Source organism: Podarcis muralis, chromosome 4, assembly GCF_964188315.1.
Source record: "Podarcis muralis chromosome 4, rPodMur119.hap1.1, whole genome shotgun sequence".
Lineage (NCBI taxonomy): Eukaryota > Metazoa > Chordata > Lepidosauria > Squamata > Lacertidae > Podarcis > Podarcis muralis.
This window is the reverse complement of record NC_135658.1, coordinates 96,012,408-96,146,244: the sequence shown is the minus strand read 5'-3', so window position 1 is coordinate 96,146,244 and position 133,837 is coordinate 96,012,408. Positions and strand designations below refer to the sequence as shown.

The 133,837-nt window shown below is 43.9% G+C and overlaps 2 protein-coding genes across 7 annotated transcripts; both read left to right on the top strand.

Moving 5' to 3' along the window:
- The first annotated feature begins 26,378 nt into the window (after window positions 1–26,378).
- Window positions 26,379–82,309, top strand: SCEL (sciellin). 4 transcript variants are annotated; one of them, XM_028728340.2, is made up of 23 exons: window positions 26,379–26,787; window positions 38,771–38,843; window positions 41,120–41,237; window positions 45,096–45,158; window positions 45,910–45,978; window positions 49,185–49,253; window positions 49,784–49,843; window positions 51,146–51,211; window positions 53,704–53,757; window positions 56,141–56,179; window positions 56,779–56,850; window positions 63,141–63,209; window positions 63,943–64,002; window positions 65,191–65,247; window positions 65,981–66,040; window positions 71,820–71,876; window positions 72,816–72,878; window positions 73,621–73,707; window positions 74,792–74,860; window positions 75,964–76,038; window positions 77,481–77,589; window positions 78,586–78,688; window positions 79,703–82,309. In XM_028728340.2, the coding sequence occupies exons 2-23, from the start codon at window positions 38,801–38,803 to the stop codon at window positions 79,717–79,719; spliced, it is 1,479 nt and encodes a 492-aa protein (XP_028584173.2). In that variant the 5' UTR covers window positions 26,379–26,787; window positions 38,771–38,800; the 3' UTR covers window positions 79,720–82,309. The 4 variants fall into 4 exon arrangements, with proteins under 4 accessions (XP_028584173.2, XP_028584172.2, XP_028584177.2 ...); XM_028728339.2 differs by having other exon boundaries at window positions 26,380–26,787; window positions 65,188–65,247; XM_028728344.2 differs by lacking the exon at window positions 74,792–74,860 and having other exon boundaries at window positions 26,381–26,787; window positions 65,188–65,247; window positions 75,967–76,038.
- Window positions 82,310–88,914: 6,605 nt separating this feature from the next.
- SLAIN1 (SLAIN motif family member 1) lies at window positions 88,915–129,690 on the top strand. 3 transcript variants are annotated; one of them, XM_028728335.2, is made up of 8 exons: window positions 88,966–89,547; window positions 99,101–99,240; window positions 112,204–112,353; window positions 114,334–114,477; window positions 116,184–116,531; window positions 121,679–121,834; window positions 123,916–124,219; window positions 128,337–129,690. In XM_028728335.2, exons 1-8 carry the CDS (start codon window positions 89,099–89,101, stop codon window positions 128,410–128,412), a joined length of 1,767 nt encoding a protein of 588 aa, XP_028584168.2. In that variant the 5' UTR covers window positions 88,966–89,098; the 3' UTR covers window positions 128,413–129,690. The 3 variants fall into 3 exon arrangements, with proteins under 3 accessions (XP_028584171.2, XP_077783856.1, XP_028584168.2); XM_077927730.1 differs by lacking the exon at window positions 112,204–112,353 and having other exon boundaries at window positions 88,964–89,547; XM_028728338.2 differs by lacking the exons at window positions 112,204–112,353; window positions 114,334–114,477 and having other exon boundaries at window positions 88,915–89,547.
- Window positions 129,691–133,837: the final 4,147 nt, after the last annotated feature.

Here is a 133,837-nt window from a genome sequence, read left to right as displayed (position 1 = left end):
CCAGGAGGAGGAGTTCTCCGGTCTCTGAGTCCTCTTTGATTCCACTTTCCATTCCATCCTTCTCTGCTCCGCTTTTATTCACCATTTCATCAATCTCAGCTCTGCTCACTTTTATTTGCTCGTCAAACATTTGCTGAGGGATGCTGGCAGCCACTGGAACGTCCAACGATGTATTTGCCATACTGTGTGTTCTTGCTATTATTAACAAGTCATTACAACTCCCGTCTCCACCTTAAGATCTTGACAGCGTTATCTCTTATCAAAACACATTCCTTTTCCACAGAGAAGGCCTGGAGTGGCAAAATTACTTTTGATTCCAAGGCACAGTTTCGTCATCAAAACAGAGAATTATAAATAATAATTTTAAAAATTCTTAAGCACTCAGAACTCCCTTGATTGTTTAAAGCTTTTTTGGCTCAAACAATTAGAGCATGCTTTTTGGTCTGCCTTCAACCCTTTAATGACCGCCTCTTCTTAAAGCCAGAAAGTAGCTCACACACCAGATGTAAATTTCCACCAGCAGAGAAACCTCTCTCAATCATAAAATATAACAATCTCAGACACAATTAGAGAAAAGGAGGCTTTTGCAAACCCCATTAGGGCTTTTGGGGGGCAAGATATTGATTCCGCTACTCTTAAGTCTCTCACCCCATCCAGGTTCCCAGGAGTTTACAGCTTCTCAGTCTAATTTTGAAAACTTCACTTGTGGGGGGTGTCAGGGTACCACAAACAAATATCATCCCCCCACATAATCATATTTGTTTGCATAACAGAAGGGGGGGGGGACTGAAGTAGTTGAAGTCAATAGTCGTGCTTTGAAGGAACTTGTAAAGATATGTTTAGTGTGGAGTCCTACCAGAATCTTTTTATACACATATTTTAAAAGAATATGATGTTTAAAAAAGTTTTGCTTTTCAGTATTCCTTGATTATTGCATTACTTACTTTTCTTTCTTTTTTACTATTAGAAGAATATATTTTTCTTGATGATTGGATAAAGCAACATTGTTTTGCTTTCAACTTGCAATATAACGGGGAAAGGTTTTAGTGATCAAGGGACTAATTCGTCATCATACCAATAATTTCTGAATTATTAAAGGATATTTTCTCTATGCCATGGAGATGCTACATGCCACAGTGCTCTCTAGGGCGCAATCTATCAAATTTGTACCAGAAAGTCCATTTACTGATTCACTACGCTGTGTTGACGAAGATGACCACAGTTGCCATAAGGGTCATTTCTCCATTGTGTTGAAAGCTGCTCTCCAATTTCTCAGAAGTTTCTTCTTCTATGCTAGGGTCGCCACATTTCAAAAAGTAAAAACCAGGACACCCCAAAAGTTGTTGAGCTTTTTTTCAACAACAAAACGTCACATTTCGGATGTATGGCAGCCCTACCCTATGAAACAAGCTTCCATTTTTTCTGCCTCTTTCTCAAGGCATTCTGAAATTTCTTTAGAACTTTCAGCTTTATGCTTGAGAGTTGGTCGAGAATGGTGTGTGCTTGTTTTCCTTTTCAGTAAACATTTATCCAGTGCACTGAAGTTTTATCAGCTACCTTTGCTTCCTAATCTGAAAATGTCTCATGGCGTGGGAGGGGTTACCTCCTGGTGTCTTTCCTTGGGCTTTACCTAAAATGTGGGAACCCAGGAATAATAATATAATAATAATTTATTATTTATTCCCCCCCCCCAATCTGGCTGGGTTTCCCCAGCCACTCTAGGCGGCTTCCAACAAATATTAAAATACAGTGGTCTGTTAAACATTAAAAGCTTCCCTAAACAGGGCTGCCTTCAGATGTCTTCTAAAAGTCTGGTAGTGTGCAAACCACTGGTGTCATAGTTGACATAGTTTACAGAATGAAAAAAAAGGGCACTCATTACCACCCCACAGCTACCTCAAAAGTAAGCTAAGAGTGACAAAAACCTGTTCCCTACCCATAATAATTCCATCTAGACTTTCTCTTCCCCTTGGATAATTTTCACATTAAGAGAATGGATAAAATACAAATTGTGGGGGAAATGTTTTGCCCCTGTGTAGTCCAAAACACCTGGTTGGCAAATCCTACTCTCTGGACAGAATTTGGTTTGCTGGTTTGCACATGGTTAGTTTTGCATGATGAGTGCAATATGTAGCCGGGGGGAGGGGGCAGGAAAATGAACTTAAAACTCTTGTTTTAATTTTTAATTCAAGTCCTAAGCATACATTCTAGGAAACATGCTTCATTCAGATCAGTGAGATTGCTCTTGATGGGTGGGTGTCTGGTGGATCAGCATTTATAAATTTGAAGTTGCCTACTCAAGTCTTATTCACTTTATGCTGGTTAGTCTGGAATGAGAAAGGAGGATAAATACTATGTCCTAGCTTTCCTCCCTCTACACACAAGACAAGTTGGTTTTTACAGCTGTGTACTGTAGAAGGACTGAGATTCATAAATGTTTTCCTGACAGCCATCTTTCTAATTACAGTGGTACCTCGGGTTACAGACACTTCAGGTTACAGATCCTTCAGGTTACAGACTCCGCTAACCCAGAAATAGTACCTCAGGTTAAGAACTTTGCTTCAGGATGAGAACAGAAATCGTGCGGCGGCAGCAGCGGGAGGCCCCATTAGCTAAAGTGGTACTTCAGGTTAAGAACAGTTTCAAGTTAAGAACGGACCTCCAGAACGAATTAAGTTCTTAACCCGAGGTACCACTGTACAGCATTCCATCTTACTCATACTGTGCTAAGTTACTTCTGTTTCTTCTTGATGTTTGTGACCTCCAAATTATCCGTGCTGTAATAATGACAATAATTTTGGCATTCGGCTCCAGGCTTTTCATTGCATTAATAACTGTTCTGTGAATTCTCTTTACAACATGCCTACTTTCCTGGAAACATTCGAGCCGAATAAGCACCACAACAATTGCCTGAGATTTTAATGCACTGTATTGCTGCAATGTAGACTAGCTGCCAAAGAACATTCCCTCATGCAACATTTTTATCTCAAAAAGGCCATGGGTACACGATCCCAAAGACAAAATGATGCAATGTGTTTTGTGGTGGTTTCCAAGACACTTGTGGCTAATGCTGTAGCATAGCAGTAAACTAAAACTCCTGTTTCTTTTTTATTTGGGAGTAGCTTGCTATTTCATGATGGCCAGGTGAAATTAAACAATTCTCTCCAGCTTATTCCTCCTCTTTGGTGCTCTGGATAAAGAATTGCTTATTGAGAGAGTTTAGGGAGATCCTGAGATGATTATGTTGATGATGGTGATTAATTTCTGTACTGCCCTTCATCAGAGAAATTTTGGAGGGTATGGATGGAGCCTGACCTCACTGTGCCAGCCCATAAACATAGAACAAGAATAGATAAGGTAAACCATCCTGGTATAACTGCAACACAGATAGTTCTGCATTTCTTTAGCGAGGATCATGTGGTTGCTAATATTAAAAATTAAAATTAAAATAAAGGTGAGCTGTTGTAGCCTAGTACAGGTTAATCCAGGCTCTGAACTATTTATGCTGGTTTTGATGTCAGGGTTTTATTTTATTTTTGCTATCTTGTTGTTTGTTAGTCATAATTATTTTATATTTTAAAGATTGTTCTGTTTCTAAGTAATCCAGGGAATAGTTATTGATCTATAAATGTCCTCAATAACAATAATATTAAATGTTAACAGTTATACAATGCATCTTCACGGTGTAATGATGATAACAAAGAGACATCCCCACATAGCTTTTTGTCCCTTCGAAATATACACATATTAATTTTAAAATACGGTTTTACCCATCTTGGCTGTCATCCTAAACACTGTAATCAAAATCATCCATCTGATGGTATCTCAAAAAGGTGTATGGTACAAAATGAGTGCAGTGACAGCCAGTTATTATTTATTGTTGCTATAATCTTATCTTTGTGATTGAAGACTGCTATTATCAAGGTCAAAAGAGTAAGGGGTGTTGTTTTAAGTTCATATTTTTGACCAAAGTATTTTAGTTCCAATATACTTGTGCAGTTGCTCAAAGTAAAATGACATTTCAGTTGGGACACAGTAAAATCAATACATTTATACTGTACAGCCTTCATTTTAATTTTCTGGTTGCCCAGGCAACCTCAACAGAAAAGAATTCAGGTTGCCATGTTTATACTTTGAGCTCCCTCTAAAAGCCTAGCTCTTTTTGTGGGTTTCAGAAAATACAGGGTAATTCCCTGTTCTGTCTTTGGGTTCTCCTTTTCTCCAGTGTAGCAGAGTTGGCTAGTCGGCTTCCTGAAGGGCCCCCAATTCACTTATTCCTAGTTCAGCATGCACAAAGAAGCCAGCAAGATCTTTTTTCACATGCCTAGAAGTAATTGTAAGATCTCTTCCATGGCCTTAGGCAGGGTAGAATGGATCCATTCCCTTCTCTGCCATAATTTGGCTGAGCATAACTAAGTGATTTCCTAGTCCATGTCCTCTAGAACTTGATAGTGCACAGGACTGAAGGTGGATACAGTGGTACCTCGGGTTAAGAACTTAATTCGTTCTGGAGGTCCGTTCTTAACCTGAAACTGTTCTTAACTTGAGGTACCACTTTAGCTAATGGGGCCTCCGGCTATCGCCACACTGCCGCCGCTCGATTTCTGTTCTCATCCTGAAGCAAAGTTCTTAACCCAAGGTACTATTTCTGGGTTAGCGGAGTCTGTAACCTGAAGCGCCTGTGACCCGAGGTCACACATATGCAGCCAGCCATATGTGAACAGCTTATCAACGAGCAGGTCATTCAAGCTTGGGGGAACACAGAAATCTCCTAGTGGTGTGGGCACTTTCCCATACCACCCAACATTTTGGGAGAAAAAAATCAAGGTACCACCACCCCGCTGCCCCCGTTGCTCGCCCCGTCGCCAACCCCTTCCCTCCACCCCCTTGCTTGCTCACAGCCGCCATGTCTCCCCTTCCCTCCTCGTACCTTCATCTGCAGCCTCTGCCTCCTTCTTCTCCACAGCCTAAGCCTGCACCAGCCAGCGCAGCCTTGGGAGAAGCTGTGCCGGCCAGCACATTTTTGAGTCCCGTGCTCTGGTGTTAGCCAACTGACTCACTCCACAGGGCAGGATGGCAAAATGCCTGTCTTTGGGCCCCATGCTCTGGTGTGGCCAGAGCATGGGAGCCAAAATGGGATATCCGGGATTGGGAACAGAAGCCAAGATGACTGTCAAGCCAAGATGGTGTGCGTGTAGGAGCCAGGCCCTGTGACCAATAGGAATCTGCCTTTCTAAGTTTGTTCTGAAGAGGCAAGGCGCGGCCACACAGGTGAGGTTGATTGGTAACTCACAGCACCTGGTGGCAAGAGCCAGGAAGGGATGTAAGGTCAGCCTTTTCCCTTCGGCTCTTTGCCACAGCAACACGTTCCCTGCCCTGCTGCGTTTGGTTCCTTGATTCATTGCTTCTTGATCCTCGGACCCTTGGCTTCTTGACTCCCGGCTCTCTGACCCTCAGACTCTTGGCTTCCTGATTCCTGGCTTCTGGACTCCTGTTCCTGCTCCCACCCCACCATCTTGCCCCCAGTCCTGACGTTCCCAGCCAGGACTTTGATCGCCTGTGAATCGGACTGTAAGAATGACTTTGTCAATCGGGGATGTCCCACTTAAAACGGGGCAGTTGAGCAGTATGCTTTCTTTCCCACCAGGGAGACTGAGGGTGTCAAGTCTATGGCTGAAGACCAAGGCCAACACTCTTGCTCTACAAGTCATGTAGTTTTGAGGCACCTGCTTGTGGGCAAGTGGCTCCTCCAAGGTAATTGAGAGCGGGTTTTTTGTGTGGTCCAGGGAGCGCAAGGATACATAAAGGAGAAGAAAATATTCTGCACAAATAAATAAATAAATGTGCATTTCAATCTTCTTTGGGTTAAACGAGGCGAAGAAAGGGTGATAGCTGGCTTCTGTTTATTACTATGAAAAATCTTACATATTTGTTTAACCTACTAGACAAGATAGCAGGTGGAGTTGCTAGGAAACAGACAGGAAATCTATGCAGGAATGTGCTGCATGTAAAATCAAAGTAAAGTAAACCAACAGCACCTACGAACCAGTTGCTGACATTTGGGAAGCACTGACAATGGGTGTGGCTGCTGCTTTTAGGCAAAGTTTTAATTTTTTTGTTTTTCAAAGAGCACCTCACACAGTTATTTTTTGTTCCAATCAACAAGAGTTTAATGCCAGATGCAAGTTTTCTGAATATTCAACTTTTTGCACACTAAAGGTAAAGGTAAAGGTAAAGGTACCCCTGCCCGTACGGGCCAGTCTTGACAGACTCTAGGGTTGCGCGCCCATCTCACTCAAGAGGCCGGGGGCGAGCGCTGTCCGGAGACACTTCCGGGTCACGTGGCCAGCGTGACATCGCTGCTCTGGCAAGCCAGAGCCGCACACGGAAATGCCGCTTACCTTCCCGCTGGTAAGCGGTCCCCATTTATCTACTTGCACCCAGGGGTGCTTTCGAACTGCTAGGTTGGCAGGCGCTGGGACCGAGCAACGGGAGCGCACCCCGCCGTGGGGATTAGAACCACCGACCTAGTTTCTCTGAATAAAGATTTTGCTTCTTTTTTCTTAATTCTTACTTGCAGCCTTATACCTAGCATTGCTAGAGAGGTGTCCAGATGCAAAACAGACAACCTATATAGCCGATTCTGCATGATCAGTAAGACAACTGTAACTGATCTGCTGTGGATTTTTAAGGCATTGATTAAAAATATGATATACAGTAGGTTGATGAATTTTACCAGTTTAAAACACGAGGTCATTCTTTTTCACAGCGTTTCAAACGGCATTTGCACATTAAAGGAATGTGCAGTCATTCATTCTGGGTATTTCAAGTGGTCTTTGCAATGCGCAACTTAATTTTGCAACATAATTTGGCCAAACATCTGGAGAAATAACATTGTTAGCCTTTTGCATCAAAATCAACAGAGTCTTGTGGTACCTTCTACCACAGATTTATTATGCCATAAGCTTTTGCAAGCTAGAGCCCACTAAGCCTTACAAATCTGCAAAGCCATTATTATCGACATTTTTCATCAGTTTCATTGGCTACATTCATCTGGAAAGAAAAGAGAATAGTTGAGAACAACAGAGTACAAGGGGGACGATCTAGAGATAAGAAGCTCCCCAGACAGAAACCATCTCCATAGGATGTCAGCCAAAGCAGCCAATACATTGATGTCTATTCCTGTGTAGCCACCATGAGGGAGCTTTCAGCTAGACAGGGTGCTCTGAAATCCCCATCAATTGGGAGACCGCTGGCAGGGTCATCCTTCAAACGATTTATTTTGTGCTGTGGAATTGGATCTGATAGCAGCTCTTTCACTTGCAAACAGATCAGATATATTTCTGACACCAAGAGCTGAGGTTGTTAACCTTACCTGTCAAGAGCAGCTCCCAAGACATAGCTGCCTCCTTTCCAGATCCATGTTCATTATCTTCCTGATAACAACTCTGATTTTTTAAACTAGCTGTTACTGGAGAATTGTCGCCCACAGCAGCAAAAACAAACACAGGCCAAATTTTAAAGAATTGTCTAAGAACTTGATGTATGCTCATTTTTTATTTTAATCTCACATGTTAGGTGATCAGATCCCAGAATGGACAGACTGAAGGACGATAATCTGAGGAAGGACCTGGTGGCCTCTTTATTTATTTATAGATTTATATATTGTAATCCATCATATTGCATGTCAGGGCAGTGTTTAATTAATTTTATTAAGGATGTCAGCTAAAGGGGAAGTCTGAATGAGCTCTTAGACTGCTAAAACAAAGAAAGCTTGGAGGAACCAGGAGTGAACTTCGTGAAAGGACTGAAATGGTCCAGTTCAGTTCTAGAGCTGAAAACAATCTCCCAAGCTTCAAATGTGCTCAGGGACACTCAGTTATTTCATTCTAACCAGTATGTCTTTTGTATTTGGCTGTAGCTTCAGACCATTGACCACCATTGGCTTCCTTAATAAAGACTTTGTTGGATTCAACCTTCTCATGCTTGTTCATATTTTATTAGCAGAACTGCTTTCTCTTCTCACCTGAAACTTATTTGCATGGGGAGGGTGGCAAGGAGTGACATGAGCTCATGTCACACATGTATGGTTTTTAAAACTTTCAGATTCACACTTTTCAAACTGGACTTAATCCACCATAATTTAAATTTGAAGAGATTTGCTGCAAGAATTATCTATCTATCTTGTTGAGACCATTAACTGATTATATTTTGCCCTAATTCCACAAGAACATTGGTCCCTGGCATGTCCTTTGAGAATGACAGACTGGGATTAATTTGTTGTTTGAGTTGTACCTATGGCTGGCTTCCTTTGCAAGAGTCAAGTCATCTTTTCAGAGAAGGGATGGTGTTAAGTAACAGAGTCCTGCTTGCATAAGCTGTAACTTAGAGGTTAAAGATCTTGCATAACCTTTGAAACATAAAACCAGTTATCATTGCATTAGGAAGAATTGGGACAAATGCGAAGCCTTGGCTCATTTTCTAGACAGTCCTCCAATAGGAACTTGGCCAGATGATGTCAATGTGACTTTCCTAAATGAAAACTGAAGCTGTGGTTGGCTTGATTTTTATGCTCTCTCAATTCCAATGTCACTGGCAAAATTCGCACTGAAAACACCCTGCTGACAATCCAGCCAGAGTTAAGTGCTTCTAAGTCCCATCCATTTCACTAGAAGAGTTAAGTATGTGCCATGTTACATCTCTCCCATAGAAATAAAAGGCAGTGAAAATTTATTCTTTTTGGCTGGATTGTCAGAACTTTAGGTTTGTGTTTAAATAACTTCCAGCAGTGCCTAAGAATTCACAGGCTGATCTGACGTATACTGTGGTCTTAAACATCATAATGACCCGGTAGACAGCATAGCAATGGCTTTTACGGTCTAGCCTATTCTTATGCCTGGCTCTCTCGTTCGCCATAAAAAGTAGGATTCCCTGCTGTGCCAAACTGTGAAGATATGCAGGTTGCAATCTGGCAACCCAACCCAGTGACACGAAGCACCTCAACCTCCAGGGAAAGTGGTTGAGTGCCAACCAAAATATTCTTATTCTAACACACTCACATTTTGACCATAATGGGATGTTCTTTTACCAGCAGTTAGGGTTGCCATATTTCAAACTTCTTGGGCTTTTTTGTTTGTTTGTTTTGCCGAAAGTTGTTCAGCTTTTTTGGCAAAATCTGATTTATTTATTTTTTGCTGTTTTAGAGCTATTTTTACGTTTTACGTTCCTGCACATTTTTGCCGATTTCCGCCAAGACACTGCTGCCGACATATGGCAACCCTACAAATGGCTCCTGCCAACCTAGCAGTACTTTCTACTGAGAAATATAAGCATGGACAACGGTGTTCAGCCATGAAAACGTTACACATTCAAACTTCTTCAAGCACACAGATCTACAAAACGTGTGTGCATGTGTTTTAATGGTAAAGGTAAAGGGACCCCTGACCATTAGGTCCAGTTGTGACCGACTCTGGGGTTGCGGCGCTCATCTCGCTCTATGGGCCGAGGGAGCCGGCGTTTGTCCGCAGACAGCTTCCGGGTCATGTGGCCAGCATGACTAAGCCACTTCTGGCGAACCAGAGCAGAGAACGGAAACGCCTCTTACCTTCCTGCCAGAGTGGTACCTATTTATCTACTTGCACTTTGACGTGCTTTCGAACTGCTAGGTTGGCAGGAGCTGGGGCCAAGCAACAGGAGCTCATCCCATCACAGGGATTCGAACCGCCGACCTTCTGATCAGCAAGTCCCAGGCTCTGTGGTTGAACCCACAGCGCCACCTGCGTCCCCCTAATTTTTTAATGGTAACTGGGATCTAATAAGAATTCAGGGTCTGTAACATACTGTCAAGGGCTGTCCAACCTTTATCTCTACCACCAGTTGGCGAGTATACAATTGTATACTAATATATAGTGTAGCTGTATAACGCACGTGTGTGCATGCATTAAAGGGCATATTTTAAAAAAGCTAGCATTGAAAGTTTAATCCTTTTCTTTACATGCTCCTAGGCCTCCATACAATTTATACTGTTAAATATATAAGTCCTTTGTGGACTTGCTGGAAAGGTTGAAATAAATTACTTTCATTGATTCAGATTATTTCGTAGGAGAAGTTGCAAACCGTTCCCCCTGACACTCTTTTTAGTGTGATATATTAAAACACAGGATGAAAGAGAACTACTAAATACTTCCATTATAGTTGGAGTGTGTATTTTTTGCTAGCAGTTCAGACAGATAAAAAATGCTGAATATATGCTTTCTGGGGATGCTTGATCTTGAACTGAAACAAATGTGGAAGGATCAAGCCTCAAATTATTGAATTATTAGCTTAGATTTATTATTTCTGTTAAGTTGTGGGTGAACATATCAGACGACACAGCGATTCTTCAAACAGCTCTTGTTTATTCAGAGGCCAGAACAGAACTAACTGAGGAGCTCAGTCAGCCTGCTTATATAGAGCTCCAGAACTGTTGCAACTTTCTAAAACTATCCAATCAGAGAACGTCACTTTCCAATCCTTCAATTGCATACAAACTATCCAATCACAGAAGGTCACTTTCGATCCTTCATTTGCATAACTATCTACAGTATCCCCCTGCTGGCCCAGGGTGAGAACATCAGTACATAACAATTTCCGTATGGACTACTCATTTGGCTTTCTGCATGATAATGGCTGCATACACACGAACCCGTATGCAGCACAGAAAAAGTAGTTTTGCTCAATCTGGGATTGTTTATACTCACCCTCAACCTGCTGCTTTCAATTTAGATTGATTCTAGACACTGTTGTGGGTGTAGTTACTTGATACACATTTGAAAAATCCTCCCCTTGTTTGGTTTTGCTCTCTGCACATTCCCCAAGTGAGCCAATTCACATCTTTCCCCCCTTACCTCTTGGTGAAAGCATTTTCACATGGAGGCGTAATCTGGCACCCAGGAGAAAGATCGTTGAGCTGTCAAAAGCACGAAGCCAGAGGATTTGGCCCAAACCAGATGGTCCTTAGCTCCTATCAGCTTCTCCACCCCTCAAACATTTCAAAAGCAAAATGTTTTGAGCCAGCCATTCTGGCTTGGAAAGCAATCGGACCTCAACTTTCAAAGCTCTGCAGCTTCATTTCAGTAAGACGAAGAAGGGGTGTCCAAAATTCCCCCTCATTTGCTCTGACAGTCTTTGCACAGCAATGGCATGCTTCACCTTTCAGTGGTTTGTAAAAAATTTAACAAAGAAATTGAAGCGGGGAGGATTCATCTTTCCTGAACCCCCTTCTCAGATGTCCCATCAAGTCACTTAGACACAGTGTGGTCCTCCACCATTTTTTGCCTTTGCCACAAGGAAGGGTATAGCAGGCTGTTGCTGAAAAGCAGAAGAATGATGCCTCAGCAATGCTAAAGACTTCTAGTGTGGACACAGCATCCGTCTGTCTGCATGGAGGGTGCTTGAAAGGCAATAGGAAGATTGCTAGGAAACAGGGAAGCTACACAGGATTGTGGGTGTTATGTACTGAAGTTCTCACCCTGGGCCAGCAGGGGGATATCGTAGATAGTTTTCACTCAGGTCCACATATGCAAATAAGGGATTGAAAGTGACGTTCAGTGATTGGATAGTTGCAGAAAGTGTTACAGGTGCGTTCTAGTGGAGCTCTATATAAGCAGGCTGGCTGAACCCTTCAGTTCAGTTCTGGCCTATGAATAAACAAGAGCTGTTTGAAGAATCGCTGTGTCGTCTGATATGTTCACCCACAACTTAACAGTGGGCCACTTCATCATCTAGGCCTCAAAGTGTATTTTGCTATAAAAATTGACTTTTTCATTCTCTGTAACAAAGTTTTTGCCATTTAGTAGTAAGGGCTTCACAGTTATGGAATGCAGGAGCCCAGGGATGACTGGGGGATGGCATACAAGAACAAGAGAAAGAAATAAAGAACATTGAAGTGTGACTGGAATATTTTTATATCTCTTTTTTAAAGAAGAAGAAGAAGAAGAAGAAGAAGAAGAAGAAGAAGAAATGTGAAAGTGCTGTTTTAAAATATAAATTAGTAGGGCATTGGGGATGCAGGTAAGATAAAACGGCTTCAGGCTGAACGCAGCCTGTAGGCCACCAGCTGCCTTTTATTCCCTCTATTTTTGGTAGCTAGGCACCAATGCTTACATAGCCAAAATGGTGCAACCTGTGCACAAGAGGTATCTCTTTCAATCTTTTTCAATCTGCTCTGCATTTTTGCAAGGTGTCAGTCAGTATGGCTGGTGTAGTATTAAGTGCCTTTCAATCCAGCTGTGAAGGATGAGTCATAATTAATCAGCACCTGCCAGTGAAATTTCTCAGGGCGAGCTCCTTTCCCCTCATGACAGCAAGCTAGTCTGAATGCAAAGCAATCTCTTTCCTCTCTGGGCTCCAGGGCTTTTAGTCTTGATAAACTTGGCTTTTATTCAGCCGGAATCAATCTATAGATTGATTAACTGAAGTTTGCCGTTATTTTTAATACTGTAATTTAAAGAAATTACGTAGGTATACTTTTCTTTTTCTGAGGGGGGCGGGAATCCTCTCCAATGCATTTTTGTCAGAGGCATACATCTTATATTCTTCTTTTTTGAACAATAAGGGCATTAATACTTAGATGCATTTTAAGGGTTCAGATGGAGGCAGGAACAGACCAAGGCATTTTGCTGCCCCCTGTGCTCCTCCAGGTCAAGGTTCATAGACCTCAAGGCAGCCAAATTAGTTGGCACCTGAGGCATAAACTCTCACAAGCTCCTCTCGCCCTCCCTGGCAGTCAACCTATAACAGCGATAAATTAAATAGTGCATGATTTGTTGATCTTTTATGAAACCCAAGATGGACTGCAATGGTGGTTCTTTCCTGAGGCAAAAGGAGTCAACTGCCTCAGGTGGCAGACTCAGCCACTCGGGTCGTGCATGGCTCTCCAGAGCCGCCTCCTGGCCATCTCTTCCTTGCAGCCATCATGGCCCCCTCTTGCTCATCTCTCCTCCTTGCTGCTAATGTGACAGCAATGCTGACCATTCCCTCTGCCCCTACAACCCGCAACTCCATCTTGCTCTGAGAAAGGACCAGGGGCTCTTTGTAGCAAGGCACTCTGGGCAAGGTGGCGCAGAAGACTGCCTGCACTGCTGCAGGTAGATATTACCTTTGAAAATGTGTTGAATTTATGAAAGGAACTTTTAAGGTTCTAACTATTTTTTAAAAAAGAATTTCTAGCTGTGGTGGCAAAGCCTTGTCAGCACAAGCAGCCTTCATACCCACAGTGCTTTTCTCTGAGGGACACCTGGGCCTAACTCAGAGGAGAGAGGGAGTCAGAGGCTAAGGACTGGCCATCCAACTAAGTCATTGGGGGGGCAGAGTGCAGAGGAATAAGCAAGGTGGAATGAGGGGCAGTTGTGCCCATCTTGAGGGGGATAAGGTATTGTGATAATCTCCCTGATGTGGTATCATGGCAGGGCCAGCCTTATCTCCATAATTTACTAATGTGCATTATTTGCCACAGTGTGCACATAACTGCTGGTAAATTGAATGTCTGTCTTGCCACATGGTGATAATCATATGCAGATGGTGCTATGGTCTAAACCACTGAGCCTCTTGGGCTTGCTGATCAGAAGGTCAGCGGTTCAAATCCCCACAACGGGGTGAGCTCCTGTTGCTCTTTCCCAGCTCCTGCCAACCTAGCAGTTCAAAAGCACACCAGTGCAAGTAGATAAATAGATACCACTGTGGTGGAAAGGTATACGGCATCTCCATGCACTCTGGTTTCTCTCACGGTGTCCCATTGTGCCTGAAGCGGTTTAGTCCTGCTGGCCACATGACCCAGAAAGCTGTCTGTGGACAAACACCAGCTCCCTTGGCCTGAAAGTGAGATGAGCGCCACAACCCCATAGTCGCCTTTTACTGGACTTAACCATCCAGGGGTCCTTTACCTTTACCTTACCTAGTAATCATACCAACCCCTTTTCTTCTCAGGCTCTCTGATCAGATGGGAAGATTTGTTTCGCTGTTTGGCAGGACGGATGGTCTTACTGAGTGTTATTACATACCGAGTTACTGTTTGGCGAATGGCCATCTCTATTCCCTTCCTATTTAAAAAGAAACGTGCATTTTAGATCCAACGGCAACGATTGGATTAGGTGCTTTTCCATTCACTGCTTCGTGACTGAAGCTGGATTTCCCTCTGCCCCAAATGTCAATTAGTCTGAGTGCATGATAGCACTTGCCAGTGAATGGTAGACGTCTTCTCTCTGCTGCCTGCCGTTTGCCTTTGATCTTGAACTGCTGCCATTTTGCAGTAGGCATTTAAAGCATGGACTGGAGGGGGGGGGAGAGTGATGTCATCAAAACAGCGTGTTCTGAATCATTATGTTAGTGCTGCACTCTCTCAAGAGACAGGGTCACTCTGTGGAGAAAGCGTCTCATTAGCTGGTAACGAGGAAGGGCCTGCAGCAGTCAGCCAGGTTATGCAGACCGCTGACTCCTACCAGCTATTAAAAATCTCGGGTGCTGCGCTATTGCTATTTTAAGAGAGAGGGGTTTTTTAGGTCTTAGTCTTTAACCTCATTCAGCTGGAGAATCAGCCTAAAATGCTAGTTACCAAAACATTTGCTTTTCGTTTTGTTTTTTTAAAAAGAAGTGCATGTGGGCTCAACAGAAATGTGGAGGAAATTGGTATGTGGGTGCACACAGAAAGTAATAAATGTATAATATTGAATTAACTGCGTTTTCTAAAATGACACTCCAAGCCTATGCTTGGATGACATTTGCTAATCTAGGAGATCCTTTCTCCAAAGTTGTTGCTGCTCTAGGCATTAAAACAAAAGCAAAAAAAATGTTCCCTACTTGGGTCTCTTACTATAGTCTAAATATCCTAACAATGGAACATTAAATGCTAAAGAGTTTGCCATGGTACAGTTTTTGTGCTTCTATATTGAATGGTTGTCAATTTTTAAAATTTCTCCGTTTTACAATTATGTCTATGCCTGTATATTCAATGGGGATCAAAAGGCTCTCAGCTGCGTCAGTGGTATGGATGCAAGGATTTGCCAGTTCCGCTTCTCTCAGTTTCTCATATTCCCAATGTTCACATTTCCTCCACATTTCTGCAGCAATTTGCAAATTTTCTTTTTCATATCCCCCATGAAATTTCTCCTGATAAAACACATTTTTGTACGCCGTTTTGACACACGTACACATTTTTGCATGCAATTTCTCCGAACGCAAGGCATTTTGGCACATTATTTTTAACTCATATATTCATTGTTTATGTACACCTTTACCTAATATATGTGTTTTTATAAACATCGTTCAGTTGGGGAACTACTGCAAAATTTGATAAGGGCGAATTTTGAAGAACAGCTATGTTTTGGCTGTCATATTGTTTTAGAAAGTGCAAATATGATAGATTTGCCTTTAATGGGAAACGAACTGAATTTCTCCCATGGGGTTGCTAGTCTGCCTCTGTGCAACTTTTTCAAAGTGCAGGTTTGCCTCTCTCCAGCGCTTTTTTTCTAGAAAAAGAGGTGCTGGAACTTGTTGACTTTTTTTTTTTTTTTTTTAGGAGAAAAAGCCTGGCTCCCTGTCTCATCCATCTGAGGCGGCTCCCGTTGAAACTTCAACAGAAAGAAAGAACTTGATCTTGTGGATGTTTACATATTCACTGTACCTTTAAAGCACATTTTAAGCAACTTCTTTCCCTCAAAGAATTCTGGGCACTGTAGTTTAACCCTCACAGAGTTACAATTCCCAGTATCCCTTAACAAAACTGCAGTGCCCAGAATTCTTTGCAGGAGGAAATCTGCTTCCAAGGTTTGGTGTGTATCATGCAGATGATGAATTAATGCAACTGAAGGTCAACTTGAAAGCAGACAGTTGCAGTTTGTCTTCTGCATCATTGGTGTAAGAGCATTGTTAGGCGTGGTTCTCATGATGATGATAATGACTCACCTTGGCAGATTGAATTGCAGCATTCCTGTTCTACCTGATGCACTTTCATCCAGGGCACAAAGAATATTTGATTCCTGGACAGGGAGCATATATAATTGAACTCCTTACATAATGAAAAGGAGAACGTGTTATCCTGCTGCCAACTCCCAGCATTAGCTATTGTAAGATAACAACCCACTTTCTCTCCTTGTAGAGATTCTGCACAGACCCACACGATACATTCAGCACGTGACATGACTTCCCCCAAAGAACCTTGGGAATTGTAGTTTGTTCAGGAAACTGGGGACTGTAGCTCTGTGAGGAGGAAATGACAGTTTCCAGGATTCTTTGGGGAAAGTAATGTGTTTGAAACATGAATTGGAGGTGCTTTAAATGTATGGGGTAGCTCTGTCCACCACTTACTGACTTGGACACAGATCCAGCGCCGAGGGCCTTCTGGCGGTTCCCTCACTGCGAGAAGGCACGTTATAGGGAACCAGGCAGAGGGCCTTCTTGGTAGTGGCACACGCCCTGTGGAACGCCCTCCCACCAGATGTCAAGGAAATAAACAACCATCTGACTTTTAGAAGACATCTGAAGGCAGCCCTGTTTAGGGAAGTTTTAAATGACTGATGTTTTAATGTATTTTTAATCTTTGTTGGAAGCCGCCCAGAGTGGCTGGAGAAACCCAGCCAGATAGGCGGGGTATAAATAAATTATTATTATTATTATTACAGTCATACCTCGGGTTATGAACTCTACGGGTTGTGTATTCTCGGGTTGCGGACTGCACCGAACCCGGAAGTACCGTAACAGGTTACTTCCAGGTTTTGGCGCTTGCGCATGCGCAGAAGTACAAAATGACGTCATGCGCAGAAGCACCGAATCATGTCACACATGTGCGCAGACGCGATGCTTCAGGCTACAAACGCTGTAGGTTGCGAAAGTGCCTCCCGCATGGATCACGTTCGCAACCAGAGGTATGACTGTATTATTATTATTATTATTATTATTATTATTATTATTATTAATGGTAGAACTGTTGTGTAGAAGAGGCCATTGCAGCAGGTCGTCCATAGAGCTTTCCCAGTGCTGCCAGGGAAGCCCCCAGATGCAGCAAGACTGGCTGACCATCTTCCGTAGAAAGTGAAATAACAGATGTTTACTATGTAAAGAGGAAGGCAACTCCATTAGACCATTAAGTCCAGAATCTAAAATTACCCATCACTGCCTGCAGCTGTTGCTTCTAAGTGAAAAAACAAGCTCTGGGTAAACAATCGCATGGCAAACATATTGTCTGGTCCTGGTCTAAGTTTCTAGTCCTGTAGCAAAGGAAAACCTGAACTGTGGAAATTGAACGTGTGTCTTTAACAGGCATGAGATGCAGGAATTAGCAGGTGACGCTTTCGCTGGCATGGAGATAAGCCATTTGTTGCAGATCACATGGCTATCGAAGGCATGGCTGAAAAGCCAATTAAAAAGATGGCAACGGTCGCTAGATACAAGGAAATCATTACGAGTTGAATCATAGGATTGTGGAGTTGGAAGAGACCCTGAGGGTCATCTAGTCCCTCCTGCAACACAGGAATCTCAACAAGTGGTCCCCCATGCAATTTGAAACTCTTCTAAGCTTTGCAAATGTGCCAGCAGTTTTATTGCTTCTAAAGTAATCTGAAGTCTACTCAGAAGTAAGTCCCATTGGATTCAGTGGTATTTACTCCCAAGTGATTGGGTACAGGAGTGCAGTCTTGACTGATGATTAAGTTCTTGGACAGAGCTGTGTAATTATTCTTTTTGCTGAATTTATGGTAACCATTAACAGAATGAGATTATTTTTGCCGGTATACATGCATTTTTTTTATACCCGACTTGGGGAGTGTGGGGGAACAAGCCCCTCATTTTAAAGATCTACTTTATTATTAATACTTTCCCACCTGCAAAATAAGATGAGGAAATACTGGGAAAATTTGGGCTTTTGTTTCCAGAAGCAGCTGAAGGCCATTTCCAAGGGTGGCGCTCATAAAAGATCTCATTTTCCCTTCTCTGCTTCCATCTAGCGTCCCAACAGCAAATTACACTAAGCTGTAGCTTTTTACAGCTTTTTGTATGAATCTGGTAAAAAGTGGCATTGCTGCTGTGTTGTTTGAATTCTCAAGGCCAACTGCTGCTGTTCAAGCTTCACAAACTACATTCCATTTAATAGTGAAGCATTAGCAGATCATGCCGTCCAACTGGGGAAAGAAATATGCTAGCAGGATAATTTTGTTTAATGTATGATTGCAAGAAAGCTAAACTGCTCCTTTGCTATGGAGGGCTTAAAGGACACACACAGTCTATTTTGTGATATTTTGGTGGGGCTCAAAAGATATTGCGCTGTATTCAACTTTTGCTCAGAATATTGAAAATAATGAACTTAACTTAGTCACCTTCATTAATTTCAATGGGTGACAGCATTTTAAAAAAAGTAAAAGAAAGTAATTCCCCTCAAAATTGCAGGTGTACCCCCCTGAAACTTTCAGCAATGTTCATTTCCCCCAATTGCTGAAATGCCATCTCTTCAGATTTCTCATGTCTGAGTGGTGTGACTCTACACTTGATTACCTCTCCTGCATCATGGTGATTTACAGGTGTCAAGACCTTTTGGCACCTGAGACAAACCACAAAATGGCACTCCCCTCCCTGCCAGGGAATGGGTGAGTGAAGACCTACATCAGGAACAGGGTATGGGGCAAGGGGATAAAGATCTACATTGGAATCTTCTGCCCCTATGGATCCTATCATCTGAGGCAATCACCTCACCTTGCCTCATGGGTGGTGATTTTTGACTGATCCATTACAGATCAAAACAAAGGTTGGATGGCCATCTGTCACGGATGCTTTAGCTGAGATTCCTGAATCGCAGGGGGTTGGACTAGATGACCCTTGAATCCCTTTCATGTCTATAATTCTATGAAGATAACAGACTAGATTTGAGACAAAAGGTGGTGGTTGTTTTAAGTGGCAGAAGAGGACAGGGGGTAGGTGGTGGTGAGAGAGGTTAGATGAGCTAAACATAGTAATCAAATAATGAAAAATCCATTTATTAGTCCCACTATCAACATATAAGAGGGACGCGGGTGGTGCTGTGGTCTAAACCACTGAGCCTAGGACTTGCCGATCAGAAGGTCGGCAGTTTGAATCCCCGCCACAAGGTGAGCTCCCGTTGTTCAGTCCCAGCTCCTGCCCACCTAGCGGTTCGAAAGCACGTCAAAGTGCAAGTAGATAAACAGGTACCGCTCCGGCGGGAAGGTAAACGGCATTTCCGTGCGCTGCTCTGGTTTGCCAGAAGCGGCTTAGTCATGCTGACCACATGACCCAGAAGCTGTCTGCGGACAAACGCCGGCTCCCTCGGCCTATAGAGCGAGATGAGCACGCAACCCCAGAGTCGGTCACGACTGGACCTAATGGTCAAGGGTACCTATCAACCTATAAGTCAATGTGCAAATGGTCCTTATGAATGAATCTCTCAAGATATAACCACAGCACCTTGCAACATTGATACAGTGTCTATGTACACTTGTCTTACTGAATTTATAGGAAGTTGTCAGGGGAAGGACGCAGCTAGCTATCAGGCTCCTGATGCACACAGTTTGTGATGGGCATCAGTCAGCTAGTGGGCTCTCTTTCTATATGTTTGAGCTACGACCTGTAAAACTATGCAGCTGGAGTCCCACTGATCAGCTTTTTGATAGGACAGCAGAATGGTGGAAAACCAAGGGTATAATGCTGCCTTGGTTCTCAAACGTAATCCATTCCAGAAGTCCGTTCGACTTCCAAAATGTTTGACAACCAAGGCACGGCTTCCAATTGGCGCAGGCGCCCCAGGAACAATAGCCGACATCTGCATCAGATGTTCAGCTTCCAAAAAACATTTGAAAACCAGAACACTTACTTCCAGCTTTTTAGCATTTGGGAGCCAAAATGTTTGAGTACCAAGGCATTTGAGAACCAAGGTTCCATTGTACTTCCAGAAGGGTCCTTATTGTGGGTTCAGTTGCTCCTCATACTTATCAGTTTTGCAGTGCTCACACAATATCATTGCCATCAAAATACCAACCTGCATTTTAATCCGGGTTTACACTTTCTGGGGGAAATCTGATAAGTAAAAAACAAACAGAACTCTCCCCTAACCGTCCATTTTGTGTCATGAGCCATGTGGAGGGGCCATGGAACGGGAGGTTGGATATGGAGAAGGAAAGGAAAGGAAAGGAAAGGGAGGAGCTTAGAATTGAAGCTAGGTGATTCAGGAGAAGGTCTCAGTGGGAACAGGGGAAGATGAGCGTGGGACCCCGAGAAGTGTCTGAGTCTGGAGACGGGGGCAGTGGTTGAGGAAATCCAACTCCAATGACATAGAAACATCTGCCAGCACAAACAAAACTTGAAGGTTCAACCTGATTGCTTGCCCAATTCTGAGACTCTGGCTGCTTGCCACACGAATGCTGTGCCTGCCCTGTCCTTCCAAAGGAAGGTGAAAGGGGCGTGCCACTTGTTCGTACAACATCTTAGCTTGTGCTTAGCCATGCATTTGTACATCTTTTGCGCCTGTGGTTCTGTGCACACCAATCTGAGCCTACGTACCATTTTTATTTATGCGTCTTTGTCCAAAAACAAGTCCGTACGTAGTTCCAATGATTTGTCCAGCAGTGAGGCCCAGGGCATTTTGCCCCTTTCCTCAATCCATTAGGAATTATGTTCTTGTCAAGGAAATTCTCTGACCCAACTAGAAAAGTTTCAACACACCTGGTTTGGGATAGAAACACAAGAGTCTTCTTCGGTGTGTTATAGGCGTGAGTTGCAGAAAGGTAATTGCATCTTGAGCTGTGAGGAATTTCAAGTGTTTTGTACAGGGAACAGAATAGGTACACATACTGCAAAGAGAGCATGTATCTTCCAAGCAGATTTGTCCTCCCATAATTGCATGAGTTCATGTTTGGCTGAATTGTTCCTCTTCTCTACACCTTACTGAACATTATAATTAACGTATCCCTGCTGCTAGCTCTGGCTTTGGTAAGCAGCCTTTGGTAAAACTAATTCTGGCCAAAAAAACACATAATTTAAGCATTTGAAAAGTGCTCATTATTTCTCCAGTAAAGAATGATGACAAAAAAGTGGATTTTCCCCTATGCAACAGGTGATTGGTTTTCTTGAAGGGAATGTAGATTTATGACTGCTTTTTTTAATCTTAACAACAACAAAAATACACCCCATCTGTCCATTCTTCAGGGGAGAATCCAAGCAAAAACTAACATGGCTGATTTCTAAACCATTGCAGTATGGTGCACTAACCTCCACAGAACAGGAAACATTTCAAGAGGGGCAAGATTAACACATGAAGACAGTAGCTTTGAACACTTGTCTGCTGTTAGTAGTGCTGTATAAAGTGGTGTCTCACTCCAAGACAAAACACCAGTGTGGATAAGGCCCAGTCTATTTCATTGGCATCCATCGTTTATTTTGTATGCTGGGAGTAGAAGAGAATGAATTAAATGCTGCGCTTCAAGCTTGACGACGAAATGTTATTGAACCTGTTTTACCCTGCCCTGTATTTGCCGCTCCCTGAGAACCACACACACTGAAAGCAAGTTGCAGATCAAGTAAAACCCAACTTGGTGATTTGTCATGCAACATGTTGTCAGTAATTTAAATGCACACCCAAGTCAGTCATGTTATTTAAGTTTCATTACAGTTCACTGGCTGAGACATTTCTCATCTTCCAGTCTAAGCGCTTTCCAGTTAAGATTAAGAACTTTGGGGTTTTCTTACTTAAAAAATGAAGGTTAAATATCTTTTCACATGGCCAGAATCTCCTTCAGGCTGGACCAAAACAAGAGCTCTCTTTGCAAGTGAGGTTCTGCAGGGAGACTGAATGCACAGTGTCGGAGCTGGAACCCTTATTGTGCAATGCGCCTGTTTGCATGGAAGCCTCTTGTGTTCAGCTGAATGTGTGTGGGCTTTCTTTTCAGACATTTGGAACAACCTGTGGGACTTATTGGGCAGGGACAGTGGTGCATGGGCAGAACCATTAGGCCATGTGGCACAGTCTTGCTCTGACACCCACCCCATATCTCGCCTATGCATGGAGGCTAACCTGTGAAGAGGGCTTTGAACTAGACCCATCTTTGTAGCTTATGTAGAAACATATATATGGAAAGATGCCTATGGAGTGTGGAGAACTCTACAACAACCTGGGATGTTTGCCCAGACTTGTTCACTCTCCATGCACTCTATGAAGGTTGGCAGGTTATAGTCCATTGAGAACGTATATGTGGTTCTGCTCCATTTCAAGGCAATATGCCCAGGACATTTGCCCAGCATCCTTGCACTGGTGACCTGAAGAAAGTCAGGCAGGAATGCAATCTGTGTGCTGCCACCAAGTAGGCTTGACCAGGGACAGACTTTGGTAATCTTTTGCAATATGGCACCCTGTGCAAGGCCAAGATTTGGTGCCCTCATATGGATCTTCTCCATTTTGGATCTTCTCAATTTTACATCCCTCGGCTCCATGCCCTGTGCTCGGGAACCACCTGCACTACCCTAAATCCGGTTATTCTTTGACTAAAGAGAGACCTACAGAGGGGCCAACTATACTGCAGAGGCCAGCGCAGATGAGGTGGTATTCTCTTACCCATCTAAAAACTTCCGGGTTGCTAACTGACCTGGAACAATTAGACCTAACATATTCATTTTATGCACACTTTGCCCTAATATGTGTATTTTGAAGAACTGCATCACAAAATTCAGATAAGTGCCACATTTCAAAGTATAGCTGTTGTTGGTCTTTTTGGTTCTCATACTGTTTGGGAAAACAGTATGATAAGATTTGCCTTTAAAATCAAACTGAATCAAATTTCTTCCTTATCCCTGCTCTGGATAATCTATCAGTTGCAGATCAACGGCTGGCTCTGTAGTATCTGCAGTATCATCCCAGGGAGAGCTATAGCCATGATAAAAAAAGATTCAGCAGAAATACAATGCTTCAGATCCTGCGGGCTTCAGCCTGGAAGTAAGTTTTGTTGATCTCAGTAGCACTTACTGTGGTGCCATTAGACATGTATAGAACTTTGATTTACCTGTAACAGAAGAAAAAACAATAAATAAAGGGCTATTTTGAAGTACATATATAGACATACACAATGTGGATTTTGACTGATTGCAATATACCCCCCACCACCTTAAAAATCAACCTAACAGGCATATTTTCACAGTCATCATGTCACTTGGTAAAATGGTTCCTGGACTGTTCCACTTCAAAATTTTAGGTAAGAAATTGCATTATAGAAAGCTATACCATGTAAAAATCTGCATGGCCATAAACAGTTAGACATCATGCTATTTCCAGTCCAGCATGCTGTTCTTCAGTGAAAAGGAACTGAATTTTTGTGTGTGGTGTGAACAATTAATGCATGTGGCTTACCCCATCTGCAGTCTAAACTGGTGTAGAGCAGAAACAGTTGTAATACATGATCTACTGTTTATGTAGACTGGTTGCCTGCACATTTTTGTTTGTTTTGTTTTGCAATATATGCTTTTCTACTGGGATGTGCTTGTGTTTGCCTGTGTGATGATAAGCACCAATGCAAACTAAGGATATGGGCCAACTTAGCTTGGGAATCCTGATTCACTCCTGAAGTAAACTCCTCCTTTCAGAAGACATGCTGGTTGTCATTCTATGCATTTTGGCAAAAATTGTGCAGTGGTACTTGTTAATTAATCCCAGTTACTAATTGTCCATGACAACAACGTGCACTATAAAATACATAAACATATGTTTGGGAAGTATAGTCACGCTTACTCATTTAACCTTTGTGTTCTGAGTAAAGACACAAATGTCAGCAAATGCATAAATGTCTAGTTGGTTTGTCCTTTTTACTCTTTGGAAAGCAAAGGCGGTGGCATTCTGTAAGGTCAATGTTCCTAGGCACCACCATTGCTAATGTACCCACGAAGAGAGACCCTAATTCCTATATGGACCCAAAGACTCCTACCATCTCAGCCCCTACTAAGTCCAACAGTGTTTGAAACAAGAGCCCCTGTAAAATTGCAGTGAATAGGCTGATGTTTAGGGTGCCGTGAGTATTCATGGCATTTCCAGCCAATCTCATTAATTCTCCTCCTGCCTTCGGCATGTGAACTTTGCTGAGACTTGTGGGAATAAAATGTATCGCCAGGAGCCTTTTCGCTGTCACTGAAGGCTCTCTTGGCATCTGAAGTATGTGTTTGCCAACCTGTGGCCACTCTTGCAGTGTTCTCTCTTGTATGGATTAAGGTGTGGCTCAGTTCATGCTGTTGCTGCGTACCTGAAACTTAAAGACGAGCGTATTTCTCCTCAAGATAAGCACAAAGCCTTGGGAACAAGATATACACGTTCTAGGTTCATATAATTCACTTTTGCATTTGCAGTTCTATTAATAGCTTGCAGCCTCCCTTCCAGGAATAGGCTCAGAGAGTGTGTATCAATCACTTTTGTATCCTGCCATTCCCCCCCCCCTCCAATTAAACCTGCTTATAACCACCTTGTGAAGGAGGTTATGCTGCCAATGTGGCTTGCCCAACTTTGAGTTTCATGGGTAAAAACAAATATTTCTCATATTGAAGTCCACTTTGTCCAATGCCCCCTGGTTGGACTTGGATTTGGATCTACTGACTGGTAGATCTCAGACTGATTTGCAGTAGATCGCCTAGAATTTCTGATTCATTTTGCTATATTCAGCACCTCATGCCACTACTTAGTTACAACATATACTAAGGCTACCAAAACAGAGATAAGGTAAAGGTAAAGGGACCCCTGACCATTAGGTCCAGTCGTGACCGACTCTGGGGTTGCGGCGCTCATCTCGCTTTATTGGCCGAGGGAGCCAGCGTACAGCTTCCGGGTCATGTGGCCAGCATGACTAAGTTGCTTCTGGCGAACCAGAGCAGCGCACGGAAACGCCATTTACCTTCCTGCCGGAGTGGTACCTATTGATCTACTTGAACTTTGACGTGCTTTCAAACTGCTAGGTTGGCAGGAGCAGGGACTGAGCAACGGGAGCTCACCCCATCGCGGGGATTCGAACAGCCAACCTACTGATCGGCAAGCCCTAGGCTCTGTGGTTTAACCCACAGCGCCACCCGCGTTACCACCAAAACAGAGATAGCCACTATTATTTGTAGATGCCAGAACAGGTCTCCAATGCAGAAAGAGAGTTAGATGCTAAAGCTATTTAACAGCCAAATTCCTTCTTCTTTTTCTATTTTTCCTTTTTCCTTGCTTCTTCCCTGGGTGAGATATTTCTAACCTTGTGCATATATACTTTTTGAATTGTTTTGTGTATAAACTCTGTAAATTTTGGGAGTCAGTGAGACATAGCTGGTGGGCTTGGAAGTGAAATTTTCCAGTACCGAGCTCTCTGGAGGGAAAGAAATAAGAGTTGGTAGCTCCAACCTTGAAGTTGGTTGAACTGAAGTCATTGTTTTGAGAACAGTCATGGCAGAAAAAAGTAAACAGGGGTTTTTCCTGTTGTTATTCTGTCTCTCACAGCTACAATAAACCTACCATTAAAATTATGGACTGGTCATTTCTTTCTCAGAGGGCAAACAGGAAAATTTAGCAGGGGGTCAAATACTTTCCCCCCTCACTGTAACCCCTTACTTATGTTAGGTTAACGGAAAACAATTAAAAAATCAGGAATTACCGTAACTTTGAGGATTTATTTTAATCAAAAGAGATATATGCAACATTAAATACAGTGGACACTCGAGTCGCGAACGTGATCCGTGTGGGATGCAAGTTCGCAACCTGCAGCGTTCGCAACCCGCAGCGGCACATCTGCGCATGCACGGGTTGCAATTCGGCACTTATGCGCAAAATGCGATTTAGCACTTCTGTGCATTCATGACTGCCGAAACCTGGAAGTAACCCGTTCCGGTACTTCCGGGTTTTGGCAGTCCATAACCTGAAAAAACGCAACCTGAAGCGCCTGTAACCCGAGGTATGACTGTACCTCACAGCAGAATCATTATTTTGCTATATATTTGTTTGGCTCACCTCTTGGCATGGGTGTTTAATGCTGAATGATAGCGCATAATCTGACATCATATGTTGGTTGCCTCACATCCTCTATGGGGTGTCCACCTTCTTCATGAATTAGAATTACATCCTTGGAGAGCGAGAGCATAAATAAAAGTATCTGTTTCCATACAAACAGCAATTGTAGCCCTTTTATTTAGTTATACTTCAGATTGCTTAGTAGCTAAACCTGATTTTCCAGAGCAGAGCAAGTTTTCTCCTGGAGTTCCTACAACGCTAGCTTCTAAGAAGGCTTCAGCAAAACGACTGAAATTCTTCAGCCAATAGACATAGGACTCCAGTGTGTAAATTTCTCAGGTTACGGCCCTGAAGATTCCTCACATGCTTGGCAGGGTTTTTTTTAAAAAAGATATATACATTCAACTTCCAAGTAAAGTGATAGGTCTCTTGCACAGTGACAACTGGCTTGTTGTTTTTTATGGGATTAGGCACCTCGTAACAAAAATGTATTGTTATCGTTAGCAACCTGTATGTTTTTTGCTGTCTGTTGCAATCTGTCTCTGCATCACAGGAGAGAATTTAGCAGAGACTAGAGTACAAAAATATGCCAGTGGATTTTAACTGAACTGGTATTTGTGCAAGGTGAACTCCCTCTTCTGCACCTCCTTTCTCCTCCCTGAATGAGTCAGTCTCTGGTAGAGAAGCCTCCAAGCTGTTAAGACTCTCAGATGGAGGACGATCCTGCTCTTCTGTAAGCTGAACTGCGTAACAGAGACCACTGGGTGCCGGGTTCTGGACCTTTTCATTCATGGTTTGAAGAGGTAAGCATGGATTTTAATATATACTGGGAATTGTTACAGGCCAAACTCTTCTAGTGAGTTTGGACTTACAGCAGCCAACTTCAGTTTTGAGGACTAGCTTTATTCTTCTTCTACCACATTCCTGCTTCACATACCTCTGTATAATCTGATGGAACTTCTGAAGGCTACACAAAAGCTGGGGTGTCAAAATCGCTTTAGAGTTTCGAAAACTTGCTTGTTCAAACGATTCTCTAATTTGTAGTTGTTTGCTTAAATGATAACTCTAGTGTGCACTCACCCTGGAAGGAAAACGGCTTAATCTTTTTATCTATTTTTACACGTGGAAGATGGTGGAAGGCGTAGCATTTTACGCATGTTAATCTTATGTGCATTGTGGTGGAAATGTACCAGTACATTCTTTTCATAGGAAGGGCATTAGAAATCAGACATGTCTTTAAAAACAAAGTATGAAATAAATTGGGTGGATGGCAAGGATTAAAAGTTCTGCTTTATTTCAAGTATGTAGCAGATCTTTGAAGGAAGGTGTTTTGCTTTGTTTTCTTCAAAATAACAAAGAAATAAGTTTCAAGTTGTACAAAATGTTCCACCGTGCAGAAACAATTTACATTTGAAGCACAGGAGTGTTTGAAGGAAAACAAATTCACACAAATCAAAATTTTGTCATCTTTAACTAGCTGATTTCAGGCTATGTACAATTTTAAAGATTAATTTCTTTCAAGGCAGAATCTTCTCCACCCAAATCCTGTAAAACCAGTTCCAGAAGCTTGCTTTGCTATGAATAGACAAGTGATTTCAGCATTACACTTTTGTACTGGGTCGTTAAACCTTCTCTTTTGTATTTGTAATCTCCCATGACTGAGATAATGATGATCATATTTTACTAAATACGTCATTCCTTATGTGCAAAACAGAATACATGTCTGCCTGCAGAAATGCTATTTAGGGTGTGAAACTTGTGAGATGAGATTGAAGCCTGATGATCTGTTTGGTCTCTAAAACATGCATGTAGTTAGCTGCCATTTTGGCCTAATCTAATTAACTGTGTGCCCTGAAGACCTGTTCTCAGAGTCACTACAACCTGTCACTACACTTGCCTCTGATTACTGTAGGTGGCCCAGATTCATTTAACCATAGAGTTGGAGGCTTCTTTTGTAGACTATCTAGTACAACAGTCTGCTTGAGGAAGGAAGTCCAGAGATACAGCAGATGGTTATTTAGTTTCATGACTATTTGCCCACCACCATGATGAGCTGAATTCAGCTTTGAACACACCTATGCAAAGGAGACCCTAACTGTATTTATGGTTATGCTGAGAAGCTTTTTGCTGAGAAGGTTTTGTTTCTATTCCCTCTACTTAACAGTTCTGCATAAACAGTGTTTTGGCTCCCATGGCATTAACTACTATGCTCATTAAGCTACTACAGAACACGGTTGCTGGCAAACTGGAGCTCCTGAAGTGGTGTAAACCTTTCTGTGGTTGATTCTTCTCAGTGGCGTAGCGTGGGTTGTCAGCACCCGGGGCAAGGCAAGTAATTTGCGCCCCCTAACCCGTGGATTTTAGCACTGATTTTAGCACTGCGAGTGCGAGCGCCCCCCCCCCCAGATGTTGCGGCCGGTGCGGCCAGCCCCCCCTGCACCCCCCACGCTACGCCACTGATTCTTCTATCTGCTGCATTACAAGCTGTGCACATTTAATGGATAAACCCGATTTAAGTGCCCCCCATAGACTTGGATGTCACTGCCTAGTTATTTTTGACCAGATCTTTATTGCATACATCAGTGTATTACATATTGTTTGCTTCATGAGGCATTGACGTGGCTTAGATGATTGCCTCAGCAGTTGAAAGTGTGAAGATGTCCTTCTTAAAACACCAGTAGTTAGAATGGCTATTATTATGATTTCCTCTGTGTAAAAGGGTCAGATCGTGCGTGCTTAGGGGATCCTGCTGCCAGTGATCCCCTAAAATCTGTTTTACAAAAGCTTTGCCATTTTATATACTTTACAAAACTTAATTTTACTTCCAGCGTGCTATCCTAAAAACTGCATTAGCAACCCTCCAAGTATCCCTGCTTTCCAGGGACAGTCCCAAATTTACAGAAAATGTACCAGTTTCTGAGTTGATCCCAGAATGTCATGCTTTTCCTTAGGACATCCCTATTTTCATTGGAGAAATGTTGGAGTTATCTGACCCCTGAGCCATTTGAAGGCAGCCCTGTATAAGGAAGTTTAAAATGTTTTTGTTTTTTTAAAGTTTTGTTATATGTTGGGAGCCGCCCAGAGTGACTGGGGCAACCTAGTCTGATGGGCGTGATGTAAATAATAAAATTATTTATTATTATTATTATTATTATGAAATAGGAATTCCCTAGAGCCAGTGTGGTGTAGTGGTTAAGAGTGATAGACTCGTAATCTGGGGAACCGGGTTCGCGTCCCCGCTCCTCCACATGCAGCTGCTGGGCTAGTCACACTTCTGTGAAGTCTCTCAGCCCCACTCACCTCACAGAGTGTTTGTTGTGGGGGAGGAAGGGAAAGGAAAATGTTTGCCACTTTGAGACTCCTTCGGGTAGTGATAAAGCGGGATATCAAATCCAAACTCTTCTTCTATTTTCATCGGAGAAAAGTTGGAGAGTAGGCATTAGAGCAGGGGTGAGTAATCTTTTTGAAGTTAATGGATGCATTCCCTTGAGGGTTCAACCCCTTTCTCTCTCCCTTCTTCTTCTTCTTCTTCTTCTTCTTCTTCTTCTTCTTCTTCTTCTTCTTCATGCATTCATTCATTCATTCATTCATTCATTCACTTTCTTCCACACAAACATCTCCCATCCATCCATCCATCCATCCGCATACACTCGACACCAGCATTATTCCCATTCATCCACCCATTCTCTTGTCCTCTCTCATCCATTTACACAAATGGCACACACATGCAGGCATGCAGCCAAGCGCTCACACCATTCACCCACAAGCCATTCGTTCTCTTTCTCACAGAGGGCAGCACCTAGAGCATCACTGAGAAGGTTGTTCTAGCTCTGGTGGTCCGTAACTGGGCTCTTCTCTTTCTCCTGGCACGTGTGAAGCATGTCAGGGACTGGCTTGATTAAGAAGAGTGATGGAAGGCTGCCTCCCAAGAGCCCCCACCAGGGAGGGCTCTGAAGACTTCACCTTAGAGCCCAGAGCCTGGTGGTGGGACACTGAGGAGCAGTCAGCAGAAGGGATGAGCTGGGAGCTGATAGAAGCAGGAGACTTGTGCCTGAGCGAACCAAAGGAACCAAGGATTTTGACCAGGTGTCAGCAAACCTTTCCAGCACCTTGTGGGGGGCCGAACTATATTTTTTTGGGGGGAAATGAATGAATTCCTCTGCCCCACAAATAACCCAGAGATGCATTTTAAATAAAAGCACACATTCTACTCATGTACTTTTGCAAAAAAAATGAGAGGTACAAATACAAGATGGGTGACACCTGGCTTGAGAGCAGTACATGTGAAAAGGATCTAGGAGTCTTGGTTGACCACAAACTTGACATGAGCCAACAGTGTGACGCGGCAGCTAAAAAAGCCAATGCAATTCTGGGCTGCATCAATAGGAGTATAGCATCTAGATCAAGGGAAGTAATAGTGCCACTGTATTCTGCTCTGGTCAGACCTCACCTGGAGTACTGTGTCCAGTTCTGGGCACCACAGTTCAAGAAGGACACTGACAAACTGGAACGTGTCCAGAGGAGGGCAACCAAAATGGTCAAAGGCCTGGAAACGATGCCTTATGAGGAACGGCTAAGGGAGCTGGGCATGTTTAGCCTGGAGAAGAGGAGGTTAAGGGGTGATATGATAGCCATGTTCAAATATATAAAAGGATGTCATATAGAGGAGGGAGAAAGGTTGTTTTCTGCTGCTCCAGAGAAGCGGACACGGAGCAATGGATCCAAACTACAAGAAAGAAGATTCCACCTAAACATTAGGAAGAACTTCCTGACAGTAAGAGCTGTTCGACAGTGGAATTTGCTGCCAAGGAGTGTGGTGGAGTCTCCTTCTTTGGAGGTCTTTAAGCAGAGGCTTGACAACCATATGTCAGGAGTGCTCTGATGGTGTTTCCTGCTTGGCAGGGGGTTGGACTCGATGGCCCTTGTGGTCTATTCCAACTCTATGATTCTATGATTCTATGTAAAAACACGCTGATTCCCAGACTGTCCGCAGGCTGGATTTAGAAGGCGATTGGGCTGGATCCGGCCCCCAGGCCTTAGTTTGCATACCCATGATTTTGACAGTATTTTTTCCTCACAACAGATCTGGGCTGATCTGACTTATTGTGGGAGAGTAGTAGTGATTTATTTGAATAGTGAGAACTTAGAATCTCCACAAGTTTCAGCAGGGATAAAATGAAGGCAGCTCTAATGTTGCTAATTGTCTACTCTATAGTAAACCTCTTTTTTGTTTGTTTTTAAATGTTGCCCCCTTCAATTAACCCCTATTTTGTGTGTGTGGTGATTTTGTCATCCACCACACTTTTGAAACAAAAGTTCTTTTCTCAGTGCTACAGGAAACTATCCTTAATTTGTTAAGGCGTGGATTCTGGAGCCTGAGGCAAAGCGAGAAATTAAATCTTGTGGAGTCACAGGATAATAGGTAAAATAGAGATGGGAGAATTAGGCCAGGGTGAGATTGTTTGTAGACCTGCGATAAAGAACAAGGAGCACAAAGTTTACAACCCAGCATTAGCAACTGTTCACACGCCTGCCTCTCCCTCCCCAGCAGCCTGGCTATTTAGTTCACATAGACAGCTGAGGTACACTTTGGGAAATCAACTTGGTACAATGTGGTCCATCATGTATGGTAGCTGGACAGCAGCCGGAACTTGAGGATAGTGAAAGACTTGTTGGCTAAAAGGAGAAGTCCTGTCCGGAGCTGTGAAGGGCCAGAGAAGGGCCCTTGCTCAGTCTAATCACATAGGAACAAGGGCATAAGGACAGGGGTGTGTTGTAGGAGCAGCAAAAACGATCTGAGGCACACTTGAGCTTACCTAGGAACTACAGTACTTATACAGTATTAATATCTTCTCCACATTTGAGCATTATTTAGCTGTTGATCCATTTCCCCCCATTCAAATTAGACCGGAGTACTCCACCCCTCAATGCATTTGAATTTGTATATGAAGAGCAACTTTGATGTTGTCCATTAAAACGCATAGGAATTTCCTATTGTGTTTGTTCCCACCTTCTAATTTGTTGATTATATTATGCTGATTAAGACCAACAGGGCATGCATTCAGAAAAATAACCAAATATTCACCACCCAGGAAGTGTGAAACGAAATAATACACAGTCTCAGGCAATTGTGAACTCTCAGCACACACCTTTGAAGTTTTCTGGTTTTGTGCAAGGAGTCTCCTAGAGGCTCTCCCTTAAAGGATTACAGTTTCTTTGGGGGAAAGATATAACCAGCAAACTGGTATAAGACGGCTTAAAATGTACAATGTGGGCTAACACTGAGCTGTGGATGTGACAAGACTATATTTCTTTTAAAAATTACAGGAATTATATCTAAGTTTGCTAATGCGTACAAGCTAGCATGTCTGAGGTTTATGTGGTCAGTCACTGAGATCAGGATGCTGGACTACATGGGTCATTGGCCTGATCCAGGAGGTGGTTCTTAAGTTCTTATGCACAAATGTTATGCAAATCCTCATTTGCCCTCCTTTTTTAGGTGATGCATTTCCCTTTTTTTATTATTATGCTTAAGTAAAGGTAAAGGGACCCCGTGACCGACTGGGGTTGCGGCGTTCATCTCGCTTTACTGGCCGTGGGAGCTGCCGTACAGCTTCTGGGTCATGTGGCCAGCATGACTAAGCCGCTTCTGGCGAACCAGAGCAGCGCACAGAAACACCGTTTACCTTCCCGCCGGAGTGGTACCTATTTATCTACTTGCACTTTGCTTTCAAACTGCTAGGTTGGCAGGAGCAGGGACCGAGCAACGGGAGCTCACCCTGTTGCGGGGATTCGAACCGCCGACCTTCTGATCGGCAAGTCCTAGGTTCTGTGGTTTAGCCCACAGCGCCACCCGTGTCCCATGCTTAAGTGATCACCCTATTAAATTTTCCTGCCAGACTACAGATTAGTTATTACACAGAGGCCATTTCCAGAAGCATTTGCATGGTAAATATAGCTTCGCCAGGGTCCTTATTTCACCTGCGTGCCTTTTCCTTGTGAATCCATTCCAATTTTGGAGCCAGACTTGCGCTCCTCACATGTGAAATACCTTTTGCATCCCTCCTTGACGCCAGCTCATTTCCCTCCCCCCAAAGCCATCATTCCTTTAGTAATCACCACGCCCAATTACCACGCTCCCTTGCCCAAACAGGATGGAGTTATCAAAACTAAAAATGCGTGGATTAAAACACACACACACCCCATGACAGCAACACAAAAATGCAACTGCCCTTCATCATTTTTTCAGCCGTTGAGGACTGGTATTGTAAGCTTATTCACATCACGATGACCTGGAGATGGGAGTCCACCCAAGATTGTTTGCTATTTTGGGTTCATGTTTGTTTGTCAGCCGGATACAAGGGTGCCTGTCGCAGAGCTGTCATATTGTGAGTTCCCTGGTGCATGCTGAAACTATGACTCACCAGCGTACGACAAACAAGTGAAGTAGTGGCCAAATAATCGGTGCTCACTGGTCTACATGCGGTAGATCAATCAGACAGCGCATCTGCAGAAGAACTCTCAGCTTGGGATGAAGAGAAAGGGATAAGTGAACTTGGGCGCTTAATCTTACAGAGAGCAATGAGCTAAACCATGAGACTTCTAAGCAGGAGACCATAGCCTCATAAATAACAGTTATCAAATGTGGATAAAACAAATCAAGATCTATTGCAGTGAAATCAAAGCCTATCTTTAGCTAGCCAGATAACTCACAGTATTATCAAATACCATATTTTTTGCTCTATAAGACTCACTTTTTCCCTCCTAAAAAGTAAGGGGAAATGTGTGTGCGTCTTATGGAGCGAATGCAGGCTGCGCAGCTATCCCAGAAGCCAGAACAGCAAGAGGGATTGCTGCTTTCACTGCGCAGTGATCCCTCTTGCTGTTCTGGCTTCTGAGATTCAGAATATTTCTTTTCTTGTTTTCCTCCTCCAAAAACTAGGTGCCTCTTGTGGTCTGGTGCGTCTTATAGAGCGAAAAATACGGTAGATCTGTGCCAGTTTTTTTTGGTCTGTGATAAAGAACGGGTGGATTTTGCCACCAGGTCAAATTACTTTTCTGACTTCTTGTAGCCAAATGTTTAAATTACATAGTACATGAGAAAAAGGAGACCCCAGCGGTGGGAAAGTAGGTGGGGCAGGTGAGGTTCTTAACCCCTTCTATTTCAGCCTTTTTGTTTTACACTCCAAAATGTGCTCCAAGCTACTTTTTCCATTGTTTGAAGAAGCATTTGTTGCTTCTAGGGGGTCTAAAAATTCAAATCAGCATATAAAATCCAGACCTTCCCATCCATTTACTTTCTTGCCCTCTCAGGGTTGCCAGGTCACAAGGTTGCAGTCACAATTTGTACTGCTCCCCCAGCCTTCCCAAAAGTCCCCCCCCCTTTTTGGAAATTGCAAAGTAAATTGAACATCCCAAAACATCTGGCAGATACGCATTGTTTCATCTCAAATCATCCCACCATGAGCTAGAGCTCAGAGGAATATTGGCCCGAGGGGCTGTAACTACAGCATTTTCAAGCTGCATGCTGAAAAAATATTAGTTGGGTGTCCTTTGGGGAAATTAAAATGAGAGCAAGTGAGAAGGAAATGGGTTTTTTGTTTGTTTCAACTTTAGTCACTAAAATTATCAAAGCAATTGGGGGGAGGGTGTCATTATTTTTGCTTCCCTCACCCCTCCCCATTTGTTTTAAAACACCCAGACAAGTCAAGGGGAATTATATACCAAACGCTGGCTTGAAAACTGAAATTGGTAGCATGCATTGTTTAAGATGGGACGCGGGTGGCGCTGTGGGTAAAACCTCAGCGCCTAGGACTTGCCAATCGAAAGGTCGGCGGTTCGAATCCCCGCGGCGGGGTGTGCTCCCGCCGTTCAGTCCCAGCGCCTGCCAACCTAGCAGTTCGAAAGCACCTCTGGGTGCAAGTAGATAAATAGGGACCGCTTACTAGCGGGAAGGTAAACGGTGTTTCCGTGTGTGCTGCGCTGGCTCGCCAGATGCAGCTTTGTCACGCTGGCCACGTGACCCGGAAGTGTCTCCGGACAGCGCTGGCCCCCGGCCTCTTGAGTGAGATGGGCGCACAACCCTAGAGTCTGTCAAGACTGGCCTGTACGGGCAGGGGTACCTTTACCTTTTTACCTATTGTTTAAGATGTCCTGTATACTAGAAAGGTTTGAAAACAGGGCAAAAGTGAGTAAAATGCTTGCACTGTGTCCCAGAGCAAGCAAAGCAATAACTTGGGAGGGAATTTGGGGTTGTGGGAGCTGATCGTTTGCCTCTTCACACACTTGATATAGCTTTGGGAGGTTTATAAAGTTGACAAGAATGTCCTTCCTTCCTTCCTTTAGAAAAGTATTTACATAATGAGAATTCATTATGTAAAGAGCCAGTGTGGTGTAGTGGTTAAGAGCGGTAGATTCGTAATCTGGGGAACCGGGTTTGCGTCTCCGCTCCTCCACATGCAGCTGCTGGGTGACCTTGGGCCAGTCACACTTCTTTGAAGTCTCTCAGCCCCACTCACCTCACAGAGTGTTTGTTGTGGGGGAGGAAGGGAAAGGAGAATGTGAGCCGCTTTGAGACTCCTTCAGGTAGTGATAAAGCGGGATATCAAATCCAAACTCTTCTTCTTCTTCATAAAATATCAGGGTAGTGTACCACAGCAATACCACATTGCAAACATTTAAAAGCAGCACAGAGCGATAATTTTTAAAGGACTGGCTCCCCAGGAAAAAAATATTACACAACAGCACAGGCATGACAGCATTAACAATTCTGGAAGAGACTCCTAAACACCAAAAGCGAAATGCAAATGCAAAATGAAGTCCAAATTTGCAACATGGAGCCTTTAATTTATATGTTGGCACACCAAAGAGTGTCAACAGTCTGTGAAGGTGGAGTCTTGCAATGAAAGCTTTGCCAGGGTCGAAGGCTTATAAAAACAAAATTCCTCTAATTCAGATAGCATGGAAAAAATAAAAAGCAGCCACAATGAGCATTCAGCACCTTTCTTGTTGCTTTTAAATTGATCAAGCACACTTTGGTATAGCCTTTCTTTGGAATGGCAGTCGCTACCGAAACAACATAAACCTGAAGCCAAAAATCAACTATCCCACCCCGCCCCCAACAAAGCTTATCTGATAGTATAAAAAGAGTGGTTACTAGGAAATGCTCCATGTTGGCTTAATGCCCAGTGAGCATTTCAAAACAATTTCTTACAGAAGGCTTGAACATTTTTGTTGTTGTTGGGTGAGAAGAAAAGCTTCCCGTCATATGTTCTGCCTGTTGCACTTTGCCAATGAATTTGACATAAATTGAAAGGGCAAGGGTGTTGCTAACATTTTCATGATCAACAAGTAGAATTCTGAAGCTTATGCAGACAGGTGTGAATTAATAGGTGTGGCAGGACCAAGGTTTTTGGCCTCAGTCTGATACTGTTTTCAGAGTCCTTTGTTTGAAAGGGCCTGAACAATCTGTGATCCACCAAGCCAGTTGCTACCTACCGACCTGGGTGTGCTGCTAGATGCTCATAAATGGCCTTGGTGTCACATTCTCCAGCAAGCATTAAAAACAGGAGATGTATTGTTCTCCCATAGGTTGATGATCTGCAGTCAGCTTGACGAGTCACAATTGTTCAGGCCTGTTGTTCAATGCCTCGGTTGTTGCAATACTCGTGATAGCAAACAATTTAAACTTTCTCCTTGCTTTTGAAAAAAGAATCAACTAGAATCACTTGGAACTGGTGGAAGAGTCTGTCTCTCGTGCCCCTTTATCTTCCTGCAGAACACCCTGGGAATGGAGCGTAAAACATGGTGTTGTGCGGCACCTTCTGATCAGTGTACAGTGGTACCACAGGTTACGCTTCAGGTTACATATGCTTCAGGTTACAGACTCCGCTAACCCAGAAATAGTACCTCGGGTTAAGAACTTTGCTTCAGGATGAGAACAGAAATCGTGCTCCGGTGGCCCGGCAGCAGCGGGAGGCCCCATTAGCTAAAGTGGTGCTTCAGGTTAAGAACAGTTTCAGGTTAAGTACAGACCTCTGGAACGAATTAAGTACTTAACCCGAGGTACCACTGTACTGGCATTTGCTTTGTTTCCTGTGGAGAACTTGGCACTATGCAACTGTCTTAGGGACTCCACTCCAGATTTGTGTAGGGTTTGCCCCTTAGCTGTTTCTTCTACCGAATATGTCCTGCAAGGCAGTACAGTGGTACCTTGGTTTAAGAACAGCTTAGTTTATGAACAACTTGGATTAAGAATGCTGCAAACCTGGAAGTAGGTGTTTTGGTTTGTGAACTTTGCCTTGGAAGCAGAACATGTTCCGCTTCTGGTTGACTGTGTTCCATTTGTAAATTGAGTCCCCCGCTGCTATGGGAAAGCACGCCTTGGTTTAAGAACGCTTTGGTTTAAGAACGGACTTCCGGAACGGATTAAGTTCGTAAACCAAGGTACCACTGTAGAGGTTTAGGATCAGAGTTTGCCTTCTCCTAGGTGGGCTACCTGTTATGTACTGAAGTTCTCACCCTGGGCCAGCAGGGGGATACTGTAGATAGTTTTCACTCAGGTCCTCATATTTAAATAAGGAATTGAAAGTGACGTTCAGTGATTGGATGTTACAGAAAGTTGTTACTGCTGCTTTTGTAGTGGCGCTCTATATAAGCAGGTTGGCTGAACCCTTCAGTTCAGTTCTGTTCTGGCCTGTGAATAAACAAGAGCTGTTTGAGGAATCGCTGTGTCGTCTGATATGTTCACCCACAACTTAACACTACCTTCCCAGGTTAATGAGCCTCATCTGCCCAAGTGGAAAGTAGCACTTGATTTTAAATTTAATAATGTTGCAGTCACTATATCCAAGCAGTGTGTGAACGATTACGTTGAATATATTCTCTCTTCTCCTGTTTTTCTCCTTGTTCTATGGCACAGTCATTTATTGTATCTAAAAAACTGGTTTGGTTTTGTCATTAGTACCAAAACTTATATGTACCCAGCCAGTTGGAGAGACGTTGAAGCCAACCATTATTTACTTAATTTGATACTTTCACTCGTTCCCTTCTTTCCCTTTCTAAAAATTGCCACCAGACTTTTAGTTAGCGGTGGTCATGCCTAAGGCATAGAAGCTCCTAAGTGCTTGTTTAGTTGTGTGGTCAGGAATCAGAAAGCAGAGGGTCTCTGCTGACTAGTGTAAAGCGGAGCAAATAAGGAATACCAGCTTTAAAAGACAACAGAAGCTGCTGAGGAGGGTGGACAGCTGTTCCTGCCTCTTGTCTGAAGAAGAAATGTCAGCAAGCCAATATCGAAACCTCTCTTTCAGCAGCTGACTGCTCTGTATGTTGGTGAAAAGGAGTCTCTCCCATTCCTCCACATCTCAGAGAAGCAAAGAGCCCATTCATATTCTTGTATCTGAGGCCTGTGTGAACTGATAGCTTAAGTGAGGACTTGGGTCATTGCTTGAGATGTATTGGGTTGTGGCTAGTCAAAATGTCTATGTGTAACTCCAGGTTTGAATCAGAGGCAATATCCCACTGAATATCAGCTGCATGGAGCAACAACAGGAAAGGGCTATTGGCCAATTGGCCATTGTGGGAAACAGGATACTTGGCTAAATAGTCTGACCCATTAGGATTCTTCTTATGTTCAGTTATATGAAAGCTGGCATCTGGAAAGTGAGGCTGAGGAAGAGTTGTGGGCTCGTTATTTTAGCCTGCCATTTATCTCTTTTGCCAGATTGGGTCTCCTCCCACCCTCCCACCACCCCATACTTAATCTCTCGTATTTTTACTTTCTTTCAGTGCACCGTAAAGAAAACACCTCTGAACAAAATGACAACCTTCACTGTAGGAAAATCAGCCCCTAACAAAAGTGGTAATGTGCTAGCACTCTTTCTTTTCTGCTTCTGTTGAGTTAGTCAAGGGGTTGGGGGGGAATAACATAGCCCCCTCTTTTTAAAATGTCAAACCAACAGATTGGCAAAACGTCTTCCAGCCCTTTGCATTTTGTGTCAGCTGTACTTCAAATTTAACTACATGCTGATTAACCCTTGCTGTTTGTCTGTTATGCTATGAGGTCCCAGTTTGAGTTTCAAAGTGGTCTTGAGATCAGTTGAGATGGCTGCCGCTACTCCTCTACAAAGGGATCTAAAAGTCCCACTGAAAACATTTTTGAGCAAAAATGCATAAGATTGTGCTGTCAATATCTTCCATTCAGCCAGAAGCACCTCACAAATGCAATATAATCATTTTTAAAAGTTCTATCACGCAAAAGCAAAAGAATCTTTATTTGCATCAGCCACTAGCCATAGCAATAAAATACAATAAAATGTACTGAATATCCAGCTTTTGCTGACAACAGTACATTTGTGCAGAGCTGCAAACTGGAAGAAAGCAAATGTTTCTACTCAGAGAGGTTTAGCTTTCATTACAGCTTTAATAAAATCTTACGGTGGGGCGGGGGAACTAGCTCAGAGAGGTTTCAAGGAATATGGCAAGTGCGTGAACAGACTTTGAGTACAGTCCTTTTACAGAGTTAACTGGAAGTAAGCTCCATTGTACTCAGCGAGATTTACTTCTGAGTAGACCTGCAGTAAATAATAAGATGAATTTGGAGAGTTTTAGATATGGTGGCCTCTTATATTGGATGGGATGTGTTTATAGGTTTTTTTTAAAGTTTTATATTGATTATTATTTTTGTATTATGTTGTATGGCACTTTGGATGGGATTCACCTAATGCAGGGGTCTGCAACCTTTAAGACAAAAAGAGCCACTTGGACCCGTTTCCGAAGGGGGGGAAAACCTGGGAGCCGCAAAACCGGGAAGGTGACGTCGGGACGGTGCGTGACTAACGCATGCACCGCCCCCATGCGACGTCACAGCCAGTACAGCGCCCGCCACAGTGGGGAGTGTCAGGGCGCACAATGCGCCTCTTCCCCTCGCTAGTATCCGCCCCGGAGCCACGGCAAAGGTGTAAAAGAGACACATGCGGCTCCGGAGCCGCGGGTTGCAGACCCCTGACCTAATGGGCCCCATAAGCATAAGCCCTGTGCAAGTACTTCCCCTTGTGCCATGCGGCTTTCTTCTTCCTCTCCCCACACCCCCATGCTCCCCAGTTGGTCCTAAGGGGGGGTTGGCAGAGCCCCCAGAACAGTGCATGGGAGGGGGAGGAAAAGGGGAAAAGTCCCATTAGCCAAATCGAAATGCTTGCACAGATATAATTTTGTCATGGCTTGACATTGAATTCCACCCTGCTTGGAAGCATTTATGGAGGAAGACAATGGAAAAAAAAGTTTACTGAAAATTGAGTTGTTTTTAATTATGCATCGGAAAGATAACATCATGATGTTGATCAACATGCTAAGCCTATAGGACTTCATCCTTAGGGCGAACCCTGGTATAGTGTGGCAAGAGATTTCACATGCTTCAGGCTCTAATCCCATGCAAACCTGCCTGGTAGAAAATCTCACTGAACTCAATGGAGCTTGTGTCTCAGTAGAAAGGTTCAGGGTTGCACTGTAGGTATTTCTAGCAAAATAGTTAATAGTTGTGTGACATGCAGGCAATAGTCTACCACCCTGATTTCAGCTTTGAGGTTTATCTGGGAACTTTCCAAGTCTCACACTCCTTCTCTTAATTACTATTTTAAGATAGATATTTTATTAGAAACTATAGCACACAACATGGGACGCAGGTGGCGCTGTGGGTAAGACCTCAGCGCCTAGGACTTGCCGATCGTCAGGTCGGCGGTTCGAATCCCCGTGGCGGGGTGCGCTCCCGTCGTTCGGTCCCAGCGCCTGCCAACCTAGCAGTTCGAAAGCACCCCCGGGTGCAAGTAGATAAATAGGGACCGCTTACTAGCGGGAAGGTAAACAGCATTTCCGTGTGCTGTGCTGGCTTGCCAGATGCAGCTTGTCACGCTGGCCACGTGACCCGGAAGTGTCTCCGGACAGCGCTAGCTCCCGGCCTATAGAGTGAGATGGGCGCACAACCCCAGAGTCGGACACGACTGGCCCGTACGGGCAGGGGTACCTTTACCTTTACCTTTTATAGCACACATGAATGAAATCTGCAAAGTGAACAATGCAAATATTTGATCAAAAATTACATTTGGTATGTAATTTCTAATTTTCTTGCCTGTGCACTAATAGATACGAAGAATGCTTCCATTGCAATGAAGAGTAGACAACAAGTTATTAATGAGGTCAACAAGAAGAGGACTCTGTTACAAGATAACAGCTGGATAAAGAAAAGACCCGAGGAGGAAAAGTAAGCGGGGGGGAAGACACATTTTGGCTTTTATCTTGTTGTGATCTGGTACTCCAAACATGGCCCAACAGTTTGCTATTGTGGCCTGCCAAGAGGCTTGCCGTGGACAAACTTCATGTTCTGTAGTCCTCGAAAGGCACAGCCACTCTTCTCGGTAGGTCTTGTCACTATGAGGCAGTTGTGGAAACTGAAGGACTCTGCCTTCCCCCAGCTGCCTAAGTCTCCTCCTGTCCAGGGTTTCCCCCAAGCAATTTGAGACTGCACCTGCATGCCTGCCTTTGCGCCTACTTCATGCCTCTCCTGGTCCTGGGAGACCAAGGAGGAGGGGAGCTTGTCACAGCAGGAGTGGGAGACACCCTGGCTTCTTCACCAGCCTGACTCATCTCTGCCTCTTGACCTCCTCCTCTCCTGTTTCTGCTTCTGCACTCCTCTCTGCCACAGATTCTCCCTGCTCACTAAAACCTGTTACCTCTTCGGCTTCCAACATCTCCTCCTCCCAGCCTCTCTTCTCCCTCTGATCATTCACCATCATCCCACCCCCAATCTGAAGCCTTCTTCCCTTGTCTGCTGGTCCCGAGGGTTAACCGTGCGGTGAGGTCCATGTCCAGTCCAAGGTCGAGGAGGCTGTCCATCAAAGCTGAAGCGGGGTCCGAGGCAGGGAGTCGGGTGAGGTCAGGAACTCTGGCAGAAGAGCAGGACAGGGTGCAGGCAGGAACGGGCTACCAACAATGTTGCTCCCGCAACCTGGGACTGGGGCTGGCCAGCTTTTATCTGCCCCGAGACATAGGGCGGCCCCAGTCCACAGGTGACTCGCCTCTCCTGGCCTGGAGCCGAGTACTCCTCCTGCGAGAACTTAGTTCCCTCCGCCTCTCTGCCCTGAGCCTCTGCAGCTCAGGAGAGGCTGGAGGGTTACCAGACCCAGAGGCAACCTCAGCTTCCCCTGACGGAGCTGAGAGTGGAGCACCTGCAGGCAACGAGTCCTCCATCACCTCAGGAGCCAGAGCAGATTCAGCTGGTGCCTGCACCTGCGGATCCAGCACAGGTGAGGACCCTTCAGGCTCATGCCCCAGCCCCGGCTCAGCTGGTTCTGGAGGCGGGGACTCCTGTGCAGGCTGGGATTCCTCAGGTTCAGCCTCCACGTCCGAATCCCAGCCCATCACACCTTGGCTGTTCCCCAGCCAGTGCCTCCCACCATTCCTCTGCTTCCAACCAGTCCATGGCATCCTGCCTCTGAAAAGGAGTTTCTAATGATCAATGATGTTTAATAACCACTACTGGATTGATGCTCCATGAATTTGTCTACCAGCCCACCTTTTCCTCGGTTGTATGGGCTCTTTGAATCTTGGCCCTAGACCAAGAATGGGGAACCTGTGGCCTGCCAGATGTTGTTGGACTGCAGTCCTCACTTTTCCTGAATGTTGGTCACTGGTTGCCCATCCCTGCCCCAAACCAACAAGTTCTTGCTAAACGACACAGAAAGGAGTTGGCTGCTAGAGTAGTTGGGCAGCCAGTTTGCTTCTTTTGAGACGCTTGCCTGTGCTTGCAGCTCTTGGTGCAGCCATCAGCTTCAGAGAGAGGAGAGATGGAAGGCAGGCCACTAAGGCGTGTGTGTCTGTGGTTTTATGTGTAATCTTAATAAAACTTCTCCCAGGGCTAGGCGCTGCAGATCAAAGGATAAGATCAAAGTACTGCAGGAGATGTTTAAATTAAACACAGGTAGCACAAGAGATAGAAAGATTTAAAATGCTTTAGAGAAAGCTTGTAGTATGTAGCATATTGCCAAGGCATGCAGATGTCAGAATTTCACTCCAAGTGGCAGGGCACTTAACACATAAAACAAAACAGTAAAAGTAGGAGAGGTCTGGGATGCATCTGTAAAGTCTCCTTTGTCCAGTCCACATCTGTTACATCCAATCTATTGCATATCCAATGGTGAGTCTAACTCTGTGCATTTCATACTGTGTTCCAGGGAACCCTGGGGTGCCTCATAAATTCTCCAGGCATTCCTTAATGATCAGTACAGACAAACAAGCTTACCTGAAAGATGGCTAGCTCAAAACTACCCATATTCTAAAGCACATTCTCTGTAAACATAGTGTAATGGTAAGGTTGAAATATCTCAGAATTCTCTGCTCTGCACATATAGACTACAGCTACAATATTATAATCAACAACTGCTGAAATTCCTGCTTTGACGCAACTGCTAAATTTAGTCAACAGAATCAAAATATTTTTTAAATATCTTGAAATGATCACCTTTGTTGTCTCTCAGATCTGCAACAGAATTTTGTTCCATACTCGTTTTTAAGCAAACTGACCTACCGTATTTTTTGCTCTATAAGACTCACTTTTTCCCTCCTAAAAGGTAAGGGGAAATGTGTGTGCGTCTTATGGAGTGAATGTAGGCTGCGCAGCTATCCCAGAAGCCAGAACAGCAAGAGGGATTGCTGCTTTCACTGCACAGCGATCCCTCTTGCTGTTCTGGCTTCTGAGATTCAGAATATTTTTTCTTCTTGTTTTCTTCCTCCAAAAACTAGGTGCGTCTTGTGGTCTGGTGCGTCTTATAGAGCGAAAAATACGGTAATTCACACCTCCCAGGCAAATACATGGATTAGAGCTAATTATCATTCAGATTTTGCACTTTTCCAAAGTTTCTTAGCTCAAAAAAATTACCAAAAGGGGGTATTGCACATGTATATGTTTTGTAATGCATTCATTGAAATAATACATATTGAAATGAGTATTTTGTGATAGCACAGATTTGCAATTTAATGTGAAAATGGGGTGGAATGGATTTATAAATGACCACATGTAAAACCAACAGAGACTAGAAACAGACTGACCCATGTACTCCAAATCTGGACATTGTAGATGCAGGAGTTCTAGGGCAGATGTGCAGAACTCTTTTGACCAACAAATCTGACTGGAAGGGGTTCCCTCAAGTTTTGAAAGTTCAAAAATTACTGGTTTTGCTTTCGTAATGGAAGAATAGGATTTATGGCCATCTAGTTCAGGCATAGGCAAACTCGGCCCTCCAGATATTTTGGGACTGCAACTCCCACCATCCCTAACTAATAGGACCAGTGATCAGGGATGATGGGAGTTGTAATCCCAAAACATCTGGAGGGCCGAGTTTGCCTATGCCTGATCTAGTTTATAATAGCCAGAAGGTGAGGGCTGAAAGGAATCAAACAGTATTTTGCAGAAGAGTTATCTGTAGAGCAAGGGGAAAGTTCAGCAAACAAAGGCTGATGATTAAAGTATGTGAACTTTGCCACACATGTTGGCATTGGGTCCTTCCATATTTAACTCAAGATGAAGGCCTTAACTCCATTATAAGAATCAATCTTTTGTGCTCTGGCAACAGAATTCATTTATTTGTATTACGTTAATAACTTGAAACTCAAGAAAGCTCAATAGCTCCATGATTTGTGCATTGTAGCTGCAGAATTATAACTTCCAAGAAGTCATATGGATAGCTATATAAAATCTGAGTGTATGTTCATATGCTGTAGCTTCAATGTGTGCGTGTGTGTGTGTGTGTGTGTGTGTGTGTGCGCGTGCGCCCTTGGTGAAAGGTTTATAGCAATTTATGGATCCACACCCGTTCATAAATTGTTGTGTAAAAATGAGGAGGTGCATCTGAACAGATGCCCAGGGCTTTTATCTGATTACATTACCAATATATGCTACATTTAGAAGTAGAATCAGTAGAAAAGTGTATGGCCCTTGAGTATTTTCCTTTTGTCAGCCTCTTCCTACATTGACACACTTCCTTGAATGGGGCCTTCAGACAGCATCATTAGTTTATAGGCACTATATAAATGAAAATAATATGAAATATTTGGTTTATTGCAGCGCTGATGAAAACTATGGCAGAGTGGTCCTTAATCAATACAAATCACAAGATGGTTTACACAGGTACGGTAGCCAATTAATCTCTATAAGTTTGCTCCACTTTTTCCCAACTATGGAAATATATGCAGGCTATGGTTGTTTGTTCTCATTATTAACCTATAGCAGGGCTGAGGAATTTGAGATCTTCTAGGTGTTATTGTAACTCACATCAATCAGTCCTGATCATTGGCAATGCTGGTTGGGACAGATAGGAGTTGGAGACTAACATCTGAAGAATTTGCTTTATCAGTCTTTGATTGCAATGCAATATTCCCCTTGCAAATTACATATATTAGTGACAGAATTCTACATTTCAAGTTAAAAATGAGCTGGGTCTACTCATCCACCTCCTCTCATCCACTGCTTTTAAAAATGAGATGGAAAATGGATTTGTAATACGTGATAACTCCAACAAACTTTTGAAGAGATAGACCCACGTTAAATTGGACAAGACAGCTGTGAAAGGATATTGACTATTGAGGATATTGCCATGTATTCACATGATACTAGATTCTCTGGAAGTGTGAAGATAATTTCTCAACATTTCCCCCCCCCAATTTAGTAAAGAGAATCAAAATATTGATTAAATATCTTGAAATGATCACCTCAACTGTGATATTGGAATATTTCAATTTATTTCTTATCTCAAAAGATCAGTTATTAAATTGCAGGTGTTAATCCTCTGACAGATCTAATTTGGATACTTTAGTGACTGAAAATCTTCTTTAAAGTCATTACTATCCCTCAGTTACTATAATGTCTTTCTTAATGTCAGGAGCCCAGATGAAAAGGATGATCAGAAAGCTTTGCTTAGCCGATATAGATCTGATACAACTTTAGACAGGTAAGAGTTTTATATAGATGGCTTTATTGTTTTGTATTATAAAGTTTGGCTGCTCTCAGGCTTTTGTACCCAGCTACACAATCCTGCTACGCTTACAATGTGATTCAGATGTTATTACTGTGTTGTGGTTTGGTGTGGTTTGGTGTAACAAATAGTGTTTTGGATAGATGAGACCTGGGTTCAGACTTCCCCATTCAACCATGAAACTCATCAAGTTGCCTTTACAAAGTTGCCTGTCACATAGCCTAACTTACATCACAAGAATAAAATGATATCATTTTATGTATCCAGAGCTCTCTTGAAGAAGGATGGCGTACACATTTGATAATTCAATTGAATATCTGCCTTAAGACAGTGAAGGGGAACCTGTGGCCTTTCAGATGTTTCTGCCTACAACTCCCATCACCCCTGACTGTTGGCCTGGCTAGCTGAGGCTGCTGGGAGTTGGAGTCCTGCAGCATCTGCAGAGCCACAGGTTTCCCATTCTTGTCTTAAGAGATGCTTTGGCTTGGATCCTAACATCTGTTCTCCTCTTGGAATGGGACTTTCCCATTCCAACCAATGCTAGTGGAATTCAATCTTCGTGAATTTTTATTCAGCAGAGGTGGCTAACCTGTGGGTTGCATATGGCCCCCTAAGTGAGTTTCCCCAAAGTTGTCATAAATTGACTGTTCTTATGGGTCCCCCACTGTGAGTCATAATGCTAAAATGTATTTGCCCCCCCCCCCAATTTTATTTGTTAATTAATTTAATTTTAATATTAATTTGAAAAACTACTGACTGCTCCCATAGGTTCCCCACAAAGCTGTTGTGGCCCTCCGATTAATAAATTAATAATGATATTAATAATAACAATAAATATGCAGTATGGTAAAATACCCCAGACACAGAGCAGTATATAATACTGTCATACCTTGAACCCCGAATGCCTTGAGAGTCAAATGTTTTGGCTCCCGAATGCCACAAACCTGGAAATGTCTGTTCTGGTTTGCGAATGTTCTTTGGAACCCGAATGTCCGACGGGGCTTATGGGGCTTCTGATTGGCTGCAGGAGCTTCCTGCAGCCAATCGGAAGCCGCGCTTTGGTTTCTGAACATTTTGGAAGTCGAATGGACTTCCAGAATGGATTCTGTTTGACTTCTGAGGTATGGCTGTACATATTAGCAGAGAACCTGGCATGGGGCTGCCTTTTTTAGTAATATCTCTATACTTATTGTAACACAGGGCCATTCTGCCTGAGGTGTGTAACAGGAGCCACCTCCTCTCATCCACTGCTGCCATTGCACTTCCCCTTCCCCTTCCCGTACTCCCTGCCTCGCTCTGCAAAAGCGCAAAGAGGGTCCTTCCTCCGAGTGAGGCATTCGGCTGGGCGAGAGCCATCTTTTGACTTTAGATTTCCACCTCAGCAGAACTTCTAGCTACCACAGCAAGGCCCGGCATGCCTTTCTCTGAAGATGGACCCCCCTCAAAGCCCATTCTCAGACTGAGGCAGGTTGGAGGAGATTAGCCTCACATAATTTTCACAGAGATCCATTTTGCCGTGAGGGAAGGGGGGGGGCAGGAAGACACCGTGTTGCTGTTCTCCCGTGTCCGTCACCTGAGGCAATAGTCTCATTTTGCTTCAGTGGGATGGCCCTGTGGTAACATGTAGCTCAGCCTTTAATAAAAGCCTGTTTGAAAAGAGAAAGTTGAATGAGTTGCATACTCTTGGTTGGTTCGTTATAGGCAGTGAAATTTCAGCATATATTCATAATCATAATAAGACATCGAGTGAGTCAATTGATAAGCACTAGTTTCTGCAGCGAATTCTACCCTGGATACAGTAAAATCATATTACAAAGACCAGCTCAGATTGCCCTTTAGTTTATTGCTTACACACTGTCTCTGGGCACATCAGATATAACTAGATGATCGGCAAGATGGTAAATTACAGAGCTCTTGTGAATTCCAGAGATCTTTGAGATTCCTGTGTGTCTTGTAACAACCCCCAGGACTTTTCTTAAGGACATTCTTCCTCAAAACCAGCCTGCTGCCTTCACAGCAAGCATTTTCTCACAGGAGAGATGTGGTCATGTGTTCGCTGATGATGAAACATCAACTAGGTTTCCTCAGCTAGGTGCAGGAACCTCCTCTACCTTACAAAACTGTAGGAAGAAGTGACATAGAGAAAACCACGGGATATTGCCTACGTATAGAAGTACAAGGAATCATACCTGCCCCCAGTCTACCACATTATTATAACAGCATGCCTCCCTTTCGCTGGAGTTGTGTTCCTGAAATTCCTCAAACCCATATGGGGGCATAACAGTCAAATAAAAGGCCTTTTTGAGTAAAATCCTGCTTCCTGGGTCCAACGCTCATAGGATTCAAAATGCTCACTCAGCTTACGCTTTTGTAGCACAACAATTGTTTTGTGAGCCCCAGTATGTCCCCAGATCTGTTGCATTGCCTCCATGTTGCTCAGTCTTCAGCATGAGATCATTCAGAAGTACCACTTTGTGGCAGATATAAACGACATTGCTACCTTAAATGGTTAATTCAGCTCCGACAGCAGGAGCCTTCCATTTAAGTGGAAGTCAGGAAAAGGTTTTCCAGCAGTGACTTTGAAATCCATAAAGGCCAGGAAAGGGCTTGTGCTTTTTCTTTAATGTAAATCTAATGGCTTAATGAAATCAATGGTAAGCACAGCTCCCCTGGCCGCCTTGGTTTGATGCAATGGCTGCGCTCCACAAGGAATTATACACAATGGGCAACTTCAAACCATATTGATCTCCGGAAACACTTGATGGTGGGGGGTGAGCAGCAATATATAGGGAGTGACAATGAGCTGTTTCGACTGAAGATGCATTTTAGTTCTTTATTAAGGGGCTTCTCAAAGGATTTGCTATTTTTCACTACTCGTTTAAAAAAGAGCGTGTAATAATCTCTGGACATTTAATAATTCATTGGTTTTCTAAGACTTAATTAAAATACTCTTTCAGCAAGCCGAAAAACTTTTTAAAACTAATAAGCACGAACGTTATATTGAGTCAGCTAGTATGCTGGCCTCATTATCACTGTAGAAGTGTGTGCAGAAGCTACGGGAAGCTTTTTCTGCCTTGCTAGGAAATATTAGATGTTGACATCTTAATTCAGGCAATCTTTTTCTTTTTTTAAGAAAAGCTAATTTCTACTGTTGGTGAAGGCTCGTTTTGCTATTTTTTTAGGATTCCTGGCAACAGTGATGCTGACAAAGCAAATAAGCTTTCCACCTTGGATGGCAAGCCAAGTAGCAGGTATGTGTAAGCCATGCTTCATAGTCATCCGTTTAGGGTGCACCTCAGGTTTAGTACAAATCAAGTGGGTGGATCTCTATAGGAATCCTTCCTTCCTGGGAGCCACTGGTGCTGGTGTGGGACCTAGCAGATCACGTACTTTGCTGTAGATCTAGGATACAGATCTTCAGAAGTTATTGATATACCATTGGAGCTGGTCATGGAGGAAGCCTTAAGGGTGAATCACACCTTGTGTAAGAGCAACAACTCTTGATTCTAAGCATCACTTGTCAGTGCTTTGTACACAAACCACAGTGGCCTCATTCAGATCAAATGGTTTATTGTTAGAAGCCCAAGCAAGCAGCCCACCCCTCTCTCCTCTTTTAGTGCAGATGTGAGGAGTAAAAAGTGAAAAACAACAACAACCTTTACAGTACTTCTGTTTTTGATTAAACACAGTTTGTCGTCTCTAACCATTGAAAAAGTAGTTATCCTTATGTATGGTTAACTGAAACGACAAAACTTTAAACTTTGGTTGATAATTTTTCCAGGAAGGAGCTTGATGCATCTATCAACACTGGCAACGCCACATCGCCTGTGAAGAAGAAAAGGTATTCAAGACCTTCTTCATTTTTACTGTAGATATCAACGTTTTCACAAAAGCTATCTATCTAATATAGAAATTGATTCTAATAATTACTCCAACTGAGAGTGGAGCCCTCATAATCCCCTGATGTTGATGTCTTGGGAAAGGGGTTAGGATGGTGTACTGTTGCTGGTTTGCCAACCTTCACCAACACAGTAGAAAATTGCTGTGGGAGACCTGTGTTATGGCAGAAGTCCCAAGCTTCCACCAGCGGTTCTCCCATTGAGGATAACCAGCAGAAAGGATATTGGGGGCAGCAGCAGGGCACCAGAGGCTTTGGATCAGCCGGATTTGAAGACCCACATATCCCATGAAGGGTCTAGTCCTCAGGCCTTTCAGCTGCACCAGTCTGGAGCTAAAGTAGGAGGAAATGGCCCCTCCACCCACCTTTCAGCAGGAACTGGCAGGACTTTGGGTGCTGTGGCAAATCTGTGCCTCCCCAACCCCTCATTAGGACTGCTCTGCTCATCCTTTAAAAGAGAAATTTACGTGAAACATACAAGACGGATTTGAAGAGCACTTACACTGAGGAAACCTCAGTGAGACTAAGTAGTAGTGACTCATAAGTGTTGCTCCCTGTGCTACTCTATACTTGGCGAATGTTTTTACGGATCTTGTAAAACATGGGGGATGGGAGATAATGGGACCCTCTTACCGCCAAGGATAGATCCAGGCTGATTTGAGTTAGTAACACATATTTTTTTTTTCATATGACAGGCATAGGGTAGATAGTCTTTTACGTATTTAATAGTTTGAAAGGTGGTTTTTTTTCTCTCCCTGGAGGTGAGAATGTGATTAGTAGCTGCTTCCATTTGCAGGAAAATTATAACTACGGTATGTTCTTTCCCACTCTTGCCATCTGAAGTTATCCAGGATTGAACCTTAAATCTTCTGCAGGCAAAGGATGGGAAAGTCATTCTAGGAATCTCTGCATACACAAACAAGCAATAGCTATGGTGTTTCCTCTGTTCTTAAGAGAAGTGGCAGCCTTATTCCTGGGATAGGAAACATTAGACACACCAAAAAATAAATTTATTCCCAGCAATTCTCAGTGGGGAGACAAAAATGCGGAATTATACAGTGACAGCTTTGCAGTTCGTATTAATGAACATCACTATAAGCAAGATCAAGCCACAGTTGAGTGCTTAATTTTAATTAGGATTTAAACAATGGGATTTAAGTTGATAACAGGCAGCATAAACTTCTTAGACTTTGGGTCCAAATACAAAAGGCCTGTAAAATGAACTATATGGTTGTGCATTATTAGGCAGTCATGGATGCCTCCCCCAGTCTCCAGTCAGAAGGTCACCATAGACGATGAACAACACAAAAGGTAAGAATTTGAACTTTATCCAAGTTATGTTCAGCTCTCAAATGTTAGGAAATGCTTCAAAATAATTTCTCTTTGGTTGTTATGTTGACAGCTTTGGTTGAGTTTTTGAGGAATATCTAGCCCACATCATTGTTCTAATTTTAGCTACAAACTTGAAAAAATCTGTGACAGTGTAATCCTATACATCTTTGCTCAAAAGAAAGACCCATTATATTCATGGAGGTTTACTTCCTATTAATTCTGTTCAGAATTGCATCCTGAAATATTCTAAGCTTGTCTGCCATGATGAGAGCCTCTGGATAGCTAAACACTGTGGGATAAAAATGACAAATTAAATAAAATACATATCTTGTGTAAGATCCAGGCAAAGTTAAGCCCTAGTACCCCAGACTGCGTGTGCAGCTAAGCCAAACCATACCTGGGTGCAAACAAGTCAGCTTGCAGATTCCTGGAATGAAGACAATGGCTGCTATGCTCTATGGTTTGTCTTAGCATTATGTCCAAACCTGGGCTCATGGTTTATCTCACTCTAAACAAACCACAAGCTGTAACCAAGGTTTGTTTTTACTACTCATGGTTTATTTGGGGATTCTAAACCACAGGTCTGGATTCATATGTAATATGAAGCCAAACAATGGTTTGGCCAAATTAGCATGTTGGCAGCAAAAGCTGTGGGAACCCACACATTTGCTAAGCGATGATTTGGCTGACGGTTCTGTGTGATTTCAAGAGAGCCCATGTTTTCCTTTCCCACTGAAATCAATTAGACTTTGGAATTTTAAACCTCTGTGCGTTTACTTGGGAGTAACCTTATTGAAAATTTGAGTAGAAATGTTTATGACTGTGGTGTAAAGTGGTTTGGGCTTTGGTTTGGCTGGTTTTGAATGCTATCCTGACGTTGACTCAATGTGTAATACACCCTTATGGACAGATATAAGGAGCTGCCTTACATGGAGTCAGTCCAATGGCTCGTCTAGGCAAGCACTTTCTCCTTTGACTGTACGTTGCTCTGTAGGATTCTGGGGTCTTTCCCAGTCCTGCTATTGGAGACCTTTTAGCTGCAGATCCAAATGACTGGACCTGAGACTCACTGTATGCATGAAAAGGAAGTGCTCTGCCACAACGTATGGCATCCATGCTACCTGAAAAGAATATTTTAGCTTGCAAGAATGCACACAGACCTTGAAAGTAAAGTGATCTTCAATGTGAATGTGAATTGCTGGTGTGTGGACTTGAGGCATTGTGGTTTCTTCACCACATAGCCATGTCATTGTTTTTCAGCGTGGGTAAACATTTTCCTGCACATCAGCAGAATAATTCTTGTAAACCTTGGCAGTGCATGGTAAAATATCTCCCTCTTTTGAAAAAACTGAGCTATCTGCCCAGGGACAGACCACATTCACTCAACCATTGCTTCTGTCCTCTTTCTCATGGAAGTTTAGTGCTCATTTCCATGTTTTTTCGCTTCCAGAAAAATAAACCTGTTTGTATGATTTGCAAAAATCATGGGAGTTTTGCATTTTAATTTCATCGGGGCATACAGATCTTTCCTGCAATTTTAAATGTAGTATGACGCGGGTGGCACTGTGGGTTAAACCACTGAGCCTCTTGGGCTTGCTGATCAGAAGGTCGGCAGTTCAAATCCCCGCGACAGGGTGAGCTCCCGTTGCTCGGTCCCAGCTCCTGCCCATCTACCAGTTCAAAAGCACATCAAAGTGCAAGTAGATAAATAGGTACCGCTCTGGCAGGAAGGTAAACGCCGTTTCCATGCGCTGCTCTGCTTTGCCAGAAGCGGCTTAGTCATGCTGGCCACATGACCCGGAAGCTGTACGCCTGCTCCCTCGGCCAATAAAGCGAGATGAGTGCCGCAACCCCAGAGTTGTCCACAACTGAACCTAACGGTCGGGGTCCCTTTACCTTTACCTATGACATGGCGATACATTGATAAAAAAGTTGCTGTTCCACAATTCAATAGGTAATGCAGTATAAAAGGAACAATAGGTCTGGGATCACAATACTAGCATTATAATAAAGAGAAACAATGCAATAATGTCTGAATGCACTCACATGTACCTGTACTCCCATTTTCTGTTGGTTCAGGGATATATAGAGGGAGGGAGGGAGGGAAGGAGGGAGAGAGAGAATATTCCTGGATGCCAAGATCCAAATTTGGGGCAAGTACCCTTTAGTGAGAGAACACCAGCAGAGATTTAAAATAAAAAAAATATGCAGCAAGGTTAAGTGTGAAAATATAGGTTGCTGGACCTTTAAAATAGGCCCTTTAAAGTGAGTTCCAAAGTTTCTCTCTTCCCATGACATAGAAAAAAGACCACACATTTGGTAACTTAAACAGGGTTACAAACTGCCCCAAAATAAGATTCATGTGCTTCAAAAAGCTACACAAGCAGCAGTGCTTTTTTTCTGGGGGTACATATTTTAAATACGCATGTTCAACACACAAATTAATTCAGCATTTTTGTTCCATCACACAGGCATTCCTGGGCCTCACAAAATACAACTACAGCTGTAGCCACCAATAACAAACCGTAAGTATACAGTGCTTATTGGATTATTCTTTTTTTAAAGAACATAATGCGGGACTTCTTCTTATGTTACGTTTTCATGTGTCTCATTTTTTAAATGTGTGCATCTAGGTGGCGCTGTGGGTTAAACCACAGAGCCTAGGACTTGCCGATCAGAAGGTCGGTGGTTCGAATCCCCGCGATGGGGTGAGCTCCCGTTGCTCAGTGCCTGCTCATGCCAACCTAGCAGTTCAAAAGCACGTCAAAGTGCAAGTAGATAAATAGGTACCGCTCCGGCGGGAAGGTAAACGGCATTTCCATGCGCTGCTCTGGTTTGCCAGAAGCGGCTTAGTCATGCTGGCTACATGACCCGGAAGCTGTACGCCAGCTCCCTCGGCCTATAGAGCGAGATGAGTGCCGCAACCCCAGAGTCGGTCACGACTGGACCTAATGGTCAGGGGTCCCTTTACCTTTATCTAATAATGTAAGGTGTGAATGAGTCTCAGTCAGAGCATGGGACTCTTAATCTCAGAGATGTGGATTCGAGCCCCATGTAGGGCAAAAGATTCCTGCCCTGCAGGGGGTTGGACTAGATGACCCTAGTGGTCCCTTCTGACTCTTCAATTCGAAAATTCCAGGAAATGTTCGTTTGCAAACATGTAGATCATTCAAGCATATTTAGGGAGACTGAGTGGTTTCATTCCCTCATTGAGTGCACACTTGGTGGCAAACCTGGCTTTGCTGCCATGTCATCTATGAAACAGATGGACTTTGAATGACTTTGAGCATTAATGATACATGCAAATAGAGAAGGCTTGAATGAGAGTGAGTCAAGACAAGAGAAAGCTCATCACGTAAGGTCATTCAAAGGAGAGATGCACGGATCCTGCTTACCTGTAAGGTAGGTGGATGCTGAGACTCTTTGAGCCTAACACTGTCTACAGAATATAATAATACAATCTATTGCCTTTTAAAATTAGGGGTGCATTGTTTTTGTTTGTTATTGTGTTATATTTTTGGTGCTTTTATATTGTAAACTGCCCCGTGATCCTTGGGTGAATGGTGGTATAGAAATCTTCTTCTTCTTAATAAACTGACTACTGTTTTCATACCATTCCATCTCCCCTTGTTGCTTTGTATATGGATGTTATAAATAACCCATAAGACTCCAGCCATCCCTAACTCTGAAAAAGATTTCCCTGAACTTATTCTCCACCAGGCAAAATGGAGAAGAGTAGCGTCTACTTTCTGATACCCTCAAATATAATTTCTTTCACTACTATTTCCATTATCTTCCTATCTTTCCTGGCTTTCACCATAAGATTCCAGCACTTTAAAAAATAATAATATTAAAATCATTTAAAAACAAACTACAGTGAAGAGAATGTAGTGGGATCCTAAAAATCTCTATCTCAGGTGTCAACATCCAGTATAAATAGGTGTGTTCTTCTGCTTCCCTCTGTGGGGAGGAAATCCCACAATTTAGGGGGCTGACCCAGAGAATGCCCTGGCTCCCCCACCCAAATTTCTGAGGGCGGTGGAAACTACCAAGAGGCCCATGTTATAGGCATGCCTTTTCCTCCCCATAAAAGGTAAAGGTACCCCTGCCCGTACGGGCCAGTCTTGACAGACTCTGGGGTTGTGCGCCTATCTCACTCTAGAGGCCGGGGGCCAGCGCTGTCCGGAGACACTTCCGGGTCACGTGGCCAACGTGATATCGCTGCTCTGGCAAGCCAGCACAGCACACAGAAACGCCATTTACCTTCCCGCCAGTAAGCGGTCCCTATTTATCTACTTGTACCCGAAGGTGCTTTCGAACTGCTAGGTTGGCAGGCGCTGGGACCGAGCAATGGGAGCGCACCCCGCCACGGGGATTCGAACCGCTGACCTTTCGATCGGCAAGCCCTAGGCGCTGAGGTTTTACCCACAGTGCCACCCGCGTCCCTTTTCCTCCCCATAGGAGTGTTAAAAATGCTCAAAGCTTGGGTTTTATTCCTGAGATTTTCGTTCTGTGTTAAATTTGCTTACATTCTTCCACAGACGATCAGCAGGGACTGCCAGCAGGGATGCAATTAAAAAAACAACCACTTATTTTCTGAGGGATGTCAGAGATATGACTCATAATTTCTGTGCATTGCAACCATATGGGTATGAGATACTACCCCATAGTAGAAAAGGTAGGGCTTCCTTGGTATCAGTTTCTGGGTTGCATCTATTGATTGACTGCACCACAAGAAGAAATCAAGATTCCCATTGCTGTTCAGTTCAGTCCTGGAATTACTCCATGTTGTGATGATCCCTGCCTGAAAAGGGAATTTGGAAAGTATCCATTATATAATCATAGAAATCATAAAGTATATATGATTTCTAACCAGAGGTTTGTCTGTCTGTCTGTCTGTTGCTTCAGAGTTTCAACTACTTCAAACAAAGGAGGAGGACCAAAGATGTATGTATTTTCATTTCTAGTATTTAGACTTTAAACTTGGAAATAGTGTACAGGCCAGCACCTGTTATTGATAGTTTATTTCATAGTTATCCAAAGAAAGAGAAAAGAAAAGAAAGACAGCCATTACTTTGCAAGGGTATTGAGAAGACTGGTCTACCTTGTGGGGGCATCTGGTTGCTGAATGATTCTGTTTGTCATCTTTTGGCTTCGCTGATCAAATTGCGCATCATAGCAAAAGTAGCAGCAATGTTTGAGATTGGGACAGCATTTACTGCCATTACCATGTTGACATTTTTGTGTGTGTTCCTCTAAAAGCTTTGGCCTTCCAGATGTGGTTGGATTCCAACTCCTTAATAGGTTATTGTATTTTAGTGTTTTGTTGGAAACCGCCAGAGTGGCTGGGGAAACCCAGCCAGATGGGCAGGGGATAAATAATTATTATTATTATTATTATTATTATTATTATTATTATTATTATTACAACCCCAACCAGCATAGGTTGGTGGGAATTATAGCCCAACAATATCTGGAGGAGCACAGGTTCCTCACACCCTTCAGTGTGGGGTCCTGAAAAAAAATGTTTCCTTTTCATTCTGCAGGACTATCTATTCATCGGAACCAATTACATCTCCAAAGTCAAATGCTGCCGTGAGCGATCCAGCCAGAACTAGGTAACATAAAGTGATGTGATTAACGATTGGTGTTTTATGTGATGACACGACAACCAATGGTTGCTACTGGGTGAAAAGCAAAACACTTATAAGCCCCGCTGATTTCAATGGCAGAGATGTAAATCAGGAAAGTAGCAGCAACAGCAGTGAAATGTTTTATACATCCCTTGTGACCTGTGCCCCCAAAATCCAGGGCAAACTTCATGTAGGAAAATTGCATCAAAACCTTATTCTGCTTCTTCTAGGCCAGGGATAGGCAAACTTGGTCCTCTGGATGTTTTGGGACTACAACTCCCATCATCCCTGACCACTGGTCCTGTTAGCTAGGGGTGATGGGAGTTGTAGTCCCAAAACATCTGGAGGGCCAAGTTTGCCTATGCCTGTTCTAGGCAAAGTAGCTTTTGGAGGGGGGATTTGGCAAAAGAAAAACAGTGGGAGGGAGAAAGTGCATAACCCTCACCCTATCCAGTTATAACTCACGTCCTGGAGATACCTTGCAAACATGCGGCTGGAACACCATGTGGGAAGGGGTCGATTGGGGAGATTTCCAGTGTGAAAGTGGCGGTGGGGAAAATGGTGAAGTTCCCCCTTTCTCCAGTACTTCACCCGTGAAGGTGGTTTGCTTCCGAAGGTGCTTTCCCTGGAAGGAACCTTTGGGATTTGATTCTGCCCCTTTCGGTGTAATTTGTAGTTCAATATTCGGCTTTGATGGTCAAGTTATATTATTCACTTTGGCTCTGGTCCTGCAAAGACAATCCACAGAAGTGCTTGTTCGTCACAGTAGAAAAGCCGTCCACTTCATTAGACATATGTACCAATACACAGTTTTGCTGCAATTTACATTCATGTGTTTTCTTACAAAGCAGCCCAGAGTAGCCACAGCCCAGCCCAGATGGACAAGAACAGATTCCCAGCAGATCTGAGCTCTGCCTTCTTTTTAGAAATTAGCCATGAAATGTAAGGAAGTTGGGGAAAGGGGAGGGATGCCAAGAGAGAGAACTGTAGATACGTAAGAAGATTGACATTAAGATTGACATTTTGAAAGAGAAAAAGTCAAAGTTGAGAGAGATGATGTTTAGAGAAAGAATACCATACAAACATGTGAGGCAGCTGGAACACAGTGGGTAAATACAGATCCAGTATATCATCATAATGCAACTTAGTTTACTTATACCATCCTTCCACAATCCACTGCTCTCCAGATGTTGTGGGACTCCAACTCCCATGTGCCCAGACAGCATGGCCAATGGTTAAGGATGATGGGAGTTGTAGTCCAACAATATTGTACAAGATACCAGGTTGGCAGAGGCTGATTTATACTGCAGAAGCGTCTGACCAAAAACAACTGTGTCTGAGGAAAACATTCAACTGACAGCTTATCCCAGCATCAGACTTAAAGTCTGTTTACACTGGTAATCTCTGGGTTCCAACCTAGCAACTCTAGTCTTAATTTACTTGGGTCACATCTTAGAGATTATTTCTGGCACTGTTGTGTTCATTCCTAGTCTAAAGTGCATAGCCAGACGTCTTTAATAAATCCCACCCCACGTACTGGACTACAATGGGATCTCCCCTCTTGAAAGAGTTTGAGTCATGAAATATTTCCAGGAAGGAAACAATATGTTGATTAAAGATTTCTGCTGTCAGATCTGGAGATCTTAGAGAATAAAACATCGGCAAATTAACTAGGAAAAGCTGCCGTCGCTCCCCACTTACAAAGGCTTCTTCAAGCCTTTTCCTAATCCCCTTCCTCACTCATTTCATATTCACTCTCCTCCGTGGTTTTTATTAGCATATCAAGCGTTCTCCTCCGCTTTCACCATTGGTAGAGAGCTGCGGTAACAGTATTTGACTGAGCTACAAGTTGCTATAGTAACCATGCTATATGGCTATTTTGTGTCAGTATCTAAACCATAAGCAGCTTGAGAAGCTTAATTGGGAGACATGATTCTGGTGCAACATCCTTGAATTTGGCCCCCAGGCAGCGGGGGAGGGGAGCAAATCTGACACCTGGCAAGGGGGGGGGCTCAAAAATCCAACTGAGGACACCAGAAAGCTGCATCTATATTAATTGTTGTCAAGAGAAACAACTTCTTCTTTTTGTTTTGCTTTAAACCCACTAAGTTCATTTACTTATTTTTAAAGGGTTTTTATTAAAACCCAACTTAGTGTAGCAATGTTAGAAGAGAAAGTATTATCCATTTGCACGGGGGAAATGCAAAAACCGAAGTTTTGTCCTTGCTGTGAAATTAGTGCTAACTCTACCTTCCTTTCGCTCACACCAGCACCGATGAATGATTTGCACAACCTGATTGTTAAATAGGTCATTTGTCCCTCTGATAACCTGCAGTATTTTATGGAAATACTTTGGTTATCAGTCTGAACCTGCTATCAAAGATAGATTCTATCCCAGCCTAGCTATCCTATTCATGCGACAAGATGAACGCTAGGAAAAATTATCAGGGTGGGCAGAGCGGAGTAGGATCCAAGGATGCAAGCTCTTAGGGAAATGGTGCTGTGTGTAATTTGGAGCAGTGGAGGGAAACATGCAGTACTATTTTCAAGCCAGTTCATGTATTCAGCGCTGAGCAAGATGGGCAAATGTTCTGACTCAGTATATGGCAGCTTCCTTTGTTCCTACGACTCCCTGCAAATAAATGGTTCTTGGCCTGTGGGTTGCATTCTAACGCAAGGGGAAATAGTTCTTTGAATTAACTTGAAACCAGCATGCCACCTGGTTCACCTTTGCAGCCAAATGTTCCATCTTTAAGGACTTCTCTGTATGAATAATCTAATTGTTTTGCGTTTTATGGAATTTGCTTCGGAGCACTCAGATGTGTGCTTTTTATAGTTGTGAAGTCAATAGAGAGCCTGGTAGGCTATGTTTATTCTGAAAGCATAACTGAGCAAGTTGGCGTTCCTTTCCCAGTAATTGTTTGCTCATGCTACTTCTCAAAACATCCTGAAAGACAGCTTCTTCCCATCCGTTTAATTCTGAAAATTACTGTACTCAGCAGCTCGGGGTATTTTTGGCAGGCTGTAAATGTGCTCTCATGGTTTGCTACAGTGCTCTTTAGTTTCTTAATTCTTGGCAACTCTTTGTGGTCCAGCCTTCAGTGAGGTGAATTTAAATCAGCCTGGCACTGTCTGGTCAATGTCTTGGCAGAGATGAAGACGGCGTCCTGAATCAGAACAAATGCTATTCCTGTATCAGCCTCATTTGCTGGCTAGCTTACAAATTGCCCTGTGACTGAGGGCCGTCCTGGACACAAATAGCCCTGGCCTATCAAATCCAGACATTACCGATGCACTCTTGACACCGTGTTAGAAGGCAATCCTCTTTTGCTGAGGCCACAGATTTCTGTTATGACCGATTACCCTTTTCATCGCCAACTCCCGCACAGGAATAGATAGTTATTGCTGGTTCTTTTATAGCTTAAGCTAATTCCTCCATACAAATTGTCTAGCATTTAGTACGGGCTAACTGCAGCATCAGGGAAGTTGTGTGGGCATGTTGGAGTAAATTGGAGAGCCTTGTGTGTGCAGACATAAGCTCAGCAGGTGCAAAGGTGTGTGGTCTTGCACAGAAGGGTCAGGTTGAATATTTATTGTGGCCGGTGACACTAGACGTTTGGAATTGGGTTGTTATCTATAAAAGGAACATTCAGGAAGAGGAAAGGATCTGCCCATGTTCTTCATTTCAGGTTCTTCATTTTTTCAAAGCCCTGGCTGTAGCGTTAGGAGGCAAATGTGCCGCGGGTTATCACCCTGTCCCCATTGGTGCTTGCTCCATGGTAAATATGTTTTAGACTTACCTTCTGAGAGTAAATCCAGTTGAACAATGAGAATTCCTTCTGAGGAGATATGTATAGGATGCTGCACTAGGTCTCCTCAATTTATGAGCTGCTATCAAAGCCAGCAGTATTTGAGTACACTGGTGGTTTTGAAAGTAAACATGCCTCTCCCCTAAACCACATTTTGTAACCATGGTTCATGTACTTCCTGCTCTAATGATACTGGTGTGAAAGTCTCAAATGTTCATCTGTCATACCTGTAGATGATGGGGTTTTGTTCCTGAAATTCCAGTGTGATATCATAATTTTGACATGCAGCTGCAACTGTTCATATCCTAAGCACTTACTGTTAGTTCTCTTAGCCACTGGACTCCTGTGAGATGTTCCTGTGTCTGAAATCCGATTTAAATATTCTTGGCATCTTGCGTTGCAGTTTCTGGATGGGGATCTGACTTGTAGCCAACTCAATCAGCATTAAGTTTTATCCACGAGGAAAAGGGGCATTGATTTATTAGACAAATCAGAAAAGCCTGGAAAGTGGCAGTGTTTCATCCTGAGTTGGCTGGGTTAGATGTTGAGATGGCTGGAGTGCACATTCACATATATCACTTAGTGATTCATCCTGCAGAAATGGTAAACTGCTTCCATGGAAAATCTGGTCTTGCTTGATCTTGCTTGCGGTTTGAGATCATCACTAGATGTTTCAGTCACTGAGCCGATTGACACATAGTTCTAATGCAAAGGGTCATACATGTTGCCAGGTGAGAAAGCAAGTCTTGAGCTCATATACTGTCTCTCACCCTTCTAAACTTCTATGGGAACTCAGCCTTTCTGTGCAAATGCTATATACAGTGTAGAGTCTACAGGGGTCAGCAAACTTTTTCAGCAGGGGGTTGGTCCACTGTCCCTCAGACCTTGTGGAGGGCCGGACTATATTTTGAAGAAAAAAATGAACAAATTCCTACACCCCACAAATACGCCAGAGATGCATTTTAAATAAAAGGACACATTCTACTCATGTAAATACACGCTGATTCCCGGACCGTCTGCAGGCCAGATTAAGAAGGCGATTGGGCCGCATCCAGCCCCCAGCCCTTAGTTTACCTACCCATGGTCTACACAAACCCTGTTCATGCAACCCACCCAATACTTTTTAATGGTGGGCAGATCACAACACATATTGCACAAATTTATGTACAAGGCCCTTGTTTACATTTAGGGTTCTATAGAAGCCTGGAGGTTTTTTGTGTGTTATTTCCTCACTGTATGAAACTAAACACTGAACATCTCCACATTTTTGTCTGCCCTGCTTCTGCCTGTTCCTAATGGGTGGGGTTCAATGTAGCGCTAAGCAGATTCTTCTTGCTTGGTGGAATGATCTCCTCTCTTCTCCCCCTGTGTGCTGTTCTGGGGGGGGGGGTGTCTTCTGACACCCCCAGAGCCAGTTTCATGGAGGAGGGAGGGAAGCTTTATTGTGCTTGTGTAGGTTTCTTTTGGCAGGCATGGGACTACTTAGTTGAATGCATCTCATTATATTAAATGTCTCAAAGTGCTTTTCCATGAAGTAGCTTGAGAGTGCAATTTGCATTGCTTATGCAGTCTTTGTCAAAAGAGTTTGGGTGAAATGTTTCCTTTTATATCTAACATCTCCCTGAACCCACCAAACAAACCTGCCAATATCTCATTTAGATGTTTGCTACTGACCTGGTGTGATCAGAACTCAGTATAGCCTTATCTTGGAGAGAGCAGCCTGATCTGCCCCTTACAATGCCTTTTCTAAAAATATTCTCTTGAGACACAACATCCATTGGGTTAGCTTCTGGGTTAACTCTTATAAGCAGTTATATAAATAAAACTGCAAGACAGGCATGGGAGAATGGCAGGGATCACTTTTTTTGCATTCCTTTCTGGTCCCTGTTAGGGGTTCTTGGGTTGTTCTTGTTTTTATTTTCATTATGTATTTTGTTATTTTATATTCTGATTTTATCCTGTGAACCACTCTGAGACCTGACGGGTGGTATACAAATTTAATAATAATAAATAATAACGTGTGCATGTGTGTGTTTAACTTGTGATAAATGCTTCTTAGCATTTCCGTAGAAGCTATGGTGGATTATTATAATGGGTACCTGCAGAAGAAGATGCTATTCGGTTCTCTCTCATAATCACTTCGTTTTGACCTGGTTAAGTCACAACAATAAAAATTTTTTAGCTATTCCTGTGATATCCAACCTTCATTGCACAGTCCAAACTTACTGCACTGCGAGAACCACTAGACAACTAGCAACTCTCAGAGTGAGGCATTTGTGCTGCACATATCCAAGCAGATGCTAGACTTTGCACTGTCAGAGTATGAACTGTGTCAAGATGAATCTTTCTAACTTCTCTGGAATATCAGTTTGGTTTCTGTCCTTAATCTGGGCGAGCTGAATAATTGAACATGCACAACCCAACTTTCAAATTTATTTAGATGAACCCATTTTCTCTGTTTTTTAGGCAGATAGCCCCAGCAAAACCCAGTGAATCAGATGCTAACAAAACCATGACAAAAGAGAGAGCTGGGAGGTAGGCCCTACTGTGTTTGATGTGTCATTTTCAGAAGGAGAGCTAACTGTGTGAACTACGTCCTAAGCACCTCACGTAGGCTTGTTCTGAGGATAAAGTGGGATAACCATGTTTGCTGTTCTGAGCTTCTTTGAAGGAGGATAGGATCCATTTCATTTACAACTGTGGCAACTGGGTCAGAACAGGCCTGTACAATGTCTGACCCATCAAGCTAAATGCAGCTCACTGGCCATGTATAACAGCTCACTAGGGACCACCTGAGAAGTCTTTGTTTATTTGTCTGACAGTCTGTGACTTCAAAAGCCAGCAAGGAGGATATGTGATGTTAAAGAGTGATGTTTGAAGTTGTGTTCAGCCTAGTTGTTCCACGTTGTGCAGACTGTGGAACGTGAACATGAAGTAGGGGGACGTGAGTTCAAGGAACCAGGGTTCAAATTCCCAGTTGGCTAGGCAGCTCATTGATTGGACTCAGTGAATATCTCACCATCTTACAGGGCTGTTGTCAAGAAAGGAGCCTGTATATGCTGCCCTGAGCTCTGCGGAGGGAAGCTGGGCTACAGATATAGTAAATATGCCAACATGGCATGATGCACAGTGCTTATTTATACAGGACAGCATGAAGCAGAAGGCTTAGCCTCATTTCATGTGGTTTATTTGCTTTGAATGTCAAATTCTAGCTGACTATTGAAATATCTCTGTACTTTCTTCCACTGATTTTGCTTAATCTCTGAAGAGGCCAAGAACTGAATGATCTCATTGATGTCAAAACCAAAGGCAATAAGAGTAACCAGGGGTAAGTCTTGAAAGGCTCTATGGCTTCAATAAAGCGAAGGAGAGGGCATGGATTGTGACCATAGCAGGGAAGGCATGGGAATGAGAGCAAGAAAGATAATAATGCATGGAATCATAAGGCCCAGCTCATGTGCTTAGTCCATGACACCGAAACAATGAAGGACACTAAGTTTGCTTGTTTTCCAGTACAGCTTCTAAGTTCTCTCCTCCAGCAATAAGACCTGGTCCTGCAAAGTGTCCAGAAAGGCTTCCAGATGGCTCCTCTGGTAGTTTATTAGCAAACCACGAGACTCTAGGCAAGGCAGTGTGAATCCTCCAAGACTTGTGGGCTCAGGACAAAGAGAAAGACCCAATCAGCTGGCCAGCTAAGTGCAAACATGAAAAACCTTGTAGGTACTGATGTGTCACTAGGGTCACCATGTAAATACCTGGGGTGCTGACTGAAGCAAAGCCGAAGGTCAGGGTTCGGAATGGCAGAAGGCATCTCTTTCATGCAAACCTGAGAAAAATTGGTTTAATCAGGCTACATGAATTTTGGTACACATAGTCAGGAAGGACCTGGCAGCCCATCTGCTGACAGAAGAGCTACCTCCTGGGGTACCTGAGTGGAAAGGATGTCCAAGAGAGCTAATCACCTTGACCATCTGTGAGCACCTACAATGCTCACCTGGGAGTGGGGTATAGTTGTTAAGCTAGCTGCTGGGAATGAGTTGACATGCAGTCTCCAACCCTCAAAGGACCCATAGGTGGCATGTGAGAATTGGACTCCAGTCATCCTTGACCTAAGATCTCTGTCCACTACACAGTAGATCCATCACCCCATCTTGGATCTCCCTTAGTCAAATGCCATTGCGCTAGTCTTAAAGTTGGATTTCATCAGACCTGTAGAAGTTGAGGACCTTGTTGACTCAAATTCTGTGAAGGAAGGGCGAGATACAAATGTGATAAATAGTCCATTAAGGAACAAGACATAGTATTTATTTATGCAGGACATTAGGAAGCAAAAGGTTCCAGCTGAGAGACTTTTTTGTTGTTGTTGCCTAAAATCAAATCTATCTTAATTATAAATTGCCATGGATATACTCCAGCTGTAAGATATTTTGTGTGGTTTATTTAGTTTCAATATCAAATTCATAGTTAACAAATGAAATATCTCTGTACTTGTTCCCACTGATTTTGTTTAAAGAAGTCAAGAGCTGGACAATCTCATCCAAGTCAAAACTAAAAGTGATAAAGGTGATAAAGGGTAAGTATTGGAAATTTCTTTACCACTTAATTTATTTCTGAAGTTGAAGCTGTGAAGAAGGCAAGGGACAGATGCCAAGAACGATTTCATAAAGCAGTTTAATCAATTAGAAGGAAAACACTGGATTCCAAGCAAAGGAGGAATGATCTAATGCTATGAAATTCTCTTCCAACAATTCTCCCCCTACCCTGCCAATCTGCTCCCAGAATCTGTAACATGCTAAGGTTAGTAATTGCCCAATCCCATCCAGATGTTGAACCCGAAGTCTCCTCAGAGGAGTTCCAAGAGAAGCAGGACCCTCTGGCATATATTCCAGACCCTGGAAAGCCATTGGATCAAGACTGAGAAATACTACATTCATATAAATCTCCCTGCCCCTGTCATACAAACTCTTGTTTCAATTCTGTTGTTCAAAGCAAGCCCATGGTTTGTGAGGCAGTCTAAGGGAGGTTTGCACTGCAAGAAGCAAAGGTGAAGATTATGCAAGGCCAAGTGCAACAGACCATTTTTTGAGAAATCACTATCGGTCCCCTTCTGTTGCGCTTTCTTACTCGTGCAAAATTGCACTGGTGTCAGGTGACTGTGGTTGAATCCATGGTATTTAGGTCCTAAAGTTTTGGATGTGATGCAAGGGACCTGTGGTGGTTCCTCCCCTTCCTCCCTGGTCCCTACGCTACCTAAAAGGTCCGGTACATTGACCATAACCTTCCTTTGTGTTTCTTTCCTCTTTAAGACACCAAGATCTTGATGATTTCATCAAAGTGAACCGTACATCTAATGGACATGCCAAGGGGTGAGTCTTGTCATCGAGCTGCACATCTACATGCATTGAAGGCTTAATCTGGTTTTGGTTTTTGGTTTTAACAGTGTGACTTCTAATGTTTCCTTCCCCCACCCAACTTTGCAAATGTTGGTTTTGTAAGAGACTTAAGGCAATTGATAGCTCCTTAATTGAACTAGAATTTCCATGATTTCTTAGTTGGGAACTGAAACAGTTAAGTGATTGTTTAAATTTGTCGGATAGACATGCCTGTAGTTAACTCCCCCACCTCCCAGCTCAAGTGCTGTGTAACTGCACAAATTCAAAGGAAGGCAACATAATTTAAATATAGCACAGTTTTCTCCTTATATTGGCAAGATCTCCTTTTCACAGGGGTAAGGAGTTGACAATAAAAAGAGAAAAGGCATCCAAAGATTAGTTTTCTACAGTAGGATTAGATGGGATTCCTCTTTTTAAAAAAATCCACACGTGAAAATACCCTGTATGGTCATAAAACCACAGAATAGTAGGAAAACATAAAAAGCCAGGGAATCTAACTCCTTATCAAAAACGTGGGTGGTATCTTCCCACAAAACAATTTGGGCTGGTCTATGTTGCCAGTTTTGTCCCTGTAGATAGAGAATATCCCATATGAACCACAGATACCACCATTGTTTCTCAGGGACAATTCTCACGACCCGGAGAATTAAAGAAATTGAAACTAGAATGGTAGTTGTACTCATGGAAATCCCTGTTTATGCTAGACATTTCCCACACAGATGCATCATTGTGCATCATTTAATCCATTGTGCGTCATTTAATCCAGACTCAGTCACGCACAGAGTAGATTGAAATCAACAGGACTTGTAGTCATGACTAACTTAAAAGGTGTACCATGGTGTTTCCTCCATCTGCACTGTTCCCAGAAGTCATTCCTCCTCTGGTCATTGCTGTGGATACACAACCTGACTGATTGTCTCCAAGTGGGAGTAAGCCCCACTGAACTCAGCAGAGCTTACTGAATAAACACGGTTAAGTTTGCAACCTTAAGTATGGAAACAACCTACTGTGTGAACCAGTTCTTTATGAGATGGATGGGCAGAAATGGGCACTTCAGGCCTGAGTCAGCGCCAGGCTGTCTCAGCTATCTGCTTACCCCCACCAATGGTAGACTTTGGGCTCTCAAATTTCAGCGGCGCCCTGTGCGCCACTAAAATTTCGTGCCCTCCACCTCTTGTGCTCCATTCTGCAACATTGCTGCAGCGCTTCCTGAATAAACATGACCAAACTGGTTGCGCTACCCTAAGATTACCAGACATTTTTCAAAGAATCTGGGGGCACTTTTTTTTTTTTGAAGAGAGAAAAAAAAGTTATTAAAATTCTTTATTTTTTTTAAAAAAAGAAGTAATATCTTCTCTTCTGTGTTGCGTGGCCTTCCTCTGGGCCGTGGCCTGCTCTCTTGGAGTATTAGCCACCGTGGAGTAGGCTTGGGTCGGGCCTGGACTCGGCCATGTGTCCTTGCCTTCCTGGTGCTCTCCTACCTCTCCGCCTCAGTGGCGGCAGCGGCGTGGCAAGCATGGGCTCCCCTCTTTTTTCTCCTTCCTCTTTCTCTCTCTTCCTTCTCTTTCTCCTCTCCTCCTTCTCCCTGTGTCGGCTCCAGGGTTTTTACTGGCCCCAGAGTGCCGCTGGGCAGTCAGCCAGGCGCTCTCACTCCCAGATCAATTTGGATCGCGGGTGTGTGTCAGTGGTTCCCCCTGTTGACGCACCAGGCATCCCCGGTTCCCCTTCGGCAGTGGCAAGCAGCAGTCTCAGCAGCCCAGAGCCAGACTGGTAGCGCAGTTGGCTCTGGCTGGCTTCAGGAGCTGCTCGCTGCTGTGGCGCTTGCCATTTTACCTCACCGGAAGTCTCCATATGATGTGTCTTGTGCCGTTGAACCAATCACGCAACATTCATTCCCTAATAATAAATCTACAACACTTAATAAATCCAGGGGCATTAAATGAAATCCGGGGACATTCCGGGGACGGATTTTGTCCAGGGACAGATTTGTAAATCCGGGGAGAGTCCCTGGGAAACGGGGACGTCTGGTAACCATACGCTACCCTAAAACTGCCTCTGTCCCCACCTTCTGGCATGACTGCAGAGGCAGCAATGGCCCTGCCCTGCTGGGCTGGGGGAAAGTTAGAATTGCATTCTTAAAAGACTGGACCAGAGAAGGTGGCATTTAATGGAAAGCTTTTGGAGGTATTAGAAGCAGGGAAAATAACACACGTTGCCAAGGAATGGTCAAAACAATGTTTAGGCGAGGAGCAGGATTTTCCAGTTGTAAGACTATATCTGCACGTGTTCCGAATGGCTGTAAACATGTTTGGTACAAAAGGGCTGAGCTTTCACCTGTAGCATCAGAGCCAGCTGTTGTGCTTGGGCTACCCAGAACGTTTGGTGGGCGTGATGGGCTTGGCGCTTACTGCAGAAAACCCCAAAGACCGGTGAGAATTCCACCCCTTTCCTCATTTTGTTAGCTATCAGTTTGGCACTATTTGTACCATGATTTTAGATGTATGCATTCATTTATGTTACATTTTGAGAGCATGGAGATATTATTTATTTAATAAGCAGTTCTTGGGGTGGGGGTTTCCCTGGCAGATCCATTTGGACCCCTCTCTTACTGTTTCCCACCAACTGATTAAAATGTTCCTGTTCTATTAACCATTTGTCTTACTGATGGCAGGCGGGTTATGTGTCTGACCCTCATTTTAGGATGTTTCCTGAATTTGTTTAGAATGTTTGCAAATGTTCTGTTTCTGTTTTCATGCTATTGTCTTTTATTTTTTCCATAAGCCAGCTTTTGATGCAAATTCATTTGAAGGGAAGCATATATCTATCTATCTATCATCTATCTATCTATCTATCTATCTATCTATCTATCTATCTATCTATCTCTATCATCTATCTATCTATCTATCTATCTGTCTGTCTGTTTGTCTATAGATATAGATATATAGAGATATAGATATACTGTATTTTTCGCCCTATAGGACGCACCGGCCCATAGGACGCACCTAATTTTGGGGGGGGGGGAAATAAAGGGGGAAAAATTATTTCCCCCCCCCCAGGTGCTTGCGGGGCTGGCGGCAGGGAGAAGCGGGCTTCTCCCCACCGCCAGCTTCCAAACGACGTCGGGAGACAGCGGGATGGCGCGCTGCGCCTCCCCGCTGTCCCCCCAGCTTGCGGGGCTGGCGGTGGGGCTTTCCAGGCTTCAGCAAAAGCCTGCATTCGCCCCATAGGACGCACACACATTTCCCCTTTATTTTTGGAGGGGGAAAAGTGCGTCCCATAGGGCGAAAAATACGGTACTCTGTGTGTGTGTGTGTGTGTGTGTGTGTGTGTGTGTGTGGATGTATAAAATAAATAAATCAGAGCTTTTGCCCTCACATCAACTCCTTGAAAAGTAAAGGCTGCTCAAATGTGGTACATGATTATTACTAAATTTATTTGTTGCTTTTTTTTGCCAAAGGCAGCTCAAGGCAACTTACAACTAACAACCCAGGCCATTCAGTAAGCTTTGTAGCCAAATAGAGAGTTGAGTTCAGAGTCCAGTGCCCTAACCACTAGGCCAGTGTTTCCCAACCTTGGGCCTCCAGCTGTTTTTGAACTACAATTCCCATCATCCCTGACCACTGGTCTTGCTAGCTAGGGATGATGGGAGTTGTAGTCCAAAAACAGCTGGAGGCCCAAGGTTGGGAAACACTGCACTAGGCAACCACATTGATTCTGTTGACATTAGAAGTCTAGTTTGGTCTGTTTTTATTAATGAGGAAGTCTTCAGAGATGATCATCTCCCTATAATGTCCCAGGGTCTGGTCTGAAGTTATAGGAGGCGAAACTAAGCAGGTTTGGGTCTGGTCAGTAGTTGGATGGGAAACCAGTTAGGAACCTCTTAGGCAGAATGTACCTGTAAGAAAAAAGATAAAATAAAACTCCCCCTAAGATATATGACTCATAACTCTGCTCCAGAAAAAAATGAATCCTCTGCTCCAATAGAATTCCCGAACTAATGTTATATTTATTGCACTGCAGTTTGTTTATGGTTTGGCTATAAGCATAATTCTTGAACAACAGGAAGGTTATGAAATGCTTATATTAATAGCTGTATTAAGAAGACAGCGCATTGGATTTTTATGTCTTGAGACATGGTGCGCTAATGCAAGCTGCTTAGCATCGGAAGTATCTATGCTTATCCTCAAGTCAACGTTCCGGTGGCTGCCTAGAGATTCAAAATACTTAGCACCAAAGTGTCAGTTACTTGAGCAAACAGCAAGAGCTACATTTGATGGTAGCAGCCTCCAATAGTCAAACCTGAATCGGCTGCAGTCAGGTACAGTGGTGCCTCGCAAGACGAAATTAATCCGTTCCGCGAGTCTCTTCGTCTTGCGTTTTTTTCGTCTTGCGAAGCAACCCTATTAGCGGCTTAGCGGCTATTAACGGCTTAGCGGCTTTAAGAAAAAGGAAACAAACTCGCAAGAACTCGCAAGACGTTTCGTCTTGCGAAGCAAGCCCATAGGGAAATTCGTCTTGCGGAACGACTCAAAAAATGGAAAACCCTTTCGTCTAGCGAGTTTTTCGTCTTGCGAGGCATTTGTCTTGCGGGGCACCACTGTAGAAGAAAGTGGGTCCGGTGTGGATAAGGAGTCTGATTTTTAAGAGCAAAAGGGATGTGTGAGTGAGCACAGGATCTTGCCGGCACTTCCCTGCTACTTCCTTCCCTTCAGTTTTCCTGCTGACATAATTCGTCCCTCAACTGAGCTCCCAATTCCAATAGTGAGCCCTACCGGGATAAAAGCACCTGTGGGAGAGTAGATGAGGGGGAGATAAATACTGGACAGGGAAGGACCAACCTGTGTTACGGTATGTGGTTGGCCTGGATAATAATAATAATAATAATAATAATAATATTTTTATTTATACCCCAGCCAAGACCGGGCTCAGGGCGGCTAACAACCAATAATAAAAACAAGTTGATTAAAATACAATTTAAAAGATTAGGATACAACATTAAAACATTAGGATGCAGCCTCTTCACAGGAGGAGAAAGGAAAAAGAAAGAGGGGGAGGGAATCAAACTGATTCTAAGCCCAAAGGCCAGGCGGAACAACTCTGTCTTACAGGCCCTGCGGAAAGAAATCAGATCCCGCAGGGCCCTGGTCTCATGAGACAGAGCGTTGCACCAGGCTGGAGCCAATGTTGAAAAGGCCCTGGCTCTGGTTGAGGCTAATCTAACTTATCAGGACCCGTGAACAAGACCAGTTTGTGCAGAGAATTCCATTGAAAACGGGAACAGGAGTAGAAATGGCTTCTTTGTTCTAGGTCTGGAACCATAATCAATTCAGCGAATACCATCGATATTCACTGTTGTTGCTGTTTTCAGTCCGCAAATGACATGAAATTAGTGATGTTTCCCTCCCTCCAATTCAGACTGCATTTCCTTTACACTGATATAAATGGGTTGCAGTGCATTATATCAGGGTAGGTTTATGTGCTGGCATTCGAGTTATTCAGGAAGCTTAATTTTGATCATGTCGCTTAATCAGGAAAAGAGAAACAAATCTCAGGATAATTTTAGTATATTTAAATCTTGGAAGGAAAACATTCTGGTGGAATTATTAGCTATAATGAATATCCGTATGAGTTGACAATTACCTAATGCATTAAGTTCTCCCCCTCGCTCTTCCCTGAGAGTATTTGTGATCAGCGGTTCCTTTCTTGCAAAAGTAACTAGTCCATTTTTTTTGTTTCTTTGCTTTTCTCACAGAGGAAGAGACCTGGATGACCTCATCGATGTAAATGACACTGCACAGAAAAACAAAAGGCAATCCTTTTAAATTTTATCTCTCCTGCACTTTAGAAAATCTGTTACCTGTGGCTTGAGTTAAAAATGTAGGGAGGGTTTGTAGCCAACTAAGTTCTCCTCAGAGTATGAGTGGAATGAACAGACCTAAGTTAGTCGTGGCCATTCATTTCAGTGGGTCTACCCTTGAGTAGAACTAACATTGGCTGCATCCCACATATGTGTAGCTGTGAGCACATGGTTTCCATGCCCATGCAGCACTACTTCTGTATCAAATGCATGTCCAGAATTTTCCCTTCCTCCATGGGAGGGAACCTGGAAAAGGATAGCCTGGGAGGGGCAGGAAATGGGGCCTAGAAGATGGCAGTGATTGGTGACCAGGAGGATAGAAGCATGTGGGGTCCTGCAGGTCAGGAAAGAATTGTGTGTGCATCATTGTGAACACGAAGCTCTGGAGTGGAGCACTCCTTCCTGTGAAGTCTGCAGGATGAGGGCAGTAGGCTGCTATGCTCCAAACGTTTAACTAAGCAAGCCTCTTCAAAAATGAATAAATGACTGATACATGGAATTAGGGCTTGGTGAGCTGTAGGTGTGATTAGTGGGATGGTCGTAAGCACACTTATTTTCTAAGAAGTTACTGCAATAATGTGTAAGGACTTGGGACCAAGTCCTATTAGATACAGTAGGCTTTATGACTTGATAAATAATCACAGGATCAGGCTATGGGACATGAAGTCTAATGTCTTGATTTGTAATGGAGGGGCCATATTTCTTCACAGCAGATAATGCTTCATACTTTTTGTCTGGTGCTTGAATCTGATATAAAAATTAAAACAGATCCTGCCTCACAGAAATCATTGATGACTTGATTAAGTAACATTCATGTTTGCATTTTTTTAAACGTCCAGTAAAACGTCCAGTATTTTGTGGTCATCAGGCTCTGCTCTTTATCTTTGACAGGAGCCAAGAACTAGATGATCTCATTGTGGTAAAATCCTCTCCTGAGGATCAAAACAAAAAGAGGTGAGTCTTAAATCTTAGTTCTTATAACCATGGCAGTAATTCATGTCACTTGTTTATTAATTGAGAGGACTTGTTTATTGTGCATTTGTTCTGATTTGTTTGTGGGGAGGTCAGATGAAGCGTCAAGCCAATGCCATCCCATGCTTTCCATTTCCTTGCTAGTATGACTTGGTATGAGTATACAATGTTGCCTTTTCCCCTTCTCCATTCACCACTGCAGATGCTTCTCTGGGGTCTGGAAAACCCCTTAGTCTGCTGGCTGTTTTTAAAAAAATGAAGCCTGTGGTGGAATAGTGGCAGGGGTGAAATCTCTCGTAACTTCAGAGTCAGCTCAAGCAAGAGTAGGACTGCAGCCAAAGATTGTATGTGAAGAATGAGCTCCGTTCTCTGCTCTCAGATCAGCCTCATTGCTTTAGATTGGAAGAACAGCGGAGAGGCCCTCTCTCAGGCTACATGTTCTGCATATAAAACAGGGCTTGGCACTGATGGCTATTCATTTAGCAGAGCTTGAGGCTCTGGCACAAAAACAACAGGCATTCAAAATAAAAGCAGAGTAGCCAGTGTTTGATGAATGCATTCCCTCTGAGAGTTTTCCCTCTTAAGTTCCCACCCTCCTCTTTTCCCTTTTAATGTTTTAAATCCCCCTCCTTCACTACATGCATAGTAGAAGAATAGAGAAATGGTGGGGAAGGATAAATCACGGCTAGACTTCTTTTTCTTACTCCAACCTTGTCCTCCACAGGGCACCAGAGCAGGACCATGAATCTGCCAATATTCCAGGTGGTCTGTCAGAAATGAACCATTTATACCAGGACACAAGAGGATCCAGGTACAGTATTCTTAAGCCAATAAATTGAGTGTTTTTCCTTTTCCCCCAGCTGCAAAAGGCTATCTCTCCCATAAACCCCTACCAAGGAAAATGTGTTAGAAGAAATTCAGCTTTCCCAGTCCAGCAACTCTTTCTGAGTACAGGTGGGGAAGTTCAATGTGGGTAACACACACACACGTAGCTTTGCCCGTCTGTAAATCTCAGGGAAGAGAAGTGTTCTGCATGTACAAACCACCCCCTTTATTTAAAAGAACAGCTTGGGCAGGCATTGGAGAACAAACTGCTTCTCTCAGAAGCTCCCTTTTCCATAGTTCCTTCTGGCCACAGTATGAAGTGTTACCGTCCATTCTACCACCTTGGAACTCTGTATTCTTGCTTTGTTCCAATGAGTTTAGGATTATATTCGCCCGTGATCCTACACAGAATTGTGATTTAAAAAACAACAACTTCTCTCCATCAGGTGAAACAGGAACAGCTTTCTAAACAAATATGTGTGCCCTGTGTTAAGTTACCATTTGTTAAACATCTGTCTGTATCAACCCAGTGTTTCAAAAATGTGGTCAAGAACAGGGCCTAAACAGTGAACAATGGAACCTGTAGTATTTTGCAGGTGGCATCATGAATGTGGCTGGAGAAAAGCTTTCCTCCCTTTCTCTTAATAAACCTGGCGCCATCCACTGAAATGGAATAGCAGGAGATTTGGGCCAGACAAACGGAATTGCAGTTCTTCACAGCATGCAGTGTTAATTATGGAATTTGCTACCCAAGCTATGGCGATGTCCAGCAACTTTAAAGGCTGAGGCAATGGCAACTAGTCACAGTGGTTATAGGCTACCCCCCAGCAAGAGGGGCAGCCTGCCTCCAAACCCCAGTTGCTGAAAATAATGCCAGGAGAGAGCTATTGTATCCCTGTCCAACTAAATCAGGTTGGGCACTCTGAACCAGGGTGCTGGAACAAGACAGGCCTCTGGCTTGATGCATCAGGGATCTCTTGTTCTGTTCTTATGACATTGCTTTTTCTTACCGCTTTTGTATGTTTATTTTTAGAGAATGAAATTCTCCTCATTTTTTGTATGTGTTTCAGCTGTATTGCCTCAAGCAGTTACTCAAGTCCAAAGGACACAATTGTGTACACAAGGACATATGAGAATAGGTACCTGAAAAATACACGTTGTATTTTTCCACAAATACTTCCTCGTGTACTAATTCCAAAAATAACAGTTTAAACATGATTTGTTTAAACACAAGCCATGTTATTTTCCCCCACCCCCAGCTATGGCATGGCTAACTTTCTGGTTTCTTGAACGCATAGAATGAATGATAATCTAATACAATATATGGTTTTATGTCATCCCAGAATAAAATGTGAAATTAAATGCAAGTGATAAGGGATTAAAACAAAATGGCTGGAAAGGGCTATTGATATTACCAGACTACAGCCACAATACAATACACAGCTCAGCTCAGCTCATTGATTCCTATAGAGGTTTAGCATGCCTAATGCTGGGATCTATGTGGAGAGAGAGAGAATGTATACATGCATGTAAACACAAGATAATAGTTAGGATTTATGGAGGGAGGCATGCATTGACCTACAAAGATGAATGCAGTCATGTTTGTTGAACCCATCAGGGGTATCATAAATCTCCTGGTTTTGCTGGCCTGGCTGGGACTGCAAACATGTGAACAATGACTGCAGCATTTCTATTGACTCTTTTCTGGCCCTGCAATAAATTTCTGAGAGTCATAAATGAACAGTGTTGCAAAACATAAAATAGCACATTTTTATGTTTTCTTATTTCACCTTGTGCCTTATCTGTCTTCATTCTGCTGAATGGTTTCACATATGACATCTCTATCTGACACTACTGTGTGCTTTTCTGTTATTTTAGAAACCCATTACTTCTAAAATATCAAGTGCTTAAGCATGCTCTTAAGATATAAGCCCCTTGGGGGCAAAATCCTCATTCTGCATGAGCCCTGCTGAATAATGGGAGCCATGCAAAAGCAAGTTTTGTGCCCTTTTTGTATAATGCAATACAAGTCTCATCTTGCCCCCCTCCCCCAACTGTTCTTTTAAAACGGTTTCTTGTATATCTGTATATTTTTGAAGTCTGCCCTCAAGTCTCTGTGGATGGCTTTGATGTTGACTGATGATACACTTTCTTTGTTGGAGTGCAAACTTGAAAAGTATTTTTTTTTAAAAAAACAACAACCCTATTGTTCATCACTTGGTACATGTTCCTTGTATCACAGCAGATTTCCCCATGATGCTTATGAAGACAACATCACTGGAAAATCTATCAAAACTGTTTACTCTACTTCTGATAGGTGGGTATATATACTGAACACTGTAGAATGAAGAAATATAGAGGAAGAAAGCAAAGAGAGAAACATCTATCATCTATCTATCTATCATCTATCTATCTATCTATCTATCTATCTATCTATCTATCATTTATCTATCATCTATTATTTGCTTTTCTGCTACAGTTCTTCATTAGTAGATCCACATTAGTACAACTGTTGCGTTAAAAAAAGAATGATAAGAAAACTTCTTTTCATATACTTTCCCTCCCCAAGTTTCCTCTCTGTTCCCAACCTATCCGCATTGTCTTGTTCTAAATTTTCCTCTCTCCTTCTCTTTATCTCATGTTATAACTTACGCTGCTGAATTATACTCATCTCGCTAGGTTCATTGTCTTACTATAATACTTTTTCATATATTCTATAGATAACATCCAATCCTCTTTAAGTTCTTTTAAATCTCTGTTTCTTATTCTATTAGTCATACCCACTAGTTCCGCATGTTCCAGCAGTTTATGATGCCACTCCTCATTTGTTGGAACTGCGTCTGTTCTCCACTTTTGTGCAAGTAAAATCCACATGGCCGCAGTTGCAATAGACTCACTTGCTTCTTCTTCTTTTGAGACTTCTGTCGTTATTATACCCAGAAGATAAGCTTCTGGGTTTTTAGTAAAGGATCATTAAAACTTTTTTTTCAGTTCGTTATGGATTAATTCCCAGTAGTCTTTAATAACCCTACAAGGCCACCACATATGGTAGAATGTTCCTACTGTCTCTTTACATCAAAGTGAGAAACATCTTGTCCGTTTTGCCCCATACCCAAGTTTTTACACTTATTACCTGAAAGCTTTTCCCATTCACATGTCCACGTTCTTCACTTGATTTCTCTACACTGTATGCTAGATTGCTAGCTTGTAGAGTGGGTGAATTGATTTCACTGAAAAGGTATGACTACTAAGATGATGTCAGTGAATATGAAAATTTGTCTGTAGTGTTAGATTCGTGTCAGTCCATTCATACATTTAAGTTGTCGCTTGATGTTACTGTACCACAGCTGCCGTTATCCCTAAACAATGGACCATGCTAACTGGGGCTGATGGATCAGATTCCATCAATATCTGGAGGTCCACAGGTTCCCCATACCTGCCTTGAGAGATTTACTGTTTAGCAACAGCTCTTCCGAGTGATCTGTTTATCTGTGCTTTGGCTTCCTTGCTGAATGAATGAGAGCTGTGCAAGAGGTTAGCAGTGCAGTTATACAGCTCCCCTTCATGGGCTTGCCCAGGTGACTTGCGCCTTATGCCTTCAGACAACCCAATCTTGAAACCAGTTCTAGCCCGCTCTTTGCACATCGAGCCATGGTGAGAAGGTCACAGCTTCACGCAGGCATGGAAAAGTGAGAATATTTGCACAGTGAAACCTTCCAGTACTGTAGTATGCACTCAATGAATCGTGTTCTTATACAGGGCCGTTATTGAAAAAGAAATGTGCACTTACTGCCGGAAGCCCTTGGGCACAGACACAAAGATGATTCTTGATGCCTTGCAGATTTGCTGTCATGCAACTTGCTTCAAGGTAGGAACATGTCTTTCACCCAACTGTCGTTAAATATGCATGGATTTGTAGTATGACAATTGTGAATTTTGATCAAAGCACTGGGTTTTAAATCAAATTAGAGATCAACCCTATGGTCACTGGAAGGGCATCCCAAGGACGATAGGATAGGGCAGATTTCCCTCTTTGTCTCATGGAAAGGGAGGTCCACAGGTGGAGATATTCACTTCTCTTACTGCTCTGCTATTGGTACTCTTATGGAGATGACAATAGAGTCATCATGGGACAGATTGGAGGAAGCACCCAGAACAGTGGAGGGAGTATACTAGCCCTGAAGCTGCTACACTGATTTTCCTTCTGTAGAACCAAGTTCTAAGAAAATGTAGCATCGGTGTGCAGTGAGGAAGGGGAAAAAACATGGGAATATGGCATTTAAACAGATCCAGCATTCTCCTTATGACAGCCAAAGAATAAAGAAAACTATTTGTACAGGGGGAAAACAACCCTGAGGCGGAATTTCTCTGAGATCTTAAGTTCAGTTGTACTGAAATGTTAGTGAGTCTTCCATGCTTTGCACACCGTAACGTATATTAAAGATGACTCGCTATCAGGCATTTTCATAACGCGACTGCTGATTAGCTACTGGACTGGATTCAAGGTCTTGGTGTACAAAGCCTTGCAGAGCTTTGGGAACAAGATGCCTAAATGATTGCATTATTTCCTGCATGCCCAGTTGGTCACTGTGCTCCACAGGCAAACACATCCTGCAGATGCCACCTTGTCAGGAGGTGTGTCCTGCACAGTGCTGAAGCTGGGCAGCACCTGCCCTTTGGAACTCCCTCCCACTTCATATCAGGCAGGCACCTTCTCTGTTGTCTTTTTGGCACTAGCTAAAGGTGCTTACACTGTTTCAACAAGCTTTCTAAAGCCTTTATCCTGGTTGGTATCTGACTCAGAATTGATGAAATAAATAATAACAACTACTAAAGGTTTTTGTTTAACTCTGTGTGTTCCTAGTGCGAAATCTGCAAAGCACCTTTGGAAAACGTGAAGGCGGGAGATAGCATTTGGATTTACAAGAACACGGTGCATTGTGAACCATGCTATTCCAGAGTTAAATGTAAGTTGTCCTGGAGGGCACCTGCTTGAAGGTTCAGTTGTTAACAACAACCAGGGAGGCATGGGGTTCAAAATACCTCTGAAACACTTCAGTTCAGTTCCTGTTTATGGTGCTGTAGATTGCAGGTTTTGGTGAATGCAGAAGTCCAACATACATTTCTTGAATGTCCAAATATATGTTTCCCTGCTTGATATTCACAACACCAGTAGGGAGAAAATTCAGTTCAGTTTGCGTGTAAAGAGAAATATATCAAACTCACGCTTTCTGAAACAACATGCAAACCGAGACACAGTTACCCTTCTAAATTCACACTTATCCAAATTTTGTGATACTGTTCTCTAACCAAACAATGTTTACAAAATGCATATATTAGGTAAAAATGCACATTGAAATGAATGCGTTAGTTAAGATAACATATTAACATGCATTATTTTAGGGGGAATGGCTTGCAAAATTTGGGTACGTTAGTCACAACTGTGCAAAAATGTGTGAATTAGGAGAAATTCCCAGTAAAATGCTGGCAAATTGTCATGATAATTTTAAGGTGCAAACTTCTGAACTGAATTTAAGATCGGAAAAATGATACCATCCCTGAACACCAGTGAACGTTAAGAATCACATTTAAAAGACAATCAGTACAGTGGTACCTCAGGTTACATATGCTTCAGGTTACATACTCTTTAGGTTACAGACTCCGCTAACCCAGAAATAGTACCTCAGGTTAAGAACTTTGCTTCAGGAAGAGAACAGAAATCGTGCTCCAGCGGTGCGGCGGCAGCAGGAGGCTCCATTAGCTAAAGTGGTGCTTCAGGGTAAGAACACTTTCAGGTTAAGAACAGACCTCTGGAACGAATTAAGTACGTAACCAGAGGTACCACTGTATCCGTAATACCTCAAATAATATGGAGCTGAAATAGCTCTGTGTTTAGAGAAACTTACATTGGTCTGAAATGGTTGACTTGATAAGGCTGTGCACATTTTCAGTTTCTAATGGGCATTTTCTTTCCCTTACAGCATCATGGGCCTACTAATTTTGACTGAAGACAGTTCAGGTCAATGGATCAGCTGCATGCGTTTCTTTGAAAATCATATGCTTTTTTAGGATGAGTAAAGAACTCCAAGAATAATAAAAAATGGTAGACATTTGAAGATGTGAAAAAATGAAACTATAACCCTACTTCTAAAAAGAAGGAAGCGCATGGTGGCTTCTGCCTAGAATACGTGTGTGTGCATTATCAGTAAGGAAACAACGTCTAAGACTGCAGTCCTCTGTCTGCTTACTTAGGAGTGAGTCTCACTGAAAAAAGTACAACTTATTTTTCTGAGTAAACATGCATAGGATTGTAGTGAAAGTGTATCTTGGCTATTCTTGACTGCAGTTCCACTGGTTCCTGTTCATTCTGAAACAATTCACACACCCGTGCTTATAATCCGAATACTTGTGTCTGTAAATGAGTCATTATAGATCTAAGACAACATCTCAGCTCAGTGGGTCCATTCCAGATAACTTGAGTGGTGTTTTAAGTCCCACGGGAATCAGTGGGTCAGAACCGAAAACATGAGACAGTTACCACATAAGGGCTTCCTCCCTTTCATTTTACTGCTACACTGAAAATAAGAGGAGCAGCACTAGGTGAGGCAGAAGGTACAATATTGTTTGGGTATCTGTGTGTGAGTGGCACTCATTTCAATTGTGTCCAAAGCCAAAGCCAACCATCTTATTCGGCCTAATGGCAATGTGGACAGGTCTGCATGTTGACCTTCTGCAGTTCCCAGGCAATTAAAAGAAACGCAAATAAAGCAATGATGGATTGATCATGGGACAGATTGGGGGCATCCACAGAATTCTACCATGCAACCACATCCTCTCCCCAGATACACAGAGGAGGAGACAGTGGTCATGTCAACACAGTCTGCAGCATCACAAGCTAGATCAGGGGTTAGTAAACTATTTTCTTTCCAGGGCCACAGTTGCTCAGAGGTGATCTGTCAGGGGGCAGGGGGAGGCCACGTTCCTGCAGTGAGCATGGACAGAACCAATGATGGACAGAGAGAGACAAAAATGTCCTGGGTTAACTAATCAAGAATAAAGACTGCTTTGCTTCTGTGGCTGTCTCAGAATTCCCAATCCTATTCCGCTCTACTCAGAAGTAAGCTCCACTGAGTTTGATGGGGTTACTTTCAAATGAGTACAGAAATTTTTAAAAATTATTATTATTATTATTCAACACAGTAATTGATACAGCTCCAATTCTGGAAAGCAAGTGCAAGTAATTCCTTTTTGACATGGGTGCCCTATGCAAACCCGATGGCAGCAGGGAAGGGGAGCTCTTTTCCTTAAGCCATACAACCAGGACAAACCTTTTTTTTAAGGCATCAATTTATTCTTAGCCAATTATTTCCCCCTTCCAATTGTACTGAACCTGCAATGAAAGGAATCAGGGGGAAACACTTTTTTAAAAATCAGGGAAAGTAAGAAGGAAACAAACAGGAAATAAATCTAGTGGGATGGCAGAAAGGGGTCAATTTCAGGAAGTGATGGAGTGCACAAAATGAGGTTGAGGGTTGTAGGTTGCTCACCCCTGGGATAGAGGTCTTCCGGTAATCACTGGGCTGAGTAGGCAATGAATGAGTTATGCTTTAGGCAGGACCTCTGCATGGAGTAGTATGGCAGCTGAAATAAATGCTAATGTGAGCTAAGGTGGCGATTGTGAGAGAAGCAGCAGCAGGGACTGGACACCCTGGTGGATACATACATATATTTGGCTTGGAAAGTTTCAGCCCATCTCCATTAAAATCTACTGCAGATACAATGATCCTGCAAACACTCATCCTCCACATATGAGAAATAAATATTCTAAGGATTGGGACTCAGCTTGCACTGTGTTTTATTTAAAACTCATGGATTTACAATTGTATAGAATTGTAAACATGAATTCTTTCCTCTCTCTCTCCCTTTCGTCAGTCTTAGTGCATGCAAACAGCTTAACTCCACTAGTGATAAAGAGTAGAGAAAGTTTGTGGTTATGTAGAACTTATTAAACCAAAGATATAAAAGATTTTTAAAAATAAGGTCCTGGTTGAATCCAGACATTCTGAGATAAACTATGGTTGTGATTAGAACAAAGGTGACTGTATGCTCTTGCTTCCATTTTTGATTAAGTGCAGCTTGTTTCATGTGAACCAGACAAACTGCCATGAACCCTAACTATTGTTTGTTTGAAACAAGCCAAATTAATAGCATGGGCTATGGAACTGGCTTTCCTTCACAGGCCATAGTTAAAATTAACCAAAGTTTAGGATTTGGACAGAATGCTAAACCCTGGTGGTTCCAAAAATGGAAGTAAAGTTTTCCAGTTTCTCCATGATTGTTCTGGGGGGTGGAAGTGTGTGAGCTTGAGGTTTATTGCGATGCAGCCATTAAAATTACCATTTAGTGCATAGTAAAGCCTATTTGTTCATATAGAATCCTAAAAATAATCCACATAGAATAGTGTTTCAGTGACATTGGAAAAAGAAGTGGTTGTACAGTTATTTTATTTGTTACTTGTCTCTCATATCAATGTTTGAAATTGATTTTCCCCTGCCTGAATCTTTCCAATAAAGATTACTAAAGATCAAGTGTGACTAGGGAATAATACATTTTTCAAAGGAAGCGCCGAATTTCAAAGTATGTACATAACAGACTGCTCTGGGGAGATTTCTCAGCAGTGGGGAAGGAGGAAAGCCAATTAGAAGCTCTTTTCAAAGTGAAATATAATTCTACAAGGATGGGTAAAAATAGTTAGAATACCGAAAACCACACCAGAAGGTGATATTTTATGTACTTTGCTGCACACAGTCTACCAGGCATGCATTGTGTTCTGTCAGGCAGAGATACCTTTTCAGAGATTTCCCTGCCTCTGTATTTAAGAAATGTTGTCATTCCTCAGGACCACAGCCATTTTTGGACAACTTAGGCCACAGCAGGGCTGCATTGCTTTGCTGTTCCCAGCACTTCACTAAACTCCAACACAGATGTCCACAGACCATGTATGGAAACCCCATGTTCAAATCTCATTGCCTGTAGACTTTCCATGCAAGCTGGAAATCTGTGCCACTGGAGTTCTAGTTATTGTGGAAGACTATGCATGCTGCCTGCCCAGTGTGTGGATGTCAGGGAGAGCAGCCCCTTCAATGTGTGTAGCCCCTTACACGCAATTTACGCAAGCACCTTTTCTAACTGATTCTACGTTGCATGGCTCCTAAGCATGGCTAATTGGTTACATCAAAATCACATACTGTGTAGGCCCTAACACACTGTAAACCTTTCTCCCCCGAGCAATAAAAATCTCTCTCTAAAGTTTGATCTCAACTGGATGACATTTTATTTTGGCATCCTTGGTGAATGTAAGCTTTGGAGGAGAGCTGCATCCAGTGTTTTCACTAAGCCATTAAGAAAGAACGTGAGCTCTTTTGTCCTTCGAGTGATTCAAAAATTAAAGATGTTTGGGAGCATCTGTTCTGCAAGGTTTTGATCAAAGACCATTGACACCATAAGCCGGCTATGGCTTATTTTTCCACAAGAACACAACAAGGCGTGAACAATAAGGGCTGGTTCACACTTACGAATCCTTGCTAAGCAGCTGTGGTAACTGCACCATGTTGTGTTTTATTGTTCTTATTATAGGTTATCTAATAACTGAGCCGTGAAATAAAGGATGCTTTAATGGATTCTGGAATGTATAACATTATAGGATGTACACAATCTCTTATTTAAAACAAAAACAAAAAAATGGGGGGAGGGATTATCATTTCAATGCTGATGTAAAAAAAAAACCCACAACCCAGGAGTTCTTTTTACATCTGTTTTACATATCACTTGCCTTGAGGCTTTCATTTTTCTTTGGATGTTTTTATGATGGAGTCCTCAAAGGAATGGTTTGCTGGCAGCTGTTTTAACGAATGGTTTTTCTTCAATAGATTAAATTAGCCACATTGAAGAATGCTCTCATAAATTATAGGGATATCTGTGACTCATCAAGTCCATTTTCCCATTCACATAATGAAACTACTTCTTTATTTTACTAATCAGGGCACAATTCCTAAAGGAAAGGAATCAATCAGAACAGAAAAAAGGCCATGCATTTTGCCATTCTCTTCCCTGCCTGGGTTTTTCCTGTGTGGAGAGAGGATGGTCCTAACTTTAAAAAAGCAGAGCATGGTTCTACACTACTCAAGCATTCATTTGTGAAGCTGGTGTTGGTGATGCAGTTATTCAATATGCTAGGTTTTACGTGTTGCATGTTTGGCTCATTGTGGCATTTTGTGCTTCGTACGTTGGGTGTGTCTGTCTTTATTCCATTTGCTTTGGAAGAGCTCAGGCTAGTATATGTCAGACTAAACCAAATTCTGTCCTCTCTCAAATCCAGTGAGGCAGTAGATGCTGAGAAACAGTGACTAGCTAAGGTCACCCAGTGAGCTTCACAACCTGACTGAGGCCAAGAGACCTGAGACAGAACAAGATGTTGTTTTGCCAAATGCAATAGTTCTTTTGGATTTGGGGCAGTAACGTCTCTAGCAGAAAGAAGTTCAGTGCTTTTATTAAATAGCAGGCTTGCATACATAATAAAAAGCAGTGGAGCAGTCGCTAAGCAGAATAACATAGCACAAGCAAGATAAATTACGTCCCCCTCCTGTTATGTCAGAAGGTCAGGCCCCATCAGGGAACTGTGTATACCTCAGACCAAATGCCTCACACCTGTTCCATAAGTTATTGGGAGGGTGTGAAGGATGTTACATCACCTGCCAGGTGTAATAGGCTAATAGGGGCCAGCATGGTTAATAAATTCTGCAGCTGTGCTACTTCTGGCAAGCATATCAGCCTTCAGCCCCCATACTGCCAGCACTTACTCCTGAAACTCAAACAGCCAATCAAGACAATAAAGCAAACCAACTCACTCAGGAAACAAACAGTCATTAAAGGGACATTATGGAGTTATATTATCAAATCCCAAACTACCCATTAAGCGACGCATCAGTGTCCATAATGATAGATACATTCACAATAATCGAATAGCAAGAATGCAAGATTATGCATTATTTAAATATGGTGTTGGGTTGGTTTTATTACGGACATGGTAATAATAAATAAATATTGAAATAATGAGAACATTTGAGTCCCCCCATTGCCACACCTCTCAGGATAAGCTGAATAGATTCTTCTGCCCTGTGAGAACTGATCCCAGATAGGATAAAAAAGGAAAAGACTAGATGGTGAATGCATACAAAGGTCCAGCTATGGGCAATCTGAACTCGTTGGATAACTTTGGCTCACGGGTTGAAGGGTCCCCAACCATGAGGTAGATGTGAAATAGCACAGAAGACAATATTTGGTCCTTTTGTATTGCATAGCATAAATGCCATGGCACACAGCTCTTGCATGTCTTCTGGTATTTGCTACCACAAAAGTTGTGTGGGTATTTTCCTTCTGGGTTGAGCCAAAGTTATCCAACAAGTTAGGATTGCCCATAGCTTCACATTTGTATGCTGCACAGGTGCTTTCTATACTCCAAATCGCTAACCTAGACAGTCCAGAAAGAAACCTTGGCCCACGATATCAAAAACTACTGAGATGCCCAGGGGAATTAGAAAGGTCACCATGGTTCTCCTTTTTCTCCCAGCACAGGTTGTCCATCAGGACACCCAATGTAGTTTCAGAACTAAACCCAGGCCAGATGCCAGACTGAAATGGATCCACATAATGTGTCCTTCAAGAGTGCTTGGGAACTTTTAACCAAAATGTGGAGAGTTGAGACTAGCCAGCAATTAGAACAATTTTCAGGTTTTCAGAGAATTTATTGGGGAGTGGTCCAAGCAGCTGGGACCATCTTATCTCTTAAAAGAGGCATTAGTAACTTCCGGACCTATATGGACATCTTCCCCCAGCAAAGAATGACTAAACATTCACTTTATGGACATGATTTTATTGACTGATTGACTTTCCGCCCTTCACCATAAGGTCTCAGGGTCTGTTACACTACAGGATTAAAAACAATATCTTGATCCACTGAACGCGAACAAGATGCCTTCCGAGTAGCAGCCAGCAACTTAGTTGCAACAAAACTGGCTTTCACACTGAGGTGGAGGTGTGCAATTTTATCTGCAAAGTACTGTACTGTGAAAATAAATTACAGCATGCTGTCCACTGAGTCTAGATGACCCGGACTTCATAACCCTCAGGACAACTCCAATGAACAGTTCTGAGTAAATTGTAATCACAGTGCAAAAACTATTCATTTATAAGAAAGATACATTCTGTTGAGTTAGCTCTATAGAAATCAAATCTATTATTTGATTTATTGTACAACGTTTTGTGTATTTTTAAACAAAAAAACATTTTGTAAATGCAATTTAATTACCATCCTAAACATGTGCATTCTATTCCCAATGTTAGCGTTTTGCTCATGAAAACAGTCTTAGAATATGAAACTCTTAACTTTCCAGTGTTTCTTTGTCTACAGTGCATCTACAATGGAATCATTGCATGTTAATACTTATGAATTAAGAGGACCTCTTCCCTCCAAATGATTGGGTATAGAAAGCACACGTGCAGCTTCCCTTTAGGTTATCAGTCGTTTTAAACAATCAACCTATATTGGTGATTTGTGTTTCAGCAATGTTACATTTGCATAATTACAACCCTGAAATTAGCAGTTTCAGCTTCTAATTATATGGTTTGTTATCTTTTCTCCCCCTTTTTGAAGGAACGTAATTCTGGGAGCTTCCTAATTCAGCAATGGATATAAGCCTACCTTTTTGTGGTGCATTTGGATCAATAGTTTTCAGTACTGTTTCTGAAGGCCATCCAGTCCAGGCATGGGGCACCTTAGGCCTTCATGATGTTGCTGAACAACAACTCCCTTCAGCCCCACCAAGCATGGCCAGGGGTGATGGGTACTGTAGTTTAGCAGCATATTGAGGGCCAAAGCTTCCATACATCTGAGTAAGTCTTGTCCCAAAGACTAAGCAAAGAAAACTCAACACCCCAGCTTTCCATAGTTTTATGCAAGTATAAAAAAGGTAAAGGTACCCCTGCCCGTACGGGCCAGTCTTGCCAGACTCTAGGGTTGTGCGCCCATCTCACTCAAGAGGCCGGGGGCCAGCGCTGTCCGGAGACACTTCCGGGTCACGTGGCCAGCGTGACATCGCTGCTCTGGCGAGCCAGAGCCGCACACGGAAACGCCGTTTACCTTCCCGCTAGTGAGCGGTCCCTATTTATCTACTTGCACCCGGGAGTGCTTTCGAACTGCTAGGTTGGCAGGCGCTGGGACCGAGCAACGGGAGCGCACCCCGCCGCGGGGATTCGAACCGCCGACCTTTCGATCGGCAAGCCCTAGGCGCTGAGGCTTTTACCCACAGCGCCACCCGTGTCCCGCTTATGCAAGTATACCTTGCTACCAAATGATTGTTAGAAACACTTGTGAATGGGATAATTTCTGAACTCTGATTTTACTGTGGGTTGTATCCAGACTAAAGGCACAATCCTATAATGTCTACTCAGAAGTATGTGCCTTTGAGAGTAAGATGGTGCTTGTTCCCAGGTAAGGTTGTACAGGATTGCAGCCTAAGTAACGGTTCATTCCAGCTGAAATCAGTGGGCTGAGTTAGTCACAGCTATCATATTTCACCGGAAACGACGTGCAAATCCTAGACACGGCTACTCAGAAATGTCACTGAGCTCAGCTGGGGCTTACTCCCAGGTGGCAAGTGGGCATAAGCTAGCCAAGTCATACGACTCACTGAGATCAATGAATTTCATTGGGTCCTGCTCTGTAGATAACTAGCATTGGATATCAACCAAAGTTGCAACCTAATCTAACCTTTTGGGTCACTTTGCTTTTGCAGAGACCTTGCTTCTGCACTTTCAGCATACAGACATTAAGCACAGGCTGCTCCCCCCATCACTTGATCTCCATGCTAGGAACCACTTTGCCTGTTCTCAACTTCAGAATACCAGGCTGCAGTGGGCAGCACAAAGATCGCTGTTGGCAGCAAGGTGGCAGGGAGAGTTGCCAACCTTCCACATCAAGGGCACCTACTGTGTAGTAGGAAGCTGATCACGATGCACACCGAGCCCAGAGTTACTGCTCCATTCAGTTGCCAGAGAGCATGGTGCGCTGCTTGGTTAGAGTTTAAGGCCATTTCCAAACAGTGACTCAGCGCATGTGCAGCCTTCTTGCCTCGCACGCATTCAGGAGGCTCACAGGTCCGCTGAGAAGCAGGAACCATGCCAAGGGTTAGCCAGGGATTGCAATCCCATTTGTTTCCCTCAGATTCCAGCCACAGCCCATTACCCTCCTGTACAGAATGGGTTAAACAATCACTAATAATAACCAAGTGTTTTTAGATAATCCAGTTTGATTCAGTGTTGGTCAGGTACCTCATATTTTATGAATGTATTAAAGCTCTTTGATGTTTCAATTATTTTATCGCTTAATGTGTTTGCCACCCTGGCCTCCTTTGGTTGGGGGCAGACTTTGGTAACATGGAACCTTGAGAGAGGACAAAATTTGTCCTCCCCCCTCAATATTATTATTTTTACTATTATTATTATTAATTGAATTTATATACCGCCTTATACCCTTGGTTTCACAATGATTCCTTTTGGCATTGCTTTTTTACTGGAACTTCTCAGTATTTATAAAGATAACTATAAGTATTATTATTATTATTATTATTATTATTATTATTATTATTATGCACCTCTTCAATCCAGCGTCCTCTGTGAGGGAACCATTCGTACTGCCCTAAATCCCGCACAGTTTTGGGTGGAATAGAAATGTCATTTAAAACTAACCGCTATTATATTTCCCCAACAAGCTGGCGCCTTAAAAAAAATACCTCGAAATAAATAACGGCTTTTCTTCCCTCCAAGTTTGCCCCTCCCCCACCCCCCTCGTCAGCCCTGCTAGGAAACGCCGCCATTAGCACTAACTCGCCCTCAGCACGTGCCCTTTCCCGCCCTTTCTCTTCTTGGCCACGCCAGAGCTGGACGGCCGAACGTGCTTCGGGACCCACCCCTCTCAACCGGACTTCCACGACCCCTTTCCTCACCGAGCGAACGTAGACGTGGGGGGAACCATTTCCCTGCGCGGGGGGCGGCGCCTGGCCGTCCCCCCGCCCCCCTTCCCAGCTCCTCGCGCGCGCGCGCAGCCCCTTCCCTCCGCGCAGGCCCAGAGCCCCGCGCGCCGCTCATTAGCCTCTCCCCGCCCTGCTTTGTTCCCATTGTGCGCCTCGCTCGGCCCGGCGGAGGGTGGGGAGGCGAGCGAGCGCCGCTGCGCGCCAAGGCGCGTCTCCGGCCAGGCGCGTCTTGGAGGTGGCAGGCAGGCAGGCAGGCGCCGCGTCTGCAGCAGCCTCCTCGGCGGAGGGATGGAGGCTGCTGTGCTGAAGCCCCTGGTGGCCGAGGTGAAGCCGGGCGCCGTCAGCGCCGAGCTGGAGGTGAAGAAGCTGCAGGAGCTGGTGCGCAAGCTGGAGAAGCAGAACGAGCAGCTGCGCAGCCGGGCGGCCGCCACCTCGCCCGCCTCGCCGGGAAGCGCCGCCGCCGGCGCGCTCCTGCTGCTGCCCCCCGCCGCCGCCACCCCCAGCACCTCCCCGACGGCCTGCATGCCCAGCCCGGTGCCCGCGCTCCTGTGCCAAGCCGAGCCCTTCGTCTACTTCAAGCCCTCGCCCCCCGGAGGAGGAGGAGAGGGAGGAAGCTGCCGCCCCGGAGGCCACGAAGCCTCTCCCCCTACGGACACCGTCCTGGATGAAGTGGAGGTGCTGGATCTGCAGGGGGTCGAGTGCTGCGACCCGGAGGACGACGGCGACGACGAGACGTGGTGGGTGCATTTCTAGGCAGGCTCCAGGTCCAGACCCCCCCCCCAGCCAGAGTGGGACAACCCAGTCAGATGGGCGGCATATAAATAATAATAAAAATATTATTGCTTCCATCCTCAGCGAAGGGAAGGGTTCCCCCTCCCCTGCTCGTCGCCTGGGGCCCTTCCTAGGAAAGCCCCCTCCTCTCTCCCCAGCTGGCGCTTTTCAAGGCTGCCTTATTAGCATTAGCTCCGCAATCCCCCTTGATCCTGTTTCGCAGCGATTTAAATCAGCCTTTTTCACCCCCTTAACGTCTCCTCGGTCATCATTATTAACTCCTTCCCCCGCCAAGGGGGACTCGTATTGTCGCTTCCTGCTTCCCACAAGCCCAGGGTTTGCCTCCTTGATCCTGTTTGTTCAGAAATATCCTGCCCTTGCTGCATGCTTAAATTTATGGGGTCCTACCCCACCCCGAATCCTTCAGAAACACTTCGGCCTAATGACTAGGGTGTTAAGAATGGAGTTGTTGTCTTCTTGTATTGGGCTGATCAAGCAGATCACGCTCAAAGGCAATGGCATGTTCTCATTTAATGTGATTTCCAGAGGGGTAAGCCATTGGTTGCAGCAAAACCAAACGGAGGTCTTCCGACACCTGAGCAAATTTTAGAATGGTTATAAGCTTTCATTGCACCCACGGAAAATTCTTTGCCACCACAAGCCTTTTTTATCTTCATTTAATATAGAATTTCAGGATTATCGCTGAAAACGGGTGGGGGGCAGCAGCCAAGTAATAGTTTATATTCTGAAAAGGAAGTCAGAATGGAGTTAATGGCTTGAACGGAACGTGTTTTTCATTCTTTGCTCCTTTTTTTCTTGGTTGAGCACCTTTACGTTTGTTGAGCAGTGCTGCTGCGATACTACATTTAAATGCTGCTCTGGCAGTTTGGAGGAGGGAAACCTGACATGCAAAAAATGTGGTTTTGTTCAAAGCTTGCATCCAATTAGTTAACCCCCAAAGGCAATCAGTGGGGCTTATTTGATGCATCTTATGAATTAGCATTTTATGCATGTCATAAATGGCAATGAAGATAATGGGAAATGCCTTGAAAATGACGCTTCGTTAGTACTGATGCCTCTGTGGAAGCTTGAGATCCCATTGCTTTGAAAAGATCACAAGGGATTTCAGGACTGTGGTCAGCAACCCTTATCCGCCAGGGCTGCTGCTTGCTCCTGAATGGATGCTTTGTGAAGCGAAGCTGCGAGTAGCTCTGGAAGCAGAATGAAAATGGAGGTAGCACCAGTGATTTATACAGCTGCAGCAAACTGTGTAAAGTGTGACAGTCGAAGTAGCCTGCAAACCGCCCCCTCCCATTGTTAAAAAAATACTGCAGAGATGGTAGCAGCAACCTGCCGTCTTTTCAGACCCTTGTTTTAATTCCTGTCTGCAACAGAAATCCACTCTCATTTTATTTCTTGTTGTGGGTTCTTCTTTATCTGTGTTTCTCATTTCTCTCTGGGGCAAGCTATATGTTAAACAAAAATGTTTGTATATTCAAATCTTGATGGCTGCTTCTTCCAGGGAAGCGTGGGGGGAGCTTGATTATTCCCTTCCTTCGCCAGTTTCCTACCACCACAATTTCCCCTCACCCCAAGATGCCGCCTCCCCAGTGGGTTCTGTATTGCATGCTTGCATCTCAAAAATGCATCTGGAACCCTTGCAGGAGTGGGGTGGGGAGAGCTGCAAACAAAGTGTCAGGTGGAAGAAGGGCTAAGTGTGAACATGCATGCTCAATCACAGGCGCAAAACAGCTTATTCACTCAAAATTGCCTCCTTCCAAATCCTCTTTTCTCCTAGAAGAAGCAGCTGTTAGGGTTTAAATACATTCATGTATAATATAGTCCTTTCTGATAATCTGTCTTTCTCTTCTACTCTGGTCATTCTGCCCTCTCCCTATCAGTTTCCTGCTCCTTTTCTTAAAAATTCAACCCCCCCCAAAAATGTTAGTCACTTTGGTGCAACACACCTTGACTCTAGTTGTGACATAGTTGTACATCACAGTTCAACCCACCAGTTGAAGATTGATGCATTGTAGGATGGAATTGTGTTAGTGTTGCCTTTTCTTTTTTTAAAAAATAAATAAATTCTATACCACTTTTTCAAAGTACGGAGAATAATACTGCATAATTGTCCCAAGCTTGATGTGCCTCATTTTTTCAAAGTATATAGTATAGAATATATGTCAATGCAAATGATTTCTGTTTTCACACACACAAAACACACATCTGCTCTTGTGAATGGATGTCAATCCGCATGAAGCTGAACACATTTAAATCCTACTAATTTTGATAGGAGAGAATGAGGCAGCAGTTGCCTCATTCTCTCTCTGCCCCATTATAATCAGTGGCATTTACATGTATTTAATTCTAACTGGCTCACATCCAGTGTGGTTAATAGATGCATTCATGATTTTTAATTCCAGGGGGCTACATACCATTTTGTAGAGTATGTATCACTGTAACTGGCAAGAGGACTGGTGGAAATCAACTAGGTGCAGTTATATATGAAGACAGAAAGGAGCATTTCCCAAAATTCAATGGGGTGTGTGCTTTCGGTGCTGTAACGTGCCTTGGTTTAAGGCTGCATTTCTAAGGTAACTGACCTGCAAATGGACTTGAGTTAGTGGTAACTAGGGAGAGCTCAGATGCACATAAAAATAAAAACCAAGGCTCAGTCATGGAAAATGTGAAGCACATCTGAACATACACAGAGTGTATTTTTCTCACCACCAAGTAATCATAGTTTACTCTTTGTAAATAGGCATGTGGAACTGTGCCCCTGGTTGCCTGCAGTAAGTAATAATCACCCCTGGCGAGCAGGCAGCAAATATTTTGAAATTTGAAGGTAATTGGTGGTTCTTCCTCACCCCCTGGTGGTTTTCCAGAGATGACTTTCAGGTGGCTGACACATTGCATGCGGAAGGCACCGGGATCAATCATTCCGGTTAACAATTTTCAGATAACAGAACTGGCAAAGACCCTGCAGGACTGCTACCGGTCAGGAATTAAATGGAGCAATGATCCAAGTTCCAGAGGAGAAAGAACAAAGATAACATTATTCTTGCTGGTGGGCTTCCCTGGTGTTTTGGTGGCAGGATGGGAAGGGGTTGAGCTATCCTGGGATCTGCTGGATCCTGAACTGCCCCCTCTGACATCACTTGATGACATGGGGCTCAATTCCAGTCTGATATGCCAGCTCCAAGTTGCCTTTTCTTTTTTTTATAAAATTTTTATTAAGTTTTCCACAATTATAACAAATATCACCTAACAAACTAACAAAAACAGAAACAAAAAACAACAAAACATCAAAGAAGAAATCAATACACAAATAAACAATAAAAACAAACTTAGTTCTTTAAAGAGCCAACCTTATAAACATATTATTGACTTCCCCTAGTCCCTCCCTTCTGAGTTTCCTTGTATCTGGATGTAACAGCTTTCCAATATCATTATTAAGCAAAAATATTTCCCAAGTTGCCTTTTCTACTGCCTCTCCACCTTTGTCCTAGCCAGGATGAGAGAGGGTTGTAACAGCTGAAGTCAAAGGGCATTCCTTATTAATACACATACCCTGGATTGGGCTGTAACTGTGGTTACATAGTCAGTTTTTACTTTTACTTTATGGAGGAAAACAAGAGTACAGTGACAATTAAAGGTCAGCAGCTGGGGTCCTGCAACAAGACGTTGCCTTGTGGAGTGCTTCTGTTCGGGAACTTTTTCTCAGTTCGTATTCCCTCTCCTGGTTTTTCTTCCATCTTTCTCTCACTCTCCTCCATACCACCATAACATAAGGTTACCAGACGTCCCCGTTTCCTGGGGACAGTCCCCGGATTTACAAATCAGTCCCCATACAAAATCCATTGAAGTTGAAAAGTGTCCCCGGATTCATTGGAAAAAATCTGGTAACCTTACCGTAACAGGCATTCAGTTCTCTCTCTTCCCACTCCTCTGATCGGACCAGAACTGGCCTGGGACTTTTTGCTTCCTGTCATCTCTCACCCACTTCCACCAGACAAAGTGCATTGTGTCACAGGCCAGCCGAGTTGTTTTGGCACTGAAGGCAGAAAAATCCTGCAGGTACCACTTCCCAAGAGTAAAGATGGAATAATAGTTGTTTGCTTACTGAAACAATTAACAGTTTGCTTCCTTTTTGTGGCACTCAAAGCCAGCTAATTGAGATTGCTGACATATTCTGCCTAATATTAAGACCAGCCCCTGGTTCAGTCCTCAGGTGGGCTATTTGTAGATTCACAACTCTCCATTCTGGTTCATGGATGGCAGAGCAGTGAGGTGCTGCACTTGTTCTCTGTTAATTTTTTCTACTGATGTGTACGGACAGCTCTCCCCTCAGCCCCTGGGGACATTGGGGAAAAAACAGCTCCTAAGATCTATCCAGATCATGAACTGGTTCTTTCTGAACTTGCGTATCTATTTTTCTCTGACCTCCTGTTCCTCAGTCCCTTGATGGCTCCATGCCATTGAGTATTGGTGGAATGTGTTCTTAAGGGGTATTTTAATCCTAAAGTCTGCCTGTATCTCTAATGCATCAGTAAAGTGGTACGTGCACAGAAAGACTCAAATCAGTATTGGTATATAGATGTCCTTTATTTCTAGCTTAATTAGCAGTGAAGTCTATTAACTTCTATGAGATTCTGGAAATAACTGTGCAAACACCAGCTCATACTTAATAGTAGGCATATTTCAAGGTGATGCATTATTACAAATAATAACTTGTAACCACCACGCGTTCCCTCTCATGGAGCTGGAGGATGAACAGGTGTTAATTGCAAATTGTTCTAGAGTCGGGAAAGTGTTGAATAAGGAGAAGTATTCTCTGCCACAGCAGAGCTGTCTTTGCTATATTGCTAGGCTCGACCTTGGCTAGGTAATAAGTCCCATTGAACTAAATAAGACTTGCTTCTCAGTAGTCATGCATAGGCTCACACTGTGAAACTCCTGTTTTGCTTAAAAATAGTCTCCAAGGGCTGCTATTCTGAATTCTGGTCGGGTTCTGCATTTAGCTCTTGGCATTAAAACTTTGATCTTGAAGACTTGTAGGCAGTTGCATATCGCTAAGTGTTTGTCCAGAAAACATATCAGTATTTCTTCCTTTGAAGACTGCAGCACAGAGATGTCTACAGAGGACTCCAGACTTTACTGGCAACTGGCCTGTAGATTTCAGTGAGACTTGCAGTAGAATAGATCAGGGTTTTTTCTGAGAATAAATCAAAGGCTGCGTTGTTTAGAGAGCAGTCCTGTAGCAAACTCCGCTGGGGTGAGTGGATTAGGATCCAATGGATCTCCAGCTAAGCCAGGAGGTTCCTGGTACAGCCAGGCCAGCTTAACTCCCACATCCTTGGCTTTGCTGGAGATATGCTGGTCTATCTCTCCCATTCTGGCTCAGCCCAGGACCCCCCCTACTGAGCCTGGTGGATGCTAAGTTGGTGCAAGCCATTATTATTATTATTATTAGCCGCTCATCTGACTGGGTTGCCCTAGACACTCAAGGCAGCTTCCAGCAAAATATAGAAACACAATAGAACATCAGACATTCAAAACTTGTGGACTTCTATCCTGTGGCTGGGACGCGGGTGGCACTGTGGGTAAACGCCTCAGCGCCTAGGGCTTGCAGATCGAAAGGTCAGCGGTTCGAATCCCCGCGGCGGGGTGCGCTCCCGTTGCTCGGTCCCAGCGCCTGCCAACCTAGCAGTTCGAAAGCACCCCCAGGTGCAAGTAGATAAATAGGGACCGCTTACCAGCGGGAAGGTAAACGGCGTTCCGTGTGCTGTGCTGGCTCGCCAGATGCAGCTTGTCATGCTGGCCACGTGACCCGGAAGTGTCTGCGGACAGCGCTGGCCCCCGGCCTCTTGAGTGAGATGGGCGCACAACCCTAGAGTCTGTCAAGACTGGCCCGTACGGGCAGGGGTACCTTTACCTTTTTATCCTGTGGCTGCAGCTGGAGTTTACTATTAATCTCCCAAGGTAGCCTGCCCCTTCCTTTCCCTCCCACATAATGACCTTCTCAGTGTGGGGCATTTGTCTGGGGAGAAGGGGACAATGGAGGATGAGATGGTTGGACAGTTTGTCGAAGCTACAAACATGAGTCTGACCAAACTGTGGGAGGCAGTTGAAGACAGGAGTGCCTGGAGTACTCTGGTCCATGGGGTCACGAAGAGCTGGGACACGACTAAACAACAACAATTTCTGATTTCTTTCAGCTTTGTGCATTCATCTTAAAAAAGAAAAGCCAAGCTGTGTATGTGGTTGATTTCTTAAAAATGATATATGTAAAATAGATAATATGGTTAGTTTTGCATCACATCTTCTGTTTAACATTTGGCCTTTCAAATTGCTGTGGGGGATGGGCAGTGTCTGTGGAGAGTGGAGGGATAGCTATGGGGGAATGAACCTTGGGGTTAATGGTTGACATCCGTTTGCCTCTGGAGACAGTGGAAGAGTGTGGCTTCAGGGGTAAAGTCAAACAATTGTTGAGTTTCAGCACCAGCTGTGGCTGTAGAGACTGCTACGGGAGAGACATGTTTTGTTGCATCTGGGGCAGATGAAGATGTCTAGTTTTGCTGCTACAGGTGTACCATGACATTCATTCTCGCTGTGCTCCTCGCAACAGTCATTCCTCCTCTGGTCACTGATACACAACCTATTTTTCGTCCTATAGGACACACTTTTTCCCCTCCAAAAATGAAGGGGAAATGTGTGTGCGTCCTATGGGACGAATGCAGGCTTTCGCTGAAGCCTGGAGAGCGAGAGGGGTCGGTGCGCACCGACCCCTCTCGCTCTCCAGGCTTCAGGAAGCTATCCGTGAGCCCGGCGGGAGTTCCCGCGGGCTCGCAAGGAGGGCGCCCCGTCCTTCGCGCAGGTGTCCGCAAGCCTTGCGAGCCCGGCAGGAGTTGCCGCCGGGCTTGCAAGGCTTGCGGATAGCAGCCTGTTCTGGGGTTGGGGGAAGCTCGGGCTTCCCCCGCCCCAGCCCCGCGGCTGGGGGGAGGGCAATAATTTTTTTTTATTCATTCCCCCCCCCCCAAAATGAGGTGCATCCTATGGGCCGGTGCGCCCTAAAGGGCGAAAAATACGGTAACTGATTGTCTCCAGGCACTACAGTAATTGGCAAAGGATTCCCACATATAATATTAATGTTGCCAGCCTTCATGTCGTGTTTGCAGACGACTCTGCAACACAGAGTTGGTCTGCCAATGAACCTGGTTCCTGAAGTCAGCTCCCTGTAGAGTACGTCCTTGGGGGTCCAATTGCATTGCAATAGTCCAGTCTGTAGATTATCAGAGCATGGAGAACAGTGACAATCTCTGTAGCTGGCAAACCAGCTAGAGATGGAAACAGGTGTGCTTAGCCACTGAGCCTGCCTAGTCTCCAGTAAAAGTGTGGGATCCGGTAGCACCCCAAGCTATGAACCTGCTCCATCCAGGGGAGTGTAACCTGCCCAGAAGAAGCAATCTCCCTCCTGGACTCAAGAACTTGGAACGCATAACCCCTCTGCCTCTTCAAGATTCCCCTTCAGTTCATTGGCCTGTACCCGGCCCATTACTGCCTCCAAGGAGCAGTCTAGCACTTCAACCTCCTCTCCTTATTCCAATGGATTGGAGAGACAGCTGGGTGTCATCCACATATTACTGATGCCTCATTCCAAATAATCCTTATGACAGCTGCCAGTGGAGTTCCAACGTGCGTTCTAGCCTGGCAAGAATGCTCAAGGAGTGTGCAAAACAGCGCCAGGAGGAGTTAGGACAGAGAACCCTGGAGGGCCACATTTGACCTTCATTCTTAAAGCGTTGGTGTCGACAGAGTTCACAGTTTTCTTAACTGCAGCCCTTTCCTTCATTGTTTGCAACACCCAGTTGTATGGTTCATGGAAAAGGGGAATCTTCCTCTGAACCCACCCACCTACCCCAAAACCACCCTACAACAAGATGGCAGGATAGAGTTGACTTTAATCTAGGGTGGCAAAATCATGATTCGATTGAGAGGTGATGTGATATTTGATGGGCTTTCACATGGATGGAGCAAATGTGTGTGTGTGTGTGTGTGTGTGTGTGTGTGTGTATATATATATATGTATGCAGGTTTTGGTGTCCTCGGGTATCTTCCCGTGTAAAAGTTGGGGTGTCTAGGCGACGTTTCGACGAGGTCTCACTCGTCATCACCAGCCTGAAGATGACGAGTGAGACCTCGTCGAAACGTCGCCTAGACACCCCAACTTTTACACGGGAAGATACCCGAGGACACCAAAACCTGCATTCCTGTACCCGTGAAAATCTACGAAAGCATATATATGTATATATGTATATGTATATATATATATTGCTTCAGAAAGTAGGACCCAAACCAACAGGTCCAATTTACAAGGAAAGAGGATTTCCACCAAACGTTAGGAGAAACTTCCTGGGGTACAAGTTGTTCAACCATGGAACAGACTGTCTTCAGAAGATGGTAGACTCTTACGCATTAGAAGTTTTTGAAGTAGAGGCCTTGGCCTCTGACAGGGGTGCTCTAGAAGCGGAATTCCCTGCATGGGGGTTAAATTAGATGACCTTTCCCTTCTAGCCATGTGATTCTTTAACCTCTCTGAGTTAAAATTGGCTGCAGCTCCCTGTCTAGTATATACTTGGACATGAACCTGGGCTTATGGCCATGTGGTAATCTGTACAAAGACTCTTGATGAGTTTTTAACTTGTTTTTGTCTGAGTTAAGAGTGCTTAACTTTCTCTGGATGGCACCCAAGGTATTAAAAAGCTTCTGTCTGCTTACCTATGTTGAAATCCTTAACAAGCAACTCTTCACTTCAAAGAATATGATGAGAGGAGCTATTATTAGATGTTGAATATGCCCCTTCACACTCCAGATGCACATCTCAGGCTTACTGTTCTTCAGTTAGCGAGACTCGCGATATGCACTCTGAAAAGGGTAGCAGTCGCAGATAGGGGACCAAAAAGTAAGTACAGAATTGTGTTTCCAGTAAATTGCACAAATAGGGAATTAACATCTAGAATGGAGTTCAGTATTCTAGAACTTTCTGAACTCTCAGATTATACCAACATGTTTTATGTGCTTAGCCAAAAACTGGATTTCACTGTCGCTCAACCATCCTTCCCAACCCTGGTGCCCTGTAGATGACATTGTACTCCACTCCCAGACAGCCTCAGCCAGCATGGCCAATGGTTGGAGATGATGGGAGTTCTAACAACATCTGGAAGGTACCATGTTAGAGAAGGGTTGTTTAACTTTAAGTATGTGACCACTAAATAGGACTGTAGTTTTTTCTGAAAGCTATTTACTTTAGATACAGTTCCGGACCTATTTGAGGTTTGCCTTCAAGGCTGTACACTCCAAACATAGTAATTATAAACCAATTAGAATGAGAGTACATTTTTATTATTATTTATTATTAATCTCAATTTGAGATATGCCCCCTTTTGTAGTGCTGTACATCTTCTGTTAGAAGCATCAAATGTATGTGTTGTGCTAAAGCTTTTCTTTGATTCTATTTAGGTTGTATGTTGCACCAACAAAGAGCATCGTACCCCAAGAAAAATCACTGACCCCTTTGCAGTGGTGTCGCCATGTTCTAGATAATCCAAGCCCTGAGATGGAAGCTGCAAAACGCTCTCTCTGCTTCAGGTTGGAACAAGGTAGCTTTGGGTTTTTTATTCATTGTGTTTCCATTGCTTTCTCAGAGAATCTGTTCCTACTGGTTTTAGGCTGGTCCAGTTGAGTAGCGGATTGTCTGTGTTCAAGGTGTTCTGTATTTCTGTGGCCTACACATTGAAAACCGCGGAAGTAGGGATGTTTGAAACCAAGTGCTGTTTTTCTTCAGGGCTTTCTGCCCCATAGTCTCAAATATTTATGGGAGCTCTGCAGTGTCCCAGATTTCCTTGTTTGAGGATTTATGTCCTAAAATCAGATGCACATCTAAATAAGGATGTGCTTCTTTGCTTTCAGTGTGATGTACATTTGCATGTACACCTCTGTTCTTATACCCTCAATGAGCTTGTACATGAGTGTCTGGATTCAGACACAAGCTGCCCACCACCCAGACACCCCCGCCTTGCTGAAAGTAAATTGTGGAGAATGTGGGTTTATCATAAATGCACTGACAAAGCTACAACATTGTATTGATTTTTTTTACTGCTGACTTTGTATATGTTTTAATCTGATTCCCCTTGTTGAATTGGTATCTGTTTTTTAAAGAAAGGGTTTCTTTGGTGGGGATGGTAAATTACCCTAAAAAGTAGAATATAGATAATTTTAATAAAAATAAATGCACATGCTGGACTATCAGAATATCCCTAGCGTGTGTGTGTGTCTGTGTGTGTGATATCATGTGTCACCATCATGAAGAAATGCTGGTACCGAAAATGTCAGTGGGTTTATTAATTGTTTTGTGGTGGTGCTTTTAAAAATGAAAATTGCTAAACACTATTATTTACAGCCTATACATATCTGCTCAGAAGTAAGCCTCACTGAGTTAAGTAAGACTTAGTCACAGGTAAGTGTATACAGGATTGCAACTGTAGTCGCGTACAACACTAAAAGAGCTAAACAAATTTATAGCCATAACTCTTCATAAAACAAGAGTTCATTAAGTAAAACTGGCCAGATTTCCGGACAGAAAGAATCTTTATAATGAATTGGAGATCAGTTCACTTTCAAAATTCCCTGTGAAACTTGTCAGTTGATCTCTCGTTTATCATTTCCTTTGTTTTTCTGGAGCATCTGAGAGAGTTGTTCCAAACCTATCATATGCGTTAATAACATTCAAGAGTTTCTGTTCCCCCATGTCATGTTTATTTCCACAGTCTGTGTTTTACTTTGGCCTCAGGATGCTGAGGTTTCAGAAGCAAATGAGGGATGAACACATGTTAATCTCTGGAGAACTTGTTTTTAAGAAAGGAAATGCTCCATTCAAGTGCTTGCTTTTGTTACTGAAAGTATATTCTGGCATGAAACTTACCAAATACTTGGCTTTGTGTGTGTGAGCATGATAGTATCTTAATTTTATTCTGCAATGGCCCAATGAACTGAGCACATGGAGGAGTCTGGGCTCCTTCAGGCTGGTGGCTTTTCTCTTTTTGGCAAATATATTCTGCGGTGTGTCATTCATAAAATAATAGCGCATTCGTAGTGGAGTTATACTGCATTCTCTTAGTTGTTCTACAGTGCTTCCCTAATGCCTCTGGTGGGGCACTCTTTTGCTATAATGTGCAATGAAAGGAGAACAATGCATACACCCCAGCCCAACCCTGGACATTTATGGTCTGAAACAGTACAGAATTTTAGCAGGAATCAACAGGATGTGCCCCAATTTGGAAACAAAGCTGTACGTCTGCCCCAAACCTGCAGCAGGCATGGAACAGAATTGAAAGCAGGATTACACAGAACAGCTCCAGCACCATCATGAGCACAAACAATAATGAATAAAAAGGAACGCCTGGTGCTTCTCATTGCACAAACCTAAATTTCTGTTATGTGATTGAATCCCTCTTGCAAAAATACTGACAGTCTGGAGGTGGCTATAAGCAAGAAGCATGTACCACTACAGTGTTTGTGAGAGTGTCATTTTCCCTGTGATATCTGTCGCACACGGCAATTGTTGAGCCATTTCAGGAACTCTTGGGTCGCAGCTCCATGTCCTCTGAAAGCGCACCTTGTCCTTTGTGTATCTATCCGTAGCAAGGCAATATCTTGCCTGGTACCTGCCAGCCACCCTTTCTTTCTAAGCAGTGACTGAGCTGACAGTATGTGTCTGCTGTGAGGGAAGCTATAGTGTGTAGGTTTAAAACCTCACACGGGTCTAGGTTGAATGCTATGTGCAGAAGGGTTTAAGTGGGGAGAAGGTCCCAGAGTTGGAGGTTTCAGGAATAAGGACCTCCAGGGCAGGTGCAGCAGAACAGATTGAGCAGTACTGAGAAATAAGGGCCCGTAGGAAGTAGATAACTGAGAAGCAGAATGGCAAGCTAGTGAGAAGAAACACTATGTACTGTCTGGGGGCAGGGGGAAGATTGAAGAGTCACGAAAGCTCTGGAGGTACTGAATTTCAACATATTGATTTGAAATAATCACCAAGACATTTGGCTGCAGGTCTCCGCTGCATTTGGTTCCTCTGACAAAAATGTCCTTTGGAAAAGGCAGCTATGAGGTTACATAACGCGGGCATTTTCGGCCACACTAAGCAAACGGCAAAAGTTGGTTGAGGAGAGTATCATGAAGGAACTTACCGGGCACATTTGGACGTCCTCTCGGGCATCGTTAGTTGATGGTTTACATCAGCCTACCTAGACTCTTCTTTCTGCACCTTCTGTCTGAAACTACAGTTTTTGGAGAACCAAATGCAATGCAGAAATAAATGGAGGTGCTGTAGCTCAGTGGTAGAACACATGCAAGGTCCAAGTTCAGCCTCTGGTGTCTCCACGTAATGAGCAGGTAGTAGATGATGGAAGAGACTTCTGGACACCCTGAAGGACTTTTTCCTAGCCAAGTGGACAATAGTGTTGACCCACAGACAAATAGGCGGACCTGGTGTGAGGCAGTAGTCTAATGTTCTTACAATTATAAGGACATGTTTCCATTCCTATTCTGTGACTTATTTTTACTGATCGAAAGTTTATTTCATTATTTCTGCATAGCAGGGGTTGGACTGGGTGACCCTAGGGGGTCCGTTCCAAAATCTCAAATCTGTGATTCACATTCTTACTGTGTTTCACTGAGTTTTTGTGCAGAGGTTTCATAACTATAGCAATGGTTTCATCAGCTGTCTTGCTAGCAACAACAACAACAAGCCATCAGCACAAATCCATATTTCAGCTGCTTCACACGCATTTACAGTCTCTTTCTATATATCACTGTCTCTAATTGCTCTTGGGTATGGCTTGTTGTTTCTCCTCTTCTGCTTCCTCATTCAAAAGATGCACCCAGGAAAGTGCCAGAAAGGAACAGCCCTAGGGACTAACTTGCCCTTGACAAGTCAGTGCTAATTTTATCAGGAGGGGGAGGTGGAATAAATTCTGCAAGTCATGTTCCCCAGATTGTGCTTTCCACACACCTTTTCCATCTGCTGGACTGGCAACCGAAGAAAAGAGTAGTCCTTCTCAGGAGGCCAGATTGCTGGCCCCTAATCATAGTAGAACGATGGGTCTGCCATATGGTAAATTCCAGCTGTTGTGAGGTTGCTTATTTGTGTGAAGTTGTTGCCCTGTCCTTTGTCGTCCCACCCTCTGGACTCTTGTTCAGAGATGGTCCAGACACAGTTCATCCAAATATCATGATTGACTGCATGGAGAAAGTGGATGGGAGGGGATCTCTCTCGGAACACTAGAGCTTGTGAACATGCAGTGAAGCTGAGTGTTGGAAGATTCAGAACAGGTAAAATAAATCACTATGTCGCACCTAGTTAAACTATGGAACTCCCTCCTGCAGGAAGCAGCAACGGCCACCAACTTGGAAGACTTTAAAAGAGGATTCGGTCATGGAGGATGATGCTATCAGTCATTACTTGCCATGAAGACTATGCTCTTTCTCCACAGTCGGAGGCAGTAATGCTTGTGGTGGTGATGATAAGATTTATATACCACCCTCATCAAAAGATCTCAGGGCAGTTCACAAGAAAAAAAAATTGATCAGTGAAGGGGTATAAAAAAAAAATTTGCCCAATTGCCTAACAATTTGAGCAACTTAGAGGGATTTGAAATCCTAGGACAAATGGAAAGAAAATAAATTATCCTTATATAGGTTTCCATTTTCAAACCAGAACCCATAATTCGTTCCTTTTTTCCCAGGAAAGTACAGCACATACACACATACAAAAAGAGCACACAGTTGTTGGAGACTGTGGGTGCCTTTGTGCTTGCAGGCTTCCCATGGTCATCTGTTTGGCCACCATGAAAACAGGGCGTTGGACTAGATGGGCCATTGGCCTGAGACAGCAGGCTTTCCTTACGTTCTTATGTGACATGCATACGGGCTTTAGGGAACCATGTGACTTGGGCTTCCTTTGAGAAACGACTCTTCTATAAGAGCTAGATCATACCAGACACAGTAGGAAACGCTCTTGATTTGTTTTCTCTTGTTTCTGTCTGGCCCAAGTGCCTTTGTAAGTTATATTTTAAGTCTCCACGCTTGAGCTGCACCATCACTTCTCATCAAATGTTGACTTAGTAGAAGTTGGTGCAGCAAGGTTTTCTGTGCCTCTTGAACAGTACTTACTCTTGGAGGGGAATGGTTGTTTTTGCATTTGCCCTTTTGCTGTATATGTGGGGGGGGGCACATTGTGGAAATATGGTTTTGACTTTAACCCTTATGATTATATTTTGTTCTTGCAAGGAAGAAATGGTTCATATTCTGAAAGGTTTAGATCAGGCTTCCTCAAACTGGGCCCTCCAGATGTTTTTTGGCCCACAGCTCCCATGATCCTTAGCTAGCAGGACCAGTGGTCAGGGAAGATGGGAATTGTAGTCTCAAAACATCTGGAGGGCCAAGTTTGAGGAAGCCTGGCTTAGATAATGGGCACCTTCCTTATAAGTTCAGAACACACTTTGCTGTAAAACCATGGCAAGTAGTCTAAAACCTCTTGTTGTGGCGTACTGTGACCCAGTTAAAATGTCATTTGAAACCATGGGGTTTTTTTTGTTTTGGACTGAGGAACTTGTGGTCTTGCAGGTGTTGTTGATCTTCAAGTCCCATTATCCCTCTTTGGGGCTGATGGGAGTTGGAATCCAACAACATTTGAACAGCTACATGTTCTTCATCCCTAGCTTAGCTAACTCATGATTGAACCCAAGCTTGCCTACAAACCATGGTTTGTTTGAGGCCTAAAAACCAGGATATGAAACCATGGTTTGAAGTTAGTGCAAAATACTGTTTGCAAACACTATCTTTACCTGGAACAAAGTTATCAGTGCAACGTAGTCCAGAGCACAACCAGAGCCAGTGTGGTGGTGTGGTTAAGAGCGGTAGTCACGTAATCTGGTGAACCGGGTTCGCGTCCCCGCTCCTCCACATGCAGCTGCTGGGTGACCTTGGGCCAGTCACACTTCTTTGAAGTCTCTCAGCCCCACTCACCTCACAGAGTGTTTGTTGTGGGGGAGGAAGGGAAAGGAGAATGGCCTTTTCCCTTTCCCTAGGCCTCACTAGGACAGTTGTTATTGCCGGAGGGGCACAGAGTGTTTTTAAAATGTTTTAAAAACTTTTTCTTTGGATTTTTTGTATATGGGGGGTTGGGGTGGGATGGATGTGTGGTTGGGTTTGGGGAATTATTATTTTTTATTATTTTGATGTTTTTGTAATTTTTACTTTTTTTGTCTGTATTGTTTTATTGGTTTTGTTTGTTTGTTTAAGGTGTTATTTGTTCTTAGGGGGAGGGGTCAGGGCTGCCGGGGAGTGGGCCCCAGACCATAAAATGGCTGGGGCATGTTCCACAGGGGGGGATGCACTGGGACAACCGATCTCAGTGATCACGGGTAGGAGGAGGAGTTACGCTAAGACTAGACCATGTCATTACAGAGGGGGCAGGTTTAGTCGTTGTCTGAGGACTATTCCTGCCTCCGGGTCTGGTCCTGACCGGATGGATACTAGAATCAGCAAGGGATACCCACATGACCTGAAGGTGCTGCTGTGCAATGCCAGGTCAATGATTCATAAGACCACTGCCATCCATGACGTGATCATGGATGGAGGACTTGACCTGGCATGTGTAACAGAGACTTGGTTGGATGAAGCAGATGGGCCTGTACTTGCCGCTGCTTGTCCACCAGGTTTCTCTTACGCACAGCAACCCAGGTCATGTGGGCGGGGAGGGGGGGTTGCAGTGATTTTTAGGAAGTCATTAGTCTGCACCAGGCGTCCTATTGGAAAGACCCAGTTTTCTGAGTGCATGTTCTGGAAGTTGGGCAATAGGGGCAGTACAGGATTCCTTTTGGTGTACCGACCTCCCCGCTGCACCAAGGATTCCCTGTCCGAGCTGCTTCAGGTCGTGGCGGATGTTCTCCTGGAGACACCTAGCTTGGTCGTCCTAGGGGATTTTAACATCCATGCCGACACGACCTTACAAGGGGCCGCTCGGGACTTCGTGGAAAGCATGGCCTCCATGGGGCTGTCCCTGAATAAGTCTGGCCCAACCCATAGCCGTGGACATGCCTTGGACCTGGTGTTTACCTCTATGGATGTTGGTGATCTGACACTGAGTAAAAGCGAAACGAAAGAAGTGCCATGGTCAGATCACTTCCTGGTGCAACTGGACTTCTCTGCGACCCATCCCCTCTGCGGGGAGGTGGGACCAATTCGGATGGTCCGCCCCCGCCACTTAATGGATCCAAATGGTTTCCAGAGAGTGGTAGGGGATGCTTTATCCCATGTTGATGGCCTTTCAGCCGATTCCCTGGTGGCCCGCTGGAATGTGGAGTTAACCAGGGCTATTGACTGTTTGGCTCCGAAGCGCCCTCTCCGATTGCATGGAGCCCGGACAGCCCCATGGTTTTCCACAGATCTGAGGGCAATGAAACAATCGTTGAGACGGCTAGAGCGCCGGTGGCGGATAACTCATTCCGAATCTGACCGGACACAGGTTAGAGCTCAACGTCGAGCCTACCAAGTGGCGATAGCGACGGCGAAGAAGAATTTCTTCACCGCCTCTATTGCATCTGCAGAAAACAGCAGCAGGAGACTTTTTCAGGTGGTTCACAATTTAGCGGAACCACCTGCAACATCGGGGCCCAGTACGGGCCACATGTTCTCCTGCAATGATTTTGCAAAGTTTTTTGCAGATAAAATCGCTCAGATTCGGGAAGAAGTAGACTCCACCGTGGGAGCAGGGCCGGGGCGGGAGAGTGCTAGAGTTCTGTCTAGTCAAGTTGAGTGGAATCAATTCCAATCTGTTACTGCCGAGGATGTGGACAGGCTGCTTGGACGAGTGAGGCCAACCACCTGCCTCCTGGATCCTTGCCCATCCTGGCTTATAAAAGCTAGCCGGGAAGGACTGGGCGATGGGCTTCGTGGGGTAGTGAATGCTTCCCTCCGTGAGGGAGCCTTCCCAGACCCGCTGAAAGAGGCGGTTATTAAACCGCTTCTTAAAAAACCATCTTTAGATGCGGCCACGATGGCCAGTTATCGCCCAGTCTCAAATCTTCCATTCCTGGGCAAGGTGATTGAGCGAGCGGTTGCCGAACAACTCCAGGCACGCCTGGAAGAAGCGGACCATTTGGATCCCTTCCAGTCGGGATTCAGGCCTCATCATGGGACTGAAACTGCCTTGGTCGCACTGGTTGATGATCTCCGGCGGGCTAGGGACAAAGGTGAGAGCTGTTTCCTAGTTCTGCTGGATCTCTCAGCGGCGTTTGATACCATCAACCATAGCATCCTTCTGGACCGTCTTGGGGGGCTGGGAGCTGGGGGCACTGTCATACAGTGGTTCCGCTCCTTCCTCCTGGGCCGTGTTCAGAAAGTGGTGGTGGGGGATGAGTGTTCAGACCCCTGGGCTCTCACTTGTGGGGTGCCTCAGGGTTCTGTCCTGTCCCCCATGCTTTTCAACATTTACATGCAGCCGCTGGGAGAGATCATCAGGAGGTTTGGGCTGGGTGTTCATCAGTATGCCGATGATACCCAGCTCTACCTCTCTTTTAAATCAGAACCAGTGAAGGCGGTGAAGGTCCTGCGTGAGTGTCTGGAGGCGGTTGGAGGATGGATGGCAGCTAACAGATTGAGGTTGAATCCTGACAAGACAGAAGTACTGTTTTTGGGGGACAGGAGGCGGGCAGGTGTGGAGGATTCCCTGGTCCTGAATGGGGTAACTGTGCCCCTGAAGGACCAGGTGCGCAGCCTGGGAGTCATTTTGGACTCACAGCTGTCCATGGAGGCACAGGTCAAATCTGTGTCCAGGGCAGCTGTTTACCAGCTCCATCTGGTACGTAGGCTGAGACCCTATCTGCCTGCGAACTGTCTCGCCAGAGTGGTGCATGCTCTGGTTATCTCCCGCTTGGACTACTGCAATGCACTCTACGTGGGGCTACCTTTGAAGGTGACTCGGAAACTACAACTAATCCAGAATGTGGCAGCTAGACTGGTGACTGGGGGCGGCCGCCGAGACCATATAACACCGGTCTTGAAAGACCTACATTGGCTCCCAGTACGTTTCCGAGCACAATTCAAAGTGTTGGTGCTGACCTTTAAAGCCCTAAACGGCGTCGGTCCAGTATACCTGAAGGAGCGTCTCCACCCCCATCATTCTGCCCGGACGCTGAGGTCCAGCGCCGAGGGCCTTCTGGCAGTTCCCTCATTGCGAGAAGCAAAGCTACAGGGAACCAGGCAGAGGGCCTTTTCGGTAGTGGCGCCCGCCCTGTGGAACGCCCTTCCAGCAGATGTCAAAGCGATAAACAACTACCTGACATTCAGAAGACATCTTAAGGCAGCCCTGTTCAGGGAAGTTTTTAACGTGTGATTTTATTGTATTTTTGGTTTTTGTGGAAGCCGCCCAGAGTGGCTGGGGAGGCCCAGCCAGATGGGCGGGGTATAAATAATAAATTATTATTATTATTATTATTATTAGCCGCTTTGAGACTCCTGAAGAGGAGTGAAAGGCAGGATATCAAATCCAAACTCTTCTTCTTCTTCTATTACTCAGTGCTTACACTTTCACACCTTGTTATTTACTCTGCACCCCACAAATGGGACATCTGCATCTCAGCATCTCAGTGTTCTCTCTACCATGGGAAAAAACACTTGTGAATGTCCATCATTTCACCAATAGCTGTTCTGGACATCCCATTGATCAATCAGGTATAAAGCACATAGCTTGTTCACCCTGTCCGTCACACCTCTTTAGCCAATCAAGCCCTGCCCAAAAGTGTGAAGCGAGCAAAGAACCATTCTATCACAAGCACCTGGAGATCTTGGTATTTCTGGGAGGTCCACACTCCACAACTTCATATGATCTGGGCAACTGTTGGAATTTCTGCCTGTCTTCAGGTACTTGGAGGAGAAAAAACCTGCCCTTGTGTAGCATTTCAGACCACTTCCTTTTCAGGCTCCATTTGCAGATTTAAACAATCTTGTCTCCCCCCAAAGAATCTTGGGAACTGTAGTCATAACTATAAGGGTGCTGAGAATTGCTAGGTGGCACACTATTCCACTCTCAGAGCTACAATTTGCAGAGTGGTTTAATAGTTAATCCCTCTCCCCCAAGGTACTCTGGGAATTGTAGTTCTGTGAGGGGGATAGGGGTCTCTCAGAAAGCTCCCAGCACCCTTTGCAAACTGCAATGCCCAGGATTCTTAGGTGGTTAAAGTTGGGGTTAAGTGCTGAACTGAGTCTGAGATAGGTGCCTTCACTGACGTGTGGGGCAGTGGGCATGTCTTGAGGGGCTGCAAAACACGTGCAGGATCTGGCTGTAACTAACTGCACCATATAACAATCCCCAAGGAAGTTTCTAAGAACTTGAGTAGCATTGGTAAACAGAGGGATCCTTGTTATCAAAGCAGAGAGGTTGACACCTTTCGGCATGGATATCTAGTACATGGGCCAATCTAATTGTTTGGGGCTGCAAACTTCTTATCATGTAAAACTAGCTATCTGGCATGTGTGTGTCTGTGTGTTTCTGAGCTGACAGTCCGCCAAATCATTCCAGTTGCTTTTATAAGGATGAGAATAGGTGAGCACACCTTCCCCACTTTCTATGCCAAGGAAGGATGGGTCTTGCCCCTCTCTGAAGAACAGCTGATGGCTCTAGAATATATTTTCACCTCTCATCCATTTCCTAAGTGGCAAACGTGGTGTTCTTGGTGTGGTTCTTAAGAGTCACAGCTGCAATAACAGTAGCTTTGTTCAGGACAAGTCTTGTCACAGGAGTTATTGTGCAAAATAATGAATGCGGCTTACACTTGGGTTGTTGACTGCATCTGTGGGTGAGAGCATGCAGGCCATTAATTGGCCTTGGCAAATGACCATGCTGTTACAAAACTGTCTTGTGTTTAAAAGGAGAATCACAAAGGCCTTTTAACGTCTGCCTCCTTTTGCTGGTTTATAGTGAGAAGTACAAAACATTGCCAGTGGTTTTAAAATCACAGGTATACTGTAGCTTTTGCTTCCTTCGGGTTTTCTTCTAAGGTGGCAGCTGCCTGCTTGTTCCTAAAATATATTTTGCATTTGTGGAAAATTCATTTAGTCATTAAAGCTCATGAATTAATAGATTTTGGCAAAGGAGGCCTCTGTAACTTGTGATCAAGTCTTAAAAACAGGAGGCCTGGCTGGGATGCCGTGCATTGCTAATGTGCTTTGTTCAGCATGATGGGTCTTGACATGCGTAGATTGTAGACCCAAGTGGCGCCCAATACTACAGTGATCATGTGTCTCATTTATGGGATTGCTGCATCAAAGCTTAAAAAACAAGGAACTCTGTTGTCTGTGGTTCATTGAGTGCAATGTATTGACAGTGGCAATGCCCAGTGTATTCTGGGATGTCTGCTGCCCTGGAATGAGGTGGGACTTAAAGGAAAGCGTGCCCATTTAAAATATTGGTACCCAAATGATATGAGATTGACACTCTTGGACATCACTTAACTTTCAGTAGCAGGTCCTAGGAGTCTTCTAGAGCATGTTAACATTAGATGTGTGGAGTTGACCCTATTGTTTTAATTAATAGGTGGTATTAAAAGTACATTCAACTACTTTTAAATCTGAATTTTAAATTTTCAAATTTTGCTTGAAGAAGTGCTATCAGGTTTGCTAATATGGAAGATACTTTTTTTAAAAATAAAAAAAAAAGTTGTAAGAGTCAGATTCTTACACCTGGAATGTTACATCTCTCTTTGGATTTCATATTAATATTTTGTTGCTCAACAACAGCTGTAATGCAGTTAATGGCAGGTTGTGGTAATGCTGTCGCAGAGCATGATATGTAAAGAGGGGTGTGTGATTTGTATGGCATTTTGAACTTCTAGAACAGTGTCTGGAGGAGTAGAGAATACAGATGTTGCCCTGCTTTTCTTTCCTTTATTTTGTTACATTTTAATTTCGCTGTTCCTCCCCAGAGTGGTATACCTGGTTCTTGAACCCTTGTCTCCCTGGTCCTAGCCCAGGGGTCTGCAACCCGCGGCTCCAGAGCCGCATGTGGCTCTTTTACACCTTTGCCGCGGCTCCGGGGCGGATACTAGCGAGGGGAGGAGGCGCGTTGTGCGCCCCGACACTCCCCACTGTGGCGGGCGCTGTACTGGCTGTGACATCGCATGGGGGCGGTGCGTGCGTTAGTCACGCACCGTCCCGACGTCACCTTCCTGCCTGCTGTCAGATCGCGGCTCCGGAGATATATTTGTTTTAAATGTCGCAATGGTTTTGCGGCTCCCAGGTTTTTTTTCTTCAGAAACGGATCCAAGTGGCTCTTTTTGTCTTAAAGGTTGCAGACCCCTGTCCTAGCCTGACGCTGTAACCATTACACCACACAAGTAGCTTTCTTAGATACATAGAGAAATTTTATTCTACTTTTAAGAAACCTGTTCTGAATATCATTTTCTGTATATGTAAAAATTCCTTAAGCCTTGCCCTGGATGTGGCTGTGAGATTACTGAGGCTTGCATATTTGATAGATATGGGAGAGATGTCTACTTCAAAGTGTGCAGATATGCATTAAATATATTCATGCTTATGTAACTTGGAATTTCATGTTGTTAAAAGGAAGAAATATTTGTGTCTGATGGCTTAAAAGCTTATGAAGGGGATTAAGTTTGTTTTTAGCACTTGATGAGGGAGTCTGTACTTTACTGTGTAGCTTAACTCTCAGTTCAGTTATGTCCCAATTAACCACACCCAGTAATGTTTTGTACAAATAAATGTCATATGTATTATCTGTTACGCCATATACTTAAAGAAAATCAAGAGAATGATCCGGCTTTACTAATTCAATTTATTACTCTCCTTTCAACCAAGGTGCCAGGGTGGGCTACAACAGTTTAAAATGCAATATTAAAGCAATTTAATGAAATATTGAGTTAAAATCTGTTCTACAACAATACCTCATCAAGATACTAGAAACAAATACAGTGAGCTCAGCATCTGTTCTGTAGCATTTACTATTTCAGTAAGGGAAAGAGCAGTTCCAATTCGTAATAAACTTAATTAATTGCTTGCCAATTTTGTCCATTTCTGGCTCTACTATGTACAATAACATGATTTTGTCCATTATCAAAATCTTTTCACAATCTCTTACTTTCTTTATATACAAACTTGCATTAGCATTTTTAAATGTTTGAAATACTTGAAATCTTGTCTCTTAAGCCTTGAGATAGCTGACATAATCAATAGTGCTGTGTACCGGGAAAGGAGAAAAGTTAAAAACATTGCGCTCTAAATCTGTTTCTGGAGATTCACATCCTGTCTTTAATAACCTTTATTTATTTTGTCTTTGAACACCTGCTGTTTTCTCTCTCTTGTCTACTGCAGCTGAGACTGCAATCATGTCTACACTTACCTGGGGCTAAGTTGTGTTTAATAGGACTTAGCTTCTGAGCAGATGTGTGTAGATTGGTGCTGTTAAGCTTTTTATGCCTAACTTCCTAATGGATAAGAGTCTGCTCCAAATATAACCTCATCTCTTCCTTTACCATGTCTGTTAACAGCTAGTCGATGGCGGAGTCTCTTCTCTACGTCTGTCTCCTTGGCTTTCCCCTATAGCCCTGTTGCAAGGCTCACTCCATATAGCAATGGCTTTAACACTCCTGCCTTCTCTAAAACCTTCAATAAAGCAATATTAACACCTGAAAGACCAGGTAATGCTTGCTTTCTTACTAACATAGCACTGTAATAAGGGCTAACTAGTTCCTGTTGACTTTGGTTCAGTATTGAGATACGTATGTAGCTTTGAGAGGCCAAACTAAGCATGACGGGGGAACTATGGAATATACTTTTGCTGCCTTTCTTCTCTGTGCTCCACTGCTTGAAACAGGGCTGCTGGCAATACTAAGAATGGAGTGGCGACTACTGAAGGTCAAGAGCAGGTTTTCCCAAACTTGGGTCTCCAGCTGTTTTTGGACTACAACACCCATCATCCCCAGCAGTACCCGTGGTCAGGGATGATGGGGATTGTAGTCGCACGACAGCTGGAGACCCAAGTTTGGGAAACACTAGTCAAGAGCGTCTGGAAAAGGCCTCCGAGTACTTGAGTTGGTCCTTCCTGCTTATCCCTGATCTTGACTCAGATTTATGGAGCAACAGTGGTAAGCGGGTAAAGGTAAAGGTAAAGGGACCCCTGACTATTAGGTCCAGTCGTGGCCGACTCTGGGGTTGCGGCGCTCATCTCGCTTTATTGGCCGAGGGAGCCGGCGTACAGCTTCCGGGTCATGTGGCCAGCATGACTAAGCCGCTTCTGGCGAACCAGAGCAGCGCATGGAAACGCCATTTACCTTCCCGCTGGAGCAGTACCTATTTATCTACTTGCACTTTGATGTGCTTTCGAACTGCTAGGTTGGCAGGAGCCTAGGAAGCTGCTATTTTGACATCCCCGCACTGCTTCACAGTATCTCTTTGTTGAGGGAACCAAAATGGCAGGTGGCTTGCAAATACCTTGGCTAGCCTATGCCACTGATGGGTTGGGACACCAGATAGTACTCTGGGACCTCTCCACCTACAGCCTGCCTTGATTCGAAGCAGCTTTTTGCCCACCCCAGCTCTGAATGCAGACATTGGGGGACAGGTGGAAATATGGGGGGGGGGGATGGAGAATATTGAAGTAAGGAAGAAGAGCCTTCGTGCCTGCACTGCTTTTCACATTCAGAAAAAAAATTACCCATTCCTTCACGGTGTATGTGAATGAGGGAAGCATGGGTAGAAACTCATATGGTTGTCCCCATTGCATCTAGTTTGGTCCTACAGGACTGGGGCCAATGCCATGACCTAGATGTAAAATTCTGCTTCGTGGATACATTTCCTTTCATCCTCTTACTTCTGTCTTCATGTTGTTTCCCAAGGAACAGGAAAATTCTTACTATTCCTTCCTCCCACCCATCCACACACACAGGATGCACCCTGGAGAACATGGACAGCTTCTGCTTCCATGTTACACTGAATAATGGGGTCCCCCACTCTGCTGTTATTTAGAGTTATTGTGATCTGCTCTAGCCCATGGCCTGTGGAAACATCAGGCTGTGACAGTAGGGCCAGCACATATACTACTAAGGAATGGCAATAATGTGGGTCTGGCCTGTGTATGTTTGGGGCCACCAGAAGGAGAGACATCAGTAAATTAAGGGTTGCAATTATGGGATGTACGAATATACTGATCTGTCTGGAAGAAAAGAAGAAAGGCAGACATTCATAGGTTCTCTTCCTTCAGATGCTGCATTTCAGATTTACCTACATAAGGGCTAAAAACATTGGAAAAATAATAATCTGGGCCTTCCAGGAATTCCAAATTCACACCAGAATTTGCATTGAGACTTTTGTTTTTGTTTATTAATGTTTGAAATCGTACACTTGAGCCCACTAGTCTTCCCTCTACTGTAGATTCATGCTGCAGAATTGCTTCTTTTCCGTATTAACGGGAACACCAAAGAACAGTACCATTTGAAATAGACTTAAAAGAACTTCACAATGTAAGAGTAAATAACGGAATGTAGCATCATGCGGGTTGATGAAGCCTGTTCTGTTTATATATGCAGTGCTGAATATATAAACGTGAAACGTTGCTTGAAAAGTAGATGCTTTTGCACGTCGCTTGAAGTTAAGGGGTTTGCTGTGTTGTTGTTCTACAGGTTCTAGAAGTTCCCCTCTCAGCCCCCAGTCATCCATAGACAGTGAACTGAGCACCTCAGAACTAGAAGACGATTCCATCTCCATGGGATATAAACTGCAAGACCTCACAGACGTCCAGATCATGGCTCGACTGCAAGAAGAGAGTAGGCCATTAACTGTCCTTCCTCTCCCTCTGCTCTGCCACCACTTCTTTTAAAAGCTGCATGTTAATGCCTCAGGGAAAATACTTGATTGTAGGCATGTCTAATCTATTGTATGGGATGTTTTTTTAAAACAACAACACCATGTTGGTGTTTTGGTTTGGCTTTCAAGTTATTATACTTGAATGTTCCCCCTCCAAAAAAAATCCTAGTATGAATAAGTCTTAAATGTAGTTGAGTAATGTATAATGTTTAGTACTGTGAAGAAAAGGAGCCTATTTTTTTTAAAAAAAAATTATTATTATTGAGGGGGAGCTAAGTGGGCTATGGGGTAATTGTGTTCACAAAGAGAAAATGCCATCTTATTTTCTTTGAAAGGCTCTGAAAGCGCTCGTCTGATCTGCGTCAGGGAGTTGTCATTCAGAATCCCATGCCATACAGAGACACATGAAGGGGGTTAATTTGGCACAAGCTGTTAAAGATCTTAGAATTCAAAGCTTTCCTGTTTCCCCCTCAGAATTCACCAACTTTGCTCAAGGCTGTCTAGGTCTTCTGTGACATTAGGGCATGTAAGGGGGTGATGGTTACAGAGGAATTCTTCATACAATCCTATATCTGTAGAGTTGGAAAGGACCTCAGGGGTCTTCTAGCCCAGCCCCCTCAATGCAGAATCACACCTATACCCGTGTCTGTAAAGGCTTGCTGTGACATCACAGCAGATCAGCCAATGGCATTAAGGAGGAGGAGGCAGCAGAGCAATAAGGGGGGGGGGAAGAGATTTTAAGGAGGTTGGAATAATAGAATTGTAGAGAGGAACCACAAGGGCCATTTAGTTCAACCCCCCGCAATGCAGGAATCTTTTTGCTCAAACTCACAACCTTGAGATTGAGTCTCATGCTCTGTTGACTAACTAAGGTATCCTGCAGGCTTTAGATAGATAGAAGATACAAGGAGAATACCAGATCATCTGGAGAATTTCAAATGATGCTCTTTAGATTTATTTTCTGCAGGATTGTCACTATGACATAGTTTGCACATGGCTTTGAGTGAGCTGTTTGCACAGAATAGATATGTATGCTCTTTGCAACCAGTGGTTTGTAAAAAAAAACCCCCCACTAATATTACATAGAATTTAGGGCAGTTGTGGTGAGTCTGTTGGACACCAGCTGCCATCTGCACCAGCCGGCATGGTAGGGAAGATAGAAGCTATAGTACAACACTTCGAAGTCTGGAGATTCCCTGCTTCTGGAGCATAGGATTTTCAGTGCAGGGAGTTCCATAGTTGGGTGTCACAGCCGGGGAGCCTAGGAATGTCATATGTGTGAAGAATGTTTTTGGTCTATCCCTCATATTAATGCATTTCACAGGACTATGTTGAATTACGTTGTATGTTCACACAGAGCTAGTTCTTTGCTTAATCAGCCTGCCTGAGGACCGCCTCTCTTCATAATGCACTTCAAATATAGTGCTCTGCCTTCATTAAGAACTTCATATTCATTCCCCTCTTCGGAATAGGATGTGAAAATCAGTATATGTCTAGTTGGTGTTCCATAGTTTTCCTTCCCACTTGCATGCATCTTGTAGACATGGGAGTAAGTTGCAGAACCCATGCCTTCCATACGAAAACGGACGCTTGCAGAAGGGGTGATGTTCGTTACAAATGTTGACCATTTGAGGCTCTCACCTCGCCTTTTCCTTACACTTAACAGGTCTGAGACAAGATTATGCATCTACTTCAGCATCCGTATCGAGAAACAGCTCCAGCGTCTCTCTCCATTCGAGCAAGAAAGGGACAAGCAGCGACCAGGAATTTGATCGCTACAGCCTTGAGGACGAAGAGGAAGAATTCGACCACCTGCCCCCTCCGCAGCCTCGGTTGACCCGCTGCTCCCCTTTCCAAAGAGGAATTCCCCATTCACAGACTTTTTCCAGTATACGGGACTGCAGGAGAAGCCCGACTTCCCCATATTTCCCCTCAAACAATTATCCGCAGCAACAGTGTTACTCTCCTCAAGCCCAAAATCCTCTTGAGCCACAACCAAACAGGATTAATGGAGGTAAAGTTGGCTGGCTGGCTGTTTTCTGATGTATGGATTTATTTTGCCCTTCTGGTGCCAAATCTTTAATTTTGAGGCAGGTTTCTTTTGGCCAAATTCTGTATTCCTGGTGGGCATTCACTTCTCTAGGCAGTGGCTGGAGGCTGGAAATTTGAAGACCACAAACTGGTCTCCAATTCATGCTCCACTATTATGGGACACATGTCCTGAGTCATTACAACTTAGGGGTGAAATGTTAAAGTGTAGATCCTCAGTGTCTGTTTGCCCCTGTCTCTGTCTCTCTTGCTGGTCACATCACTCACTGTTTTAAACAGGGATGAGAAACCTGTGATCTTCCAGTTGTTGTGATACTACAGCTCTTATCATCCCTGTTGCTTCCTGGGGCTGAGGGGAGTTGGATTCCGTCAGCACCTGAAAGGCCAGGGCTTTCCCATCCCTGTATAATAAATCACTTTCATTTTTCTTAGGGGAATAGTCCGCTAAACTTCTACAATACCATTATTAGAAGACAGGAGGATGTAGAGTCAAGATTAAGTCTGCCAGTTCGGTATCTTTGGTTTAGTTTATGAATCCCCTTTCAAAGAAACAGTACTGAATGCTATTCATAAAGATCTAAAATGTTTAAATATATATAATATGGCAGAGTCAGAGTGTGGTCTCCAGTATCCATTGCTTGCAATCAGTTTATTCTGAGTAGGACTTAGTTGTATGTCACCCATTAAGCAGTGCACACTGGAAACTGTCACAGTGCAATCTTGCCTTCCTTAACACTGGTTGCCAAACAGAAGAGAATGCTTTCTGAAGTAAAATAGTTTGTTAGCCAGTTGTTTTAACAAATCCACATCAAATTAATTCCAATTTAATACAAATTTATAAGTTGACTTCCCACTTCTCGCTTCCATGACGTTTCCCATCCCTCCTTGACTTGCTGCTCAATGTAACGTACTTTTCCCAATTCCATTTCAGTACTTAAAATATTTTAGCATTTTATCATTCATATTTAATTTCCCCCCCCCTTTTCATTTAACAGTTTTTTAACAGCTAGTGAAAATGGGGACAGTGTAGAGCCCTGATTACATATGGATGCAGTAGTGTAACACTCATCTAGTTGTAATCAAGAACCTTTGGAGGTCTTTAAGCAGAGGCTTGACAACCATATGTCAGGAGTGCTCTGATGGTGTTTCCTGCTTGGCAGGGGGTTGGACTCGATGGCCCTTGTGGTCTCTTCCAACTCTATGATTCTATGATTCTATGATTAACCTGTTGGAAGACTTTGGGTATGATTCCTGAGAAGGGAAGGATCAGTATCTTATGGACATGCCTTTCATTTGTGGATCCCCCCAAAGATGGCGCATGCCAGAATTCTGTTATATTGAATCTTAATGAATACAGTGGGCTGGACAGGATGAACTTTTGAGTCTCTTCTAAGTGAGTTTTAGTGGAAGTGCTCCTGTACAGTCTCTGCCTGTGAACACACATCAGACTTTCATCTGCTTCAACACTTATGCAGCCTTTAGGCTAAGCACTGAACCAGCAGCCCCCAATACAGTTTTACCTCTGCCGTTAACGGAGCAGGCAGGCTTAAGCTGCTATAGCTCCCCTCTGCAATCGGAGAATAATAATAATATACACTTTGTAAAGATTTCCTGTGATTATGGATGCAAGACTCTTTTTTTTTTTTTTGAACACCCTAAAGCGCTAAGTAAACGTTAAACATTATTCTTATTTCTCAATCATTTTACATTAATTATACAGGCTGAATATCTTGCTGTAGAAACAGGTCCCTGAACCTATATTATTAATTAGAAGTTAATAGCTATGTAAAATAAGCATGAATAATAAATACACCATAAGTGATCACGGTGATCAGTGCCCAGAAGCTGTTTAAATATGTTGCAAATGTAGTTCTAAGAAAATAAGTTTGTCTCCCTTTTCTATCTGATCATCTGTCATGGAGTTTTGCTGTTCTTTTTGTCATTATATCCTACATTCATCTAGCATAGTGGCATCATTCTGGAAGCAGTTTTTCCTATCCCCTTACCCAGCCTCTCTCTCTTTCTCTCTCTTTCTTATCCCACCTGTTTCCTTCCATAAGAACTTATGAAGACATCTGTTAAATTGGACTGCATATTCATTTGGTCCAGCATTCTGCTCTCAGTGGTTGGTGTCAGGCCAAAGCATTTCGCTGCCTGAATTGGCCCCCTCCGGGTGCATCATCAGGTACACGCAGCATCACTCAGATACCAGTCCCTGCCTTCAACTATTTCCTCCCACAACTTTCCTGGTGCTGCCTGAAGCAGATGGCTTCACCTGGATTCACCACAGGACCACCCCTGCCATCAGTAGCCAGGCAGGTCCTTCTAGAAATGGATGAACAAGACAATGGAGGCAGTTTTTTGTTCCCCAGTACTCTGTGGTATACTGCCTCTGAACATAGACGCTGTACTTAGCTTATCATAGCTTCATCATCTTCCTTCTCACCCCGTTGGTGGTCTTGAATAACGCATGCCATTGCCTTTGCACTCTACTAATTGTCACTGCGACTGGTGTCAACTGTAGCAAACATCTCTATGGAAAGTTAACATATTGGGTTGCTTCCGTTGCTGCACAAGCAGTGTTCTCCGCAAGCAGTGAGGCTCCCCCGTCCTTCCCTCTCCCTGGGCACCCTCCAGATCTACTCTTGAGGTTCCCCCAAACCGCGGGAAAAGATTCTGAGGGTGTGCAGGAGGCTGAATCAGGGAGAAGAGGAGAAGGAAGTTCCATTATGTAAGTGGAAGTCTTGTCACAAAGCAGCATATTGGGTTCAAGCAGCCATGCGTAAACTAGTTACTATTGTTCTCAGTGTGCAGTTTTGCATTCTTGGCAGATAGCTTCTGGCAGGGCTGTAACACAAGCGCCTGCGGTTAAATCTAGCTGCAGTATGACAAATAGAAGAAGAAAAGAGTTTGGATTTGATATCCCGCTTTATCACTACCCGAAGGAGTCTCAAAGCGGCTAACATTCTCCATTCCCTTCCTCCCCCACAACAAACACTCTGTGAGGTGAGTGAGGCTGAGAGACTTCAGAGAAGTGTGACAAGCCCAAGGTCGCCCAGCAGCTGCATGTGGAGGAGCAGGGAATCAAACCTGGTTCACCAGATTACGAATCTACCACTCTTAACCACTACACCACACTGGGCAGGAGGTGGGCATTTCATGGAGAGCCAGTGTGGTGTAGTGGTTAAGAGTGGTAGATTCGTAATCTGGGGAACCGGGTTCGCGTCTCCGCTCCTCCACATGCAGCTGCTGGGTGACCTTGGGCCAGTCACACTTCTTTGAAGTCTCTCAGCCCCACTCACCTCACAGAGTGTTCGTTGTGGGGGAGGAAGGCAAAGGAGAATGTTAGCCGCTTTGAGACTCCTTCGGGTAGTGATAAAGCAGGATATCAAATCCAAACTCCTCTTCTTCATAGAATCATAGAGTTTGACAGGACCTCAAGGGTCTTCTAGTCCAACCCCCTGCAATGCCAGAATCACAAAGGCAGGAGAAGGAGAAGCCCCCTTCCCCCCACTCCCAGTGTGGCTGGTTTGAAGGTCATGTACATACTACGTTGCCTTTGACTTGCGAAACTGAATATGCCCCACCAAGCCAAGTTTGGTGACCGACCCTGTGTGATGGCTCAACAAACCTCATGTTCTGTTGGCTGGCTGGGGCTGGAACAACAGAATGGTTGTGTAGCCCGTGTCCATGGCTGATGGGCTGCATCTGACTTGGTGAGGGCCTATGTTGTGTTAGGCAGGTTTATGGTCTTCAATTTCCAAAGTTAAGATGGTTCAAGAATGGGTGTTGACGGCCACACATGCCCTATCCCTGGGGAAGAGGCTTATATGTGGCTGCAGTAACATACGCATTGGCTCTTGTCGGGAGTTTAATCAAGAGTCTGAAGTAGCATGAGCATATTCTAAAGGAAAAGCTATCCTTCATCCAGGGAGGTTTCTTGCCTTCCGTGTTAGTGCATAGCACTTCTACTCTTGACAGTACTTTGAACGTTGCCCAATAATTTTTATGGTTTTTCATGTAAATACAAAAACAACATATACAGTGGTGCCTCGCAAGACGAAATTAATCCGTTCTGCGAGTCTCTTCGTCTTGCGGTTTTTTCGTCTTGCGAAGCACGGCTATTAGCGGCTTAGCGGCTATTAGCGGCTTAGCGGCTATTAACGGCTTAGCGGCTTTAAGAAAAAGGAAACAAACTCGCAAGAACTCGCAATATGTTTCGTCTTGCGAAGCAAGCCCATAGGGAAATTCGTCTTGCAGAACGACTCAAAAAACGGAAAACCCTTTCATCTAGCGAGTTTTTCGTCTTGCGAGGCATTCGTCTAGCCGCGCACCACTGTAACCTTCAACTTTTCAGTGTCGAAATATTTTTGCCTAACTTAATTTCTTGCAGCTCTTAAGACGGCGGATCTACAGATATCAGATACTGGGAACAAAGAGTCGGAGCGGCTGTTGCCTTTAGTACCTTACATAGCCAGCAAGTTAACTTCTGGGAAGTTAACAACAACAACAGCAATTTATTATTTATACCCCACCCACCTGGCTGGGTTTCCCCAGCCACTCTGGGCGGCTTCCAACAAAATATTAAAATACAGTGGACGCTCGGGTTGCGAACGTGATCCGTGCGGGATGCACGTTCACAACCCGCAATGGTGTGTCTGTGCACGCATGGGTTGCGATTCGGCGCTTCTGCACATGTCCACCCGCCGAAACCCGGAAGTAATCCGTTCCAGTACTTCCGGGTTTCGGCGGGTCCTTAACCCGAAAAAACGCAACCTGAAGCATCTGTAACCCGAGGTATGACTGTACAGTAGTCCAAACATTAAAAGCTTCCCTAAACGCTGGCATCATACCAGGCCGTGGAAGACCCGGAATATGTGGTGGTGGTTGTGGTATCATAGCTCCTCCTGGAGGTGGCACAGAGAATGGAGTAGGTGGAATTTTGCCTTGCTGAAATGCAGCCGTTGTTGCCATTGCTGAGGACAGAATGTCACGTTAGGTTCTCCTTGGGCCAAGTCAAGGAGAGTTTCTTTTTATGTTATGAGACATTGGGGAGAGGCGACTTGACCACAAGCGGTTCCTAATGGTGACGATGATTTGCCTTTGTTGCAGACAAGCTCCGAAGGAGCATGCCAAACTTGGCTCGGATGCCCAGCACCCCAACCCTCAATACCAATGTTGGCCCTGCCATCACTGTGAGGAACAGCCTAAGCTTTGATTCTAATCTGCATGGAGCTGGTAACGGGATATCAAGAATACAGTCCTGCAGTAAGTGTGAAATCTTTATACTTCATTGTAGGATGGGAAGCTGTCAGGGTACAGCGCTTTACAGTGGTACCTCAGGTTACAGACACTTCAGGTTACAGACTCCGCTAACCCAGAAATAGTACCTTCAGGATAAGAAAAGAAATCACGTGGTGGCGGCGCGGCGGCAGCAGGAGGCCCCATTAGCTAATGTGGTACCTCAGGTTAAGAACAGTTTCAGATTAAGAACAGACCTCCAGAACAAATTAAGTTCTTAACCCGAGGTACCACTGTATTTTAAATTACCAGTATTCTGGGATGAATCATGGGCAGTGGTCCTTTAATACCAGACATATCTGAGTTTTCTTAGCATGCGTTTGTGTATAGCTTAGAAAAGCTGTAGCCATTTTAATGGGTTTCCCCCCCTTCCTAAAGGGTCAAAATTGTTTGTGTGCTTAAAAAAACCATGTTACACATTCAACAGGAACAAGTTACTAAGCTTTATAAAGGATTGGGGGTGGCGAGGTTCAAGTGTGGTTCTGTTTAACATACAAGCAATGTATACATTAGTCCAAACCGATTAGTCTGTTAAAATGTCCTGGCACTGAAAGAGAAAAAATATAGAGAGAGGGTAAATGTGGTTTGGTGCTATTTTGCCCCTTTCTTGGTTTTTTAAAGGTACCTGAATGCTGTGTAGTTTGGGGTTTCACTTTTTTGTCACTCTTCCTCTGCCTTTTGGAAGGTGACTTTCAAACAGCTTCCCCTCAGCCAAACAACCAAACAAGGTAGTTCAAGGTCTTGAAGATGCCGTATGATTTTTCCATCAACTTGGTGCAATAAAACAGCCGCTGATGCCACCAGAGAGCAGAGTTGCATAATGTCTTGGGTGCTTTAGCGCTGATTCCTAGTGACAATTCGTACCAAGCCAAATTTAGATTGTGCTGCTAAATCTGTACTGTCACTTTTTAGCTGTGAAACATGAAGCTGAGGGGATGTGGTTTTTTGAAGTAACAGATACTGAGTAGCAGTGTTCTACCTTGACAATATTTTTGAAGGGTGTCAGATATTTACATCAGTCTGGCTTAAAATTCTAGCTGAGTAAGAATTTGACTTGCTGGAACTGGCCAGAATGAATTCAGAATTCTTTAGGGAACCAGTGTTAGGATTAAGATAGATGCACAGAACTGATGTGGACCGGTTTTCAACAGTTGCTTCCCCTAGGAATTGTAGCAAAGGCAGTGCAGTGCCTTGCAGTACCTTAAAAGTCTAACACAATATTTTGTGGCATAATTTTCCATGGACTTGAGTTCACGTCGCGAGATGCATGAAGTGAGTTGTAGTTCTGCAAGGTACACAAAGGATCTGAAGCACTTTCACCAAGCTACAGTTCCCACGGTTTTCTAGGGGATAGACACCCATGGCTCCTACTGAAGTGGAAAGAAATGGTTCTGAATTCATGTACTGTAGTACAATACAGTGGTACCTCGGGTTAAGTACTTAATTCGTTCCGGAGGTCCGTTCTTAACCTGAAACTGTTCTTAACCTGAGATACCACTTTAGCTAATGGGGCCTCCCTCTGCTGCTGCGCCGCCGGAGCACAATTTCTGTTCTCATCCTGAAGCAAAGTTCTTAACCCGAGGTAATATTTCTGGGTTAGCAGAGTCTGTAACCTGAAGCATATGTAACCCGAGGTACCACTGTACTTTTATTGGTGCATGTTGAAGTCTGCGTGACATAAGGTGGTATATAAAATAAAACGGAATGACAGATAAAAATTTGGCATATAACAATATAACCTAGTAATTGGCTATTTGCAATCTCTTGGCCTGCTCCACTGGAGGTTTGTGAGGGCGAAATGCTGCTCTGAGCAAAACACAGCAAGGAAATATTAACAACATACGTGGAACAAAGCCTTGTCTCTTTCTAGGTTACTGCAGCCTGAAGCCATCTTTTGGGCTGGCTTTATTGTCTTACGTACTTGACCTATAAATGCATTTGACAAGTCTAGGGTTGCCTTCAGGAGTGTGTGGATCTCTGTGGCACACAGACCTGTAACCCCTTGGGTTTTTTGTGGTGTTTATTTTTTTTGCACTCCCTTTCTCTAGTTCCTTCTCCAGGGCAACTTCAACACAGAGTTCACAGTGTGGGACACTTTCCAATATCGGTTCGGCAGCCTCTCAAAGCCACAGCCTATGTCAGCCCAACCGTTCAAGGGAGCAGCAGCAGCAGTGGCAGCGGTGGTGGTGTTCCGTTGTCCGGCAACTTACAGCTACACTCCAACACAGGCATCCCGATGCCAAACAAGACTGCAAACGCCAGCATTGCAGCTCGCAGTGGCCTCCCAAGGCCATCCCTGGCTATAGGGGGGAGCAGCATACCCAGAAGCAAAATTGCACAGCCAATCCGAAGGTAGGAGTTAACTTGCTAAAGGGAAAAATTGGAGTGTTTTTATGCAGCAACTGGAGAACTGGTTGAGCGATCAGCCCTCTCCGGAGAGCTGTAAGGCTGTCAGGAGGGGGCTGGATGTCTCTTGAGTGAGAATTTGCAGCCCTGGAATAGCTAGAATTCTCTGGGAGAGTCATGAGAGCTAAACTGGTATCAAATGGATATAGGTTGAACAGTGCAGATTTGAATATAATGCCTTAGCTTAACAAGTCTGTTGTAGATCAATACTTTATCTTGAAGTTATAGCCAACTGTGATACGGGGGACGGAGGGTGATTAAAGAAAAGTAAGTTGCAACTTACTTCTGAAGGCTGCCTTTGTTGTTGTTTAGTCGTTTAGTCATGTCCAACTCTTCGTGACCCCATGGACCAGAGCACTCCTGTCTTCCACTGCCTTCCGCAGTTTGGTCAGACTCATGCTGGTAGCTTCGAGAACACTGTCCAACCATCTCGTCCTCTGTCGTCCCCTTCTCCTTGTGCCCTCCATCTTTCCCAACATCAGGGTCTTTTCCAGGGAGTCCTCTCTTCTCATGAGGTGGCCAAAGTATTGGAGCCTCAGCTTCAGGATCTGTCTTTCCAGTCAGCACTCTGGGCTGATTTCCTTCAGAATGGAGAGGTTTGATCTTCTTGCAGTCCATGGGACTCTCAAGGGCTGCCTTTATGGACTACCTAAAAAGGATGCACTTGTCCACCACCTGAGCCCATAAGAGAAGCCTCACATGACCACTTTTTCTAGGGCTGAGTATAGACTTTAGTTTAGAGGAGTCACTCCCCACAAATTGAGCTGTTGTTGGAACCCTCAGCAAAGGAGAATGCTCTTGTGCTCAGGTCCCACCTGTGTGTTTCCCCACAGGTATTTGGTTGGCCCAGGTGAGAACAGGATGTTGTAGTCTTTAAATAAGCACCTACCGTGGGCAAAAAAGGAGTGAGAAACTGCCTTTAATAATATGCAAGAAGTCCCTTTCATGCAACACTTTCTATATCCTTCAGAAATAAATTACACTGCGCCATGTGTAATTTATGAGGGAAATAGACTTTTTTCCTCTTTTTTGCTGCCTGACTGCAGCTGAACCAACTGGAGATAAGATTTTGAGAGTTGCCCAAACAAAGCTGCAGTTGACTTGGAGAGTCGCGTGTTGTGCCAGGCCTACTCTTGTTCTGCTCTTCTGTTCTCCTGCGGGGTTGATCAGCAGACTTTTCCAAGAAGAATCAGGAAAGTGCTTTCCAACTCCCTCCTTTTAAGAATATTTTAAAGTAAAAGGAAGCCAGCGATCGTATAAACTTCGCTTGCGACCCACTAAACAGAATGCTGCCTGCTAAAACGTAAAGGGACCCCTGACCATTAGGTCCAGTCGTGGCCGACTCTGGGGTTGTGGCGCTCATCTTGGTTTATTGGCAGAGGGAGCCGGCGTACAGCTTCCGGGTTCATGTGGCCAGCATGACTAAGCCGCTTCTGGTGAACCAGAGCAGCACACGGAAATGCCGGAGTGGTAGCTATTTATCTACTTGCACTTTGATGTGCTTTCGAACTGCTAGCTTGGCAGGAGCAGGGACAGAGCAACGGGAGCTCAATGCTGCCTGCTAGCGAGCAGCAAATAGAGGAGATCACTCAACCCCTAGCAGAGCCCATAGCATTGGAGAGGAGGCATAAGTCAGTGGTAGGACATGTGCTTAGCATGCAGAAGGCCCCAGGTCCAATTTCGGGCATCTCCAACTGAAAGTAGCATGTGATGGGAAAGACCCTGATGAAACAGATGCTGCTTGGGTAGGTAGACTAATGGTCTGACTCGGTAGAAGAGGGCCTCACCCTGTGTTCCTGTGGCTGATGAACTGTGCCTGGTTTTGTAGGTCACAAGTTGTGCAGACCAGCTATGTTTTGTTTTTTTTTCTAATGGAGCAGCTGGAACACTGTCAGCTACTGCAGTGCGATATTTCCTTGGGGAGAACCCTGATTAAGTTATCCCGTTTCGTTAAGCCAAGAGCCATTTAACAATTCGACACCCACTTTAATTGTGTTGATAGTTTGATAATGAAGTGTTACTAAATGTTAGATATCTGTAATTAAAGGTAGCAACCCAAGGGCTAAGTTCTGGCGCACCACTGGGCAGCTTAAAAATACCTTTGGCTTCAGTAGGATTTGAGCAACTTAACTGTGTGCACGGATTGCTGCTAAGGTGGTTCAGCACTGGGTCAGGGAGAACTTACCTGCATCGTTCTTGAAATAGTAGCAAGTGGGAGATGCAGGGAAGTCTTCTATAATTGGCAGTAAAGTATATTAACCTGTACCTCTTGCCTTGGACAGTCTATCCAAAAAGACTGTCTGGAAATCTGCAAAATCATTGGCACACAGTTGCTGAATCTCTTTAACTAGATGTGCCAGGGACTGAACCAGCATTGGCTCTACTTACATAGCTACCATTTCTCCCAAAATTACTGAAAAAAAGGGCGGGGGAGGGGGGAAAGGTGGATTCGAAGCTCACTCATATTTTGAAAGGAACTCTGCATGTTTACAGCTGTTGAGAAAATGGTCTCTCTTAGCAGTACCTCACAAATTATGGCTGGGCACATGCCATACGTTTAAAGCACATGACTTCCCCTAAAGAATTGTAGGAGCTATAGTTTAAGGGTGCTGGGAAACTACATTTCCCAGGATTCTTTGAGAGAAGCCGTGTGCTTCAAATGCATGGCATGTACATGGCGCATGTTTTTAGCATGTACCACATGGTAAAATGGTTACGTGAGGAAGACTTAATACATAATCTGGAAGACGTGTACCTTCATCATGGAGCTTGTGATTCAGCCAACCTCCCGGCTCTGTTAATACTTTTTTTAAAAAAAATTGAACTGTAGACCAAACTGAGTGTTTTTAGTGCCTCTACACTCGCATTTGTTAACCTTTTGAATCACTAATTTTGCACTGCATATTTCATCCCTTGTGATGCATGGTTGACATGTATATTTTCTGGGCCCACTACACTGTATGTAGATGAAGCCCACTGGCACAGCTTTGCATAAAATTTACATGTGTTTTGTTGTATTTGAAAAACCTACTTGTCCCATCTTTGAGGGGCTATCAGAAGCCTCTTATCTGAGAGTGATGGTTCATTTTTAAAAATGAAAAGAAGGCTAGCGCCCCTTTCCGATCTCTGTAGGGATGACAGACAGATACTGTGCGTTGCCTTCTCTTAAGCTATAATTTAATACCTCTGTTCCTCTGAAGTGGCCCCTGAAATCTACCACTAGTAGCATAGGCATTTTTTCGTGTCGGGGTGGGGTGGGGGAGCGCTGAGGAGAAATGAGTTTCAACAAGGTGTAGACTAGTGGTCCTTAATTTGCAGTTGACAGTTTAGTCCAGAGGTCAGCAACCTTTTTCAGCCGCGGGCCAGTCCACCATCCCTCAGACCATGTGGTGGGCCGGACTATATTTTGAAGAAATAATAATGAACCAATTCCTATGCCCCACAAATAACCCAGAGATGCATTTGAAATTAAAAGCACACATTCTACTCATGTAAAAACATGCTGATTCCCAGACCGTCTGTGGGCTGGATTGAGAAGGCGATTGGGCTGGATCCGGCCCATGGGCCTTAGGTTGCCTACCCCTGGTTTAGTCCAGGGGGAAATAGAAGAGAAATTCTGAATTCTGTTCTTTATTAGTGTTTCTTGAATCTGTCATTTTAGATATTAGGAATCGTAACATCTCCTGGGGGCTTCCTATCTTGATTCTTGATATCCTTCCCCACACAATGTAGATAACTGGGGCTGCCTACACACTGCACCTTTAAAGTACATTCTTTCCCTCGAGGAATTCTGGGCACTGTAGTTTACTGCTTTCAGAGTTAAAATTGCCAGCAACCCTACAGTGCCCAGTCTTCTTTGAGTGGGGAAAAATGTGCTTTGAAGCTATAGCCTCAGCTGTTTCCTCACGGGAACAGTCACGTAGTCAAAAGGCTCTCTTGACCCCATCTTTTGCATTGTGAAAGGCAAACAGATGCATCAACAAAGTAGTTTCTTCTCTGTAATGTGTGTTGTCACTCTTTTCCGCAATGCTTACCCTGAACTATGGTTTGTTTCTTGAAACAGTTTTCTCCAGCCGCCAAAACCTCTTTCTTCGCTTAGTACTCTACGGGACGGCAACTGGAGGGATGGCTGCTATTGACAATGGGTCGAGCCGAAATTCAGATTCTCCTACCCAGCTGGCTGGGTAAATATAACTGTGAGAGGCTGGGTGAATAACACAGGGCTGTTTCTTACTCTTCTGTCATTGTCGTTGGTCACTAAACATATTACACTTAGTTGTTTGCTCAGAAAAACAAACAAACAGCAGTGTTGTCAAATTAACGTTGCAGCATTATGGTTTAGGTTTTTTAAAATACATACACAAAGTATCCCACTGGGGGGAGCCAAAATGTGACTTCTGGGTGCTTTGCCATAACAGTGTTCAGATCTCTTTGATTTGTGTACTACTTTTTGTTGCTTTAACGAGTTCCCTTGCAAATTGGCAAAATAGATCCATATCCTTACCTGCTGCTTCTTTTGTAGCCTTTCCAAGGGAGTGTATTTTTGCACACCCACATTTTGCTTGAATCATAGGGTATTGAAGCATTTTGTGTGTGCCATAAATCTACCCCCCCCCCCACATTTTTTAATAGTAAGGTACTGTTATGTTCAAGATGTTTCTAACCATGCCAATCTCCCCAAATCCAGCTACAGCTATCCATGCACAGATGCAGACATCCATACACATATTTCTAACTGCATGGGGGAATATGGATGGTTTTCAGGTGCTTAAGAAGTCACATCCAGTTCCAGTCAGATTCTTGGTGATACTCAGTTCACCTGTTCTTGGGCCTGTGTGTATGTTAGAGAGATGGGGCGAGGTGTCTGGATTTAGACCTTTCCCCACTCTTGGGACTTGAAAAAGAGTATTTTTTCCCCCTTAGCATCACATGCCAGGTCTATTCTTGAGTACATATATTGGGGCCATGATGGACAAGATGACAGCTGTGTTGTATGTTTATGTTGTGAGAGCACACACTAAAGTATTTGCTCGAAACTGCCATGACTTCCTGGTCAACACGAACCTGTTCTCTCATTTCCTTGTTCCAATGTTAATTTATTATCACGGGGGTGTTGTATTTATAAAGAGGGCATAAATTGCATTGCACTTGAAAGATGCGATGGTCTCCTAAATGGTTGGGTTTCGATACTTTGTAATAAAGAATAAAATTGCAATGTTTTATTAACACTTGTGTTTGGTGAAAACAAACAAGTTTTCATGGAAGTAAAACCTTTTTGATAGACCTTTTGCAAGAAAAAAAATTGCACTAATCAATGCTTTCTTACTATGGGGATATGATTTTAATACTTGATTACAACTTGTATTCTGCTGATCTGGAATGTTTCAGAAATAAAGAAATCTATTTCAGCAATCTCATGCCATTCTTGGATGTGCAATAGAAATAGTGAGTCTGTCTCTTATTTCCTTGGTAGAGTGAGCAAATTTTGACTGAAAAAAATTGACAGTGTGAGTTACAGGCACTTGGTACTCCAGCTGCTCAGTCCAACCTTTTAGGTGTTCCATTTGGCCTCCAGAACCCCATATCTCTCAGGTGGCACAACTGATCCATGCATCTGGCTGTTAACCAGAAGGTTGGTGGTTCAAGCCCCATCCAGCAATGGCTGGGAGCACGATTCCGGACTATATACCAAGAGCAAACTCAGTCCCCAGGTGCTGGTCTTGATACAGCCAAAATAGCCCCATCCATATCAGCATCCTTCAGGGAGCCCCACAATTTGCAGATCTACACAAAATCTTTAGGGGGCAGAATAAAACCTAAGTGGAGAGCGTTGGACTTTTGCGCCAACACAGAGTGTGCGCAGAGGCATAAAAATAAAAGGCTGTCTGCAATATCTTTGCTTAGATTTATTTCAAAAACATATCAGTCAAACTGCAAGCCATCACTCCTCCTCACCAGCAGCAGCATACAAAAATATTAATCAAATACAATTTTCAAATAATCAGTTATCCTATCATATCCCTTTCTGCATCCGGTGCAGAAAAAAAATTAGTCAAATAGGCAAGAGACCACAGGTGTGCAGCTAAGTAGGTCAAACTGCAAACCTACACCTGTGAGCTTCAATTAACCTGCGTAGCATCATTGACCACTTTAAGATGAAGAAAAACCAACAGAGAGAAGGGTGGCCAAAATTACTATGCTCTAAGCGTTCTTGGTGGCCAAAGAATTAGGAACATACATTGTGGGATGGAAAATAAAACAGGAAATGGAATGTTCTGACAGTCAACATGGCTAGCTGGAACACTGAAACATGGGCTTACAGGTCCCACTCTGAAATATACTCTGAGTCAAGAGTGGATTTCATGCTCTTTATTCAGCTTATAGTGGTGAGGAGGAATGGAAGTTCCCCCAGAATGTCTGCTTTATATACATTATTTACACAATGGGCCCCACGTGATTGGCTAATTCCGGGATTCACCTGTAGGCCAATCTGGTTGCGGATTCACTTCCACCTGGAGCTGGATTGGGTGGCTCCTGTGGACCAATCAGACTGCTACATTCTGAATCCTATTCAATTCAGTACATAACACACTCCTAGCTCCTTTATTATGTACCTCAGACATATTTTCCTGCGCCGCACACCCTTTGCTCCCCCTCACAGCTCTGCCTGAAAAGCAGCTGGTGTTCTTAGGCCAGGTATATTTGGAAAAGGGTGGGTGGGAAACTACCTTGCACGGCTGTCCTCCAGGGTATGCAGAAGTGGACTGAAAAGGGTCACTTGATGAACCCTGTCACCGGAGCCTCCATTAGCGCACCATGTATCGATGCCACAGGTCACTGGTATGACACTCAGCATGTTGCACTATAAGGTGTTCTGGCTTTTTGTCTTGCAGCATACAAATACCTAAATAAGCAAAAGTGAAAAGACATGGAGCGCAACATTCCTCAGTTTACCATCCCGGCCTAATTTCTTATCAGCCTAGAGTTGTTTAGTTCAATTTGTGCGTGTCTCTGTGGTTGGAAAAGAACATTTTAAAAAGGAGGTAACTGCTACAGTTTCTTGTTTCTGTTCATAGTGGGAGATTGTGTGTTACAGAGCCCTAACCTGGGTCTGGGATCCCCTAAGGGCAAATCAATGAGGTGGAGAAATTGCTGCTGGCACTTTGTGCCTTCCTCAGTTCAATTGGCCCTGTTAAAACCAGGGCGTAAAACAGTAACTAATTAAATGTCCATGTTCTTTTTGGGTCCTGTAGAAACTCCCCTTTGCAATAACCATACACACTGTGTGAGGGTCACTTTACAGAAACTTGCCTTCCCTTTCCACCCACCTCAAGACAATCTTATATGCTACATCAGATATGAAAGTCATATTAGTATGGTTTTGGTCACTTTCCCCTTCAAAATGAGCAGGGGCTGAGCCTTTTCACATTTATTTTGCAGAATTATAAATTGGTTCACAACTAAAAGTTACTGGAGCGTTGTACAGTGAAAGATTAAATAGAAAATTGTTTTGTTTTTATAATTATGCAGTTATTCCATGGAATGGCTGGGTCACACAAAAATTGCCTTCAATAGCTGCTTGCCTGATTTCAAGTGCTCACTCCAGAAGGCTGGAGTTGCAACACTAAAAGCCCAGTTTTCTGCTGTATGCTACGCACACCTCGGAGGTATGCAACAGCGCCTCATCAGAGGACCACAGCTGCTGGCTGGGAACAGGGGGCATCTGCTTCTATGCATAACAAAGACACTCTGGCAAAAGTGTGAAGAGTGTGTACTTGGCATATCATTTTATCAACTACAGAAGTATACCGTATTTTTTGCACCATAACACTCACTTTTTTCCTCCTAGAAAGTAAGGGGAAATTCTGTGCGTGTTATGGAGCGAATGCCTACGGGTGGTGGGGGGGGGGGGTCTGCTGCAGTTGTGAGCAGAGGATCCATGGTTCCGCTTCCTTCCCTCCTCCGTGGCTCGCTTTGAAACAGCAAAGCGGGAGAAGAGCCGCTGAGTGGGGAGGAGAGAGGGACAGAGAGCCTGCTTCTTTAAAGGAGCAAAGCGGGAGAGGAGAGGAGCCGCTTACACGATTGTAAGCGGCTCCTGTCCAGTTGGCTCCTTTAAAGCAAGCAGGCTCTCTGTCCCTCTCTCCTCCCCACTCAGCTCGCTAAATAACATTATTAGCAGCATCCTTCTCCACACACCCCATGCGTGCTCCTTGTCCCTTGAGCGCTTTTCCTTCCCTCCTCACTTAAAACGTGGTTACAAAGCACGGATCCACATGGATCCTCAGGATTTTTGCACTGGGTCACCCCAAATTCACCATCAGATCACATAGCATGTCCATGGCTACATCTTGCACCAATAAAATCACGCACCCACTGTTGCCTGGGGTCGCAGTGGTGCAAAAATGTGGTTACAAAGCATGGATCCACATGGATCCTCAGGATTTTTGCATTGGGCTACCCCAAACTCACTGTCAGATCACATGTCTGTGGCCACAGCATGAACCACAAAAATCATACATCCACTGTTTCGTTTAGAATTTTTTTTTCTTGTTTTCCTCCTCTAAAAACTACGTGCGTGTTATGGTTGGTGCGTGTTATAGAGCGAAAAATACGGTAATTCTAATATGGTGGGAATAGTCTAATAAATCTCTTAACAACAAGGGGGCCTGCTGTTCAACTCATTCAACCCTCCTCATTCAGTTCAGGAGTAATATGGATCTCTGAATCAGAGCATTCACATGCAAATTGAATAAGAAATGCACTTCAGTCAAATCTACATCTCCCTCAAGCAGCAATTTCTGCCACAGATGCAAGAAGACATTAACCCTTGCCCAGATTGTCCAAGAAGAAGAAGAGTTTTGATTTGATATCCCACTTTATCACTACCCGAAGGAGTCTCAAAGCAGGTAACAATCTCCTTTCCCTCCCTCCCCCACAACAAACACTCTGTGAGGTGAGTGGGGCTGAGAGACTTTAGAGAAGTGTGACTAGCCCAAGGTCACCCAGCAGCTGCATGTGGAGGAGCAGAGACGCGAACCCGGTTCACCAGATTAGGAGTCTACCGCTCTTAACCGCTACACCACATTGGCTCTCCAGAGCTTTGGGCTGGGTTGTCATCAATATGCTGATGACACCCAGCTTTATCTGTTGATGGCCCTGGACACACTAACCAGATGCTTGGAAGCTGTGGCTGGATGGCTGCGTGGGAGCTGGTTGAAGTTAAATCCTTCGAAGACAGAGGTCCTCTGGCTGGGTTGGGACGACATGGGGATGGGGGGCCAACTCCCTTCTCTTGCGGGGGCTCAATTAGTGCCAGCGCCTTCTGTCAAGAGCTTGGGTGTAACCTTTGATGCCTCCCTTTCCATGGAGGTGCAGGCTGCAGCCACAGCAAAGGTGGAATTTTTCCATCTCTGCTTCCATCAACAAGCAGTTGGTCCCTTACCTTTCTCGCCCTGACCTGGCCACAGTGATCCATGCGAGGGTCACCTCCAGGCTTGATTATTGTAACTCGCTGCCCTTGAAGCTGACCCAGAAACTCCAGCGGGTGCAGAATGCCGTGGCGAG

What these genes read in the sequence shown, in the direction of transcription:
- SLAIN1 (XM_028728335.2), top strand. Translation starts at nt 89,099, where the DNA reads ATGGAGGCTGCTGTGCTGAAGCCCCTGGTGGCCGAGGTGAAGCCGGGC. An exon ending in GACGGCGACGACGAGACGTG is followed by an intron (nt 89,548 to 99,100) that starts GTGGGTGCATTT and finishes GATTCTATTTAG; the next exon opens with GTTGTATGTTGCACCAACAA. An exon ending in GGCTCGACTGCAAGAAGAGA is followed by an intron (nt 114,478 to 116,183) that starts GTAGGCCATTAA and finishes TACACTTAACAG; the next exon opens with GTCTGAGACAAGATTATGCA.
- SCEL (XM_028728339.2), top strand. Translation starts at nt 38,801, where the DNA reads ATGACAACCTTCACTGTAGGAAAATCAGCCCCTAACAAAAGTG. An exon ending in TCTAATGGACATGCCAAGGG is followed by an intron (nt 66,041 to 71,819) that starts GTGAGTCTTGTC and finishes CTTTTCTCACAG; the next exon opens with AGGAAGAGACCTGGATGACC. An exon ending in GTCATGCAACTTGCTTCAAG is followed by an intron (nt 77,590 to 78,585) that starts GTAGGAACATGT and finishes GTGTGTTCCTAG; the next exon opens with TGCGAAATCTGCAAAGCACC.